The following is a 144,179-nucleotide window of genomic DNA, read 5'->3' as shown; positions in this document are numbered from 1 at the left end:
AAAACTAAAAGAATAAATAAATATTTTTTAAAAAAGAGTAAAAATAAATAAATAAATAAATAAATAAATAAAAAGATTGCTTTTGGTAATGGGGATCGAATCCAGGGTATAACTCTTTCAGTAGAAAACTGAGTGTTTTGCCTGGTGCATGGCACACACCTATAATCCCAGCAACTCAGGAGGCTGAGGGAAAAGGATCCCAAGTTTGAGGTCAGCCTGGGCAAGTAAGGAACACCATCAGCAACTCAGCAAGACACTCGAAAAATAAAAAGTCTGGTGATGTGGCTCAATGGTAAAGCACCTCTGGGTTCAATCCAAAGGAAGGAAGGAAAGAAAGAAGGAAGAGAAAAGATCAGAAAACCAAGTATTTTACCACAGTTTTTAAAAATAAAGAAATTAATGTTCTGTGTGGTTACATAACTAAAACACTGTTTTTGTTTTGTTTTGTTTGGTACAGGGATAGAACCCAGGGGTGCTTAACCATTGAGCCACATCCCCAGCTCTTTTTTATTCTTTATTTTGTGGCAAGGTTTTGGTAAGTTGCTGAGGGCCTCGCTAAGTTGTTGAGGCTGGCTTTGAACCTTCAATCCTCCTGCCTCAGGCATGCGCCACTACGGGCGCAAGTTCTTTTATCTCGAGTGGTAGAGATGTGATATAATTATAACTTTTATAGCACTTATATATATATATTAGCCATATACTAGGAATTCATTGCAGATAACCTGGTAACAAAATTTTTAAAAATTAATCAATATTCGCTGTTGGTGGTAAGTTATTGTCTTATTTATAAAAAAGACTAGCTACTATACCTTTGAATAAAGTTAAACTTGACCTGACATATAGATTGCTAAAATCTATGTCTTCTATTGGTTTGCTTGAATTAACACTCAATTCTTTGCCATTCATAAAGCCCTTCTGAATCATGAGTTCTAATTCTTGTATTCAATTGATTTTATGGAGAGTGTACAAATATAGCAAAGTAGTATTCTTTAACACTGTTCCTAGTCCTCAAACAAGCAAAAATTCTCAAGACTTTAAGACAGTGATTTTTTAAGAATTTTTTTATGCTCTTGCTTGTTATAACTGCATGGATAACTAGGCAGATAGGAAATTTTTTATAAGTCAATTTGTAAAATCAAGACAAATTGCATTAATTTAAAAACTTAGGAAGCCCAAGCTTGTGTACCAACTACCTGAATCTAAAGAAAACAAACACAACAAAATTCTTGGCAGTTAATTACAAGTTACATATGCTTTAGATTTAGTGTTTTGGATCTATTTGTATTTCAGAGTGTAGCAACACCATCCTTTTGGTTTAATTTATAATAAGTGCAGTAATTTCCATCTATAACAGCTATATATTACATATAAGGAAATACTTAAAAAGAGGTCTTGGTGCATGTACACAAAAGACAAGTCTAATCTGCTTTTCTTTCTTCTGAATTCACTGGGAAATGAACTAGAAAGTTCTACATCTCTAATTCCTGTGACGTGATATGTTAGCCTGGTCTTCCACCACATATAAATTTATAACAGAACACAGATTTTATGAGCTTGTGGCTTGACCAAATTTCCTTTTTTAAAATCGTGGACATTTGCAGATGAAAATAATTCCCGTTACTTTTTAAATTGCACTGTAGAAAAATAAAAATATAAACACTTTGAAGATTTCAGAACATTCTAAACCCCAGAACTCTTTAATGATACAAACCCACATGAATTCAACACTTTGGAGATTTAGTATAAATAGTCACCCCTTTGTAGTAGGTTTGTTAAAGATAAAGCAGTTCAGCACATGTTCCCACAAAGCATTTGGGAGTCTTAAGTTCGAGCTTCAGAATTCCTTCTGAAAAGGACAAAAGAGAGACTTCCTGTCATTTCCATTGGTTTCTGCATGTGGGACCAATATGGGCAATGCAAAGTTTAAACAGATGCAAATGGTGAGGGGAGGAGGCAGTGTCATGCCTTGTTTTACATATTTCTCCATATCCAGGCTGATTTTAAGTCACTCTCTGCAGAGCTTCCAGAGTAGACTTCCCACTGAAGTTACTGCATGCTTGAATGGTCTATTTCACCAATATTTGCTTATGGAAATAAAGGGGAGTGACTGAGGAGGGGGCAGGGAGGAGGAGATGAGTGGAGGAGGGGTTTGAGGCTGAGGGAGCCTCTGACCACAGCACAGCGCACCAGTAACCTTGTCTGATGTGATCATTAACCTTTCTGGAAAATGCAGCTGGCAGTCCTCTGAGGTTTGTCATTAGAATGTGAGGAGAGCCACACAGATATTGCACAGACTATTTACAGATTGTTTGGTTTACTTTAAGAGCTATTACTGCACTTGCCTGTGGCAGGAAAATGAGATTTCAACAATTTTTGTGTGTGTTTTTAATTTTTGTGATGAGTCTTCTCCTAATCAACGGACAGAGACCAGGTAGGACTTTCATACATTTGTATGGAGTAACTTGTTTTTATGCCTGTTTATGTCTCTGGTTCTGAGTACAACTGTGTTTATGTTGAGAGAGTTGCTTAGGCGTGTTTGCAATAATATTGGGGGTAAATGTGTATGATTTCTGAAGTAATGCGATCCTGCTGGTGACAGGATAGATCTGAATATATGAAAAAGCAATTGTATGTTAAAGTATTGCTAAATATTTTACCACTATTTTTCTAAATGCAAAGAAAATCTAAATCTAAGCTATTGTAGATGGGTTGTTCTTACAAATAGAAAGAAATGAAAATCTTAGTTTATTCATTAAGGAGTTTAATAAATCAACAACTTTTAATTAGAATGCAAAATTCAGAGCAGTTTCATCCAAAGAGCATGTAACTGGCAGAGGAGAGCAATGTTAACTGAGTGTACAACATGTAAAAATCATAGCATGGCAAAATGTAGATGAAATCATAAAATGAGTCAATAGTTGCAATTTCTAGTTATATAATAGGTAGATCACCTAAAACAAAGAAAGCACAGTTTGTAGTATTGTGTTTATAGAGCCCAAAATGTGCATGATCAAGACATATAATATTAAATTTACCTGACATATTTTTCAAGAATGTGTTATATTTAACCAACAGGAATTTAGTAGACAAAATTATTTGAATGTATTTTTACTTCAAAGCCAAATGACTTAGATTTTTGAGTAGGTAAAAAATTTAGAAAGTTAAAAGTTTTCTGACACACAAAAAAACTGCAAACCCAAGCTTTAATAGAAAGGTGATAATCCAAATGTTATATTTACTTGATAATGTACTTCTTCAGTAGAACAGAAATGGTACATAACTTGTTAAAAACTCAGACTTTTAGTTAATTAGAAGTTTGATTGGCATGAGGTTATTTCAAATGATGTCCCAGGCTGTCCTTTTACATAAGTAAGAAAAACAGTCCAAGTCAGCAACTCAGAAAGCAACAACTGCTATTCAAACCTTTTCTTCTTTTCCAAAATACCAAACACTGGGCAATGTTCTGTGATTAAGTTCTTATATAAAAGAATATTTAGGAAGAAACTACATGAAAGGAGGAGGATATTACTATTAAGATCTTGCTATTAACACTGTTAGGAATCTACTTTGTGTATATGCATCAGATTATTTATGCTACAATCATCTATGAACAAATGGCAAATAACCACAGAACAGTTTGACTGCAAATATAATTTTATATTCTCCAGATTATACAAATTGATTTTTTTAAAAAGGCTCTTAATCTTTCTTTTTCCTTCCTTTAGCTAATTTGGCCCTGAGAAGAAAACTGCACAGACATAACTGTCTTCAGAGGAGATGTATGCCTCTCCATTCCCGAGTCCCGTTCCCCTAAGGTATTTATGATAGAAAATTGTTTTACTGCATTTAGTTACCTATTCAAAAAATGCATTTTTGTATTTTGTAATATGTAATTATAGCTTATGATGACATAAAAGTTTCAGGAATGTGTACTAATGAATGAAAGAGGGAATTGATATGATGTTTGGGAATTACTTTTATAGTTAAAGAAGATAGACTAGAGTAAAAAAAAAAAAAATCCTGATATTGTTGAACCTAAGTGATAGTCAATACTCTTGTATGTGGTTGAAAATTTTCATAATTAAAAAATCAGACATCAGGAGAATTTAATTATAAACAGTATCTTTCAGGGTTTTTAAAAACATTGAAAAACACATTTTCCATTTAGACCTCTATGTACTTGAGAGCATATTTACGGAACACCACTATAACAATACCAACACTTCCAAATTTCCAGCCTCAACACTTCCAAATTTCACATATAAATCAACTTAATATTAATGGCATGGCAGCTTTCCAGCCTCACTAACAGTACTGGTCTTGATGACTGCATCTTTAAGAATAAATTCAGAATAGAACTTTGCTCCTCCTTTTTGTTTTATACTCACTAAAAAGCCAATGATTTTACCACCTCACTTCAGTAATACTACTGGCATCAGTCTTCAAACAGTGCCCAAGTTTAAGTCATTTCACACTAAAAACTAACTTGACATCCTATTGTAATTATTTTAAGCTCTTTTGTTCATTTAAAATATGTCTTCCTAAAGAAAATACATAGAAATATCCCACAGCTGGTTAACATACACAGGCATTTGCTAAATTAGCTTTTTCAACTGGTCTGTAAACTCTAGCTTTTATGGCTTTGCTCATTCAGTGCAAAGAATATGTGCTTTTCATACCCAGTGGAAGCCTTGTAGTAGGAAATTAAATGAAGTGATAAGCATTTATCAGAGGACTGAGACAAAAAGCCAAGATATCTATGCCTTATCTGCAACAAATTACTCTTTGCTATCAAAAAATGTAAAGAAGGTTGGGTGGAAGAATCCAGAAAGATACAGTGGGGGTTGCTGAGAAGAAGGCAATTCACAGTGACAGAAATATGCTTTAAAAGGATTACTATGTTAAAATATCCTTTGGTGTGCGTCAGTGTTCCAGCAGTGTTTCCACCTATGTAGGTGAGACTGAAAAGCTGGGCTTATAAGGAGTGAAGAACTTCCAGATTTTCCCAGCACTCCTCTGTAAATAACAAAGAGGAGAGGAGGCATTTCACAATTGCAAGAGAATTCCTGTATATACAAAGATGCCTTGCAAAATACAAATACAAGTCCTTAGTTAGCCATAGATAATTTTGTCTTTCACCTCACACAACCTACCATAAAAACTGAGCTCCAAGTAAACAAGATAAGAGTAGTGAAATTTGAAAACCTAAGGGAAATTTTGACTTGCAAACCAAAGGGGAATTTAAATACAAGCTATATAAACCTTTTAATAATAACAATCCTTCACAAAAGCTAGCTGATAGTTTTGTAGAACTGCTCAGGTTACACATCCATTTTTAGTGTTTAGGCTAGTCCTAGATCCAGCTACAGTTCTGTGAAGACTGTATGAAAGTCACCTGTTGGAATCTAGTGATTATTATTATTATTTTTTTTTTTAGAGAGAGTGAGAGAGGAGAGAGAGAGAGAGAGAGAATTTTTAATATTTATTTTTTTAGTTCTCGGCGGACACAACATCTTTGTTGGTATGTGGTGCTGAGGATCGAACCCGGGTCGCACGCATGCCAGGCGAGCGCGCTACCGCTTGAGCCACATCCCCAGCCCTCTAGTGATTATTATAATAGTCAGTGGAAGATAAACATTAAGGTAATTCCTCAATGTCTTAGTCAGAACTAAAAAGTACTGCCTTCAGATTTGACAACACACTTCTCACTGTCCTGAATACTGTCTCACTTTCCATGTCTTGAAAAAAAGCCACTCTGACAAGTAGGTAAAGACCCAAATAGGATCTAAGTAGTGGACTCTAAGGCAAAAACCACCCTTTCATTTCTCCCTTTTTCTACATTTTTTAGATAAAATCACACGTGGTTGATTCAGCTAGGGTTAAGTGAGACTGTAAAAAGACAGATAAACAATTGACTTTGGAAGTTCTCCAGATTAACCCATTAGAGTGATTTAGACCTTTAGCTCATTTGATCAAATGACTTATCTTTACTCTGTATATTGTCCCTTTTTTTTTTTTTCTTTTGTGGTGCTGGGGATTGACCCCAGGGCCATATGCACACAAGACTGAGCTACATCCCCAGTCCTGCTCTGCATATTATCTTTACCCTGTTCCTTTTGCAGGCTCCTGGAGTCCTTCTCAGTGATCCTCAGCATGATTTCCTACTTTATATAACTGAGTCAATTAAATAGAAGAACTATGCTGCTTACAGTGCATTTCCTTGATATTTGTTTTTCAAAGAAATGTTTTAACATTACCTTCAGCTCTAAGTGAGAAGAGCAATAGGAGAAGGGATGTCAGGAAACAGGAACTCACAGATTAATGAGGGAACTACAGAGTGGGAAATAAAATAGGGGCTTAAAATTCGAGTATCTTCCCTCTGCCAACTGTACTATCTCATTACATCAATGCCTTTATTTATAAATATGCACTCTAGATAACTACATACCTTATTAGTAATACTCTATTCAGTTCTTTTTTTTTTTTTTTTTTTTAGGTACCAGGGATTGAACCCAGGGACATTTTACCATTGAGCTATGTCCTCAGCTCTTTTTATTTTTAATTTTGAGGCAGTCTCATTAAGTTACTTAGGGCCTTGCTAAATTGCTGAGGCTGGCCTCAAACTTGTAATCCTCCTCCCTCAGCCTCCAGAGTCTCTGGGATTACAGGCATGCACCATAGTGCACAGCCTCTATTTTTTCTTAATATTTATTTTTTAGCTAGGATTATAGCTCAGTTGGTAGAGTGCTTGCCTTGCATGCACAGGGCCCTGGGTTCAATCCCCAGGACCATCAAAAAAAAAAAAAAAAAAAAAAGAAAGTTATTTTATCTATTTTTATGTGGTGCTGAGGATTGAACCCAGGGCTTCACATGTGCTAGGCGAGCGCTCCACTGATAAGCCACAACCCCAGCTCCTCTCAATTTGGCTTTTTAATAACAGTTGTAATGTTATGTTCATGTTAGAAAAGTTTATTTCTAACAGTATAAAAGAACATAAAGTCAGAAATAAAAGTTCCTTGCCCTCGCCTATCGTTCATTTTCACTTCCTAGGCGTAATGGCTTTGAAAATGTACATGGTAATACACCATTTTAAATTACTTTTTTTTCAGACTTGCTTTCCATTCAAAATGTTTCTAGTTCTCTATTTTGTTCTCACCTCCTTGATCAGACCTCTGCTCTGCCTCCCAGCTCCTTCTCCAGTCATCCTATTGTCCTGCCATTTCTCACCCCATTCTATCTGTGGGCCTTCCTGAAGCCCAGCTCTGCCTTCAGCACAGATTTCCACTTCAGTGAAACACTTCATCTCCAACATTAGCAGGACTCTTAGGAAGAACTCTTCTGCTCATTTTTTTAAAACCTATGATATTCAACCAGCTATATTTCAAACATTTGGTCACCTCTAGTTCCCTTTTTTGTTTTTGTTTGTTTTGAAAAGCTAGGGCTCAAACAATCCAGGGGCCCACGTGCTAGGTGAGCACTGTTATACACTGAGCTACACCCCCAGCTAGCTTCCTTATAGCACTTCTAACTTCCTCTTCCAACTCACAACAGGAAAAAAAAAAACTCCTTTTCGTGGAGAAAAGGAAGATTATGAAGCATCTGTGACCCCATAGTGCTCTCTAGTGACCAAAATTAAAAATAAAAAATCTTCTCACAGGCAAATTTCTTGAAATAGAGGCTGTTTTCTTTTCCTCGCATTTCACTCTGAGAAAATTCCTGTAGACTTCCTTCTGACTACAGTTCAGTTCTGATTTGTTACATCACTATAGATCAAATGGTGGAACAGATTTTCCTTGGCTTCCATGATACCATGCTTCCTTTTGTTTTTCCCTGGAATAAATGACTATTCTTTTTAGGACCCATACGGGTGGCCAAATGCCTCCTTGGAATCACCTTAGCTGCTCTATAGGCACCTCAGGCCCATGTCTACAGCATACGTGCAAATCTCTACTATGGCTTCTCTCAGACTTTTTCTTGCATCTGTTTCCTGTTCCATTATCATATTCAGGAAGACCTTCCCTGATAACTCTTCTTGTGAAATGACAATACCTTACCTCACTCAAGATACCCCATCCCCTGGTTTGCTTTCTCCATAACACCCATTGTCATCTGGCACATGTAATATATATTTACTTTGTTATTGGGTTTAGTATTTGCTTCTCTTCATTACAAGATAAGTTCTATGAGAACAGAGATTTCCCTCTGGTCCCAGCTGTGTGCCCACTGACTATAGTAAGCTTTCTAGAAATATCTGATGAATAGGGCTGGGGGTGTGGCTCAGTGGTAGAGCACCCCTAGTACCACAAAATAAATAAATAAAATAAACTGAAAATCCAATCATGTTACATCTTGATGAATATTGTTAACTTCCCCCACAACTTTCAGAACAAAGAGAACTGACATAATTTGGCAAACATCACTGATAAGGTATACCTCTCCAGTCTCATCTATCACTTCTTTCTTTTCCCCTCCTGTTTACCAAAGGGGACAAAAACTAAGACTGTTTACACCATCTGAATTCAAGCTCTGGCCACATAGCTAATTCTGGTGAACACTGGCAATTCACTGACCTTCTCCAACTCTCCTTCCCCTTCTACATCTGCAGAATGGAACTAGTTATGTACCTGTCTATCATAAGACTCTGTGGGCACATAATGAGTGCTAAATAAACAGTACCTAGAGTTCTTATTATTGTTACTTCAAAAACAATCCATTCTCCACCTCTTGCTGCTCTTCAAGCTACACTTCTGCCTATTCTTTACTATCACTCGTCCTACAGGATAACTCCCTTGATTTTGATACCCCACCAATTTTATTAAATGCTCATTTTTTGCTTTCAAAGCATTATTTGCATACTTTCTGTCATAGTGCTTGATCCGCTGCATGGTAATGTGTTAACTGACTGTAATCTACTCCTACTCCTCTACCCTGCCCTCTTTATACTGTGAATTCCCTGAAGGGTGGGTTTTATTTATTTTCATATCTGCAATCCAATAAAGTGCCTGGAACACAGTAGACATTCCATAAATGTCCCCAAAAGGAATAAAATAAGGCCAGGCACAATGGAGCCTACCTGTAGTGCCAGCTACTAGAGAGTCGGAAGTGGGAGGTCAGTTTGGGCAACATAGTGACCATGTCTTAAAAAAAAGAAAGAAAATGAAACTTTTTCTTATTGTGTTAGCATTTAAGACTCACTGTTATCATACCTGAACACAATTTTCAGTTTTAATTTCTAATATTACCTGCCAAGCCACACTGATTTCCTATCTCTATGCTGGAGACCTCTTGTTTTCGTTTTGTTTTGTTTTTCCAACATTTCACCACATGTATTTAGAGACCTTTTGACTTCTATGAATTCCTTCCCTTACTTTATCAAGTCCAGACTCTTCCCCTCCCCCATGTTCTCTTCAAATCCCATTTTCTTCATGGGGACTACCTGACATTAATTAAAATACTGTTCAGTGCCAGCAGGGTGGCACAGCCCTGTAATCTCAACTGTCAGGAGGCTGAGATAGGAGGATCCTGAGTTCAAAGCCAGCCTCAGCAAAAGCAAGGTGCTAAGCAACTCAGTGAGATCCTGTCTCTAAATACAAAATAGGGCTGGCGATATGGCTCAGGGGTTGAGTGCTCCTGAGTTCAATCCCCGGTACCCCCCCACACACACACACACAAAAAAACTTCATTCTCCCAATGATAAATTTATGAGATTTGTTGTTGTTCTGAGCCACATCCCTAGCCCTGTATATTTTCATTTTTGAGACTGGGTCTCTCTAAGTTGCCCAGGCTGGCCTCAAATTTGCCATCCTCCTGCCTCAGTCTTTTGAGTACTTGGAATTGCAGGCATGTGTCATCAACACCCAGCTCATTCCAAGCCTTGTTTTTTTTTTTTTCTTTTTATTGGCACATTATAATTATACATAACGGTGGGGGGATTTGTTATAATATATCCATACGTGTACACAATAAAACAGTATAATTTGATCAGTTTCAAACCCCAGTACCTCCCCTTTCCTTCCCCTCCCTCCCCCTGGTCCCCTTTTTCTATTCTACTGGTCTTCCTTCTATTTTTTTTTTTTTTTAATTTGTTCTAATTTGTTATACTTGACAGTAGGATGCCTTCTGACACACTGTACACAAATGGAGCACAACTTCTCCTTCCTCGGGCTGTATATGGTGCAGGATACACCAGTAGTGTAATCATACATGTATATGGGATAATAATGACTGTCTCATTCTACTGTCCTTCCCATCCCCACAGCCACACCCCTCCCCTCACTCCCCTCTGCATAATCCAAACTTCCTTTATTCTTCCCTACCTTTCCCAACTATGGATCAGCATCCGCTTATGAGAGAAAACATTTGCCAAGTCTTGTTTTTGGTTTTTGTTTTTGTTTTTTTGAGACTGGTAGCTTCTAGTTAAGTTGCTCAAACTGGCCTTAAACTTGCAATCCTCTTGACACCGCCTCCCAAGTCACTGGTATTATAGAGTATATCATCATACCTGGCAAAACACAGAATATTAACAGAAATTGTTCAGATTTCTAATGGAGACAACTGAGCAAATAAAGATTATTAGGTGAAAAATAATGTATTATACTAATTTCTTTAATATCTTAAATTCAGGCTTCTAAAGAAACAGGAGCTATATTTATACCAAAAGGTAAGGATATATAAAGGTGCTTCAAACACTGAAAAACACGTACTTTTAGAACTCTTTTGTCTATTAAAAAAAATTAGCAGCGGTAAGTTGGTTTACTGGATAATACATCTTATTATGATGTGTTTTCTCGTGTCTTTCAGATATAGAACTCTGCAGCTGATTTCATTAGGTGTACCAGAAGAAGAGTGAAGGAGAGATCTCAACCACCCAAAAGAACTTCACTGTGGCAATAGGGGGATTGGTTACACTTCATCAGACAAAAAGGAATTGTTTGAAAGTACCAGAATGGTATTTTAGTTCATAGGACTGCCTTCTTCCTGGTTATTCATTTGCCTGCATAACAAAAATCACTCATCTTTTTTCTGCAATTATTCTTACATTGATTAAAAAGAAAAACATCTTTTAATGTCTTAGAACACTCTATAGGTAAAAAGTGCAAGAATTTAAAATATTTTTTATATTCCTATAATCTCCAAAAGTGTGTTGTATATGTTTAATTCTTAAAATAAATGCTAAATTGGTGAAATGAGTTAGACATTATTACCCTAAGTACATGTATGAAGACACGAATGGTGTGAAAATACTTTGTGTACAATCAGTGACTTGAAAAATTGCGCTCTATATGTGTAATATGAAATAGATTGCATTCTGCCATCATGTATAACAAATTAGAACAAATAATTTAATAAAAAAAAGAAATGCTAAATCTAAAATCAAGTGCACTGATTGGCTTTGAAGAATATGAAGAAAATTCTTGATTAATTATTTATACTGAACGACTAAGAAAAAAACTATTTGTATTATATGATAAATTTTAGTGTTTATAAAAGTACGGTTTTTATTTTATGAATAATATTCACTAGAAGTCCAGAAGAAAGCATAAAATACTAACTGTAGTCCATGTTATTTTAAAAGGGAAATGTTTATTTCTCAAAATTTTTTTCCCATCATGTAATTTTAAGAAGCCACTGTTTATTTTCCTTGAATGTTTTGTTTTATGGCCTGGATCATTTTGTATAGATAGTTCCTTAACCAGCCTGGCTTAGTTAACATTAAAATAACAGTTATGCAAGCAGGCACAGTGGCACATGCCTATAATCCCAGCAGCTCACCAGGCTGAGGCAAGAGAATCATGAGTTCAAAGCCAGCCACAGCAACTTAACAAGGCCCTGTCTCAAAATAAAAAAGGGCTGGGAATGTGGCTCAGTGGTTAAGTGCCCCTGGGTTCAATCCCCTATAAAAAAAAAAAAAAATTAGTTATGCCAATGATGCCCTAACATGACAAAATCTGTATCTAATAGGTGACTGTTTATCATTCTGATAAGCTTTGTTTTGATGCTGTTCAACCTGTGATAGATATACAAATAAAAAAATCAGAAAAAAAAATTAGAAATATGATTACCCAAAAAGGAAAACTATTATCTAGATCTGAATAACTAGGTATTCCCAAGTGGTTAAATGTTATGTTTGTATTTATTGAAAGACTGTTAGCTTAGTGACACAAAGTTTAAGTTAATTCCAGATGATGAGTTTACAAAATCATACCTTGAAACTTGTAAACATTATAGAGTGAGAAAAGATATTAAATTAGTAACCTTTATTTGCTAAAAATAGCAGTTTGGCATTAATGTTAAAGAAAATGAAACAGAAAAATCTCAAAATATCATGCAGTTTGTCTTCCTGTCAAGGTTTATTTAAAAATGTCTTTTGGAATAAAAGGTACTTAAGGCACTGAAATTAAACTTCTATATAAAATTGTTTATCTCATTAAGTTAGATGTTATTGGGGAACTCCTAAATAATTTTCTGGATAAATTATAATTCCTGGGCTGGGGATGTGGCTCAAGCGGTAGCACGCTCGCCTTGCATGCGTGCGGCCCGGGTTCGATCCTCAGCACCACATACCAACAAAGATGTTGTGTCCGCCGAGAACTAAAAAATAAATATTAAAAAAAAAATTATAATTCCTTTCCACAAGTGCACCTTGAGTAGAAACATAAGCTACTGTCAATTATATTTATATTTAAAACAAACTCACTTGTATACTATACATATAAAACACTTTATACAATTCAAATACATCTCATTCAATAAAGCCTGTATTTTTCAAGTATGAATTCTCATATTCACAGAAGAACAGTTAAAAATCAGCCTTAATAATGTAATTAAGTGGCTATTGATTTCTTCTCCTAATAATTTAATAAAACACTTGGTGACTTGAGTGTCTGCTGTGTGTGTGTGTGTGCAATCATGACGCATGCAGGGTGTGGGTACTGGTGATCAAACCCAGAGGTATTCTATCACTGAGCTATATCCCCAACCACTTTAATTTAATTAATTAATTTACTTAGTTTTGGCTATGGAGATTAATTTAGGGGTGCTACATCCCAGGTCTTTTTATTTTTTATTTGAGATGGGGTCTGCTAAATTGCTGTGGCTGGTCTCAAACTTAAAATCCTTATGCCTCAGTCTCCTAAGACACTGGAATTGCAGGCATGTATCACCAGGCCCAGTCCTATTTATTTAGTTATGTATTTGGGTACTAGGGATCAAATCCAGAGAGGCTTTACCACTGAACTACTTCCCTAGCCCTTTTTATTTTCTGTTTTGAGATGGGATCTCACCAAGTTGCTTAAGGCCTAAATTGCATCCTCCTGCTTCAGCCTCCCAAGCCTCCTGGATTACAGACATGTACCACTGCATCCAGCTCCTTTTACTTTTTTTTTTTTTTTTTTTTTGAGGAGGAGGTACTGGAGATTTAACCCATTGGATACTTTCCCAACTCTTATTTTTTTCCCCCAACTCCTTATTTTGAGACAGGGTCTCACTAAGTTGCTGAGGCTGGCCACTGGTCTTGACTTGTGATTCTCCTGTCTCAGTCTCCCAAGCTGCTGGTATTACAGGCATGTGCCACCATACCAAGCTATTTTGTATTTTAAGACAAACTGCCAAAATTGGACTTGAATTTTTTATTCCACCTAGCTAGGATTATAGGTGTGTATCACCACACCTTGCTTTGTTATCTTTTCTCAGTATAAGAACTATTCAGTCTTATAGCTGGGCATGGTGGTATGTGCTTGTAATCTCAGTGGCTTGGGAGGCTGAGGCAGGAGGATCACAAGTCAAAGCCAGACTCAGCAATTTAGCAAGACTCTCTCTCTAAATAAAATATAAAAAAGAACTGGAGCAATCTCAAAAGACCAAAGGCCAAATGTTCTCACTAATATGCAGATGCTAACACTCAATAAAGAGTGGGGGACAGAAGAGAACAGAAGTTTACTGGATTAGACAAAGGGGAATGAAGGGAAGAGATGGGGAATGGGAACAGTAAAGATAGTAAGTAAAATGAATCAGACACGCCTGTAATCCCAGCAGCTCAGGAAGCTGAGGCTGAGATAGGAGGATAATGGGTTCAAAGCCAGCCTCAGCAACTTAGTGACACTCTGTCTCTAAATAAAATATAAAGCCAGGAGCAGTGGCACACACCTGTAATCCCAGTGACTCAAAGGCTGAGACAGGAGGATTGAAAGTTCAAAGCCAGGATCAGCAAAAGTGAGGCACTAAGCAACTCAATAAGACCCTGTCTCTAAATAAAAAACAAAATAGGGCTGGGGATGTGGCTCAGTGGTCGAGTACCCCTAAATTCAATCCTCAGTACCAAATAAATAAATTTTAAAAATTATAAAAAAGGGCTGAGGATGTGGCTTAGTGACTGAGTATCCTTGGGTTCATTCCCTGGTACCAAAAAAAAAAAAAAAACCAAACAGCCTTTCTCTTTTAAAAATTGCTTTCAAGTAACAAGAAAAACACAAATTTCAGAGTTTTTAAGTTTTACAAAGAATACAAAAGCAAAACACTTAAATTTTGCTCACTCTAAATTTTAGTTAATTATTTCCTAGTGCTAAAAGATCTAACCTGGGACCTCATACATCCTAAGCAAGTGTTCTACCACTAAGGTATACTCCCAGGCCTTGCTCTAAATTTAATTTCTGCCCTCAAACAAAGACATTTTTAGATGAATTTATAGATAATGTGTAATACATATGAACAAAACACTTTTTATATGTATAATATATATACATGTGCGTATATTTATATATCATTTATCATGTCTGACACTGTTCAAAATGCTTTAACTTATGAAAACTCATTCAATACTCAACAATTTCAAGAGATATGCTGTACTATTATTTTTTTAAGAGAGAGAATTTTTTAATATTTATTTTGTAGTTTTCAGCGGACACAACATCCTTCTTTGTATGTGGTGCTGAGGATCAAACCCAGGCCGCACACATGCCAGGCGACGGCGCTACCGCTTGAGCCACATCCCCAGCCCTGCTGTACTATTATTATTGCTCCACTCTTCATTTTATTTCTAGATAATAAAACAAGCACAAAAAGATAATGTGTAAAAGGTCCAACGAGGTAAAAGAGCCTAGATTTGAACTCCTGGAAGTCTGGTTCTAGATCCTAGTCTTATCCACCATTCCTTATCTTCACAGAATTGCAGACATTGAGAATGTGGACTCATATATATACAAATACATTTCACAACACAAATAATAAGTCTGTTGTGTGTCCTTGCTAAAAACCATATGGAAATTACCAGAGACAAAGATTACAAAGCATCTCAGGAGTAACAGGTATGAAACATATTCCTTGGCTGATAAACTAGTTTACACTCTAATAAACTGAGAACAGTTTCTGTGGAAGAGTAAGGATGAATGCCAGATTGCTTCTGAACTCCTCATGCCAATTCTAAAAACAACTGGTCCAGAAGAAGACTCAAGTCAATAATAATCAACTCTATAGGTTAATTAGCATCTATCAGCTACTCTGGCCCCACCCCGTATAATTACGAGGGACCCTACAAAGCATGGTCAGCCTTTCAAGATTCAGGGCCATACTGATGGGGTTCCTATGTTAAGTAAATTTTATGCCATTTACTGTGACAGGAACTTATTTTCCATATTATGATATTGAAGTTGAAACAATTCTCTCATCCCACAGAGAAAGAACAGAGATGAACTGCTACCACTAGTATTTCAAAAGGTCTAGCAACCAGGACTTAATCAATATCTTTTGACTTTCTAGTTCACACTTGTAACTGCTCATGCCCCGCTCCTTCTAGGATCTCTTAAAGGTAACAAAAAAACCGTTTCCTTTCAACTATAGCTAGTCATCCTTTCAAAGATGTGTGACATCATGTTTAAAATATTTCACTAAGCTGGGTGTAATGGCAGATGCTAGCGATTCCAGATACTCGAGGCTGAGGCGGGAAGGTCACAAGTTCAAAGCCAGCCTGGGCAACTCAGTCCAGAGACCTCATCTCAAAATAAAACATAATAAAAGATGCAGCTCAGTGATAAATGGCTCCAGGGTTCAATCTCCAGTACCGCCTCCCCCAACACACAAAAAAGAAATCCTCAACTTTGTCTCAAAGGCCTGGCACTGACTCTGGCCTACCTCACCCTCCACCCAAAGCCATTTTCTACGCCCTGCCCCTTGGCACTTCCTTTCCTTGAAGTTCAACAAGCTCCTCACCAGTTCTTCCTTCAGCCTTGAGGGCTATTACCCCTCCAATTCGCTTAAAAAACGTGACCTCCTTAGGAGAGACCAGAGTGAACTGGAATTGGTGGGACGGGGCTAATCCAGTAGTGAGGGGACAGACACACCCATTGAGATGCAAACTAATCAAAAAAGGGACTGGTTCCTCCAGGATTGTCTGGGTACACCCCGCATCCAGGTGACCTTGCTCCAGGCTACTGAAGCAGCTTCTCGGCTCAACTCCACTTCCTTACCCTCTGAGAGAAGTCTGAGAGAAGGGCGGGGGAAGCTTTCAAAACCAGCCTGCAGCCTTCCTTTGGGCCTCAGGTTACACACAGAGATATCATAGTACGAATCTGAAAAGAGTGTGCCAGGAATGAAACCGTCACTTGAGGGCAACCGGGAGATCCTCACTGAGCCACCCGGCTCTGCCCAGGAGCTCCTCACGCTCTCCCCGCCACAGAGGATCATTGAGCATGCGCAGGCTCATTCCCCGCCCACTTTGTAAGGAACAGCCAATCACCGCGCGGGTTTAACATTGAGCCCGGCTCTGGGGTCCTCGGGGTTCCCATCACACGCCCCTGCGCGCGGCCGGATTGCGACGGGTCTCTGCAGAGCTGCGGAGCCGCGGAGCCGTTCGCTCCAGGTAAATCGAGGGGTTGCCCGGAGGAAGCCAGGCAGTCCCTGAGGTGAAGCCTGTCTGAGCAGTGGCTTCGTGGGCCGCCACCACGAGCCAGTCCGCAGGGTCTTGTGGAAAATCAGCCCAGACAGACAGCCGGGTTCCAGATCAGTGGGCTAACAGCGAGGGTAGGGGGCCTTGGTAATTCAACTTTCAAGAAGACTTTTGAACTGAATGAGAATTAGTGAAGTGATCACCTTCAAAGAATTACTGTATGCATTTGGGGTTGGGGTCGTGGAGGTAAGGGAGTGGGGTGGTAGCCGCCGTTTGAGAACCCACCACCCTCCATCACCTGCACCTCTCTAGTCATCCTTCAGTCCTCGCAGGGGCCTTACGGGTAGGAATGACCTTTTCAGATTTATACCTGAGCAGGTTTAGGATCAGTTGTGGTTTAAACAGGACTGGGAATCCACCACAGATTTTGTTTATTTATCGAACACTTAAGCCAACAAGAACTTCACAGTCAAGTGGGGATTTGGACCCGCTAGATAATGAACAGATATGGTAGTGCACGCTGGTAATCTCTGCACCTCTGGAGGCTGAGGCAGGAGGATGGCAGATTTGAAGCCAACCTGGGCAATTTGGTGAGATCTGTCTCAAAATAAAAAGAAAAGAAGGATTTTGGACGTAGCAAAGATCAAGCTGTTGTGTGGTGACCAAGGCCTGGAATCGCAGCCACTCGGGGAGCCTGAAGCAGGAGTATGGAAACTTTGAGGCTGCCTGCAATTTAGTGAGACCTTGTCTCAAAATAAAAAGGATTGGGGATGTGGCACAGTGGTTCAATCACCAGTAGAGAAAGAAAAAATTGCTTCTGCTACATAGTTAGGAATTGATTGGAGGCACCGTTGTGTATCCAGGAATTAGAATGGTGATAGTGCCTACAGACCGCTTTCGTTTCTGTTCACTTCATGACATTATAAAGGAGGAAAGGCTGATTTGTGTGTGTGTTCTAGGAAAGGGTGACACAATAATCCTGGGAGTGAGTGTGTTTTATATCCTTTGCACTATGCCAGAGTTCCTTTTCTGTACATACTTTCTTTAAAGTATTGTATACGTTTTCCACGTGTTCCCTATGTGATGATGAGCAAGATTCTATTTTGGTAGTGGGGATTGAAACACGAAATGAAGATAATGAAATATGAAGGTTTCTGAATGATAGGCTAAGGGAAGGAAACTTTGTCCTGATTAGGGGAGTTATCAGCAGGAAAGATTTAATGGGTTTATTAGGGTGCTGAAGACTAAACTCGCCCTAAGGACTTGGCAAGAGCCTGTCTCAAAAAATAAAAAGCATTGGTGTTGTGGCTCGGTGGTTAAGTGGCCCTGGGATAAATCCCTGGTAATGAAAATAAAAATCACTCATGGAGAAAAAAAAAAAAGACTAAATTCAGGGATGCTTTAGATGCTTTACTACTAAGTTTTATTTGCCCCCTCCCCCCAGTCCCTTTTATTTTCAGATAAGATATTGCTAAATTATTGTGGCTGTCCTCAAATTTGCAGTCCTCTTCCCCTAGCCTCCAAATTGCTGGGCATTATGGGCATTTGCCACCCGCCTGGCAGATTTAATCAGTTTTACAAGTGAAGGCCTGAACCCAGCATGGTGGCTCACACCTGTGATCCTGAGGCAGAGGCAGGAGGATTGAAAGTTCAAAGCTGGCTTCAGCAATTTGGTGAAGTCCTAAGCAATTGAGACCCTGTCTCAAAACAAACATTAAAGCCAGGCATGGTGGCCCATGCCTCTAATAGCAGCTGAGGCAGGAGTATTTCAGGTTCAAGCCAGCCTCAGTAATTTAGTGAAGCTGTAAGCAACCTAGCGAGACCCTGTCTCAAAAAAAAAAAAAAGTAAAAAGGGCTGGGGATATGGTTCAGTGGTTAAGCATCCTTGGGTTCAATCCCTGATATCAAAACAAAAAAAAAAATTTTTTTTTTTAAGTTAAAAAGAGCTGGGGATGTGGCTCAGTGGTTATTTAAAAAATAAAGTGCAGGCTTGAGCCTGGAATATGACTAAGTGGCGGAGTGCTTTGTGGGAAGGGGGAGAAGCAATGGGCAAATCTAGAACTTGGGTGGACCTTAATTGGATCCAGATTGCATTATATGCCAAATGAAGGCTTCATTGGCCAAGAACGATGGTCATATATTAGCTACCATTTACATTATTTTTTTTTTTGAGAGAGAGAAAGAGAGAGAGAGAATTTTAATATTTATTTTTTAGTTATTGGCGGACACAACATCTTTGTATGTGGTGCTGAGAATCGAACCCGGGCCGCACGCATGCCAGGAGAGCGTGCTACCGCTTGAGCCACATCCCCAGCCCCATTTACATTATTTTTTAATGTTATAATTTCTATTTTACAGTTTATAATTATAAGTGTTATAATTTTTATTTTACAGTTTAAAGAAAGAAGATTCCAAAAAGATACATAGATTTTCCTGAAGATAGGTAAGTGAGCCAGGATTCAAACATGTCCTGTGGGTTTTTTTTGTGTTTGTTTTTGTTTGTTTTTTTCAGTACTAAGGATTGAACCCAGGGCCTTCAGCATGCTAGATAAGCACCCAGCCACATGCTTAGCCCTTAGTGTTCTCTTAATATTAGACCTTATATAGCCTTTTGCTATGATAGCTCTTGCTTGTGCAGATCTGAGACACTGAGTCAGACCATAAGTTTGGAAATAATTTGTAAATGGAAACTTTCTAGTCCTGTGGCATTTTTTTAAATTCTGCTGATATAAAGAGAAAGTGTGTATAATAAAAACAATTTACTTGAGAAGCAAAACAAAACCAACTTCACATGTCACAACCATGCCCATGTTATTACTCTTACTATAATAAGTTATAAGGAAGGGGTGAAGAATAGAAAAAGCTGAGAAAGTGTCTGGTAGTGTGTGCAGGAAGGGGAGACTGTTGTGTTGATGGTGAGGTAGCTTGTAAACTTGATGGAAGGTTTTTTTTTTTTTCTTCTAATTTATTTTTTTGTTGTTTTCTTAATCCTTTTGGAGGAATTTAATTTTTCTTAAATTTGGGTTTGGAGTTTGTTAGAAATAAGCCAGGGAATTTTCTGCCTTGGATTTTTATTTGAAAATGATATCTGAAAAATTCAAACCTATAGAAAAGTTGAAAGTATATGCAGTAAACCTCAGCATATTTTTGCTTGGATTCACCAATTGTTAACTTTTTTCCACATTTGTTCTCTCTCTTCCTTTCTCTGTTTATTTATTTGTGGTACTGGGAATTGAATCCAGGGGCACTCTGAGCTACATTCCCAGTTCTTTTTATTTTATTTTATTTATTTTGAGATAGGGTCTTACTAAGTTGTTGAAGCTGGTCTTGAACTGTGATCCTCCTGCCTCAGCCTCCCAAGATGCTGGAATGATAGGTAAGTGCCACTGCACTGGCCTCTTTTTGTTGTTGAACTTTATGAAAGGGAGTTGCAGCCATCTAGATGGTACCCACCCCACATGCTTTAGTACATGTGGGGACATGAACAAGACTTTTATATTTCTTGCCTATGATAATTGTATTATACCCAAATAACCATACAATGTTATATTTTATAGTCCATACTAAAATTCTCATGTTTGGCTTATTCCATGTGAATGTTTTAATGCATTGATGATTATAGAACAAATTTTTAATTTAAGCATCTTTTCTCACCCATAGGAAGGATTCCTCATTGTGAACCAAGGTTACTTCTTTTGAGCAAGAAAAGTCTTAAGCTTGACTTCAGATCATTGAGTGGGATGAGCAGCCACCCAGCTAATATGTGCTAATATGCAATAGGTTGTAGGCTCAGGAGCATAATTGGTAGTAGATTGGGGGGCGGGGGGTAAGTCACAGAAGGCTAAACAGGTTTTTAAAGGCTGCCATCAGCGAGCTGAGGCATTAGAACCAAAAGCTAGTCAGTTTTGAAGTTCTAAGGGAAGATTTCTACTGCTTACCAGGTCTTGAGCTCTATAGAGCCAGGCCCTCCTGAAGGAAATACTACTTTGTCCACCACCTTTGTTTATCCAAGGCTTATGGAGTTTACAACTGTCCTGGCAGACCTCCACATGGAGGCTAAGTGTCCCATCTGTCTGAAGCACTTGAAAAACCCAGTGACGATCCACTGTGGGCATAACTTCTGTCTGTCCTGCATCAGTCTGTCCTGGAAGGATCTAAAGAATAGTTTCCCCTGCCCTTTTTGCCACTTTCACTGTCCAGAAAGGAAGTTCAGGAACAATTACCAGCTGAGTAACTTGACTGAAATTGCTAAGCTACTCCCATTACGAAGAAGCAAGAGAAAAAGACAGGAAGGAAAGTTTATATGTGAGAAGCACAAACAAGCTCTGACTTTTTTCTGTCAGAAGGACCTAGAGGTTTTATGTCCGCAGTGTCGTTTCTCCATTGATCACCAGCATCACACTATTTGGCCTGTAAAGAAGGCTGCCCTCTATCACAGGAAAAAATTGGAGTGCTACATTGACCCATGGAAGGAGAAAGTGGGACACATTGAAAAAACGATTAGTATGCAAAGTAGAAAATCCCTGGAAGTGAAGAAAAAGGTAGAACGCAGGAGAGAAGAACTCAAATCTGAATTTGAACAAATTGCATTGTTTCTCCAAAATGAGCATGAGACTGCTCTTAGGCAACTACAAGATGAAGAGATGGATATTTCAGAGAAACTGCAGGAAAACTTGACACAACTTTCAGATCATGCCTCCTCATTAAAATATCTGTTGAAGGAGATAGAGAGCAAATATGTAAAATCAGAAGTGAAATTACTGGAAAATGTTAAGAGTATCTACCACAGATATGAATCCTCAAAATGCCCTGAAACTTTTTCATTCAAATTAAAAGATTATGTTTACCAGCTTCCTCCACAATATTCTGGCCTAAGTAGAATTATCAAGCAATTTCACGTAGATATAGTTCTAGATCCTGAAACAGCCCATCGGAACCTTATTATCTCTGAAGACAGAAAAAGTGTGCAATATGGAAGTATGAAAATAAGACCTGATCATTCCAGAAGATTTTATCTCTGCCCGGCTGTTCTAGGTTCTGAGGGATTTCATTCTGGCAGACAATACTGGCAGGTAGAAGTGAAAGACAAGCCTGAATGGATTGTGGGTGTCTGTAAACACACTCTTTATAGAAGAAGGAAGATTCAAAGACAAACAGTTGTAGTACAGGATGGATTATGGGGAATTGGGCATTGTAGTCAGACTAATTATGTTGCATTGGGTTCTGAGGAAATTAGTATTCTCCCAAAAGTTACACCTAGTAAGATTGGTGTTTTTTTAGACTCTGAAATGGGTGAGGTTTCCTTTTATAATATGGATGATAGAGCTCTTCTCTATACTTTTGATGATGATCTCACAGAAACGCTTTGGCCTTATTTCTGCACTGGAACTGACTCAAAACCTCTTAAAATCTGTACAGTAACGGATTCTGATTGGTGATGTATTCGAAGATTTCTTTTTCTTTCAGTTAGTGGATATAACTGAGCCAGTGAATCTTGTTGACAGTTGCTTTTTTAAAAAATGTTTTTACTATAAAAAAACAGTGACTATTATTTCATATAAAATTTTAAGGGCTGGGGATGTGGCTCAAGCGGTAGCGCGCTCGCCTAGCGTGCGTGCAGCCCAGGTTCGATCCTCAGCACCACATACAAACGAAGATGTTGTATCCGCCGAGAACTAAGAATAAATAAATAAACAAATATTAAAATTTTAAAAAAATTTTAAGCAAGTTCATAAAAATGTAGTTCCTGATTTATAGGCATATTATGGGGTCTAATTAGGAAATGCTTTATAAATTCTTAGATAAACTATTTGGGAAAAAATGTATTACTTTGGAAAGTATTACTTCAATGATTGTTAATAAAAGTGAATTAGATTTTTTTTCTGGTATTTGCCTACATATTTTCCCTATAAGAAAAATAAGGCCTTTATTAAATGCAAACATAACCATGCATGGACCATACCTGCTCTGTAAAGGTCACCATTTTCAACTTTTATCTGTTTACCCCTATATTTTTGAGTCATGTTTTCAGTCTTGTTAGCTTGCAGTGCTGGGGATGGAACCCAGGGGTCCTTCACATCTTTTTTTTTTTTTTTTTTTTTTTTTGAGGCCAGGTTTTACTACCTGTGTTGCTGAGGCTAACCTCCTGAGCTGCTGGGATCACAGGCTTTTTTTTTAGTCATACATGACAGCAGAATGTATTTTGACATAATACATACATCAATCATAATGTCTATTCTATTCTGTTGCCCTTCCTATCTCCCCTACTCCTCCCCTCCTCCCATCATTTCTCTATCCAATCTAATGTGACACACTTTTTTTTCTTCTTCTCATCACAACATCATATATGTATTCTGTATAACGATGAGGTTTTCCTTCCATCTTCCGTGCAACTCCCCTTCTCCCTCTTTTTCCCCTCCCACCTCTCTTCCCTATTTAGTGGTAGTCTTCTTCTCATGCTCTTCCTCCCTATCCTATTTTGAGTCACCCCCCTTATATCAGAGAAGACATTTGTTTTTCAGGGATTGGCTAACTTCACTTAGCATAATCTGCTCTAATGCCATCTATTTGCCTGCAGATGCCATGATCTTGTTATTTTTTAGTGCTGAGTAATATTCCATTGTGTATAAATGCCACATTTTTTTAATTCATTCATCTATTGAAGGGCATCTAGGTTGGTTCCACATTCTAGCTATTGTGAATTGTGCTGCTATAAACATTGATATGGCTGTGTCCCTGTAGTATGCTCTTTTTAGGTCTTTTGGGTATAGTCCGAGAAGGGGAATAGCTGGGTCAAATGATGGTTCCATTCCCAGCTTTCCAAGCAATCTCCATAACTGCTTTCCAAATTGGCTGCACCAATTTGCAGTCCCACCAGCAATATATGAGTGTACCTCCCCCCCCCATCCTGGCCAGCACTTATTGTTGTTTGACTTCATAATGACTGCCATTCTTATTGGAGTGAGGTGATATCTTAGAGTAGTTTTAATTTGCATTTCTCTGATTGCTAGAGATGGTGAGCATTTTTTCATGTACTTGTTGATTGATTGTATATCCTCTTCTGAGAAGTTTCTGTTCAAGTCCTTGGCCCATTTGTTGATTGGGTTATTTGCTTTTTTGTTGTTTAACTTTTTGAGTTGTTTGTATACTCTAGAGATTAGAGCTCTGCTCTATCGGATGTTTGAGGGTAAAAATTTGTTCCCAGGATGTAGGCTCCCTATTCACCTCGCATATTATTTCTCTTGCTGAGAAAAAACTTTTTAGTTTGAATTCATCCCATTTGTTGATTCTTGGTTTTAACTCTTGTGCTATAGGTGACTTATTAAGAAATTTGGGGCCTGCCCCCACGTGATGAAGATTTGGGCCAACTTTATCTTCTATTAGACGCAGAGTCTCTGGTCTGATTCCTAGCTCCTTGATCCATTTTGAGTTGACTTTTGTGCATGGTGAGAGATAGAGATTCAATTTCATTTTGTTGCATATGGATTTCCAGTTCTCCCAGCACCATTTGTTGAAGATGCTATCCTTTCTCCATTGCATGTTTTTAGCACCTTTGTCTAATATAAGGTAGTTGTGATTTTGTGGATTTGTCTCTGTGTCCTCTATTCTGTACCATTGGTCTACCAGCCTGTTTTGGTGCCAGGATCACAGGCTTTTTAAAAGTATTTTATTTAGAGACAGGGTCTTGCTAAGTTGCTGAGGCTGGCTTTGATCCTCTTACCTCAGCCTCCCAAGTCAATGGCGTTCGAAAGCACATCTTTTTGTCAGATTTATCCCTGAATATTCACTCTGCAGCCATACTAGGGATTGAACCTAGGTGCACTCAACTGCTGGGCTACATCCCAGCCCAATTTATCTTCAGACAAGAGCTCCCTAAATTGCCCAGGCTGGTCTCAAATTCCCAATCCTCAGCCTACCAGCTAGTTGGGATTACAGAGGTACACCACACTCCTGGCTTTTGGTTTTTGTTTCTGCAGTACTGGGGTTTGAATCCAGGGCCTCTCATATATTAGGCAAGTGCTCTACCACTGAGTTATATCCCTAACCCAAATTTATTTTGAGAAAGCTAAATTGCCCAGGCTGGCCTCCAATTTGAAATCCTCCTGTCTCAACTTCCTGTGTAGCTTGGATTACAGGCATGTACCACCATGTCTGATGTGCACCCATGTGTGGGACTGTGTATGTGTTACTGGGGATGGAACCCAGGGGGCACTCTACCCCTGAACTTCACACCTAGTCCTTTCTAATTTTGATATCGGATCTCACTAAATTGCCCAGGCTGGCCTCAAGCTTTGGATCCTCCTGCTTCAGCCTCCTAAGTCTGGAATCACAGGTGTGCTCCACCAAGAGCTAGGTCTGGGGTGTGCTTATAGGCCCAGCTGCTTATGAGGCTGAGGCAGGAGGATCACTTAAGCCCTAGAGTTAGAGGACAGCCTGAGCAATACAATGAGACTGTGTCTCAACAAAAAAAGTTTTATTTTTTGTTTTGTTGCAGTATTGGGTCAGGCCTGTGTTTTCTCTCCAGAATTTGGAAATTTCCAGAATTCTTTTTGTTACTAATTGCTCATTTCATCCCATTATGATGAAAGATTATCTCTTAACGGTATGTGGGGAGGATAACTGAACTGTCCCTCTCCTTTTTTTTTTTTTTTTTAGAGAGAGTGAGAGGAGAGAGAGAGAATTTTTAATATTTATTTTTTAGTTCTCGACGGACACAACATCTTTGTTGATATGTGGTGCTGAGGATCGAACCCGGGCCACACGCATGCCAGGAGAGCGCGCTATCGCTTGAGCCATATCCCCAGCTCGAAAGATTATCTCTTAAAATTTGCTAAAGTGGTGGCACATCACTACAACAAGGGAGGCTAGGCAGGAGGATCTCGAGTTCAAGATCAGCCCAGGCGACTTAATGAGACCCTGGTTCAAAAATAGGGGTTGGGAATGTAGCCAGTGGCTCAACCCATAGTACCACAAAAAGGAAAAAAAATAGGAATATTTGGGCTAAAGTATAGCTTAAGTGATAGAATGTTTGCTAGCCTGTGTGAGGCCCTGAGTTTGAGCCCCAGCACTACAAAAAGGAACAAATAGAAACATCTGGGACTGGGGTGTAGCTTGGTGGTAGAGTACCTGCCCAGGAGACTCTAGGTCTGATCCTTTCAGCACTGAAAGGAAAACAGTGAAGAACGGAAAATAATTGCTTGAGTCACCCGTGTCCCAATTCGAGACATTGCAGTGTGCAGAAAGACCCCTTTTGACTTGGAGAAGGGAGGGGCAATTAAACACAGGCCTTAGCTGGTAGGCACACCTATAATCCCAGTGGCTCAGGAAGCAGGCAGGAGGATCATGAGTTCAAAGCTAGCCCCAGCAATTTAGCTATCTCTAAATAAAATATAAAAAGGACTCTGGATGTGGCTCTCCTGGGTTCAATCCCACTATCCTCTACCTACCCCCGCCCCCCCCCCCAAAAAAAAAAAACCACCACAGGCCTTAGACTTAGAGCTCAGTATTAGGCCCCTCATAGTAAAGCCCAGTGATGGGCAGAGTGCCATGGCCCTTGGTCCAGTACCTATAGACAAAGCCTCTAGAGCCTCCCCAGAGCCAGGTAAAAATCTTGATTTCAGGGAGCCAGACTTGTATTTCAGACTGCAGCACTGCTGGCCACTGATGGACCTGTATGGTGTCCTCAGCATCAGCCTTGGTGATCAAGGAATGGCTTCCAATATCCACATCAGGCACAGCATGGAGAAAGACTTATCTACTGATAAGACGGATGTGAGTGGAGGACTTTCCTTGGTACTCAGTGCTGGGCCAGTGAAACTCAACACTGGGCAGAACTCATTGGTCCCTTCCCCAGGCTAGCACACAAATTTGGTCTCTGGATCAAGCGCAACACCTTGCAGGGACTGCAGCCCCAGTAAAATGTACTTATGTTCCAGCCTAACATCACCCCTCCCGGCTGCAGTGGTCTCAGGCCATAGGAGATGACAGTAGCAGGCAGGTCATAGCATCATGGGCCTTGGTCTCTGTAGCTTCAGGTTTCTGGGTATGATCTAGCATTGCAGTGGCTCTGGTGGCAAAGGGACTGCCCACCTCCTTTCTCCTCCCTCCTCCCACCCAATCAGCACAACACAGTGATTGTCCACATAGGGGAAGAACAAGAATGTGGACACAGATATGGCTGTGGGTCCCAATAGTATATGCCATTGAGGCCCAGTGCTGGTCAGAATTCCATAGTACCAGACTGTAGGCCAGTGACTGTAGACAAGGGTCTACATCAGGGTCCATCCTGCTCCAGGTGGAGACACATGGACCCAGTGGAGATGGACTACCCTCTCCAGACACTCCTCAAATGCATCCTGAATAATAACACTGCAGATTCAAGGCGAGTGTGTGTGTTGATGGGAATTGAACTCCTATACATGCAAGGCAAGCACTCTATCAACTGAGCTATTTCTCCAGCCCCAAGGTAAATTTTGACTTGGGGCTCCCTCTAACACTAAAATGGTTGCAATATACCAGTTGTAGTATCAGGGCAAATCTGGAAATTCTTTTTCTTTTTGGTACTGGGGATTGAACCCAGAGGTACTTTACCACTTAACTATATCCACGGCCCTTTTTAAATTTTTTGTTTTGAGACAAGTTCTCGCTGAACTGCTGAGGCTAGCCTGAAACTTGCAATCCTCCTGCTTCATCCTTTGGAATCCCTGGAATTATAGGCCCGCACCTGTGTGCCCTGCATAAACGTGGATTTAGAGCACCATCTAGTGCTCAACAGTAACAATGATTACGGGCTCAGAGAACATTAAACAGCTGGCTTAGATTTTATGGAAGGACAGATTGAAAGAAAGTCACGCTGAAGACTGGAATAAATACCTCGTTCTTCAAAGCCTGAATAACATTGTGTGCCAATAAAGGATCTAGCAATTTCTGTGATACATGAAAATTTAAGAGAGATCAGTAGAATTGAGGAAAGGAACCAGGGGTAGGGAGGAAAGAAGGGAAAGGGGAAATACTGGGGAATGATATTGGCCAAATTATATTGTTATATTGTGTGCATGTACAAATATGAAACAATAAATCCCACAATTACATGCATCTATAATACACCAATAAAATATGTGGAAAAAAGTTTTTTTAAAAAAATTCAATTCTGAGGAAAAAAAGTTTTGGGAACTGTTACCTCACTGAAGGGACAAAACACCAGAAAATGGTGGTGATGGCTATGTGTGATCTCTTTCACAGAAAATTCAGAATAGTCATTTTAAGGGGAAAAGCACAAGATTTCCTGAAATCAGTTTAATTAAGGTTTATATATTACCTTAATGACGCTTCACTCAAGATGTGGTGGCACACACCTGTAGTCCCAGCTACTCAGGAGGCTGAGGCAGAAAGATTACTTGAGCTCAGAAGTCTGGGGCGAACCTGAGCAACATAGCAAGATCTGACCTTAAAGAAAGAAAAAGATGGGGCTGGGGATGTGGCTCAAGCAGTAAAGCACTCACTTGGAATGTGCGGGGTGCTGGGTTCGATCAAGATGTGTCCACTGAAAACTGAAAAATAAATAGTAAAAAATTCTCTCTCAAAAAAGAAAAACAAGACAGTATATATTCCTGGTTCATAGTTCAAACCCTGCTAGCTCTTTGAACATGGCGTTGGCACACAGGTGGTAAACACTTTTCTTGTCACACCTTTCTCCAATGTCCTCATAACCCTTCACATTCAGTCTCCCAGAGTCCTAAAGCAAGCTGTGTGTCCTTGATATGGCCATAAATCTACCTCCTCAGTATTGAGATCTGTTTTTAAGTAGGGAATATTCCTTTTCATAGTGAGAATAAAGCAAACAAATGTCAACAACATGGTGTGTTAGCTTTTCATTGCTGTGACCAAAATGCTCCACAAGAACAATTAAGAGGAAGGAAATTTCCTTTTATCTCACTTTCAGAGGTTTAGTCCTTGGCGGGTTGACCCCATTGCTCTGGACTCAAGGTGAGGCAGAATATTCTGGCAAAAGGGTGTGGTCGAGGAGCACTGGATGCAGAAAGAGAGGGAATGGGACTTCAAGAAGGCACCCTTCCAGGGCATACCCCCCAGTGACCCACCTTCTCCAGCCATGTCCTGCCTGCCTAGTTACCACCCTGGTAGTCCACTCAAAGGAGAATGGACTGATTAGGTCCAGCTGTCACAATCCAATAAATTCACCTCCCAACATTCCTGAATTAACACAGATTTTGAAGGACAGCTCATAACCAAACTATAAGACACAGGTAGAATCTTCTACCATTCCCCTGTGTTATTTTGGAGAGCAATCAAATTACCTAGACACTCGGAAAATAAGCATAATCTTAGGGCAAGGAAGAATTCTGTGAAAGTTGTTTAGTGATTGAGTTCTCTGGATCCTCGTCTGAAGAAACTAAAAATGGGAAAAGAAGGAAAATATTAATTTGGTTTGCATGAGTGTCCCCCAAGGATTCTTTTTTTTTTTTTTTTTAAGAGAGAGTGAGAGAGGAGAGAGAGAGAGAGAGAATTTTTTTAATATTTATTTTTTAGTTCTTGGCGGACACAACATCTTTGTTGGTATGTGGTGCTGAGGATTGAACCCGGGCCGCACACACACCAGGCGAGCACGCTACCGCTTGAGCCACATCCCCAGCCCCCCCCCCACCAAGGATTCTATGAATATTTAAGAACATTTAAGCCCTACTGGAAGGTCCTTAGGATGTAGGAGGGGACATGCCCTTGGAAGGGAAAATGGAACCGCAGGCTCTTCCTCTGAGTCTTTTCTGCTTCCTAGCTCATCATGTGAGAAGTTTTCTCCAACACATGCTCCCCACCATTGTTATCTAGCACCTCTCCTGAGGCCCAAAATAACGATGCTACTCAATCTTGGAATGGAACTTGAAGAACCATATGCTAAATATGCTTACATTAATTGCCTCAGGTATTTTGTTATAATCATATGAAGCTGGTTAATACAATTAACCACCAAAGATCCCAAATAAAACAGCCAAAAGCCATGTGTATGTCTCCATCGAAGAATATGGAGTATTACAGAAGGTGCTTGTGTGTGGTGGGGGATGCAGGGCAGAAAAGGACTCCACCAAAGACCACAGGGTTTTCTTCACAAACCTAGAGGGTGTCTTCTCTTGAGGCTTTATTTGACATCTATCTTTTTTTTTTTTTTAAGAGAGAGTGAGAGAGAGATAATTGAGAAAGTGAGAATTTTTTAATATTTATTTTTTAGTTTTTGGCAGGCACAACAGCTTTGTATGTGGTGCTGAGAATCGAACCTGGGCCGCACGCATGCCACGAGAGCGCGCTACAGCTTAAGCCACATCCCCAGCCCTGACATCTATCCTAAGAGTGAGTTGGAGAAGGATGTTGGGAGGCCAGATGGGCGGCTGCTTCAGTAGTGCAGATGAGAAATTATGTGTACCTGATCTAAAATGATGCAAATGAAAAATAAAATGAAATAAATGATACAAATGTATCACACAGACTTGAAGATATAGGAGTTGATTATGAAGGGTGAAGGCATGGAGAGCGGCTGTGTGAACATGGTATGGACCTCGGGGTAGCTGGAGATACCTCTCCTGAGGTAGGAAACACTATAAAAGAGTAGGTGTGGGGAGAAAGCAAAGTCAAATATAGGCCATATTGGGATATTGGAGCCACTGCAGGGAAATCCAGCAGAAAAATTCAGCATAAAGTTGGAAATTCTGAAACTTAGGGGAGAGGATTCCTATAGAGGCAAAGGATAGGAATCTTTCACCAGGTGTAGTGATGCACACAGGTAATTCCAGCAACTCAGGAGGCTGAGCAGAAGGATTGTGTATATTCAGTGCCAAATGAGGTAGCTTAGTAAGACCCTGTCTCAAAATAAAAATAATTAAAAAAAAAAAAAAAGACTGGGGATATAGCTCAGTGGTAAAGTGCCCTTGGATTCAATCCCCAATACTGCCACCACGAACAAAAATAATAATTGAAGCTGAGCATGGTGACACATGCCTGTAATCTCAGCGGCTCAGGAGGCTGAGGCAGGAGTTTGCGAGTTCAAAGCCAACCTCAACAAAAGTGAGGTGCTAAGCAACTCAGTGAGACCCTTTCTCTAAATAAAATACAAAACAGGGGGCTGGGGATGTGGCTCAAGCGGTAGCGCGCTCGCCTGGCATGCGTGCGGCCCGGGTTCGATCCTCAGCACCACATACCAACAAAGATGTTGTGTCCGCCGAGAACTAAAAAATAAATATTAAAAATTCTCTCTCTCTCTCTCTCTCCCCTCTCTCTCTCTCTTTAAAAAATAAAAATAAAAAAAAAAATAAAATACAAAACAGGGCTGGGATATGGCTCAGTGGTCAAGTGCCCCTGAGTTCAATCTCTGGTACCCCAAAATAATAATAATTTAAGATCTTTAACTAGATCAACGGGTATAAATACTTAGAACTAGATTGAGTTCAGGCCTGGCTATAAGACCTGGGGTATTATGGGGAGCCAATCCAAAAAGCACTCTAAATTCAAATTTTAAATCAAAAGCAAGCTTTATTTACCTGGCCAGAGACTGTCACCCACCTATAGAGATTCAAGCTCTGTGGGAGGACAGCAGCTTCCTGGTACATCCAAGGAGAATATAAGCACAAAACCCACAACTCAGTGACTTGCTTATCGGCATGTAAACTAGCCAATCACAGAAATTAAAATATTAATAAGTGGGACCTGTGGGCTCTAGGCAGGACTGGAATTTTCCAGTCAGCAAGCAAGTGATAAACAGAAGCTAAAAAAGCATTAGCTTTATAGTTAAGTTGACCACAATCCCGGGTTCAAGCTGGTGCTAGAAAGTTGTATCCTGAATTTGGGTGGGGGTCGGCAGGTGAGAATCTACTTCAAAGTCAAGTAGACCCACAAGGGCATTCAAACCCAGGATGTAGCTTGCCACGACCACCCCTGTACCCTGAGTAGGGTAAAATTTGTGGGGTACAAAGTACAGGAAAAACAATTTTTATAAGAAAACAGCTTTCATTTCAGTTTCTTAGAAACCGCTCTTATAACAGTTTTTTTTTTTTAAAGAGAGAGTGATAGAGGAAGAGAGAGAGAGAGAATTTTTTTTTAATATTTATTTTTCAGTTATCGGCGGACACAACATCGTTGTTGGTATGTGGTGCTGAGGATCGAACCCGGGCCGCACGCATGCCAGACGAACGCGCCACCGCTTGAGCCACATCCCCAGCCCATTTATAACAGTTTTTTATAGAAGGCAGCAAAATGGGTCTTAGGCCTGCCTGACTATTCTTGCTTTATAATTGTCTTATCTCACTTATCAAAATCTTATATCTATAATCTAATTTTTTACTAATCTATACCCTATAACTTACACTCTTATTGATTGAATTTATCAGTTCACACCATAACAGGGGATGTGACTTAGTGGTGAGCACTTGCCTAGCATGTGCAAAATCCTGGGTTTAATCCCTAGCATCACCAAAAAAAAAGAGTTACAGTACTAATGCTCTGAAGATTAGTGAGTTAATAGACACCAATTATTTAAAATAGTGCCAGATAGTACTTCTTGGGGGCTGATCCTTTTCTTGATTTGTGATGTGGTGCAGAAACTATACGTAATCTCTCTAAAATGAAATTGAGAGCCACTTTGTTTCCCATGACCCTGCCTTCAAAACAAATGTTCCATGTTAAATACATCCTGTAGACTAAGAGACTTCAGGAAAGAGTGTCTCTTTCTCTACCTGTAATATGTAGTCAGTCATTTGACTCTACCACGGCTCTGAAACTCTTTTTAAATTTTAATCAGTGATCTGGTGTCCAAATACACTAGTATGAATTCTGTCAGAATTTCAGTTTTCTCAGATTTTTCAGGAACTTGCTGACTGGTATCGTACTACATCTTCTCAGTTTAGCAGATTACTTAACTCTCTCAGTCTTCTCTCTTTCCAGTTGACTCCTGGAATTTTAAATTTTTAATATATTTATTTATTTATTGGTACTAGGAATTTAACTCAAGGGGTTTCTACTACTAGGCTATATCCCCAACCCTTTTTGAGACAGGATCAAGATGTTGCCCAGGCTGGCCTTGAATTTGCAATCTTCCTGCTTAGGCTCCTGAGTTGCTAGAAACCAGATGTGCACCCAACACGAGAGAATTCTTTATTCCAAGTCTCCCAGGCAGAACAGGCTCTATCAGACAGTTGCATATTGCATGACACTGCAGGGATATTTTATTGGGGGAGGGGGTAGATCCAGGCTTCCCTACAGGCTTAATAGCAAAACCTTGGGCTTGGAATAGTCTGGGAATTCTGACATGTTACACCCATTGCTTACAGAAAACCCATTCATAGAGGAGCTGAACACTGTCAGATCTGCATTTCTAAGCCACGTCTCTTTGATCTCACACACCCCAGGTAGGCATCTATCTAATTTAACTCTTCATCCAGCTGACTTCGTGTGCTGTCACTAGACGTGAGGCATAAGGCACTGAAATTAGAAGTTTGTATTGTGAAGATCCCATCTATAGCTCCTGCCATGGGAGAAGTCCAAGGGCCAGAGAAGAGAGTATATGTGGTTGGAGGACTTCCTCCACGTGGATGGCTGTCCATTTAGAATATAAGAAAGGTTTTTATTTACAAGGAGAGAAATGAATTACAGTAGATGGGGTAGAGAGAGAAGTTGGGAGGGGAGGGGAGGGGGGATAGTAGGGGATAGGAAAGGTAGCAGAATACAACAATTACTAATAGGGCATTATGTAAAATTGTGGATGTGTAACCGACGTGATTCTGCAATCTGCATTTGGGGTAAAATTGGGGGTTCATAACCCACTTCAATCTAATGTATGAAATATGATATGTCAAGAGCTTTGTAATGTTGTGAACAACCAATAAAAAAAAAATTTAAAAAAAGAGCTCTGAGGAAAAAAAAAAAAAGAAAGGTTTTTATTTAAAGAACAGGAACAATAAAAGAGCTTAGAGCAACTCATGGTTCAGTTTCCATGAAGCATGAGAATAAGTTGCTGAAGCCTGTACAATAATGTCCCTAGAGGTGTAGATTAGAAAAATTATTAGATAATTTATTATCTAATATTATCTAATATTACTATTAATATCTAATATTATCGAGATGTGCACCCAACACCAGAGAATTCTTTATTCCAAGTCTCCCAGGCAGAACAGGTTCTATCAGACAATATTGCAATCCAGATTCTGGAAGATTCTAGAGCCTTGGGAGGCCAGACATTAAAAGTGGACTGATTTGTAAATAACAGCACAAATGGCCTTAAGCAAAAAAAAGACAACAAAAAAAAACCCCACACCTTTTGGGGTGTACTCAGGATTGAACCCAGGGCCTCACATGTATTAGCACTTTCCTACTGAGCTATATCAACAGCCCCTCAAACAAATTTTATATTGTCTCCAGAATCCAATAATGTCCAAAAGATGTTAAGCTCATCTTCACATTGGGATGTTGAGTCAAAGGTGTTTCTTGACAGTGTCAGGGATAGAGGTGCTTTTAATTTACTAATGTTCAGAAATTTAACCAAATAAAAGAGAAAAAAATTCCCCCTTCAGTACTGGAGATAGAACCCAGGGGTGTTTCACCCCTGAGCTACTTCCCCAGCCCTTTTTATTTATTATGAAACAAGATCTCACCAAGTTGCCTAGTCTGGCCTCAAACTTGCAATCCTCTTGCCTAACTTCAAATTGCTTGGATTACAGGTGAGAGAATCTTGTACCAAGTGTGAATCAATGACCCTTTGTATAAACTCCTTTATCAGCATACCTGTGTTTTAAATGTGTGTCTCCAATGAATCTTTTTTCTTTTTGTGGTACTAGGGATAGAACTCAGGAGTGATTCACCACTGAGCTACATCCCCAGATTTTTTTCTATTTTGAGACAGGGTCTTACTAAGTTGATGAGGGTCTTGCTAAGTTGCCAAGTCTGTCTTAAATTTACAATCCTCCAGCTTCAGCCTCCTGAGTCACCGGGATTATAGGGGTGCATCAGTGTGCCTGGCACGTAGAGCACTTGCTTAGCATGCGAGTCCTTGGGTTCAATGTCCAGCACCACAAAAATATATAAAAAAAAAGAAATAATTGAATAGTGATGGCTTTTCACATATTGACTATTCTTGCTTAACATAAGTGACTTCATAATGAGCCCACATATGAAACGGGGTATATTCTAACACCCAGGTGCTCTATAGAACAAGAGCCAGTGCCAATCAGTCACAGGTTAGATTCTTCCATTAGATTCTACATTAGTCACACTTAGGGAGGAATCTAGACACAGTTAGTTCAAGGCCAGACATAGATCTGAACTGATATAGGATCTAGAGACACATGATAGACCTGAATCCATACTCTTGCCCCCAAATGCCAAGAGTTATAGAAACTTCATAGATCAAAGCCGGGAGCTATGGTACATACCTATAATCTCAGCAATTTGGGAGTCTAAGGTAGGAGGATCGCAAGTTCAAGGCCAGCCTCAGCAACTTAGCAAGACCCTGACTCAAAATTTGAAAAAGTACTAGGGACGTTGCTCAGTGTCCCTGGGATCAATTTCCAGTGCCAAGGCCAGAGAGAATCTGTATATCTGTTAAATCTCTAACATCCTCTGCAGAACTCAACAAATGCAATACAAAGCAGCAGAGCTAAAGTGCACTCTTGTCAGACACTGGAGCCAGTTAGCAAGTTCAAGTCCAGTCTCAGCAACTTAGCAAGACCCTATCTCAAAAAATAAGAAGAGGGCTGGAGCTGGAGCTCAGTGGCAGAGCACTTGCCTAGCATGTGTGAGGCACTAGGTTCAATCCCCAGCACCATGAAAGGACAGATGATATCACACACAAAACATGACAAATTATTCCCAAAACGGTTATGGGGAGATTAAGGTGGAAAGAAAGAAAAGGAAGGAAGGGAGGGAGGGAGGGAGGGAAAGAAGACTCAATGGGGTTGTTATGGAGATGACAGCATGGGCTGGTGTGAAGGTTTAGACCTCCTACCTGTGCCCAAATAGGGAGCACCTAGACTTTGTTTTGCCCTGGTGCCTGGTGTGGAGCAGAAGGGAGGGTCCTGAAAGATTAACAGCCAGACAACAAAGTGGAATCAAAATCTTTATTACAAGTACCCTACAAGAGCATAAAATAAAATATAAACATAGGACATGGTCCTCCAGGCCAGTTCATAATTCCTGACAATAGTTAATTCCTCTCTGACAATAGTGATTGTAAGAGATTCTGAGGAACATTCAATAGAGAAAAAAGGCACAAGCGTTTCTCTAAAGTCTTTAGTCAAAGTACTCATACATGATCTGCTATTCAAATTATAAAATGAAACCTCTCCCAACTCATAATCCAGAAAAACTTCAACCCACCTGACTTGTTTGACTTGTGATACATCTGTGGACTGCACAATTTGCCAGAAACCATTGCTGGGACAAACTGAAGTCAAATCTTTTCCAGAGGAGGATTCACTATACACACCTAAGGACCATTCATTCACCTGTGCCTCTCACTTCTACTTGCCAAAAATATCTCCCACTTTCAAATCTCTCATGACTCCAGGCAGCTGCAAAGAAAGTAGATGGCTGGGGAGATAATCGTTTGAGTTCATCATTTCATATTTCAGATTAGGGTGGGAGGTTTGAGAACTTAAAGTCAAATTTACTTGAAATGTGCTGATCATTTTTTTCAGATCAAAACAACGTAGAGGGGAATCGTAACTCTGTCTTGAATTCATATGAAAAAATTGCTGGGGGTTTTATGTCGTTGTACCTGCTGTTAATGCTTCTAATACCTCCAAGTAAATCCAGGTCTGCTTGTATATATTTCTCTCTTACTTCATTTAATAGGCTTTCTAATGTGGCTACGTGGGCTAAAATTTGGCTTTTGTTTTCAACTAATTTTTCTTCGACAATCGTCTCTTCTATAATTAGCCTTAGCTGTGTTTTAATATGTTCCTTTCTATAGAAGTCTTTAAGTTCTTCAAATTCAGTGTGTAATTCCTTCTTCCAATTTCCCATCTCCCATCTCCCTTTAATGCATTTTGAAACTTGTAGTTCACACCCAATTTCAGCACCTTCAATTTGCTCCCTGGGGAGCTTAATGTGGTTTTTGAGCTTTGTCCTGAGAACGAGCTACAGCTTGATTAATGGGTATCAGGTTGTGATCCTGGTGGTTGGAGGAGACTCTGCACTGGGGACACAAGAACTCCAGGTCCTTCTCACAGAACAAGTCCAGAACCTCACTGTGCTTCTCACACAGGGGTCTCCTCTTAACTCTTGGGTCAGGCAGCTCCATGACAGTCTGAACTATGCTGCATAACTGGGTGTTTTTGTTGAGGTTCTTGGTACAGCAGTGATGGAAACAGGACAGGGGAAGATATCCTGTAGATCTTTGCAGTGCTGGGAGATGCAAGAGCGACAGAGGTTGTGCCCACATTCAAGAGTCACTGCATCTGTTAGATAACCCTGGCAGTTGGGGCAACTGGCTGCTATATGAAGCTCTTCCAAGGAAGGCTTTAAAGGCCATTGTGCATAAAGATGCCCGAGGTGACCCTTTCCAGTAGGTCTCCAGGAACTCTCAAGTGAGAAGCCAGCAACCCCTCAGCGTTCTCTCCTGAAGTCAGCCAGAGTCCCAAGAGACCATGGCCCTATGATATCCGACAGGTCAACTGACGAGGTTTCTTCAACATAAAGAGAAAAAAAAGTAAACAATCAAGCAATGAGTAGCATATATTTCAATCATAAACATATCTCCTTTTTTCCTAATTTAAATATGAATCTTTTAGTAGGTGCAGTGGTGAACACCCATAATCCCAGTGACTTGATAAACTGAGGCAAGGAGGATTACAAATTCAAGGCCAGATTTAGTAATTTAGCAAGGCCCTAAGCAAGACCCTGTCTCAAAATAAAAATAAAAAGGGATGGGGATGTGGCTCAGTGGTAAAGTGCCACTGGGTTCAATTCCCAGTACCAAAAGAAAAATGACACACCAGGAATAGTAGCATCCTCTTGTGCCAGGCTGTGAGGAGAATCACAAGTTAGAGGCCAGCCATGGCAACTCAAAGAGACCCTGTCTCAAATAGAATACTGGGGGTAGAGTTCCACAGTAGAGCACTTGACCAGCATACATGACTACTTGGGTTTAATCCCCAGTATTTAAAAGAAAAAAAAAGTGGCTCTATACTTTAAGACACTCATACTGCAGTATTTAAACATAAAATTGTATATAGTATAGAATTCCCTTCAAAAAATTAAGGGGTAGTCCAGCCACAGTAGCACATGCCTGTAGTAGTGACTTGGGAAGCTGAGGCAGAATTACAAATCTGAGGCCAGCTTCAGCAACTTAGCAAGACTCTGTCTCAAAATAAAAAATACAAAGGGCCAAGGTGTAGCTCAGTGGTAAATCCCCAGTACCAAAAATAATCAAAATATTTGAGTGGGTAGGGCTGGAGTATAACTCTGGAACAGCACATACAGAGTGGATCAGCCCTAGATGCAATCTTCAGCCCTTCCCCAGGGAAAAAAATTATGGATAAAAAGACTGGAAACAAAATTTTGTGGATACATATTGGACTAATAAACCAATTTTTCAAATTTTATATATATATATATATAATCATATATATTTAATATTTTATATATGTATATGTGTGTGTGTGTGTATATATATATATATATATATATATATACACACACACACACACACACACACATTTCTTTTTTTGTTTGTACCAGGTACTGACCTCAGGGATGTTTAAGTACTGAACCACATTTCCAGACCTTTTTATTCTGAGACAGGGTCTTGCTAAGTTGCTTAGGGCCTCAGGCTGGTTTTGAACTTTCTATCTTCCCCCATCGGCCTCCCACCATGCCCAGCTCTAATTCATATTCTTTAAAACTTTGTTAAAGGCTGATCATTATTGTCAACGTGGCTGCCTCCATTCCAGCCAGTTTAGCTCCTTTTGCTTTCCATCTCAAAGCTCCCAGCGACAGTGAATAATTATTATTATTATTATTATTATTATTATTATTATTATTATTATCCTCCTCATCCTTCTTCTTCCCTCCTCCTCCTCCTCACAGTAATCATAATTGGGCCACTTTTTCTTCTATCCCAACAGTGTCCCTGAACATCCCCAATCCCATATTTCCCAAATTAAAATTCCCCTAATTGCATTACATTTGTGGTAAAAATAATAATAATAATAATAAGGCTAGGCACTAAGGGTCTACCTGCTTATACCTTATATGGGTTTAATTCCAGTCCTGACCTCAGACTGTGACTTGGGGGCTGATTAACATCATCACCCATGCATTCAGGGACACAAGGAACAAGGATAACATCCCTCATTCTCCCTTTTAGTTTGGTGTGAACATAAACACCAATGGAGATAGACTTGAAATATTTCAATTTTGAACATGGGAATGTAGTATGGCACATAATTCAAGAATTTTTAAAAAATTGTATCCACTTGTCTTGTTTGACTTAATTTTAGATTTTCTGATAATTCTTAAACACTTTTCACAAAATTTGATTAAATTTAGATTATAAATTCAAGGCCAACCTAGGCAATTTAATGAGTGTATGTCTCAAAAAATAAAAAGAGCTGAGAATGTGACTCAGAGGCAGAGTGTCCTTGGGCTCAATTCCCAGTCTAGTTTTTAAAAGGGGCTGGAGCCAGGCATGGTGGCATATGCCTGTGATCCTAGAGACCTGGAGGGTGAAGCAGGTTTACAAATTCAAGGCCAGCCTTAACAACTCAGCAAGGCCCTAAGCAATTTAGCAACACCCTGTTCCAAAATAAAAAATAAGGGCTGGGGATTTGGTTCAATGGCAGAGTACTTACATGAGTCCCTGGATTTTATCCCTTACATCAAAAAACCCACAAAAGTTTATCATTAATAATTCAGGTAGGAGAAGAGGCCCCAAAGCTGAGCATGGTGGCACACACCTGTAATCCCAGAGATTCTCACTCCGAGTTCAATTCAGATACCAAAAAGAAAAAAAGAAAAGGAAGACCAAGGCTGGAGACGTAGCTCAGTGGTAGAGTATTTGCCTAGTATGTGTGAATCTCCAGCTCTGCAAGAATTGCAAGATAAAAGGGAACCACGGAGCGGCGCAGAGCGGGCCCGCGGCAGATGGCAGCACCATGTCACCGGGCAGCGGGGTGAAGAGCGAGTACATGAAGCACTACCGGGAGCCGCGCTGGGACGAGTACGCGCCGTGCTACCGCGAGCTGCAGCGCTACCGCCTCGGCCGCCGGCGGCTGGAGCAGGCGCACGTGCCCTGGCTCTGGGAGGCCTGGGGCCCGGACTGCGCCTCGGACGACTCGGCCTCGTCGTCGGCGTGGGGCCCCGAGGAGGCCTCGGAGGCCTCGGCGCGTGAGGAGCGGGGCGCGGAGGCCGGGGACGAGCAGGACGCGGCGCAGCCAGCACTGCCAGTGAAAGAAGTCGACGAAAAACCCGAACAACAAACCAGAGTGAAGGAGACGGACAGGTTACCCGCTGGTGTCAAAGCCCGACAGCCACCAAGTGCCTTATTTGCTAGAGGAAGTAGGAAAGCCGTCAGAAGCCCCCAAAGATCACCCACTAAAATAAAAGAAAACAAGCACCCCTTTGCCCTTTACGGCTGGGGAGAGAGAGAGACAGACACCGGAAGCCAGAAGACCCACAACATCTGTGCCTCTGCCTCGGTGCAGGAGATTCACGAGTCAGCGCTGCGGGCCAGGAGCAGGAGGCAGGAGGGGAAGACGAAGCTGGCTGCTCAGCGGCAGCGTGCGCACTCGGTGGAGGTGCAGAGGGGCAGGACAGCGAGGGCCCCCCCTGCAGAGAACCCCTGGGTGACGGAGTACATGCGCTGCTTCTCAGCAAGGGCCTAGAGCTCCCCAGGGGCCAGTCTGTCTGTGATCCGGATCTGGCCGAGAGACCTGGACCATGCAGGGCCTCTCGGAGAACAGCTAAAGGCTGTCCTGTCGTGAATCTCATCACCTACGTCAGCAGCAGGGCAGAAAGCTGAAGCCACAGACACTTGGTTACCTGTGAAGACAAGCCCCAGGCCCCTGGTATTCTTGTTAGAGTTGTGTCTGAGCATCTTAGCTTTGAGGTACTGACACCAGATGCCTTTAAACAACTATGAGGCTTCCGTCCCCCTCTACGTGGCACAGGTGGGATGTGTCACCCACCTTAGGGGCCTCCAACTCACACTTGTGAGGTCCCCGTCCTGCACGAAATTTGTGTTTACTGACACATGTGGTTTCCTTTGTGAGAGAGTATCCAGCAAGTATCACTCCCTGTGACCTCGGGCCCAGTTCTCCCCAGGATCTAGCGTCCATCTGTGGTGAAGCAGGGCTGTGATGGCTACTGCAGGTACAGAGGTGCTTGTGTTTCAGCGCACACCAATCTTCACACGGGTCGTGTGTTCAAGGATTGGGCTGGCGAGGCCTGGCTTCTCTGGATGATCTCCTGGGCGCTCCCTCAGCGGTTTAATAGCCACACACATTCCAGTAGACAAGGCCACTGTGTGTAGGTGGTTATGCAGTTGCTGTGAGCCAGTTCACCTCTCTTTAATGCTGTAGCATTTCTCTTCAGAACATATAAGATATAGCTGGCCACGGTTACAGGCTGTGGATTCTAGCCTCTTCTGCAGCAGCTGGCAGGACATGTAGAATTCGTGCCCTGGAATCACATGGAATGAACCGAGACACTCTCAGAGACACTGCCCACCTGCCTTCTCCACTCTTCCTTCTGCAGAACTTGGTCTTGGTGGTTTGTGGTGTTCCTGCTTCAGGTTGAACTGATTGTGTTTGGTTCCTGGCCAGCAGATCTTACCTACACCTTACAGGAGCTTGGGGGCCTGAGCGCATGCAGCTGTGTCTCAGCAGGGCTGATCCTTTTGTGCATTTGCCTCTAGGATGGAAAATGGTCTTCACACCGATTTCTCAGGTGCTGGGTGGGTCTCCCTGCTGACGAGGCCTGTCCAGGAAGGACGAGGGCAGGTGCTCTAGGGAACGAGCAGGTCCTGCAGCTTAGCCCCTGCGGGCGTGAGTGGAAAGTTGGTGTTGGACTTGAGGCTTGACATGCCTGGGTTTTCACTCGGGGTCTCTCAAGTCCGCTGGCACACAGACTGGTCTCACTCCACATAAATTCACCATCTTGTCACTGGGTCGAGCCGTGAAAGTGCCTCTTAGAGCCTCCCGAGTGCTGTGGTCCTGAGGTGAGTCCTGTATGGAGAGCATGCCTTGTCGTGGAGGCGTGTGCTTACCAAGAAGTTCTACATGGTGTCTGACACCCTGGCTATGAGTTCTAGTGAACTTTGATTTAACCAGTCACACATCTTCAAACGCTGTGGGAACCTGTGGGTCACAGAACCCTGGCATGGTGACAGTGTGGCTCAGGTGGTTTCACCCACTGGCTGAGCATCATGTTGCATCTGACTGTGTTGGAAAGTCTGCCGGGCATGGCACCTGGCACCCCACTCCTCCAGCCTGTCTGCCAGATGTCTAGGAAACACACTTGTCTGTGCGTTTTCCCCAACTCCAGGCCTGGAAGGCAGATAGGCAAGTCTCCCTTCTTTATAAGTGAAGATGGATGGACAAGGTAGTTAAGAGACTTCTCATGTGCATGAACAACCAGTGGCTGAGTGTGGTAGCTGTGGCCCCTCCTGTCTGAGCCCTCGATGATCGAGATCCTCCTCTTCCCTTTTCTCAAGGGCACAGTTACCTTTTGAGCCTATGAATTTTTAAAAACTGACAATGAGACATTCCTACTTTCTTCTTTTAATGGGAACTGATGTGGTGGTGATCATGTTCCTAATTCTTAGGACATGTTGCAAGACAGGGAGATAGTGTAAAGCTGCCTTCAGGTTGGAAAAGTAGAACTGATTGGACCCAGTGTTATTTAAATGCTACATAAAGTCTTTTTAAAATTTTGGCTTTAAGTTCTTATTAAAATAATTTGCCATAAAAAAGGGAACCACGTATATACTATACATAAAAGATTAGCATGTATGTAATCTTCAATAAAAATAATAAAAATCAGATACCAATATATAAAACCTAAACTGTAGAATTTGTGATTAAGAAAATGGGTTAAGAAAACTAAGAAGAAGCCTGTCAATGTCACATCCCTATAATCCCAGAGGCTCTGGAAGCTGAAATGGGGGGATCATGAGTTCAAAAGCCAGCCTCAGCAACTTAGTGAAGCCCCAAGCAACTTAGCAAGACCCTCTTTCAAAGTAAAAAAAATAAATGAATAAATAAAAAGGACTGGGAATAAGTGACTCAGTGTTTAAGGTTTAATCCCTGATATAAATAATAATAATAATAAATATAATAAAGGAAGAAGGTCTAGGGGCAAACTCGGTGATAGAGCACCAAAAGAATAAAGAGTACAGTTCTGGTGTGGGGCAATTGCTTGCTCAGAAGCAATGTGTGCTTTCCTATGTCACCTCCCATCGAGTCCATGGGACCAAGAAACATACAGAGATCTTGGGGCCCCTGTCCACAGTAACAAGTGGATTTTCCATCCACCTCCATTTATTACAACCTCCTCTGGACACACTCACACTGTCCATTGTGCCAGTCAGGTGTCTTTAAAATGAATCAAATCTCCACTTCTCAGAGCAGCCTCCCATGCCAACCCAATTAGGGCAATCACCCCATTTTTTTCCTTCATGGAGGGTGGTAAGGTATGTATATCAAAGGATTGCATACCTTCAGCCTAGACCTGCAAGATTTCCTCCCAGGTGTGGTCCCAGATCACTCAGCTGATGTCAACACTTTACTGGGGATCCTGGCACTGCCAAGCAGGGAGCTGGAACTATCTTTTGGGTTTTTTTTTTGTGTGTGTGGGTGGGGGGGAAGGGCTATCAGGGATTAAACTCAGGGGCACTTAACCACTGAGCCACATCCCCAGCCCTGTTTTGTATTTTATTTAGAGACAGGGTCTCACTGAGTTGCTAAGTACCTTGCCATTGCTGAGGCTGGCTTTGAATTCGTGATCCTCCTGCCTCAGCCTCCCAAGCTGCTGGGATTACAGGTGGGGGCCACGGCACCCTTGCTGGAGCTATCTTTTTATCCTCAAGGTATAAGGGCATTAGAGCAGGCACATCGGTACCCACAGCTACTCCTATCCTTGCAGATCAGCAGTGTCCTCCTTGGTTCAGGTCAGTCCACACAACACATCATAACCTTTCCTGTCACCTTGGTTTCCCAAACTGGCCCTTTTAGGATTTATAATACTATGGGATGTTTCCTTTCCTTTATCCCATTGGACACACTCCAGATGCAATCAGTATGGGGGAAATGTTAGTCTCCCACTGACATTTCCCACCTTCCTCTCTGATAGCATCTTTACACTAGAGGTAGGGTGAGGGTGAGAAGGGCCTCAGGAATGGGCCACTGAAGCTCTGACTCCCCACTGGCTAACTCTATTGAAACAGTTCTAATTTAATCAGTGATCTCATTTCTAGGTCCCTGGAGTGCTCCAAAAAGCCCTGATCTTTTTCTCTGGCAGGCAGATGCAGCATTTGCTGACTTAACTTGCCTGTTCCTTCTCAGAAACAGCAGGTTTAACTCTTTCTGCCCCTTAAAGGAAGTACTTCCACCTGGCATGGGGGTAAACCCCTGTAATCATGGCCACTCTGGGGCTGAAGCAGGAGGATTCCAAGTTCAAGCACAGAGCTCTGGGCAGTTCTCACCCTCCTTCACCTTCTCCAGCAGGCCCAGCTCCCTCTCCCCAAGTGCTTGAGTGCTTTGCATAAGCAGATCCCTCAGTTCTCTCCAGTGCTGTTGCCAGCTCTCAGCTCCTTTGTCACCTCCTCCTGATCCAGCCAGGAATCATCCTTTAACTCTCATTTCTACAAACATACACACACCTAGAGGTCCCCGTTCCTCCATAACCATGACCACCAGTCATGCGGGCCATGACTGTGTGTCCTCATTGCCCAGCCTAACCAGATGCAGATCTTAGCCAGGTTCCAGTGTCTCCCTTAAGCTCTGAGCATCTGTTAGTAGCCCTCTGAGTCGATTAAGGAAGTCCAAGATCTTACAGGGCCTGAGGACTAGGAATGTCAGGGCCCCCAGGGCTCTTATCCCCATTATCACAAACCTCCCTCACAACCACATGCTGGAGGGTCAGACCACAGTGGCTTCTCATCAGCACTCCGAGCATGGACAGACATGGATGAGTCCCTCTCCCCACCCTATATTTGGGGCAAGATAGGATCTGGTTATATCTACTTCAGCCATTTTATGTTTTCAGGCAATGCTCATTGAAGAGCAGGAAATCATAACAAACAGCATGTGTCTTATATAATTAATTTGGTGCTGGGAATCAAACCCTGGGCCTCAAGTATTCTAAGCACATGCTCTACTATGGACTTATACCCCCCCAATCCTACCTTTTTTCCCCTGTGGTACCGGGGATGAACCCAAGGATGCTCTCCCTTGAGTCACATAGCCCCACCCTTTTCATTTTTTATTTTGAGACAGGGCTGACTAAATTGCTGAGGTTAGCCTCAAACTCAATGCTCCTGCCTCAGCCTCCCAAGTCACAGGGATTACAGGCATGTGCCACCACATCCAGCTTCTAGCATGTTTCCAAATAACCCGTTTCCATGCATGGCTATAATCCCAGTACTCTGGAGGAGTCTGAGGCAGGAGGATGGCAAGTATGAGGTCAGTCTTGAAAACTTAGCAAAAAAGTTTCAAGAAAAAATAGGGAATATAAGTACTTTGTATTAGACAAAGGGGAATGAAGGAAGGTAGGGGAAATGGGGATAGGAAAGATAGTAGAATGCATCACATATTACTATACTACGTGCATATGATCATGCAACCAGTGTAATTCTACGTCATGTACAACCAGAAGAATGAAAAGTTATATTCCATATATGTATAATATGTCAAAATACATTCTACTATCATATATAACTAATAAGAACAAATAAAAATATATTTTAAAAAAATTTTTTTAAAGCACTGGAAATGTAGCTCAGTAGTAAAGTGTCCCTGGGTTCAATCCCCACTAAAAAAATAAAATAAAATAAAAACAAACTGGGAATAGTAGCGCATGCCTGTAATCCCAGCAGCTTGGGAGGCTGAGAGAGGAGGATCAAGAGTTCAAAGCCAGCCTTGGCAAATTAGCGAGGCATTAGGCAACTCAATGAGACCCTATTAATAAAACACAATAGGGCTGGGTATGTGGCTCGGTGGTTGAGTGCCCCCGAGTTCAATCCCTGGTACCAAAAATAAATAAAATAAAAACATGTCAGGTACAGTGGCCCATGCCTGTAAGCCCAGTGGCTCAGAAAGCTGAGGAAAAAGGATCATGATTTCTTTTTTTTTTTTTTTTTTTTTTTAAGAGAGAGAGAAAATTTTTTTAATATTTATTTTTTAGTTCTTGGCGGACACAACATCTTTGTTGGTATGTGGTGCTGAGGATTGAACCCCAGGCCGCACGCATGCCAGGCGAGAGCGCTACCGCTTGAGCCACATCCCCAGCCCAAGGATCATGATTTCAAAGGCAGCCTCAGTGATTTAAGAAGGCCCGAAGCAACTTAGCAAGATCCTGTCTAAATAAAATATAAAAAGGGATGAGGATGTTGCTCAGTGGTTAAGCTCTCTGGATTCAATCGCTGGTACCAAAAAGTTAAAAATAAATAGAAAACAAAATAACAGGACCCTGAGTTTGGACTCCCTTGCCAGTTTTTCCTGGCACAGGGGGCACTCAGTAGCCTCCAGGCCTTCCCACACCCCAGCCTCACACACCACAAGGACCCATCTCTCCACTTACCTCCAAAGGGCAGCTCTGGGAGGGTTTAGAAGCAGGTCTGCCAGACAGAAGCAGGGCTTGTCCCACACTGAGTCTTCAGTGGTAGGAGCTCGGCCTATATAGACCACTAGGAGAGTGGGTATTAGGTCTCCACCTGCTGAAGACTGGTGGCTCCTCCTTCCTCAGACTTGTCTCAATCTACCAAATTGCTGGGATTACACCAACAGCTGAGGAGAGTTCAGAGGCCCTGGTTGGGTGGGGAGGGAAACTCCTGTGATCCAATCAGGCTGGTGGGCCCACCACTGTGTTGATCTCTTTTACATCTTCCTAAATCTGCATTAGTCCTCTCAAAACACTCACATCCCAGCCCAATTTAGTGGTTCATACCTGTAATCCCAGCTACTTGTGAGACTGAGATAGGATAGCAGATCAGGGTAGCCTTGGCAATTTATTGAAATCGTGCCTCAAAATTGAGCCACATCCCCAGCCCCCCTCCACATCTTTTACTCTTTGAATTTTTCCCCCAGTACTAGGGCTTGAACGCACAGACTCCAATGTACTAGGCATGTAGCCTACCACTGACTAACACCCTTAGCTTTCCTACTATTACTTTTTTTTTTTTTTTTTTGCGGTACTTGGGACTAAACCCAGGAGTGCTATGCCACTGAGCCACATCCTCAGCCCTTTGTATTTTATTTTGAGACAGGATCTTGCTAAATTGCCCAGGCTAGCCTTAAACTTGCAATCCTTCTGCCTCAGTCTCCTGAGTAGCTGGGATTACACGCATTACTGCTATGTCCAGCTCAGTTTTTCTAAAAGGTACTCATTTTCTACACTGAGAGGGTCTGCAGAAATTAAACCATAAATGGAAAACAAATAATTTTAGGTAGCATGAAAATCAAGTTGTTTCTTGTCATTGAAACACAAATCTGAACACACACACACACACAAAGAGGCATTGCATATTGTTTTCAGAGATTACATCTAGCAAAAAAGAAAACACATCTAGCAACGTACACATTAAAATTTGCGTAATAGGGCTGGGGATATGGCTCAAGCGGTAGTGCGCTTGCCTGGCATGCATGCGGTTTGGGTTCGATCCTCAGCACCACATACAAACAAAGATGTTGTGTCCGCCGAAAACTAAAAAATAAATGTTAAATTCTTTCTCTCTCTCTCTCTCTCTCTCTCTCTCTCTCTTAAAAAAAAAATGCATAATGTTGCTAGGCATGGTGGGAAGATGCCTATAATCCCAGTGACTTGGGATGCTGAAACAGGAGAATGGCAAATTCAAGGGCAGCCTGGACAATAGTGAGACATTATCTCAAAACAAAATAAAATTAAAAGGGCTAAGAATGTAACTCAGCTGGGCGGGCGGTGGCACATGCCTGTAATCCCAGTGGCTCTGCAGACTGAGGCAGGAGGATCACAAGTTCAAAGCCAGTCTCAGCAAAGGTGAGGCTCTAAGCAATTCAGTGAGACCCTGTCTCTAAATAAAATATAAAATAGGATGTGGCTGGGATGTGGCTCAGAGGTTGAGTGACCCTGAGTTCAATTCCCAGCACCCCAATAATAACAATAATAAATAAATGGCATAATGCTAATTTCTAATATCCTATCTTCCCTAAGCAAACGTCTTTGAAGCAAGAATCAAGAATCATCGGCATTTTACTGTTGTTTTTGTTGTTGTTTTGGCACTGGGGTTTTAACCCAGAGGTGTTTTGCCATGGAGCTACACCACCCAGCCCTTTTTATTGTTTATTTTGAGATAGGATTTCACTAAGTGACTTAGGACCTCACTAAATTGCTGAGGATTGCCTCGGACTTGTCTCAGTCTACCAAATTGCTGGGATTACACACAAATACAATTGATTCAGCTGAATAGAATCTTCCCCATCTTAAAAAAAAAAAAAAAATTGAGATTAGTTTTACTGTGTGTGTGTGTGTGTGTGTGTGTGTGTGTGTGTTGCTGAGGATTGAGCCCAGGACCTCACACATGGTATAAGCAAATGTTCTACTACTGAGCCACATAACTCAATTTCATTTCTTCTTTAAAAATTTCTTCTGTTTGTCCCCCCCCCACACGCCACTTCTGGCACTGGGGATTGAACCCAATGTACTTTACCACTAAGACACATCCCCAATCCTTTTATTTTTTGAGACAGAGTCTCATTAAATTGCTGAGGCTGGCTCGGAACTCAGGCTCCCAAATTGCTGCCACTGTACCCATCCAAGATTTATTTTTGAAAGATTCCAATGCATGAGAATGCTGACCATGCAAGCATGCCTGGTAGACAAAATCAATCCATCCATCTTCATGAAGCAGAAGACAACCCTTCACATTTTTTTTTTTTGGTACCAAGGATTGAACCTAGGGGTGCTTAACCATTGAACCACATCCCTACCCAACCCTATTCCTCCCCTGCTCCCCACCTTTTTTTTGAGATAGGGTATCAATTGCCTAGGGCCTCACTAAATTGCTGAGGCTTGCCTCAAACTTGCAATCCTCCTACTTCAGGACCTCAGGGGTTAAAGGCCTTTGCCCATGCCTGGCTCAAACTCTTTACTCTTTTTCTTATCTCTCCCCTCGAACTAACTCCCAGGCTGAAGACGATGTGCTGTCATCCTTGTATTTCAGGCTGCTAATCAGTGTCGAGATAATGAGCACTCCAATTTGTTGAATATATAAATCATCTGTAGTGGTCCTGGTCTATGATCCTAGCTGCTCAGGAGGAATAGAAAGGATTCCAATTTACCCAGGGCAATTTAGAGGCATCCTGTCTCAAAAGTTTTTAAATACAAAGGGCTAGCTGAGCATGGTGGCACACACCTCTAATCTCAGCAACTCACAAGGCTGAGGCAGGAGGATCACCAGTTTGAGGTCAACCTCAGCAATTCAGTGAGACTCTGCCCTAAAAAAAAAAAAAAAAAAATACAAGTGCAGTGGTGTATGCCTGTTATCTCAGCAGCTCTGGAGGCTGAGGCAGGAGGATCACAAGTTCAAAGCCAGCCTCAGCAACTTAGTGAGGCCCTAAGCAATTGAAGGAGACCCTGTCTCTAAATAAAATCTTAAAAAGAGGGGGGGTTGGGGATGCAGCTCAATGTTTAAGTACCCCTGGATTCAATCCCCAGCACCAAAATGAAAACCAAAAAAAAAAAAAAAAAGGAAAAAGAAAAAGAAAAGAGCTGGGGATGTAGGTAAGTGATAGAGTCCCCTGGGCTCAAACTCCAGTACTGCAAAAAAAAAAAAAAAAGTAAATAAATCATAAAATGCAAATTTCACATACTATTTATTGAAAGTTCACTATAAAACAGAAGCACTTTACCATTGAACACTATCTCAGGACATTTTTCTTTTCTTTTCTTTTTTTTTTTTTTTTTTTTGGTACCAGGGATTGAACTCAGGGGTCCTTAACCACATAACCATATCCCCAGCCCATTTTTTATATTTTATTTTGACACCAGGGTCTTGCTAAATTGCTTAGGGCCTCACTAAATTGCTGAGGCTGGCTTTGAACTTGTTAGCCTCCCTCAGCCTTCCAAATGGCTGGAATTACAGTCGTGTGCCATTGCACCTGGCTAGGACATTTTATTTATTTCTTTTTTGGGTACTGGAAATTGAACTCAGGGGCACTCAACCACTGAGCCACATACCCAGTCCTATTTTGTATTTTATTTAGAGACACAGTCTCACTGAATTGCTAAGTGCCTTGCCATTGCTGAGGCTGGCTTTGAATTCATGATCCTCCTGTCTCAGCCTCCCAAACTGCTGGGATTACAGGCATGCACCACTGTGCCTGGTTCTTTTTTTTTTTTAATATTTATTTTTTAGTTGTTGATGGACCTTTTATTTATTTGTATGTGATGCTAAGAATCGAACCCAGTGCCTCACACATGCTAGGCAAGTGCTCTACCACTGAGCCACAACCCCAATCCTTATTTCTTATTTTGAGACAGGGTTTCACTAAGTTGCACAGACTGGTCTTCAATTTTCAATTCTCCTGCCTCAGCTTCCCAAATGGCTGGAACCACCTGCTGATACAACATTGTATTTGTGTATTTATTTATTTACACAGTGACACTGGGAATTGAACTCAAGAGTCCTTTACCTCTGAACAGTACCACCAACTCCCTCTGCCTTGCTCCCTGGCCCTTTTTCTTTCTTTCTTTTTTTTTTTTTTCAATACCTTTATTTCATTTTTATATGGTGCTAAGGATTGAACCCAGTGTCTCACACGTGCCAGGCCAGCGATCTACCAGTGAGCCATAGCCACACAAACCCCACTCAGTTGCTTAGCACATTGCTGTTGCTGAGGCTGGCTTTGAACTTGCAATCCTCAGGCCTCAGCCTCTCCAGCCACTAGGATTACAGGAGTGTGCCACTGCCCTGGCTCCATGTGGTTAATTGGTTTTTTTTTAAGTTTTTTTAAAAATATTTATTTTATTTTTTTTAAGTTTTCGGCGGACACAACATTTTTGTTTGTATGTGGTGCTAAGGATCGAACCCGGGCCACACGCATGCCAGGCGAGCGTGCTACCGCTTGAGCCACATCCCCAGGCCCCATGTGGTTAATTTTGTGTGGATGGCTCACATCATTCAGCTCTTACTTGTGACCCATCTTACAGATTCTGATACTTTAATGACATGTATATGAAAGTTTTTCACACTGAAAGTATACAATTATGGAAACATTTGATGAAAATAAAACTTTGTTAGCTTGACACTTTCCTGAAACAAAACCTAACAATCTTAACATTTGCTGTCATTAACCAGGTTCTATCAGAGGTGCTGGGGACCCATGTAGAGTGTACTTAACACACCACTTCAAGCTGATGAAGTGGTGGTTGTAGAGCTGTGGTTTTTACTCTATGGGAAATGTGTCAGGGCTTCTTTACACTGAGAGGTTTAGGGCTTAAACCAGTGTTAAGTCTGGTGCCAAACTATAGTGGAATTCAAATTCACATGATCTGGATTTAATTAACAAGTTAACTTACTAGAGTAATCCACTTTGCTCTATTGAATTGTCTTAAAATTTCCTGTTTTAAACAGCTACATTACTTGATTAAAACAATGTTATTTTTTTTAAAAAAAAATGCAACTTAGACTATATTTCAAAATAAAAATATAAAAGGGGCTGAGGATGTGACTCAGTGGTAAAGTATCCCTGGGTTCAATCCCCAGTACCAAAAAAAAAAAAAAAAAAAAAAGAGGAGTTTCAAAATATTCAATGGAAGCCAAAACCATCCCTTACTAGAGAATTTTAGTGCCGCAGGAGGAGGAGGTAGGAAGAGGAGACGGAAAGTTAAATCAGATCTGTATAAAATATGCAGAAATGGGTACTGTCCTCAGAATCTGTACAATGGGACAAAGAAATCTCCCTATTTATAAGCTTGAGTGGGTTCTGATGTTACCATATTGGTGAGCCAAGAAAGGAGACCTGGATTGAGGAAGACCCATCTCTACAATGTCAGGAGTTGTAACTCTTGACAAGTGGATATCGGGCACACATAGACTGATGGAGCAAAACCCATAACCCTGATTCCCTTTAATATGAACAGAATAACAAGACAAAACCAGTCTATGGTTTTAGCAGCGGGTATAGTGGTTATCTTTGGGGAAGAAAGTGGTGGTAATAATGATGACTGACCAGGAAGTAGTGACAGATGATCCTTTATATTCTGATCTGGTTGGTGGATACAAGAGTGTGTTCTGGGCTGGGGTTGTGGCTCACTGGTAGAGTGCTTGCCTAGCACATGCAAGGCACTGGGTTGGATATTGTGCCCATCTACAACTAAAAATATTTTTAAAAAAAAAACTGTTCTTTGTGATCATGAATCAAGCTATACAAAATGACTGGTTTGTGCTGGGCATGGTGGTTACCTCAGCAATTGGGAAGCTGAAGCAAAAGGATCACAATCTTGAAGCCAGCCTGGGCAACCTTGTGAGACCCCATCTAGAGATTAAAAAAAAAAGGGGGGGGGGTGCTGGGGATGTAGTTCAGTGGTAGAGAGTGCTTTGGCTCAATCCCCAGCACCAAACAAACAAAAAGTATCCATAGGTAAAATGGGTAGATTTGTATTTTCAAATAAGATTTTGGCAACTGTGATAAAGCCAACCCCACTTTTTTTGGGGGGTGGGGGTAGTACTGGGGATTGAACCCAAGGGCACTTAAGCACATCTCCAGCCCTTTTTATATTTTGAGACAGGGTCTTGCTGAGACTGGTTCTGAACTTGTGATCCTTCTGCCAGTCTTCAAGTTGCTGGGATTACAGCAGTGCACCGATACACCCAGTTTAAAGGCCTTTTTGTACCAGCTCCTGGAAACCCATGGTTAAAAAAGAACCAACTTTAGCTGAGCAAGGTGATGCAAGCCTTATAATACAGCTGCCTGGGAGGCTGAGGTAGGAGGATCACAAGGATTTTCCAGGTCAGCCAGGTCAAATTAGACTCTGTCAAAATTTAAAATGGGGTAGGAATGGTGGGGATGTAGCTCAGTGGTTCAATACAGGATGGGGTTGGGGTGCAAAATAAATGGTTTCAACATGTTACTCTGTGTTACTTCAACTTGTAGTAACATAAAATCGAACCCAGATTCCTGGTTATAGATTAGTTATATGATCATACATATGGCACATGGTAGGGCCTCACTAAGCTTCTGGTCTTGACGATCCTTCAGGCTAAGGAACCATGCCATGTGGTCACAAGTGTGGACATTGAAAGAAGATCTGGATTTGAGTCCTGGCTCTATCACTTTGTAGTATAACCATCCTGGACCTCAAATTGCTTTCACTATGAGAGGACAGAACAGATAGTATAGGATAGTTGAGGGAATAGAGCTAAAACCTACACTTAGAACACAGAAAGTGCTGTTTTCTATTATAAAATACAACCAAAGCAGTCAAACCAGTCAATGCTGAGATCTGAACAGTGTGGGCTATTATGAAGGTAGATTCTACAATTGACTTTACCTCTTACCAACCCTGGGCCTATATTAAGTGCCACACCCATGTGTACACAGCTGCAATTTGGCAGAGAAAGTGATGGGACATAGAATCTGAACTCAGTTTGCCTTACAGCTCACCATGTTTCCAATGGCAGGCTCTGTGGTCACCTTGGGGTTTATAAAAATACATATTCCCTCGGGCTGGGGATCTGGCTCAAGCAGTAACCCGCTCCCTGGCATGCGTGGGCACTGGGTTCGATCCTCAGTACCACATAAAAATAAAGATGTTGTGTCCACCGAAAACTGAAAAATAAATGTTAAAAAGTTCTCTCAAAAAAAAAAAAAATACATACATATTCCCTGACTTTGTCTATGGAGTCAGCATGGAAAGATGGTAGGAATCCAAAGTGGGTGTTTGCCTTTTTAAATAATTTTTTTCATGGAAGCCTTACATATATACAAAAATATGCGGAATCATTATTATACAGCTTGATATAAGAACAAAGCTCTGAAATCACCAATCACAAGTTCAGGGGCTGGGGATGTGGCTCAAGCGGTAGCACGCTCGCCTGGCATGCATGCGGCCCAGGTTCGATCCTCAGCACCACATACCAACAAAGATGTTGTGTCCGCAGAGAACTAAAAAATAAATATTAAAAATTCTCTCTCTTGGGGCTGGGGATGTGGCTCAAGCGGTAGCGCGCTCGCCTGGCATGTGTGCGGCCTGGGTTCGATCCTCAGCACCACATACAAAGAAAGATGTTGTGTCTGCTGAAAACTAAAAAATAAATATTAAAAAATTCTCATTCTCTCTGCTCTCTTAAAAAAAATAAATAAAAATTCTCTCTCTTTAGAAAAAAAAAGTGCTTCCTTTAAAAAAAAAAAAAAAAAAACAAGTTCAAAGCCAGCCACAACATCTTGGCAAGAACCTGTCCCCAAAAAAGTAAAAAGAGCTAGGGTTAAGCTCTCAGTGGTTAAGCACCCCTGGCTTCAATCCTCAGTATCCAAAACAAAACATTTTAAGCAAGAGTGATTTCTTTTTTTTTTTAATGAATGCAAAGAACAGAATGTGAGGGAGATGAGAGCAGCAATGAATGGACCAGTTAGATAAGGGAACAGTGGACCAGGTGAGAGATGCTGCTGCCCTGGTTTCAGAAGGTGAACATGAGACTGAACAAAAACAAAAAAAATCATTCTCTTTGACCCAGCATGAAGTACTAGTATTGGTGACACATTTGCAAGTCACCAAAAGGCAGCTGGACATGCTGACTTGCAGCTTGAGAAATCTTCATGACAGCTACATACTGAAAAATCTTATGGGGCTGGGGGTATAACTCAGCAGTAGAGTGATTTCTTAGCAAGCACAAAGCCCTGAGTTTGATCCCCAGCTCTGCTAGAAAGAAAAAAAGTTCTATTAAAAAGGTAGGAGGTGAGGGGCTGGGGCTCAGCAGTAGAAGGCTTGCCTAGCACGTGTTCAATCCTCAGCACCACAAATAAAAAATAAACAAATAAAATAAAGGTTAAAAAAAGTAGGAGATAGGCTAGGGATACAGTTCAATTGGTAGTGTTTACCTCACAAACACAAGGCCCTGGCTTCAATCCCCAGCACCAAACACAAAAAAAAAGGTAGGAGGTAAACATGACACTTAAATCAGGTCATACAACTTTAATGATGATTTGCTTAAAAAAAAAATGTACAAGCAATTTTAAAACAAAATATTTTATTGTACATGTTAATTCTCAAATATTTAAAATTAGAATTCAAGGAACTTGACAACTGCTATCCAGAACATCTATGAAATTGCATTACTATCTGTTTTTTATTTGCTGAAAATAAGGGAGGAAAAATCTATTCTGGTTTTCAGTTGTAAAGCCCATAAAGATTCTAGAAATGAGATTAAATTTACTGTTAGTCCTAAAAACTAAAAAGAATAATCTACCAGGTTCTTTATCTTTCATGATCCACTGGTAAGATTTTAAGAGGTTTAGAATCTGTTCCAACATAGAAATAAGGCCATATGGTTTTGATTTTGGTTAAAGAATCACTGAAACTATATAGGAGAGATCTATCATCCCCATTATAAAAGGAAACCTCACCCAATTCAAAATCCAAAAAAATGCCTATTTTACTGGGTTTTGGTACTGGCAAAAGCTGAGTTTTCTTGGGACCAAACACCACATAACCACTCTCAATATACCGTCCAATTGCCCAGAAGCCACTTAGGACTGATGGCAGATTCCTCCAGTTCCAAAGAAGATAGTCTTGACAGACACCTACTGTCCACTGAGGTTTGTTTCCCACATCAACCTCCCAGTAATGTCTACCAGAGTTAAACATCTTAGAACCCAGGACAGCAGGGCAGAGATAAAATCTCCTTGAGTTATAACAGTCAGTCTGTTTTGTTCTTCCGAACGTCACACTTTTTCTGTCCTCAGAGACAATAAGCTGGGGATATGCTGTGTTGGGGTCTAAACTCACATCTCTATGAAATTGCTTTATGATTCTCTTTAAGCCAGAATACTGTGGAAGAAGACTGAAGCCATAGTTGTTTAATCTGAGTGAGGAAAGTTCAGGGTGTTTTAGGTTTTGATACCTCTGGCGTATGCTCTTAACATCCTTTAGTAATGCCAGGTCTGACTGCACACACTTGCCCTTTATTTCCTTCATTAAGCGTTTTAATGTGGATATGTGATCTGAAAAAGTTACAAGGTTTTCATTAAGTTTTGATAAAATATCCAACTCTTCATCTTGTATCTGCTTAAGCAGAGCCTCTTGCTCATTCTGTAAACATAGTTTAATTTGCTCAAATTCAGTATTTATTTCTTCTCTCCTATATTCTACCTTCTTTTTCAGCTCAAGAAATTTCCTACCTTGCAGAATTAGCACTTTTTCAACTCGTTCCACATTATTCTTCAATGGCTGGATGCTAGATTCTAGAAAACGTCTTTGGAAGGTGGCAGCTTGCTTAATGGGACAAATGTAGTGTCTCTGATGTTCAGCAGAGAAACTGCACTGGGTACACAAAATCTGCAGATCCTTCACACAGAAAAGGGTCATAAATTGATTATGTTTCTCACAGATAGCATTTTCTTCTTGCCTCTTCCTCTTGCTCTTTCTGATCCGGAGTAGTTGAGCAATTTCAATAAAATTACAGAGCTGGGGGTTCCTCCTGAACTTCCTTTCTGGAAACCCAAATCGGCAGACAGGGCAGGGAAAGGCATCAGTTAGATCCTTCCAGGAATGATTGAGGCAGTCAAAACAGAAGTTATGCCCACAGCTAATGGTCACTGGGTCTTTCAAGTAATCCAGACAGATGGGACAACTGCACACCCTTTGGAGGTCTGCCAGGTTGGACACAAACTCCATTGAGCTGTGAGTAAAGTTGGTGCACAAGGTAATACTTCCTTGGGAAACCTGCCTCAGGTCTAAATGTGAAGTATGAAGTAGATAACCCTCCAAACCCACGCACACAGACCAGATGTAGATTTTACTGGCCTGGCATGTTGGTGGATGTCAAAAGTCTTATTTAGATCTCAGCACTTTAGCTCAGAGGATAAGAAGAATTCACAGCTTATCATGAGCCCATCTGCACTCAAGTTTAATGACTTTCTTCAAGAAAGCAGCCACAGACCTAATGGACCAATCATTCCTGTGGGTGAGAAAAAATATTTTTAATTTCAAAATGTCCTGGATTTGAAACCATGATACAATAGTTGATTGAGACAAGAATTATCAATAACTGTTACCTTTACAATGTAGAGATCGAAAGAATGCCACCATAACCAATGATGGGAAAAACTGATGACCTAAAATAAGAAAAACATTACCATCAATAAATAATAAAAAAATTACCTGTATCTAATCATAGGGAAACAATCACAAAAATCCAAATCACAGTGATTCAGTAAGACAATGATATTGGACTGCATAAGTGACAATGATGCCCAAAAAATGAGGCAGGGAGGAGCTGGGGATGTAGTTGAAAGGGAGACTGCCTGCATAGCATGTGCCAGGACCTAGGTTCCATACCCAATAAGGCAAAACAAACAAAAGCCAGGTGTGTTGGACTCCACCTATAATCCCAGCCACTTGACAGGCTGAGGCAACAGAATCCCAAATTTGAGGCCAGTCTAAGCAAGTCAGTGAGAGACTGTCTCAAAAAAAAATAAATAAATAAAGGTATGGGGAACACGGAGTTCAATCCTCAGTACCAAGAAAAAAGAAGAAAGGGCTAGTACAGCACTCATGACTTCAATCCCCAGTACTGAGAAGGAAAAAAAATTAGAAAGTATCAGATACTGGATATACTCATTATTTTTTCAGTACTGGAGATCAAACCCAGGGGCACTCTAACACAAGTTACATCCATAGCCCTTTTTATTTTGAGACAAGTTCTTTCTAAGTGGCTGAGGATCTCATTAAATAGCTAAGGCTGGCCTTGAACCTGTGATCCTCCTGCCTTAGGCTCCCAAGTAGCTGGAATTACAGGGCACCTGGGCAACTCAGTAATAAGACTCTGTCACAAAATAAAATGGTTCAGGGATGGGGTATAATAAGTTCAATCCCCAGTACAGAAAAAAAGAGGAAAGAAAATTCATCAGGCACTGTAGTCCTATATATAGTGATATCTGCTTGCCACATTAACCTTTACCATAATCCTTTCTTGCTAGAGTGCATCTATGATTAATTTGTATTAAATAAGCCAGGATCACTGCTATGGATGTGAACTCCTGTCCTGTAATCTTCCAATACCTGTCTTTTCCTCACATCACCTCACAGACCTTGTCTCCTCAGGGAAACTGTCTCCACTCTCCAATCTGACATTCTCCCACTTTCCTGCTTTCTTTCATTCTCCCTTCTCTCTACTTTCAATCATGGGACTCGAACATAATTCTGAAATTGTCTTGTACATGTATTTGATTCTCTTTTGGCCTTCACCAGTAAATTGAGATAGATTGGAAGTTTGTAGTGCACCTTACTCCTTGGGAAATAGCAGAAAATTACTTTTAAGAGAGAAAGCCAGATCCAGTGGCCCATGCCTGTAATCCCGGAGGCTGGGAAAGTTGAGACAGGATTTTGAGTTCAAAGCCAGCCTCAGCAATGGCAAGGCACTAAGCAACTCAGTGAGACTCTGCCTCTGAATTTATTGTTGTTCAATAAAATTTTGACAGTGTGGACAGTCACATCCATGTTTAACCTATGTTTCAGCAATCTAGCAAGATGTTGTCTCGACAAAAAAAAGGAGGAGGAACTAAGGTTGTAGCTCGTTTGTAGACTGCCCCTAGATTCAATTCCCAGTACCTACAAAAATTGATCAAAGAAGAGAATTTTAAAAACACCCTGTTAGAGCTGGGGCTGTGCACTTGCCTGCCTGTGAGGCACTGGGTTTGATTCTCAGCACCACATATAAATAAATAAAGGTCTATCAACAACTTAAAAAAACAAACAGCCAGGTGTGGTGGTGCACGCCTGTAATATCAGCAGTTAGGGAGGCTAAAGCAGGAGAGAGGGGGGAGGGGAAGGGGAGGGAAAGGGGGGGAGGGGAGGGGAGGGGGAGGGGAGGGGGAGGGGGAGGGGAGGGGGAGGGGGAGGGGAGGAGAGGGGGAGGGGAGGGGAGGGGGGAGGGGAGGGGGGAGGGGGAGGGGGAGGGGGGAGAGCTGGGGATGTAGCACCCTGGATTCAATTCCCAGGAAAAAACAAACAAACCAAGATATAGTGTACATCAAAATAAATCCTGGACACCAGAGGGGCATGGTGGTGCACGCCTGTAACTCAGCAGCTTGGAAGGCTGAGGCAGGAAGATCCCGAGGTCTGGGGATTTGGATCAGTGGTTAAGTGCCTCTGGGTTCAATCTCCAGCACAAAAAAACATGGACACCATTCTCATTTTCTGGCTCCCTATAACCACCAAACCACAGATCATGGTTTAAGATTCTACATTTGTTTTTTGTCAACCTTTAATTGAGAACACTATTGAGTGTGGCGGTTCATGGCCTGAATTCTTCCCTATTTCTGATTCTTGTAACTACACACCTTGGGCCAGTGGGAGCTCGGAGCTCATTAAACATTATGCTAATAAATTAAACCTGTTGTGAATGCCCTTGCTCCCAGGCTTCAACCTTTATTACTTTAGACGATACTTAACATAAATGACATAAACTTTCTCATCTGTAAAACTACTACTAACTTCCTACCTAGAAGACCCCTGAGCAGAGTCAAGGATCTGCTTAGGGTAGTGCTGGCACTGTAAGGTAACAGATCCTTCCCTAACACCTCAAATAATTCTTTGGCGATCACTCCCCAAATTGGTGTTCCTCCAAACCTCTCCCCCAGGCCCTGTTGGGGAACAAACCCAGGGCGTCGCACACAGAGGGCAAGCATTCTACCACTGAGCTTCACCTCCAGTCCTTCACCTGTTTTTTAAAGTTTTGCAACAGGTTCTCGCTAAACTCTCCAGGCTGGCCTCCAACTTTGTTCCTCCTGCCTCGGCCTCCAGGGCACCTGGGATTACAGGCGTGCGCCAGCTGGAATCCTGAATTCCCCAAAAGAGGATTCCACAGAACTAGAGGAGAAGCAGTAGGGAACAAGACGCGACCCCAAGGCTTAAGCAGTTTGTTAAGCTTCCCGCCAAGTTCTGGGGGCCTTCTTCCTACAGCTCCCCCCGTTTACCTGGAGCGAGTAGAACCGCGGATCCCAGCCGAAGGACCGCCGCCAACTCTGAACCCACCCAGAAAGGGACCAGAGCACCACCACCACCCCCCTCAGAAGTGCACTTCGTGCGCACAGTGATTGGCTTGTCCCTGGAAGTGGGCGGGCAAAGAACTCGCGCATGCCCAATGAGGCTAATTGGAGTGGAGCCTCCAATTGGAAGAGATCTTTAGGAGGTTTAGGCGTACCTCCTTCAGTGAGGAGGACCCGGTAGGTCTCAACTGAGCCTCTCAGTCCCGTTGGGCTGTAGTTCATTAATTGAGGCTGAGCTTAGAATCTTGAGGCCCTGGATTCAATCCCCAGCACCCCTCCACCCATCCCCCATGATATGGTCAACTTTTTCATTACTGTATTCTTCTTTTTGGGGGGAGTGAGTATCAGGAATTGAACTCACGACTGAGCCACATCCCCAGCACTGCTTTGTATTTTATTTAGAGCCAGGGTCTCACTAAGTAGCTTTAGTGCCTCACTGTTGCTGAGGCTGACTCTGAACTCGCAACCTCCTGCCTCAGCCTCCAGAACTGCTAGGATTACAGGCTTGTGCCACCGCCCCGGCTGGTGTTTTTATTTCTACAAGACCAGCTGGGGGGTCAAATTAAGACCAGGACTACTCGTAACAGGCTTGTTTGAAAAGCCTTATCTCTATAGAGCCATCTTCCCATATGGCTAGAAAGTTGGAGAGTTCTAGTCGCCGCTCCTTCGCTGGTCTGGGGTCACACGGTGGGGTAGATGAGGGAGTGATTGGTTTTGAAAAGCTAGAGGAACAATCAGCCCTTTTTTTTTAAAGAGAGAGATTTTCTTAATATTTATTTATTGACGGACACAACATCTTTGTTTGTATGTGGTGCTGAGGATCGAACCCGGGCTGCACGCATGCCAGGCGAGCGCGCTACCGCTTGAGCCACATCCCCAGCCCACAATCAGCTCTTTAAAATGCAAGAGGACGGATCATCATTTAGGTTGTGGGAACCAGGGACAAAGAATAAAATCTTCCAACCCATTGGTGCAGAAGATGCAGACAGCATAATGGATATCATAGCCAGAGGCTGAGTGGGTGGATCTGTAGTGTAGAATTAGGTGTCACCCTAGGAATTTAGGCTTCCCAAGGTCTCTCCGAAAGAAGTGACACTTAAGGTGGATTTTAGGGATCAAACTTGAGGACAAAATTTTCAAGGCTGCAGTATGAGAACTTGGGGAGTGCTGGGCACAGTGGTGCACTGTAATTCCAGAGGCTCTGGAGGCTCAGGCAGAAGGATTGCAATTTCAAAGCCTACCTCAGCAACTGAGTGAGACCTTGTTTTGAAATAGAAAATAAAAAAGGGCTGCAGATTTGGCACAGTGGTCAAGGGCTCCTGGGTTCAATTCCTGTTACCAAGAAAGAAAAAAAAAGAACTTGGTGGGGCGCGCGGTCTTCTTAATCCCCCCCCCCCCCCATACTAGGGATTGAGCACAGGAGAGCTTCACTGCTGAACACATCCCCAGCCCTTCTCGGATTTTTATTTTGAGACAGAGTCTGGCTAAATAGCCCAGGTCATCCACGAACTTGTGATCCTCTTGCCTCAGTCTCCTGAGTTGCTGGGAACTACAGATGCGTGCCACCACACTCAACTAGGAGTGTCTTAATTCTTATAAACTGGTACATGAGCCTGGAGCAGTGACTCACGCCTGTAATCCCAGTGGCTCAGGAGGCTGAAGCCAAGGTCCAGGCCAGCACCAGCAACTTAAAGAAAGGAAGGGAGGGGCTGGGGATGTGGCTCAAGCGGTAGCGCGCTTGCCTGGCATGCGTGCAGCCCGGGTCGATCCTCAGCACCACATACCAACAAAGATGTTGTGTCCGCCGATAACTAAAAAATAAATATTAAAAATTCTCTCTCTCTCTCTCTCTCTCTCTCTCTCTCTCTCTCTCTCTCTCTCTCTCTCTCTCCCCCCCCCTCCCTCCTCTCTCACTCTCTTAAAAGAAAAAAAAAGAAGGGAGGGAGGGAGGGAAGGAAGGAAAGGAAGAAAACAAAAGAGAGAGAGGAGGGGGTCTGGAGGTAAGAAGAATAGTAGAATGAACTGTGTACATATATGACTATACAACCTGTGTGATTCTACACCATGGACAACCAGAAGTGTGAGAAGTAATACTTCATATAAGTGTGATGATATGTCAAAATGCATTCTACAGTCATGTATAACTAATTAGAACGATTTTTTAAAGAGCATTAAAAAAGAATGAAAATTAAAACATGGAGAGGAATTTATGGATTAATGTAGAGTTAAGCTATATACTATAGACTTAGAATGTGGCTCAGTGGTAGAGCACTTGCTTAGCATGTGAGTGGTCCTGTGTTCAATCTCATATAACACACACACACACACACACACACATATTTTTAATTAAAAAAATTTTTAAAAAGGGCTGGGTATGTGGCTCCGTGGTAAAGTGTCTGGGGGTTCCATCCCAGTACCAAAAAGTAAAATATATGTACCAGCAAGCTGCTTTTCCATGTGGCTACCCCTAGCTTAGGTCAAGCCAAAGGCTCCAGCCTGTAACCCTCACTGGTTCTTATTAGCCTGTGGCCCCTCACCTAGATGCTCTGCTCCCAGTAGCAGCTTCATGATATCAGAGGAATAACTGGAGACTCTCAGTTCCTCTTTTCCCTGTAGGCAAAAAAACAAAACAAAATAACAACAAAAAGGGCTGGGGATGTGGCTCAAGCGGTAGCACGCTCGCCTGGCATGCGTGCGGCCCGGGTTCGATCCTCAGCACCACATACCAACAAAGATGTTGTGTCTGCCGAGAACTAAAAAATAAATATTAAAAATTCTCTCTCTCTCTCTCTCTCTCTCCCCCTCTATCACTCGCTCTTTTAAAAAAAAAATAATGTCTGTTTCATTCTACTATCTTTAAAAAAAAAAATAAATAACAACAAAAAACAACCTGGGTTCAAAGATAGAGACTCTTTGGTTTAAGTTAAGAAGGGACAGGCCAGACATGGTGGCAAATGCCTGTAATCCCAGCAGCTCAGGAGGCTGTGGCAGGAGGGTCTCTAGTTCAAGGCCAGCCTCAGCAAGGAGGCACTAAGCAACTCAGTGAGACCCTGTCTCTAAATAAAATACAAAACAGGACTGGGGATGTGGCTCAGTGGATAAGTGCCCTGGGTTCAATGCCCAGTACTGAAAAAGAAAGCAGTGATGTTGGATTTTTTACCCTTTTCTACTTGATTTTTTTTCTTTTTTATTCTAAGGATTGAACCCAGGGCACTTTATCATTGAGTTACATACATACCCCCACCCACCAGATCTTTTTAATTTTTAATTTTTTGGTACTAGGAATTGAACCCAAGGCCACTTATCCACTGAGCCATATCCCTAGTTCTTTTCAAAAAAATTTTAAGACAGGTTTCCCTAACTTTTTTAGGGTCTCCATAAGTTGCTGAGGCTGGCTTTCAACTTGCAATCCTCTTGCCTTAGCCTCCTGAACAGTTGAGATTACCAGCATGTGCCACTGCCCCTAGCCTCTTTTTTATTTTTTGGTACTAGGGATTGAACCCAGGGGTGCTTTACCACTAAGCCACATTCCCGGCCCTTTTTTATTCTTTGAGATGGGGTTTTCCTAGGTTGCTTAGAGCCTCGTTAAGTTGCTGAAGCTGCCTTCAAGCCTGTGGGCCTTCAGCCTTAGTCTCCTAAATTGCTGGGATTACAGGCATGTGTCCACCACGTCCAGCTGTACTTTAGTTTCTTAGTGTTGAGTATGATAAGAACCTTTCCCAGGTTCCTCGGATATGTTCTAGCCCAGAGACAAAGGATCTAATCCCCAGACTCCCACACTTGCAATTCTGTGGAGCCATGCATAGTTGACTAGGGGTGGAAACAAGAGACAGTGATTGTCTCATGTGGCATTAAGAAGCATCACCAGGGCTGGGGGTGTGGCTCAAGCGGTAACACACTTGCCTGGCATGCTTGAGGCGCTGGGTTCGATCCTCAGCACCACATACAAATAAAGATTTGTGTCCACCAAAAACTAAAAAATAAATAAATATTTTTAAAAAAGAAGCATCACCAGTAAAATGGTAATCTTTTTTAAATGAATGATATTTTCTCACCCTCAGGAACAGCCAAGCACTTTGTAGTCCTGTTATCTTACTGATCAGAAGAATTGTTAAGCTTGGATTCATATTGTCTGCTCTTAACAGCTAGTTCATGAATCAATCCTTGACCAGCTACAAGTGGCAGTGGAACTCCTGGCTCCCTGTCTTTTGTCACTGAGGCCAGTGGCCTCTTAGAACATCAAGACTACCCTTCAGTGACAAGGAGACCTTCAGAACAGGAAAGAGGGTGAGATTCAAGGGTGTATCTACTTCTCACTCTAGAGTACTCACCAAGCTACCTCCCAAGAAAGTCCACCTGAGTCCATACCATCAGTAACAGTATGCTGGTGCTGGCAGCAGCCCTTGCAGATCTCCGGGCAGAAGCCAAGTGCCCCATCTGCCTGGATGACCCGAAAGACCCAATCACCATCGAATGTGGACACAATTTCTGTCACTCCTGCATCCAGCATTACTGGGCAGATCTGCAAGACGGTTTCCCTTGTCCTATCTGTCATCATCATTGTGAGGAAGGGCACTGTAGGAGCAACACCCAGCTGGGAAGGATGATTGAAGTTGCCAAGCTCCTCCACCTCAATATGAGCAAGAAGAGGGAGGACGAGACAAGCTTATGGAGAAGCACAATGAGGCCATGACCCTTTTTGTGAGGAGGACTTGGAGCTGTTGTGCGCCCTGTGTGCTCAGCCCCCTGACCACCAGGACCACTACATGAGGCCCATCAAGGAGGCTGCCTCTCACCACAGAGAAACACTGAAAAGTTATATTGAACCCCTGAACAGGCAAGTGGTGGACATTGAAAAATTACTGATCATCTGGGACCAAAATCAATTAGAACTGAAAAAGAAGATGGAACACCAGAGACAGAAATTATCCTTTGAATCTAAGTATCTGAACCAATTTGTAGAACAGGAGCAACAAGCAGTTCTGCCAAGGTTAGACAAAGAAGAGAGGGATATTGAAAAGAAATTCAACGCAAACATGGAAGCATTTTCAGACCACATTTACAAGATGAAAGATCTAATGATGGAGGTGACAGAAAAGAGATGATGTCGGAAGTGAAATTGCTGACGGATATTAAGAGCATCTTCCACAGGTGCGAAAGCCTCAGATCCCCAGCTCTCTTGTCCTTGCAGTTAAGGAAAGAAGAATTCATTCTTCCTTTGCAGTTTTCAGCTCTCAAGAAAATAAGACAGAAGTTTAGAGAAGAGGTTACCCTGGATCCTGAAACATCACATCCTTATCTGCTTGTCTCTGAGGATAAAAAGCGTGTGACATTTGTGCAGAGAGAGGAACTTGTTCTTCTGAATCCAGGGAGATTCATGGCTTATCCGGTGGTTCTGGGTTCGAAGATTCTGGCCGACATTACTGGGAAGTCCAAGAGGATGACATGCCTGAATGGATTGTGGGGGTTTGTCAAGACTCCATTTCCTTGGGCTGGGGATGTGGCTCAAGCGGTAGTGCGCTCGCCTGGCATGCGTGCGGCCCGGGTTCGATCCTCAGCACCACATACCAACAAAGATGTTGTGTCCGCCGAGAACTAAAAAATAAAATATTAAAAAAATTCTCTCTCTCTCTCTCTCTTTAAAAAAAAAAAAAAAGATCTCTGAAACTATGAATCCTCAAATAAACTTTAAAAAAAAAAAAGACTCCATTTCCAGGAATGAGAAATGGTCACTGTCATGTCTGAGCAGATGCTGGACGATTCAGCTGTACAATGTCGTTTACGTGGCTCAGTGCACTGTCCCAGTCACTCTGTGGCTAATGGAAAAACCCAGATGGATTGGCATTTATCTGGACTATGAGTTCGGTGAGATTTCCTTTTACAATTTGAACAACAAGTCTCACATCTAATCTTTCAGAGATACATTTTCTGAAGCATTAAAGCCTTATTGCTGTATTGGTTATGATTCAAAACCTCTTACTATCTGTGAAGTATCAGATTTGGAAGGGTGAAGATGCAGCATTGCTTCATCTTTCTGCCATTTATGGAGAAATAGCAGTGAATCTAGCACCAATTTTGTTGTTGTTGTTTTTTTTAAGAGAGAGCGAGAGCGAGAGAGAGAGAGAGAGAGAGAGAGAGAAAGAAAGAATTTTAATATTTATTTTTTAGTTATTGGTAAACACAACATCTTTGTTTGTATGTGGTGCTGAGGATCGAACCCGGGCCGCACGCATGCTAGGCAAGCGCGCTACTGCTTGAGCCACATCCCCAGCCCGTTTTTTTTTATTTGAGGTGAGAGTCTCACTATGTTGCCCAGGCTGGTCTCCAACTCTCCCTGTGTCCTGCCTCAGCCTCCTGTGTAGCTGGGATTACAGTTGCACACCACCATGCCTGGTCAGCATCAATTATTATTATTTTTGTACTGGGGATTGAACCCAGGGGTTTTAAATAAACTGATGGCCTTAAGGGATCCTCCCACTTCAGCCTCCCAAGAGGTTGGGACTATGCCACAGTCGAACAACTTGTGTACATTGATACAGCAGGAGTGGAAGCCTTTTATTGTAGGACAGGAACGGTATTTATACATTCCACACAGCTTACCTAATTAACATAAACTAAATACATCAGTCAGCCAATAAGGAATCTCCACACTTAATGGCTCGCTGGCGTTACTTCACAAACCACTCCCTCTGGCATTTTGCCAGGCGCCATCCAGACTTGTTTACAGACTCTAACATTTCTCTGGCAAAATGCCAGGCGCCATCCTGACTTGTTTACAGACTCTAACAGGACTACTAAAAATTGGGCATGTGCTACCACACTCAGCATTTTTTTTTTTTAATTTTGCTTCAAAGGAACAGAGGTTGTGGGAATGGACAGATGTGGGAATGGCCTGGAAGTGTTTCTGGAATTTTAAGATGCGAGAATAAAAATTGTAATTTTGCAACTCAAGTAAATTTGGTATAGATGCATGTTTTTACACACCGATACATTTACATATTTCATCAGTTCCCTGGAAATTCCAGGTAACCGAGAAGACATCACTGTGGGAGACAATTCTCCTAGGGTCTCCTGTTCCTCATGTGTTAGGAGCAAGGCAACAATTGCTCCAGACCATTTTATTTATTTTATATTCTAACAATTTTTAAGCACCTATTTTTTTTTAATATTTATTTATTTTTTTTAGTTCTGGGCGGACACAACATCTTTGTCTGTATGTGGTGTTGAGGATCGAACCCGGGCAGCACGCACGCCAGGCGAGCGTGCTACCGCTTGAGCCACATCCCCAGCCAAGCACCTATTTTTTAAAATTTTCCCATTAGTTATACATGACAGCAGAATGCATTTCAACTCATTGTACACAAATGGAGCACAACTTTTTCTGTGGTTATACATGATGCAGAGTCACACATTGGTGCAGTCATACATGTACATAGGGTAATGAGGTCTCATTCCACCATCCTTCCCACCCCACACCCCCTCCCCTCCCCTCACTCCCCTCTGCCCAATCCAAAATTTCTCCATTCTTCCCCTGCACATGGATCAGCATCCACATATCAGAGAAAACATTTGGCCTTTGGTTTGGGGGGATTGGCTTATTTTCCAGACCATTTTAAAGGATAGAGATGTTACCACCATCCAGAACAAAGGTCAGGTTTGTTTCACAGAACAATAAAGGTTGGGCTGATAAGAGTTCTAGCATGCATGAGATCCTGGATTCCATCCTAAGCCACACACACACACAAATAAAACAGAATAATAAAGATGATGTCTCATTCCAATACAAGGTTCAGTCTATTAAGAATTTGAGTCAGGCACATGATGGCTCACACCTGTAATCCCAGTGACTTGGGAGGCTGAGGCTGGAAAAATCTCAAGGTTGAGGCTAGCCTCAGCAATTTACTAAGGCCCTGTCTCAATAAGGACTGGAGATGTAGCTGAGTGGTAAAGCACCCTTGGGTTCAGTTTCCAGTACTACAAAAATAAATGAAAATATAAAGGATTTTAGTTGCTATTTGTCAAGCAGGACATCCTAAATTACACTTTTAACATACATGGCAAATAATTGTGAAGGGACACAGCCCTCTGTATCCATGGGTTCTACATTCACACATTTAATCAACCCAGATAGAAAATATTCTTTTCAAAAGTTACATTGAAGTATATGTGTACTTTGTACTTAGCTCTACAATGGCTCCTGGCTGTACTAACACTATATTGGGAATCTGCAGCCTGGACAAAATAGTGAGATCCTCCCTGTCTCTTAAAAAAGACAAACAGCTGAGCACAGTGACATACGCCTGTAATACCAGCGGCTTGGGAGGCTGAGGCAGGAGGATCGTGAATTCAAAGCCAGCCTCGGCAACATTGAGGTGCTAAGCAACTCAGTGAGACCCTGTTTCTAAATACAAAATAGGGCTGAGGATATGGTTTAGGGGTTGAGTGCCCCTGAGTTTGAAAAACCAGCCTCTACCTCAGAGCAAAGCCTGTCCAAGAAAGGGACATGACCTTTGTCCTTGGAAAAACCCACAGAGCACTCCTAGGCACATTCCCACCCTGCTAAGTTGTTTATCTACAAATAACAGGAGAGATCTGCTGCCCCAGGTGTCCCTGATTCAGTCAGGCTAGGTGGGAATCCATAGCAGCCCCCTAGCAACCACCAATCAGTATGAGACAGGGAAATACCTGGGATGCCAGATGACCTCCCAGTAGTTTATGGTGGTTGATAACGTGTTGGGAAACCACGTAGTTCAGTACGTACACCCCTCTTGGCTTAAACCAATCAGTTCAAATGAATCCCCCTTTTGTTCTGACCAATCACCCCTACCCAACTTGTTCCCGCCAGTGAATGTGCTCATCATGTTTTAGAGTTGTTATTTGATTTTCCCGCGGTGTGTGATGATTTGCTAAGAGATGCTATGATGTATGTGGGGTCCCTGCCCTCTCCAAAGAAGGTATAAAACTGCTGCCAACCCTGGGCTCGGGGCCTCTCAGAGTCACCAGTTGCTGTGTGTGCGCGTGGAGGACCGAGCTAGCTCGCAATAAACACCTCTTTGCTGCTTACATCGATCTTGGGTCTCTGGTGGTCTTTGGGGGTCCCGAATTCGAGCATAACAAATTCAATCTCTGGTACCCCGCCCCCCCAAAAAAAGACAAACGGGTGTGGTGGTGCATGCTCATGATCCTAGTGGCTCAAGAGATTGAGGCAAGAGGATCTCAAATTCCAGGCCAGTCTCAGCAACTTGGTCAGACACTAAGCAACTTAGTGAAACTATTATGCTCGAATTCAAGCAGTTTTATACATTCTTTGGAGAGGGCAGGGACTTCACATACATCATAGCAAATCATCACACACCGCGGGAAAATCAAATAACAACTCTAAAACATGATTAGCACATTCACTGGCGGGAACAAGTTGGGTAGGGGTGATTGGTCAGAACAAAAGGGGTATTGGTTTGAACTGATTGGTTTGAGCCAAGAGGGTGTACGTACTGAACTACGTGGTTTCCCAACTTGTTATCAACCACCATAAACTACTGGGAGGTCATCTGGCATCCCAGGTATTTCCCTGTCTCATACTGATTGGTGGTTGCTAGGGGGCTGCTATGGATTCCCACCTAGCCTGACTGAATCAGGGACACCTGGGGCAGCAGATCTCTCCTGTTATTTGTAGATAAACAACTTAGCAGGGTGGGAATGTGCCTAGGAGTGCTCTGTGGGTTTTTCCAAGGACAAAGGTCATGTCCCTTTCTTGGACAGGCTTTGCTCTGAGGTAGAGGCTGGTTTTTCAAAACCATGTCCAAAACAAAAAGGATTGGGGATATAGCTCAGTGGTTGAATCCCCAGTATCAAAACAAACAAAAAACCCATAGGGTGCAGTGGTGCTTGCCTGTAATTCTAGTTTATAATCCCAGCTATGCAGAAGGCTGTACAGAAGGATGGCACATTCAATGACAGCCTGAGCAATGTCGTCTAGAATGCATCTCAGTGGTACAGCACCACTGGGTTCAGTTTCCAGCACTGAAAACAAAAACAAAGTTCTAATCAGATAAAAAGCCAGTAAAATGAAATGTTTAGTCTTATCATAATATAAAACGTGATTTTAATGAGCGAGATCGTCTTTGATTGCTTTGAGGTTTTCGACATTGTACAGTTTTAGAAAATGGGTTATATAGGAAAAATAGACCAGGTGCTTTGGACCTGCAGCTAATCCCAGGTACTCTGGAGGCTGAAGCAGGAGGATTGAAAGTTCAAGACTGCCTGAGCAATTTACATGCACCCTGTCTCAGAAAACAAATAATTAAAAGGACTGGGGACCGATTTCAGAGGTAGTACTTACATAGTGTGTGTGATACCCTCAATTCAATGCTCATTATTAGGGGGGGAAGAACAACCCCACAATGTTCAGGGCAATGTGAATAAATAGTATTTTTAGGGAAGAAAATCCTGTTTTATTTAAGTTGTTTATTTGTTTGAGTGCTATGGATTGTTGAACCCAAGGCTCCATGCATGCTAGGCAAGTGCTCCACCACAGAGTATATCCCCAGCCATATTGATTTGAATTTAAAAATAATTTTAATTAACTTTCAGTATGTCTTTATCTAGAAACTTAAGTACTAAATGTAATACCTAGAAAAAAATCTTATATTATTCTTTTTTAAAAAGTATATTTTTAGATTGTAGATGGACACAATAACTTTACTTTGTTTATTAAATTTTTTTATGTGGTGCTAGGGATCGAACCCAGTGCCTCACCTGTGCTAGGCAAGTGCTCTGTCACTGAACCACAACCCCAGCTCCCTACAATATTCTTTTTAATATACTGAGTGTAATATGGAATAAGGCACAGAAAAGCAGTCACAAACTGGAAAACCTAAATAAAATTTGTGTTTAATAGCACAGATAGTTGTGTGGTGGCACACAACTGTAAACCCAGCAGTTTGGGAGGCTGAGACAGGAAGATCACAAGTTCAGAGCCAGCCTCAGCAAAAGTAGAGGTGCTAAGCAAGTCAGTGAGACCCTGTCTCTAAATAAAATACAAACTAGGGTTGGGGATATGGCTCAGTGGTTAAGTACCCCTGAGTTCAATCGCCAGTTCAAAAAAAAATTACAATTAAATAAATAAAGGGAAAATGAAAGAATTGGGAAGAGGAATGAGCTGGAGCTTGGGCAGAGTCAGGGAAGTGAAAATTACACAAGTTTGGTCAATAAAAAAGAAATTAGAGGGGCTGGCGATGTGGCTCAAAAGCGGTAGCGCGCTCGCCTAGCGTGCGTGCGGCCCGGGTTCGATCCTCAGCACCACATACAAACGAAGATGTTGTGTCCGCCGAGAACTAAAAAAAAATAAATAAATGTTAAAATTCTCTCTCTGTCCCCCTCTCTCTCACTCTCTCTTAAAAAAAAAAAAAAAAGAAAAAGAAATTAGAGCCAGGTGCATTGGAGTAATAACATAATGCCAGTGACTTGAGAGACTGAGGCAGGAGGACTGCAAGTTTGAGGTTAGCCTCAGTAATTTGGCCAGGCCCTAAGTAACTTAATGTGACCCTGTCTCAAAATGAAAAATTTAGAAAGAGAAGTGGGTAGCAACCAAGCCATTGATGAGGGGGCATGCAAATTGTGCTTCACTTACAATGTATATCAGAGCATTTAATAAAATATAAGGCTGGTATTTATTTGAAGTTATACAGTGTGACTTTACATCTGTTGGAATAGAAAATAGATTCTGTTGAATATTATAGAGGCTGTACATGTTTTCTTTTGTGTTTGAATTCTTTACAGTTTTTTGGTTTGGTTTTATTTTGTTCCCACCCCACCTCCATATCCAGAATTGAACTTGGGCACTCAACCAGTGAGCCACATTCCCAGCCTTAATTTGTATTTTTTTAGAGATAGGGTCTCACTGAATTGCTTAGCACCTTGCTGTTGCTGAGGCTGGCTTTGAACTTCTGATTCTCCTGCCTCAGCCTCCAGAGCCACTAGGATTGCAGGCATGTGCCACTGCACTCTGCGAATTCTTTGTACTTTTTCACATTTAGTACAACAAAGTTGAAAGGGGGGGGGCGCTGTAGATATGGCTCAGTGTTTGAACACCCCTGGTTTAATCCCAGGTACCAAAAATACAAAAGAAAAGAAAGATATTAGATCAGCCATTTCTACTAGCTAGCAATTACAGAAGTTAGGATTCTCTCCTGCTACAGAGTCCTGATGATTACATTTCTTTCTTTTTTTTTTTATGATTACATTTCAAAAGAATGGCTTTCATGGTTTTGTAGCTGGTTGGTTGTTCTGCTGTACTGGGGATTGGAACCCAGGACCTCCTGCATGCTGGGCAAAAATTAGCACTATGCTGTATCCCCAGCCCTCTGTTTTTTTCTTTCTTTTAATTTTGAGACAGAGTCTCCCTAGATTGCCTAGATTAGCCATCAATTTGTCATCCTCCTGCCTCAGCTTTTGGAGTAGCTGGGATTAGAGGCATGCAGCACCATATGGGCCTGGCTTTCAGGTTCTTGAGAATGACACCTGTAGGTCGTAGTGTATGTCTACATAGTCATCCCTAGGTATCCAGGAATTGGTTTGGGGGATTGTGAACTTGTTCTAGGAACCCCTGAAGATACTGAAATGCATAATTGCGCATGTCCCTCATGAAGAATGAAGTGAACCAGCAAGGCACAGTGGCACCTATCCATAATCCCACAGATTGGGGAGGCTGAGGCAGGAGAGTCCCAAGTTTGATTGCACACTTGGCAATTTAGTGAGACAGTGTCTCAAAATAAGAAGGGTTACAATGGAGCTCACTGATAAAAGTGTTCCTGGGTTCAATCCCAGTACCAAAAAGAAGAAAAAAAAAAAAAAAAAAAAAGGCAGGCCAGACTTGATGATGCATGCCTGTAATCCCAGCAAGTAGGGAGACTGAAGAGGGAGGATCCCAAATTCAAGGCCAGTCTCAGCCATTTGGGGAGATCCTGTCTCAAATACAAATAAAAATAAATAAATAGGGGCTTTGGCTGGGGCTCAGGGGTAGCGCACTTAACTGGTCTGTGTGAGGCACTGGGTTTGGCTCTCAGCACCACATATAAATAAATAAATTAAATAAAGGTTTATCAACAATTAAAAAATATTTATAAATAAATAAAATGATGTAGTGAAAAAAATAATAAAATTGCATATAATCTATTTACATCCTTTGTGTACTTTAAATCTTATTATTATTATTATTATTACTGAAGATTGAACCCAGGGGTGCTTTACTACTGAGCTACAACCCTGTCCCAGTGAACAAGTGTTGGTGTTACTGCTGTTTACCAGTGACAAGTCCTTCCTTCCCCAAATGCTGAAGTATAGCACCAGAGAAGCAAGCGAGGCAAGTGGAGAGTGGAAAGTGGAAGCTTTATTAAAGGACAGCAGAAAAGACTTCCTCCAGGAGGAAGAAGGGGACCAGAAAGGCGGAGTCCCTGGAAGGGGGAGGTCTTCTTTTAGTCCTCCCACATTCCTGTGCTTGGTTTCCCTCTATCCTGCAGTGATAGAATGAAGGTGGGAAGCCAAAAAGTGGAAGACTGGTGGAATGCTGGGGCAGGGAGGTGTAATCTGGGCAGGAAGGGCCCTGGGTGGTTTGATTAGCACCTCTTTGTTTGCAGAGAGCTACTTCATTAACAGTTCTTCAGGATGGGTTCCAGGCCTTGGGGACATTAACATTTCAATTTCCCCAGGTGCTCTTCTAGTTTCCTTGATTGCATTCTCCATAATGGTCTCCATTTTCTTATCTTACTGGGTATTAGACCCCATTTACCTAACTACACTAGCTACCTATCTTTAAATCTGGCTTCATTTGTACATGTTTTATATTACAGATGAGAAAAACAAAATTCAAGGGGGCCACATGTAACTTGTCTAGGATACCCGAGTTAATAAATAGCAGAGCACAACTGAAATATTTAGAATCTGAAAAAAATTACTAGTGATGTCTGAGTGAGATATAGGTTTGAGAGTTGTTAGTGCATTGACAGTAGTGTATCTAGGGGAATATGTGCACTGTGAAAAAGACAACCAGAATATACCCTCTGCAGTTCTCTGATAACAGATGCTTACCATCTATCTCCACTTAGTTCTTCTTTTTCAGAAAGTATTAAAATTTATTAATTGGCTGGTGTGGTGGTGCATGCCTGTAATCCCAGTGATTCAGGAGGCTGAGGCAGGATGATTGCAGGTTCAAAGCCAACCTCAGCAACTTAGTGAAACTGTAAACAACCTAGCGAGATCCTGTCTCAAAAAATAAAAAGGGGGGCTGGGGTTGTGGCTTAATGACAGAGTGCTTGCCTGGCATGTGTGAAACACTGGGTTTGAGTCTCATCACTGCATATAAATAAATGAATAAAATAAATGTTCATCCACGTCTAAAAAATTTTAAAAAATATATAAATATATAAAAAATAAAACAAATATATAAATATATTTTTTTAGTTGTAGTTGGACACAATACCTTTATTTATTTATTTATTTTTATGTGGTGCTCAGGATCGAACCCAGGGCCTTACACATGCTAGGCGTGCCCTCTACCATTGAACCACAACCCCAGCCCCCTAAAAAAATATTTTAAAAATAAAATAAAAAGAGGCTGGGAATGTGGCTCAGCATAAAGCATCTCTGAGTTCAAGTCCTCATACCAAAAAAAAAAAAAGAGAGAGAGAGAGAGAGAGAAATTGCTTTGTGTGTCTGTGTGTGTGTGTGTGTGTATGTGTTTTGAGATGGCTGTGTAGGGTGGTCTCAAAGTTTTGTGCTCAAGCCTGGTGCTGAGGTGCAAGCCTGTAATCCCAGTGATTCTGGAGGCTGAGGCAAGAGGATCATGAGTTCAAATCCAGTCTCAGCAATTTTTTTTTTTTTAATTTTTGTAGTTGCAGATGGACAGAATGCCTTTGTTTATTTTTATATGGTGTTAAGGATTGAATCCAGTGCCTCACACATGCTAGGCAAATGCTCTGCCACTGAGATACAGCCTCAGCCCCCAGTCTCAGCAATTTAGCGAGGTCCAAAAGTAACTTGGTGAGACCTTGTCTCTAAATAATATAAAAAAAGGACTGAGGATGTGGTTCACTGGTTAAGCACTACTGGGTCCAAACCCTGGTAGCAAACAAAAACAAGACAAAAAATTGGTGTGTTCAATTGATCTTCATACCTCAGCCTCCAGAGTACCTGGGATTATAGGTGTGCACCACCATACCTGTATTTTTTGGTACTAGGGATTGAACCTAGGGGTGCTTTACCACTGAGCCACATTCCCAGCCCTTTTTATTTTAAAATTTGAGACTGGGTCTCCCTGAATTTTTTAGGATCTTGCTAAATTGATGAGGCTGGCCTAGAACTGACAAGTCTTCTGCTTTAGCCTCCTAGTCCCTGAGATAAAAGGGGTGTGCCACATTGCCCAGGCCCCCTAGCTGTTTATAGTTCATAGAAACAAAAACAATTTCGTCCTTTTTTTTGGGGGGGGGGGTTCCAGGAATTGAACCCAGGGGCATTCAACCACTGAGCCACATCCACAGTCCTTTTTTATATTTTATTTAGAGACAGGGTCTCACTGAGTTTGAAAAAACAGCCTCTATCTCAGAGCAAAGCCTGTCCAAGAAGGGTGCCTGACCTTTTTCCTTGGAAAGACCCACAGAGCACTCCTAGGCACATTCCCACCCTTCTAAGTGGTTTATCTACAAATAACAGGAGAGATCTGCTGCCCCAGGTGTCCCTGGCTCAGTCAGGCTAGGTGGAGATCCATAGCAACCCCCTAGCAGCCACCAATCAGCATGAGACAGGGAAATACCTGTTCCCGCCAGTGAATGTGCTAATCATGTTTTAGAGTTGTTATTTGATTTTCCCGCGGTGTGTGATGATTTGCTAAGAGATGCTATGATGTATGTGGGGTCCCTGCCTTCTCCAAAGAAGGTATAAAACTGCTGCAAACCCTGGGCTCGGGGCCTCTCAGCGTCACCAGTTGCTGTGTGTGAGTGGAGGACCGAGCTAGCTCGCAATAAACACCTCTTTGCTGCTTACATCGATCTTGGGTCTCTGGTGGTCTTTGGGGGTCCCGAATTCGAGCATAACAAGTTGATTTGGGTCTGGCTAAATTGCTGAGACTGATTTTGAACTCAGGAACCCTGAGTCACTGGGATTAAAGGTGTAAACCACCACACTGGGCTCACTTTCACTCTTAAGACTGGAAACCTCGCCCTGTTTTGCATTAAAACCCCCTAAGGGAAAAATTCCTGTAGTTCTGGTCTTTGATCTTTCTCTTTATCCACAGGGTGAGGGCTGAAACTAAAATATATTAGTTAATAGGTGGGAGGCTGCAAAATTGAGACAGAATTACCTATCCTCAGAGGTGCAAATTAACTACAAAAAAAAAAGAAAGAAAGAAAGAAATTATATTGGTTGGTGCATGGTGGGGCATGACTGTAATCCTTGTGACTCTGGAAGCTAAGGCTGGAGGATCAGGAGCTAAAAGCCAGTCTCAGTAATTTAGCCAGCCCTTTGGAATTTAGGGAGATCCTGTCTCAAAAAAAAAAAAAAAAAAAAAAAAGAGAAACCTTGGGATGTAAGTCTGTAGTAAAGCACTCCTGAGTTCAAAATCCAGGACCAAAAAGAAGCTATCACGGATCTTGGAGGTGTGGCTTGGTGGGAGAGCACTTATCTAGCATGTAAGACCTTGGTCTCTATTCTGAGTCCCCAGGGATTGAGGGAGGAAGAAAAAAAAAAAAGTAAATAACCACCAAATTTACCTTACTTGGTTATTAGCAGGAAGATCCCAAAACTCTTAGGTCAAGACTAAGTATACTTAGGCTGGGTGCTGGCAAGGCCCTGGAACGGATCCCTAATACTAAACCCCCCTTCAAAAAAAAGAGAAGGACATTTAAGTATTTGACAAGGGAAAACCTCCCCCAGCTTCTCTCCCCTGCCCCTCCCACTGCCTGGGTCTATCCTGGGTAGACTCCTCCCCGCAGCTCCTTGTGTATAAATGGGTGTTTCAGATCCGGTGGACAGCTTCTTACAGGACTGGGAAGCAATGCTTCTGGGCCTTCTACTCCAGGTAAGCAGTGAGCTGGGACAATATGGATGCTGGAGGCTGGAGCATAGTAAGAAAGACCCATGATCCCCTGCTCTGTGCCAGGAGGGAGACTCACCTCTCCAGGGAATCAACTGTATCAAGCTATTTATTTTTTGGTGCTGGGAACTGAATCCAGGCCCTCCTGCAGGGTAGGCCAGTGCTCTACCTCTGAGACACACGGCCAGACCTAGCCGGGGCTACTGAAAATACTGTGCCCTCTGTTAAGGTTCAAGTTACCTAGATAGATGCTTGCCACTGATAAGTTAACCCACGGACTACTCTGTTGGATGAAGACAGAAAAGGAGACGACTGATGTCTGTGTGAAAATACCCCCAGAGGTGCTGGTCTGAAGGCGTGTGGAATCCTCTTCCAGTATATGCCAGGGAAGGGGTGGTTTGCATTTAGAGGTAGGGGGATGGAGGGATTGGAACCATTCAGGACCCTGATACTGTTACGGATCTGGGGGCCTGTGGGTTGAGCCAGGGAAGCCACTGGAGCCATTGGGTGCCGATCCCTGTAAACTTCACCAGAAAGAATTCAAGGGACACAGCAGAAAGTAAGCAAAAGTTTAATAGGAGTGAAAGGAGAGAGTTCTGTACAGCACTGTGACTGCACGGAGAGGAGCGTGTGGTGCTCTCAGGGCTGGAGTCTTTAAGAAACTGAGTCCTTTGTAATTGCCTTGGTTTCCCCATCTCCTTTGTTGGTTTTTACCCTTTGGATAGCCCTCAGAAACTTCCTATGTGAAAGCCTGGATATTCTGTTTCCCAGGTGGTTGGGACATAGTGGCAAGAGATGATGTTGGCATTTATCTGAAAACCCCAGTGCCCCTTGACGGGTTATCATTAGTTGTAGCTGGGGGTCTTGATGTACCAGACCCTACTTTTCGGATACCTTCTTAAAGTCCTCAGGATTTTAAGTAATAATTCCCTCATGGGATTAAAGTTCTCTGTAGCTGAGGAAGGTCAAGCATTCCAGACCTCACTTCCCAAAGCGTACCAGTTTAGACACGCTTCCCCACAGTTTCAGTTTTATGGCCCCTAGATTCTTCTTGATGCACTCACCAGTTCATAACTATAACCTACCTCACAATAAACCTGGTGCTTAGACTCTTTTTAGGGTTTTTTTGTTTGGTTGGTTCCTAGGATTGAACCCAGGTGCGCTTAAAACCACTGAGCCACATCTCTACCCTTTTTTTTTTTTTTTTTTTGAGACAGGGCCTTGCTAAATTACTGAGTCTGGCTTTGAACTTGTGATCCTCCTACCTGGGCCTGTTGAACCCTTGGGATTACAGTCCCCTGCCACCACAACTGGCAAATTTAACTACATTTTACAAAGTGAACATGTCTGATACTGAGACTAGAAATTGGATTAGGAGCCAGACATGGCACATGTCTGTAATCCAAGCGACTGAGGCAGGATCACAAGGTCAAGGCCAGCCTCAGCAATTTAGGGAGACCCTAAGTAATTTAGGAAGACCCTGTCTCGAAATAAAAAAGGCTGAGAATGTGGCTCAATGGTTGAGTGCCTTGTTCTATCCCCAGAACCGCCCACCACCCCCCCCCCCCAAAAAAAAAAAAAAAAAGAAAGAAAAGAAAATTTAGATTCTGAGGCCCAGGGAAGTGTGAGATCTAAAGGAAGAGGAGGTAAGAGAGGAAACTGACAGGGCCTGCTGTATGCGGACTTCCTGGGGTCAGCAGGGACAAACGCAGTTTGCTCCGTTAAAGTTACTGTGTTTTGAGTAGGAAGTGCCCTTCTGGAGAAGTTAGATAATAGACAATCAGCCCTGCACTGTGGTGCATGGTTGTAATTCCAGCAGCTCAGGAGACTGAAGTGGGAGGATTGCAAGTTCAAGGCCAGCCTCAGCAACTTATCAAGGCCCTAAGCAATTTAGTGAGACCCTGTGTCAAAATAAAATGTAAAAAAGGCTAAGGATGTAGCCTAGTGGTAAAAGTGCTCCATACAAAAAAAAAAAAAAAAGAAAGAAAGAAGGTGGGGGGACCCTCAACCTATGTGCCACTTTTTTCTTTTATTCCTTGTACTGAGGATCAAACCCAGGACCAGAGACCAGCTAAGCAAGCACCCTGCCATGGAGCTACAACCCCAGCCCTGCCTGCCTTTTCCATACCACAGTGTACTGTGTGCATCTTTCTATATCAGTATGATTGTCACTATCTTTTCTTAAAATTTTGCTTGCTATTGTCTTGTATAGAATGTGTATTCTGTGAATAGAATGAAGTTTATTTAGCCAATGCTGACAAAATACCTTGTTTTTTTTTTTAATTGCACAATTTTTTTTCTTTATTTTTCTTAAACCAATGCCTGATACAAAGGCTGGCTGCTGAAGAATGGAAACCTGTTTCTTCTTCGTGCTTCAAACTAAGCATTGAATTTATCTGACAAGGCGAATAAGGTCTCTTTAATAATTAATGGTACACACATGAAAATCCTTTATGATGCATAAGTATTTTGTTACACAGGGTACAAAAATACTTTCACGTTGTGGTTGATTTTAAGGTTTGGAAAGAACAAGGAACAGTGGTGGGGACAGGGCGCCCTGTGGAGAGGTCAGCAAGATGGGCAGAGGAGGGGGCTTTCTTATAATTATTGGTCCATCTGAGAAGGAAGCAGAGGACCGATTGGACAAGACAAGGCAAATGTCCTGTGGTGGTTGCTGAGCCTGGAAGTGTGTGAGGTGCACGGGTCCTGGGGGGGGGGAGAAGTGGCCACAGGGCTCAGGCCTCTCTGAAGCCTGGTGGGTGTAGGGGCCTGGTGTGGAGAGAGGGACCAGGCACCATAAGCTGGGACCTGTTGCTATGGAGACTGTGAGAACAAACTGTAGACTCACATATACACAAGTGTCTTAATTCATGCCAGAAAACATGCAAAATTAAATGCCTCATTTTCCTGAGGGAGGGAGTTAAGAAGCATGCTGGAGTGGGAGGTCGGGTCAGGTCTTACTGGGTGTCCCAGCAAGAAGGCCCTCAAATCCTCCAGGGAGGCCTTAGAGAAGGGTTTGGGGTGGAACAAGCCTGAGGAAGAGGGAAAGGCACAGGAAGCAGTTCACTGAGTCAGGTTTAAGATTCAGCCTCCAGAGAAGCAGCAGGTCTGCGCAGGTTGCTCACAGGGAAGGGGAAGGTGCTGCCGGCCTGGGCCAGGATGTTTTTTTTTTGTTTGTTTGTTTTTTTTTTTGTAGTGGTGCTGGGGATTGAACCCATTGCCCTGTGCCCATGTGAGGCTTGCACTCTACCAACTGAGTCCTATCCCCAGCCCCTAGGCATTGCTTATGTTTCTTTTTGGTAATGGGAATTGAACTCAAGGGGTGATCTACCACTGAGCTACATTCTTTCTCATTTTTGAGACTCACTGAGTTCGTGAGGCTTGTCTCAAATTCGCAATTTTCCTTCCCTGGCCTTCAGAGTTGTTGGGATTACAGGAGTGTGCCATCTTGCCTAAAATACTGAAAATAAGTTTTCCCAGGATTTATTTGTATTTGTGCGTTTTTTTAAAAAATATTTGTTTATTTATTAGTTCTTGGAGGACACAACATCTTTGTTGATATGTGGTGCTGAGGATCGAACCCGGGCCACACGCATGCCAGGAGAGCACGCTACCACTTGAGCCACATCCCCAGCCCCTGTATTTGTGCGTTTTCTATTTATTTATTTATTGGTACTGGGGATTGAACTCAGGGGCACTCTACCACTGAGCCACATCCCCAGCCCTGTTTTGTATTCTATTCAGAGACAGGATCTCACTGAGTTACTTAGTGCCTTGATTTTGCAGAGGCTGGGTTTGAACTCTCATCCTCCTGCCTCAGCCTCTGGAACCTCTGGGATTTCAAGAATGCACCACTGTGCCTGGCAATTTGTATGTTTTGAATACTATCCGCCTTCTGGGTTACACTTCACTAGTAAATAAGTCTTCTGTTGAATACATTCAACTATAGAGAAGCAAAGATGAAAAACATAAACAAACTGTAGTATATGTGAATTTGGAGCCATCAGAAAAGCTTATTTTAAAATCCAAAATTGCCAGGTGGGATAGTGCATGCCTGTGATCCTAGCGGCTCGGAAGTCTGAGGCAGGAGGATCATGGGTTCAAAGCCAGCCTTAGCAATTTAGTGAAGCCATAAATAAGCAACTCAGTGAGACCCTGTCTATAAATAAAATATAAAAAAGGGCTGGGGATGTGACTTAGTGGTGAAGTGCCCCTCGGCTCAATCTCCAGTACAAAAAAAAAAAATCCCAAACTGATAAGGTCTTTCTATAAATTATTTATATAGATAGAGGGTTGAACTCAGGGCACTTTACCACCAAACTACATCCCCAGCTCTTAATATTTATTTTAATTAGTTACACATGACAGTACAATGACCTTGACATATCATAACATTTGAATCAGATGGGGTAAAATTTCTCATTTTTCTGAATGTACAGGTTGCAGAATCACATTGGTCATGCAGCCACATATATACACACAGTAGTAATAATGTCTGTTTCATTCTATCCTTCCTATCTCCCCAGCCCCTCCCCTCCCCTCCCATCACTTCTCTCTACCCAATCTAAGGTGACACAATTGATTTTTTTTTTCTCTCACATCATCATACATGTATTTTGTGTAATGATGAGGGTTCCCTTCCATCTTCCATGCAATTCCATTTCTCCCTCTCTTTCCCTCTCACCTCTCTTCCCTATCTAGAGGTTATCTTCTACTCCTGCTCTTCCTCCCTACCCCGTTCTGAGTCATCCCCCTTACTTACATTAGAGAAGACATTCAGCATTTGTTTTTTGGGGATTGGCCAACTTCACTTAGCATAATCTTCTCTAATGCCATCCATTTCCCTGCAAATGCCATGATCTTGTTATTTTTTAGTGCTGAGTAATATTCCATTGTGTATTAATGCCACATTATTTTTATCCATTCTTCATTGAAGGGCATCTAGGTTGGTTCCATAGTCTAGCTATTATGAATTGTGCTGCTATGAACATTGATGTGGTTGTGTCCCTCTAGTATACTGTTTTAAGGTCTTTTGGGTATATTCCCAAAAGAGGAATAGCTGAGTCAAATGGTGGTTCCATTCCCAGCTTTCCAAGCAATCTCCATACTGCTTTCCAAATTGGCTGCACCAATTTGCAGTCCCACCAGCAATATATGAGTGTATCTTTTCCCCCACATCATCCTCGCCAGCACTTGTTGTTTGACTTCATAATGGCCGCCGGAGTGAGATGGTATCTTAGAGTAGTTTTAATTTGCATTTCTCTGATTGCTAGAGATGATGAGCATTTTTTCATGTACTTGTTGATTGATTGTATATCTTCTTCTGAGAAGTGTCTGTTCAGGTCCTTGGCCCATTTGTTGATTGGGTTATTTGTTTTTTTGGTGTTTAACTTTTTGAGTTCTTGGAATACCCTAGAGATTAGAGCTCTATCTGTGTGAGGGGTAAAAATTTGTTCCCAGGATGTAGGCTCCCTATTCACCTCACATTATTTCTCTTGCTGAGAAAAAAACTTTTTAGTTTGAATCCGTCCCATTTGTTGATTCTTGGTTTTAATTCTTGTGCTATAGGTGTCTTTTTTTTTTTTTTTTTTTAAGAGTGAGAGGGAGAGAGGAGAGAGAGAGAATTTTAATATTTATTTATTTTTTATTTTATCAGCAGACACAACATCTTTGTTTGTATGTGGTGCTGAGGATCAAACCCGGGCCGCACGCACGCCAGGCGAGCGTGCTACCGCTTGAGCCACATCCCCAGCCCCTATAGGTGTCTTATTAAGGAACTTGGGGCCTAACCCCACGTGATGGAAATTAAGGCCAACTTTTTCTTCTATTAGGCGCAGAGTCTCTGGTTTGATTCCTAGATCCTTGATCCATTTTGAGTTAACTTTTGTTCATGGTGAGAGAAAGGGATTCAATTTCATTTTGTTTCATATGGATTTCCAGTTCTCCCAGCACCATTTGTTAAAGATGTTAACCTTTCTCCATTGCATGCTTTTAGCACCTTTGTCTAATATAAGGTAGTTGTAATTTTGTGGGTTGGTCCCTGTGTCCTCTACCATTGGTCTACCAGCCTGTTTTGGTGCCAGTACCATGCTGTTTTTTTTTTTTTTTTTTTTTTTTTTTTAAGAGAGTGAGAGAGGAGAGAGAGAGAGAGAGTTTTTAATATTAATTTCTTAGTTCTCGGCGGACACAACATCTTTGTATGTGGTGCTGAGGATCGAACCCGGGCCGCACGCATGCCAGACAAGCGCACTACCGCTTGAGCCACATTCCCAGCCCTACCATGCTGTTTTTGTTACTGTTGCTCTGTAGTATAGTTTAAGATCTGGTATAGTGATACCACCTGTTTCACTCTTCCTGCTTAGAATTGCTTTAGCTATTCTGGGTCTCTTATTTTTCCAGATGAATTTCATAATTGCTTTTTCTATTTCTGTGAGGAATGCCATTGATTTTGATTGGAATCACATTGAATCTGTAAAGTGCTTTTGGTAATCTAGCCATTATTTATTTATTTGTTTGTTTGTTTGTTTGTTTATTTATCTATTTTTTTTTTAGTTGAGACAGGGTCTTGCTAAGTTGTTGAGGGTCTCCCTGAATTGCTAAGGATGGCCTTGTATTTGTTTTCCTCCTCCCACAGCCTCCCAAGTAGCTGGGATTTCAGGCATGTACTACTATAGCCCTCTGTATTTTTGGAAAGCAAAAGTGAGATCCTTATTTACCTGATTTCCAGAGTGTGGGCTACTATGGGTATATAGTTCTTTTTGATAGAGTACCAGCTTACAAAGTGTGAAGCAAGAGGCCTTAGGTTCAATTCCCAGAACCCTTCTGCCTGCAAAAAAAAAACCCACAAGTTTGGGGTATAAAGTTCTCCAGGTTACAGAGTGAGGTACCCAAGCCTGCATTCTAGCTCAAGTGTGGTCCGTCTGGGGCCTGTGTCCTTTCCACAGCTCCAGCTGGGGTGACTGGTAGTACAGGTGCCACGGAGATTGGTGCCAAGTGGGCATAAAAATAGGAATGGAGATGAAGAACTAGGGATTTGTGAGGACCATCTGTGTTCTGCCAGAACATGGTAGTGGGTGAAACCACCCAAGGAAACAAGTTGCTATTGTTCTTTTTTGCTTAAGTGAAATTTCTTCTCCTGCACAGCAACTCTGAGCTGCCAAAGGCTGGAAGAGCGGCTGTGATTGGCTGCAGGCCGCTGGAAGAGACTTCCTGTTGCATCTGGAATTCAAGGGTCTGCTAGGACTTCAGGGGCTGTAAGAACCAGGGGGCTCAAGTGCGACCATCTGGCTGGAGTACACCCACAAAGCCAATCCTAAAGAAAGCCCACCTCAGTGCAGACTTTGAGCCAGTCCAATGGAGATGTCGGCAGCCCTCACGAGACTTCAGGAGGAGGTCAAGTGCCCCATCTGCCTGGATAACCTGAAAGACCCCATCACCATTGACTGTGGGCACAACTTCTGTCGCTCCTGCATCCAGCAGTCCCAGGCAGATCTGCAAGAGGGTTTCCGTTGTTCTGTCTGTCGCCATCAGTGTGATGAAGGGCACTATGAGATCAACACCCAGCTGGGAAGGATGATCGAAACTGCCAAGCTTCTCCAGCTCAGCAGGAGGAAGAGGAAGAGGCAGAGCAAGAAGAGCTTGTGTGAGAAACACCAAGAGGTCCTGAGCCTTTTTTGTGAGGAGGACCTGGAGCTGTTGTGTTCCCTCTGCGCTGGGCCCCCAGACCACCAGGGCCACTACCTGAGGCCCATCAAGGAGGCTGCCTCTTATCACAGGGGAATGCTTGAAAATTACATTGAGCCCCTGAAGAGGCAAGTGGCAGATGTTCAACAATTAATAAGCATTCAAGGCAGTAAATGCCTTGAGCTGAGAGAGCAGGTGGAACACCAGAAACAGAGATTATCCTTTGAATTGGAACAACTGAACCAATTTTTAGAGCAAGGAAAACAGGCAGCTCTAGCAAGGTTAGTTGAAGAAGAGAAGGACACTGAACAGAAACTCAGTGAAAACATCACAGCATTTTCAAACTACGCTTCCACACTCAAAGGTTTACTAAGCAGGGTCACAGAGCACAATGTGTTGTCTGAGGTGGAATTGCTGTCACAGATGAAGCACTTCTACCAGAAGTCTGACACTGAGGTCAGCCCACCAGTCTTTTCAATTCATTTAAGGAGGGAAGCTTACAATTTTCCTCCCCAGTATTCTGCTCTGCAGAAAATAATTAGAGAGTTCAAAACAGATATATTTCTAGACTCTGCAACAGCCCACCGTAACCTGATCATCTCTGGGGATAAAAAATGTGTCCGAAACACGAAGAGAAAACAAAACGTCCCTGATCTTCCATCTAGGTTTACAGTCAACCCGGTTGTCCTGGGTTTTCCAGCTTTCTATTCTGGGAGGTATTTCTGGGAGGTGGAAGTGGGAGATAGATCTGAGTGGGCTATTGGCGTCTGCAAAGCCTCTCTGTCCACCAAGGCCAGGCGACCATCAGTCCAGCAGGGATGCTGGAAGCTTCAACAACTGAATGATGGCTATGAAGCTCCAGGAGCTGTTCCAGACCCTCTGCTGTTAGAGGTGAGAGCCAGATGCCTTGGCATTTTCCTGGACTGTGAGCTGGGTGAGATCTCCTTCTACAATATGCCTGAGAAATCTCTCATCTGTACTTTCACAGACACTTTTACTGAACCTCTGCGTCCTTATTTCTTTATAGGACCTGGTTCAAAACCTCTCAGAATCTGTTAAGGGAAAAAAATTGTGAATGAAAAAGCCCCCTCAATAGGCTGAGCCATTTTAACAAAATTCTGGGGGGGGTTTTGTTTGGTGCTAGAGATTGAATTTTTTTTGTACCCTGTTGAAAATGTACACTTTTTTGCTTTTATGTATCAGTTAAATTTAATGTTAAGGAAAAGAAACCTCTAGTTCTTGCTGGTATGTAAGAAGGTTGTTGGTCATTATGTTGTAGTTTAGTACCAGGGATTGAGCCAGGGATGCTTAATCACTAAGCTATATAATTATATGTAATAGTAGAATTCATTGTGAACCGAAGGTGGAATGTTCTCTCTGATATGCAGATGCTGAATCACAGTGGGGTGGGAGAGGTTCACCTGTTTGGACAAGGGGGATTGGGGGGAAGTGAGGGGGGTTGGGAATGGGAAACACAGGAGAATGAATCAGACAACCCTTTCCTATGTTCATATATGAATAGGAACGGGGCCAGTGTAACTCCACATCATGTACAACCACAAAAATGGGAAGTTATACTCCATGTGTATAAAACGTTAAAATAAAATAAAGAGGAATTGTAACATTCATATGCATCCGTTCATTCATTCGTAACATAATTGGTCAACTTCATTCCTTGACACCCTTTTCCTTTCCACCTCCCTCCCCTGCTTCCTTTACTCCACTGGTCTCCCTTCTACTTTTTATGAGATCCCCAATCCCCTTCCCCATGATCCTTTACTTTGGAGTCAGGCTTATTTCACTTCCCATGATGCTCTCAAGTTCCACTGGCTCTTGAGGGCCTTGAGGGCTGCAGCTATTCTCTAGGTTCCCACAGCCCTGCCTGCCTGGTCCAGCCTCAGATCCTGCGGGTCTCCAGTCCCCTGGTAGTTCTTGGCTGTGTCAGCGGCCTTCTCACAGGATTTCCCCCTTTTCTTGTCTATGGCTGGGTCCTTTTGGGCGACCAGCAGGACACAGCAACAGGTGCTACTGATCTTAATCCTATGCTTTTTGCTGACCCAGATGACCCCTGGCTTCCTCTGCAGTCACTGTCCTCTTGTGTGCACTTCTTTCCTTCTTTACCAAATGATAAGAGTGTGGGGCATTTGGGGGGACTAAGTCTATTTTCATAACAGCTCATTTTTCTGCAAGGTCTGCATTTTTCTTCTTGGAAATCTTTCTTCATTCTTCATCTGTACTTCCCAACTCCTTTGTGACAAGATGCTAATGCAATTATGATTCCTTTTACAGACTGCCATTCCCAATAACGTGAAGCTAAAACTTTGGTTTTAGAGGTCTCAGTCCAGACATGGTCAGCTTCATTGCTCTGGTCTCAAGGTGAGGCAGAACATCACAGCAGAAGAGTGTGGGGAAGGAAAGCAGCTCAGACCATGGCCATAGGGAAGGAGAACTTTGGTTAAATTCTTTGGTGTGTGAAGGGGATTGAACCCAGGGATGCTTAACCACTGAGCCACATCCCCCCTTTTATATTTTATTTAGACAGGATCTCACTCAATTACTTAGTACCTCCCTAAGTTTCTGAGGCTGGCTTTGAACTCACTATCCTCCTGCCTCAGCCTCTTGAGCCTCTGGGATTACAGTTGTGTGGCACCAGGCCTGGCTGCTTCAGTTAATTCTTTAGAAATTTTCCAGATATATTGCCATCCATGCATATGATATTTATCTTGCACCTTCATTGATAAGTTGAATTGATAGGCACTTTAAGATAACAGTAAATAACAGTGATCATAAAAATTTGTCATCTCTTTTCTAGGAAAAGTATCATTTCTACCTTTTTTCAGTGCCGGGGATCAAACCGGGGGTCTAGTGCTTGCTACACAAGCACTATTCCGCACTATTCCCAGTTCAGTATTGTTTTGTGAGACAGGGTTTTTGCTAAATTGCTCCAGATGGGCTTGAATTTGTAATCTTCCTGCCTCAGCTTCTCAAGTAGCTGGAACAGGTATGTGCTACCACATCTGGCTTTATGTTACCTTTTTTTTTTTTTTTTTGTGGGGAAGGGGGATACTAGGAATTAAACTCAGGGACACTCTGAGGACACTGAGCCACATCCCCAGCCCTATTTTGTATTTTATTTAAAGACAGGGTCTCATCAAGTTGTTTAGTGCCCTGCTTTTGCTGAGGCTGGCTTTGAACTCAAATCCTAATGCCTAGGCTTCCTGAGAACCGCGTCCAGCCCTCTCTTGGTATTTTATTCATTTATTTTTGTGGTATTGGAAATTGAACACAGGGGTGCTCTACTCCTGAGCTACATCCCAGCAACACCTCCACCCCCACTTTTTTCTTCATTTTGAGATAGGATCTAGATAAGTTTTTCAGGCTGGCCTAAAAATTGGGACCCTGTTGCCTCACTCAGGCTTCCGAGGATGCTGGGATTACAGGCGGGCACCATTGTGCTGGCTATTTTGTGTCATAAATTTGCACTTCTAAAAATGACCTTAAAAGTGATCCCTCAATTTAGGACTTCATAAACAGAAAGTCCTAGGCTGGATTATTTTATAGATATGCTTTAAGTTTGTGTGAAAAGTCATTTTCTACCGTAAAACAAACAAAAAAACCCACTGAGGTTAGTAACATTAAGCAGATAATTGAGTACTTATTTTTTTTTTAAGAGAGAGTGAGAGAGGAGAGAGAGAGAGAGTTTTTAATATTTATTTATTTATTTATTTTTTAGTTTTTGGCGGACACAACATCTTTGTTGGTATGTGGTGCTGAGGATTGAACCCGGGCCGCTCGCATGCCAGGCGAGCACGCTACCGCTTGAGCCATATCCCCAGCCCTGAGTACTTATTTTGTGCCAGACACTGTTGTAGGTTTGAGGGAGACAGTCATGAGCCCCAAATGGAGCTTACCCTGTAGTCAGGGGACAAAGTACCTTACACAGTATGGTAGGTGGTAAGTAAATAGAAAACAGGCAAGGGAGAGGGAAGGGGTCCCTTGGACGTGGCGATCAGAGATGAGCTCCTTAACAAGGTGGTATCGGAACAAAGATTTGAAAGAGATAAAAGATACATGGCGGTTGGCCATTTCAGGTCCAGGCAACAAGTGCAAAAGTCCTGATTTGTGAATGTGCATGGCAATCCACAAAGTAACAAAAGCTGAGAAAGCAGAGGGTGAAGCAGAAAAGGGAGTGGGGGTATGAGGTAGAGCAGACTTCCCGGGGGGCCCTGTCACTGGGGCTTTGGTTTTTACTGAGAAAGACTCTTAGCATGACAATGTATGGTTAGAAGAATCTTGGGCTGGGTATGGTGGCACCTGCTTGTTATCCTAGCAACTTGGAAGGTTGAGGCAGGAGGCCATTTTAGTGAGGCTCTTAGAAATTTCATGAGACCCTGCCTCAAAGTAAAAAAAAACAAAAAACAGATGTAGCTCAGCAGTTACCCCCACACCAAAAGATTTGGCTGCTATGTTAAAACAAATATTTTTATGTTGGTGTTTGGCCGGGAAAGTGATTAGAATCAGATAAAAACATTAAAAAACTCAATCCAGCCAGGCATGGTGGTGCAAACCTACAATCTCAGCAATTGCAGAGGACTTGGCAGGAGGGTTAAAGATTTGAAGCCGGCCTCACCAACTTAGCAAGACCTTGTCTTGAAATAAAAAATAAAAAGGGATGTGGATGTATCCTCAATGGTAAAGTGCCCTTGGGTTCACTGAGGGGAAAAAAAATTCAATATCTGGAGCATAATGTGTAGCTCAATGGTACAGTGCTTAGTGCTGGCTGGGCAAGGACCTGGGTTTGATCCCCAGGATCACACATACTATTTCAAGAACTTACAAGATCAGAGTTTTGTCTTAATGATTTATAAAAGCATCTCTGACCAGACTGTGAGATCATGAAAATATCTCCACTAGATAGCCCTGTTAAAAGGATAGCCCTTTTGGGCTGGGGCTGAGCGATAGCATGCTTGCTTCGATTCTCAGCACCACATACAAATAAATAAAAATAAAGGTCCATCAACAAAAAAAAAAAAAAAAAAAAAAAAAAAAAAGACATTTCCTGTAACTCCTGGGGAAGGACAGGCAATTCATTTCCTTTGCCAGTTGATCTTCTGAATTACTCCAAGGCATAATTCTCAACATGAGTGCTCCAGGTAGTTTGAGCCTACCAAAACCAAAAGTTGGGTGTCTATTGTCTTCACTTCCATTCTTCCTCCATCATCCACTCTCCACCATCCTACACCAGTAAAGTGCAGATTCAAGACAGGAATGTTTTCTGTCTCAATGACCCTGGTTTTACCAGCACCTGGAACACTCAGCACTGTTGGCTTTCAGCTAAATGTTAACACTGAACATGGAACAGACATATTAAGTTACTAAGGGTTAATGGAGATATTTTCCAGGCTGAGACAACTAGGGGGATTTTACGGGAATCCTCATCACTAGGATGCTGTCAAACATTCTACAATGTACAGGACAGGTTCCCCAAAGAAAGATCCAACCCAAATGCCAGTAGATGCTACAGTTGAGACAGCTTGCCTTAGGGGAAACTGGGAGAAAAATCCAAAAGCATTGATTCAGACAAGACTTTTTATTTATTGGGGGAGGGTACAGGGGATTGAATTTAGGGATGCTTTACCACTATCCATCCCCAGTACTTGCCCCCCCCCCCCTTTAAAAAAAAAAGGTAGCTTATCTTACATAAAAGTACAAATCCTGGAGCTCTGCTCTAGGTAGGTTGGATCCCATCCAAGAAAGGTGTTTGGAACTATCTGTCCACTGGTCTGGATTTGGGTAACAGACTCTGTCAGGAGCCATGACTGGGTCAGAAGGTACCAAGAAGATCAATGCCAGCCACACCCCTCAGTCAAGGCATTCTGGGAAGAGAGACCTATCTGGGCTGGTGGGGTCATGTTTTCTAGGTGAGGTGTGAATTTCCACGAGTTGTTCTATGCCATAGGGAATGGGGGCCAAAGGAGGACCTGAATCCCCAAGATGTATCTGTTGTGAGGCTGAGGCTCCCTTCATAAATGCACCACGGGGCACCAGCCACAGGGGCATCAGAAGGCTGGTGCAGATCATGGTACTGGTCATCTGCATTTCCAGAACTTGGTGGACCAGCATTTGCAGCAGTTATGGGTAAGGGGATCTCCTCCTTCATGATCCAAGCCTCCTAAGTTCACCTCCCCAGGCTTTAAAAAAATATATATAAATATATATATAATAACATTATATTATTATATATAATAATAATATTACATATAATTATATATTATATAATTATTATATATAATTATATATATTATATATATATATATATATACACACACACACACACACACACACAGTTTTAAGACAGTCTCACCAAGCTGCAGATCGGCCTTGAGCTTGTAAACCCCCTGATTCAGCTTCCTCATTGATGGGATTATAGGTGAGTGCCCAGCTCAGTAAAGATTTTGGTTTAAGTGTTTGAAAGAAGAAAAAGAGTCTGTGGTGGCCCCCCACATGACATCACACCCGGTGTGGCTTTAGGAAGTCTTTTGTGTGAACTTTATCCCCAGTGCTGGGGGAAGAATAAATTAGGCTTCAGTATCTGAAGAGCAAAAAGCAACAGAATTCCAACAAATTAGAACACATCTTCAACAAACATATACCCACCTATAGTTCTAGCACTCAGAAGGCCGAGGCAGGAGGATCTCAAGTTCAAGGCCAGCCAGGGCAACTTAACAAGGGCCTGTCTCAGAACAAAATAAAGAAGGACTGGGGATGTACCTCAGTGGTTTTACAGTGCTTACCTAGCATGCATAAGGCCCAGAGTTCAATCTTTAGGGCTGCCAAAACAATAATTATAACATTATAATATATTATCACCCAGGATAATATGACAATAATTATTATACAATAATCATATATAATTATATATAAATAATGATTATATAATGATCATTATTCTGGGAGAATATTAAGCAGAAGACTTTAATACACATCATAGAAGATTTTATAAAAGGCCAAAGAATCTGGCAAAAATCATCAGTTTCATTAGTGTTTGAAGAAATGCAATTTGAAACAATATTCCATCCAATGGGCAGGGATTACAGAATGACAACAGCCACAATTTGATTAGGGTAGGAAAAAAACAGCAGTCCAAATAGGTATAAATACTTGGTAGAATTTTAAATCATTGCTTTTCTTTATATTTTTCAATGTCTCCATTAAAAAATAACAAGCTTTTAACTTTATAATATGTCATGATGCTACTGTCATTTGGATCACACATGTACATCTTTATATTTACATATACACATATATAATCACAATTAAATGTTCTTATACCTGCCCTTGTTCAGGGCTATATCTTTTTGCTACCATCTTTCCTCCATTTCAAACTACAATCAGATCCCCCTAAAAGTGACATCGTTTCCTTGATTGAAATCTTTCAGTGGATCCCATTATCAATATAATAAGTGCAAGCTCCTCAGCATATGGTCAAGGCCTCCAAGATCTGAAGACCCTCCGTTTCAAGTTCTATACAACGCATTCTACACAATGTGCTTGTGGTATTTTGTAGCTATCTGCTTTGCTTCTTTACTGATTAGTTTGCCAATAATTCCTAAAACCTACCACCCACCCAAGTGTATCCTCTGATTCAGTGTTCCTATAGTTATCTTTTCTTCTTTTTTTTTTAAAGAGAGAAGAGAATTTTTTTAATATTTATTTTTTAGTTCTCGGCGGACACAACATCTTTGTTGGTATATGGTGCTGAGGATTGAACCCGGGCCGCACGCATGCCAGGCGAGCATGCTACCACTTGAGCCACATCCCCAGCCCAGTTATCTTTTCTTCAGTACCAGACACTGAATTTAGGAGTGTTCTACCACTGAGCTTCATTCCCCAGCCTGTTTTGAGACAAGGTGTCAAGAAGTCGCTGAGACTGGCCTCCAACTTGTGATCCTCCTGCCTCAGCCTGCCCAGTAGCTGGGATTACAGGCCTGTGCCACTGTACCCAGCTGTGCACCTATATCCAGGACTTACTGCAATTATTGCATTTAGAAGAGCCTAGAAATCATTACCTTCTTTAGAATGTAAACTCCAGGCCAGGTTTTAATTTTTTATATCCACAATGCTAGCACAAAACTAGTCTGATGAATAGAATCCCTAACATTTATATTGTTTTGTCCATTTTCCCATTCTGCTATTACTGAGACTTACTTTCGTTTATTGTTTGAAATGTTCCTTACTGAGTTTAGAAAAGTGTTAGTGATTATACAGATATCATATCAGACCCGAGCATCCCAACTTTATCATACCTTTCCCTGTAAACTCATGTTCATCAAGTACATCTCAAACTGAATATATCCAAACTGCATTTTAAAATAAATATTATATCTTTAAAATTACTGATGGGAGCTAGGCATAGTGACATGCATCTGTAATCCCAGCAATTTAGGAGACCAAGATAGAAGGTAACAAGCTCGAGCCTCGCCTGGGTGACAATGAGACTCTGCCCCAAAATAAATAAAAAAGGCTGGGGATGTGTTCAGTGGGGTACACCATTGCCCCCCTCCCCCCATACTGAGGATGGAACCTGGGGTGCTTTACCACTGAGCTACATACCCAGTCCTTTTTATTTATTTTGAGAAAGGGTCTCACTAAGTTGTCTGGCCTTTAGCTTGTGATCCTCCTGCCTCAGGTGTCTGAATCTCTGGGATTATGGGTGTGTGTCACCAAGCCTGACTCAAAACCACTGGTGTTTTAAGGAAAACAACTGGATGCAAAGGTTATCGGCTCTTCCAAAATGTAGAAACAATTTTCCAGAGAAAGCAATAGCTTTGAGACATCTATTAAAAAGAAAAGAAAGGAAGAGGGAGGGAACTTAAAATTTAATTTTTTTTCTTTTTTTTTTAGTATTGGACCCAGGGGTGCTTAACCACTGAGCTACATCCCCCTTTTTACATTTTATTTAGAAACAGGGTCTCATTGAGTTGCTCAGGACTCTAAGTTGCTGAGGCTAGCTTTGAATTCACAATCCTTCTGCTTCAGAGTCCTGAGCTGCTAGGATTACAGGCGTGGGCCATCACACCCGGCTGGGAATTTAGAATCTAAATTTTAAAATACAATTTGGCTTCAGTTTGTGAATGTCACTATTTTGAGGATTCAACTGTATTTACCTGCAGGTGACACATAATCATACTTATCTTAGTAGAAAAATTTTAGATGCCCCAGCAATGGCTGTATCTAAAGGAAATAAGTATCTGCTTTCATATGTAACAGATCCAATGAACACATTCCTCGTATCTGGTCATCCAAAACATTCCTATAAAGCTATGGATAGCTGTCAAGTCACAAATATCTCCTCCCCCCATACTGAGCCTTCAACAACAACAAAAAAAATCGAAGGTAGCATGTAGAGGTACTGAGAGCAAATTGATAAATTAAAGGGGTGTGTTAGGAAGAATGGAGAAATAATTCCATTTACTCACAAAAATACTTTTTATATCAAGAACTAGGTATGTTTAGTATCTGTATAGAAACTGATATGACATTTTATTTCCATCACAATTTTTACATATAATCCAAGTCTAAATAAAGTGCTTTTTTTCTATTTATACAGATTTAAAATCATAGAAGGTTCCATTTCTATACTGAAATTAATGACCCAGGGGCTGGGGATGTGGCTCAAGCGGTAGCGCGCTCGCCTGGCATGCGTGCGGCCCGGGTTCGATCCTCAGCACCACATACCAACAAAGATGTTGTGTCCGCCGAGAACTAAAAAAATAAATATTAAAAAAATTCTCTCTCTCTCACTCTCTCTCCTCTCTCACTCTCTTTAAAAAAAAAAAGAAATGAATGACCCAATGAAAGGATAATTAGTACAGAAATACATGGCAACTTCTTGAAGAAGAGCAAAAATAAAGTGAAAGACATAAATCCTTAAAATTTTTCAGCTTTTGCCAATGGAAGGTACTACCAAGGTAACAGGTATTGCTGGTTGGGCTCACACTGGTCCAGGTAATTTTCCTATCTTGTTTCAGAAGAACAGAACAATGTAGAATTTGTATTGTTGATCACCCAGTGAGGCCTTGGTCCTACAGAGAAGAAATTCTCTACAAAAGCTGCCTGGGGGCTGGGGGTGCAGCTCAGTGGGAGAGAGCTTGCCTGGGGGGATGAAAAAAGAGGATGTGACGTCAGTTGTTATTCAATATCACATGAACATATAAAATACACAATAAGGGTGTGCAGAGAAAAAACATTAACCATAAGAAATAATGACTCCTTTCATCAGCTTAAGAGTTGGAAGAACTTGTGGGGTGTGGTTTTGCACACCTGTAATAGGAGGCTAAGGCAGGAGGATTACAAGTTTAAGGCCAGCCTCAGCAACTTCATAATACCCTGTCTCAAAATTTAAAATAAGACTGGGACATAGCCTATTGGTAAAGTACCCGAGTTTAATCCCCAGTACTTTCCCACTCCACAAAAGAAAGAACTTATTTAAAACCCCTGTTTAAAATAAATTATGTCAGTTTTACTTTACAAATAGCCATATTATCACAGGGCTTTTGGGGGCAGGGAGCAGTGAGGGTGTTGCTGTGGATTGAACCAGGGGCTTGTGCATGCTAAACACATGTCCTACTGCTGAGCTACATCCCCAGCTATTAGAGGGATCTAATATCACGTAGAAAAACTGTTGGCCATGGGATAATTGAACTGTACCCTTCGATCCTAGGAAAAACCAAGAAGTTCAATTATTTAAAAATGTGCAAAACAGACATTCTTCTCAAGTTAGCAAAGTACTTCTACAAAGTACCTTTCAAATGATCCATAAGCCCCATCTACTAAACAGCCACACAGGTGAGAACCAAGTTCAAGTTTCCAACACGCTACACAATGTTTTTCAGCAAGGCCTGTGGTTCCCTATGGCAGCAGGACAGGTAGTCCTTCAGTCTGAGGTTGCTCTGACTGAAGAGTTCAGAGCCTCTCATGTCCGACTTGGCTGAGAGGCTAGGTCTGAGCAAGTGAGTGCCAACAGCCGCTTACTCAACAGGGCATTGTGTCGCTTCAAGTACACTATTATGTCTCCTTGCTTTTCAACAATTTCTTCTAGGCTTGAAATAGTCCTGCAAAAAAAAAAAAAAAAAAAAAAAAAAAAAAAAAAAAAAAACAAGATATAAAGGAGTTACATGTATTTATCAACATCATCTGTTTATTGTAAATGAATCCTCACCTTGTAGTATTAGAGAAGTCTATCAAAAAACAGCCATAAAAATGTTTTTCAATTAAGGAAGGAGTAACCCACAGTATCAAAAGCTTTGAGTGGAAGTTGAGCATGATGGCACATGCCTATAATCCCAGTGGCTCCAGAGGCTGAGGCAAGAGGATCACAAAAGTTCAAAGCCAGCCTCAGTAACAGCGAGGCACTGAGCAACTCAGTGAGACCCCGTCTCTAAATAAAACAAAATAGGGTAGCCATGTGGTTCAGTGGTTGAGTGCCCCAGAGTTCAATCTCCAGTACCAAAAACAAAACAAAAAAACTGGGATGTACTCAATGGATAAGTACCCCTGGGTTACAAAAAACAAACTTCCAGTGGACCAGGCATGGTGTCACACACTTGTAATCCTAGCTATTCAGGAGGCTGAGCCAAGAGGGATCACAAGTTTGAGATCTGCCTAGATAATTCAGCCAAACCCTATCTCAAAAGAAAAAAATATTTTTTCAAATAAAAAATAATGGAAAAGAAAAGACCTCTGAGAGGTTGATACATGGTTAATCTCACTTTTACATCACACATATTTGGTAAATCTACATATGTTAATTTAGACTTGGTTTGACCACAACTGAAAACAAACTAAACATAATTAAAATGGTATAAATGCCTAATCAAGCCTCAAATGGTTTCTAGGGAAAGCAACTTTTAATTCTTTTAAGTTTTAATTTCTCACTTAAACCTTACCTTAATCCGGTTTCCGAGGTAATATTGCTGTGGTAAGCATAGATTTTTTCTTCTTCAAGTACATCAGGCTGTGGTTTGGCTCTATTAAATTTTCCAATTTTCACTAAAAGAATAAAGTCATTATTATTCAAAAGTTCCTATTTTCATTTATTCAAATTACATGAATTGGCTGTTTTTCAGCTGGTTTATTCATTAATGTTCTCAAACATTTCAAATTCTACCAATCTGATACTAAGCACTGGAGAGAGAAGATTATTACTGGCACTGATAATAACAACAGACGTTTACTGTGTACTCAATGCATGAGATACAGTTTAAGGACCTCATTTTGTTCAGATAATCACCTGGTGAAGTGGCTATTTCACTCCTATTCATACAAATGAGTAAAGTTCAGCCAGGCTACTAAACTGGGAGTCCTGATACAGTCTTTACACTACTTTATAGCATCAGGACTACTTTAGAAAAGAGTCTCTTCGAATGTCCTTCTCTGGGCATTTCACAGACACAGAATCACGTAATTAGGTAGTTTTAAAAATAATTGGTTTCTGGGCTGGGGATGTGGCTCCAGCGGTAGCGCGCTCGCCTGGCATGCGTGCGGCCCGGGTTCGATCCTCAGCACCACATACCAACAAAGATGTTGTGTCCGCCGAGAACTAAAAAATAATAAATATTAAATTCTCTCTCTCTCCCCTCTTTCACTCTCTCTCTCTCCTCTAAAAAAAAAAAAAAAAAAAAAAAAAAATTAATAATTGGTTTCTTTTACTGGGGAAGTTTTCAAGGTTTATCCACATTGCAGTGTACACATTCTGTTCAACTGTTCATCAGTTTACCCCCAAAACATTTCGGCTGTGTCCACTTTTTGGCCATTATGTATAAAGTTGCGTTGAACATTCACGTATGTGTGTTTGTGTGGACACACAATTCCAGTTCTTTTGGATATATACTTAGGAGTTAAGTGCTGAGCCACAGGGTAATCAATGTTTAATCCTTCCTTTGAGGAATTGCCAGACTCCACATCTGATCCTGAAGTACATTCTCAGCTGAGAACTAAGTTGAAGAAGTTCAAGTGAATTATTAACATGAGAAGATGAGATGTGCAGACAGTTTCCAGAAAGTACCAGTAAGTGAGCAGTACCTAGTCAAAGGTACAAAGTATGGAAATATATAGAAGCCCCTCAATTTTATTAAGTGGCCCAGGAAATCAGAAATGAAGAATGCTTTGACTTAAGTGGAACTGGGCACAGAACACGAAGTGCTGCACCTGCCAAGCTGGAGAAGACAGAGACGAGCCCTAAAGCCCCACCTATGACAGGTCTGGAGAACATTCAGCAAAGGAGAAAAGTACAGAAGGTGGTCAGAAAACCTCCGGGAAAGTGAAAGTCTCAGCAAATGAACACACTGCAAGGACGCGAGATCAACTGTCCAGGGTCCCCGGAAGATCCAACAGATGAGGGCTGCTGGTGTGTCTGACACCAGTTGTTTATATTCATGTCTCTCTAAAATGGTTTCTTCCATATAATTTCTAAATAAAGAAAGAAAACTGGAACATATTCACCTTTTAGACACAGAAGTTTCTTGAACTGGGGACCAGGGGATAACACTTACATAGTTTTAAAGGAGAAGTTTAGAATGGGAAATAAAGCCTGTACCCATAGTCTGATGGCATACAAATATTCATTTTGCTAAATGTGGTGGCCCACATCTATAATACCAGAGACTTGGGAAGCTGAGGCAGTTAAGATTACAAATTCGAGGGCTGGGGATGTGGCTCAAGCGGTAGCACGCTCGCCTGGCATGCGTGCGGCCCGGGTTCGATCCTCAGCACCACATACAAACAAAGATGTTGTGTCCACCGAAAACTAAAGAATAAATATTAAAATTCTCTCTCTCTCTCTCTCTCTCTCTCTCTCTCTCTCTCTCTCTTTAAAAAAAAAAAAAAAAAAAAAGATTACAAATTCGAGATCAGCCTCAGCAACTCAGTAAGACCTTGTCTCAAAATATATTGAAAGAAAAAGACTGGGGATGTAGCTCAGTGATAGAGCATTCCTGGGTTCGATCCCCAGTGCCTAAATAAGTAAATAAAATTAAAATGTCCATCTTTCAGAGTCACCTTGGCAGTTTGAAAAATAAAAATAAGTCAAACTGCCAAGCATGGTGGTGCACTCTGCAATCCCCAAGGGAGGAGGATTGCAAGTTCAAGCAATTTAGTGAGGCCTAAAGCAACTTAGTGAGACCATCTCAAAATAAAAAATGAAAAGGGCTGGTGATGTAGCTCATTGGTAGAACAATTGCTTAGCATGTGCAAGGCCCTGGGTTCAATTCCCAGTACCACCACCAAATAAATTTTTTAAATAATAAAAAAGAGGGCTGGGGATGTGGCTCAAGCGGTAGCGCGCTCGCCTGGCATGCCTGCGGCCCGGGTTCGATCCTCAGCACCACATACAAACAAAAATGTTGTGTCTGCTGAGAACTAAAAAAAATAAATATTAAAAAAAATAATAAAAAAAAAAAAGAAAAGCAATTGAATTGGATGCATTCAGGCATTTTCAGATCACAGGTTAGATAAAACACCAAGGCAAACCACATAGAATATGAATCTTCCAGTCATTTTTCCTGTCATGAGCCAGAGAAAGCATGTATATCGGAACATCAGAGTAAAAAGACAGGTGGGCTTGCACACCATTCACATGTTCCTTGATCCTGTACTGGAACTCTTACTTCAGGGCTGCTTGAAGGCTCAGAACTGTGGCTTGCATGGATTCTTCTTGCTTATGTTTAAAGGAACGGAGAGTTAATCTAATTTATTATTGCAAAAAATGCTTTAAACTGTATTTTCCTAGTTTTTCCCTACAGAGGCAGTAAGTCAAATTAATGCTCAATGAGAAGAGTCCCTTTTTAGTTTCTGGAGATTAACTACCTACAATACAAATAAATTAGTCAAGTTTAGGGCAGAATTAGTACCTTAATCAATCAATGTCCTAAAGGGCTTCTACCAAATATCACCACACCAGAGCTCTCTCTTAAAACCCTTTTAATATAAAGAAACAAGAAAGATGTCTTTATAAGAGAACCAACCTCAAATTTTCTGTGACATGCCACATACAGCAGCAAGTGTCTCTAGCAGCTACTCCCTAAATTCTCTCCTGTGAGAACCTATAGTGTGCCTTTAAATTCACTATAACATAAAAAGTAAGCCTGTGGGGCTGGGGGTATGGCTCGATGGTGAGCATTTGCCTACCTGGGTTCCATCCTCCACGCTATAAAAATAAACTCATTAAAATGCTCATGAACTCCTATGCTCAAACCTAACTCTCATTACAACACTGAAGAGACACGATATATCACAGAATGAAACTGATCTCAATCAAAAGGATAATTAAATGTTACTTATGACACATGCATCATTTTATTGATGTACTGAGCCACTAACAATGTTCTGAAAATGAAAGTCTCATTCTATTCTATAAAGTTAACTGGGTGGTATGCATGCTTTTTTTTCCCTCCCTTTCTTTGCAGTATTGGGGAACTGAACCCAGGGTACTCTACCTCTGAGCTACATACCTAGTTATCATCTCTCATCCCAATCCCCTTTCTTTTTTGAGACAGGGTCTTGCTAAATTGATGAGACTGGCCTCAAAACTTGTGATCCTCCTGCCTAAGCCTCCTGAATCACTGGGATTACAGGCATGCGCCACTATGCCCAGCCAATACACACCTTGTTTTAACAGTGAAGTGCAAGTATAATCCTATACTCAACCAGAATAACTGCTAACCACTAAATACATTTAAGGGCTGGGGATGTGGCTCATGCGGTAGCGCGCTTGCCTGGCACACGCGGCGCTGGGTTCGATCCTCAGCACCACATACAAATAAAAATGTTATGTCCGCCGAAAACTAAAAAAATAAATATTAAAAAATTCTCTCTCTCTCTTTAAAAAAAATGAAATGCAATTGGCTAGGAAAATTCTTGGGGAACTTTAAAATAAATAAATAAATAAATAAATAATAAATACATTTAAAATCAGTGTACAGTTTATCCGTAACATTTAACAAAGACAGACTCCTTGCTTTTGCCTGCAGACATATGATGGCTAAAGCAGGATTAGAAACATCGCATCTCTGCCTCCGTTCTGCGTCAGCCTCCTTTGCTTTGAGTCACGTCTGATTAATAAATATCTTTCTTTTTTCTTTTATTCTTTGGTACTGGGGATTGAATCCAGGGGTACTTTACCACTGAGCTATATCCCCAGTCCTTTTATTTTTTGAGACAGGGTCTCACTAAATTGCTAAAACTGGCCTCAAATTCCTAACTATCTTGTCTCAGCCTCCCCAGTCAATGGGATTACAGGTGTGTACATCCTGCTCCCTCAGCTCAATAAAGAGGCAATAGCAACTTCTTATACAAACAGGGCCTAGCCAGACCCATCCAGAGATAAAACTGGACAGACCACACCTGCCCAAGGTCACTTGCTTTAGAAGCCTCTAGCCATGCAAACCCACACCATAGGCTTCATTTCCCATTAGCTCAATGCCACCAAGTTAGCTGCACCTCAAAGTCATTGTCAATTCCTCGTCCGAGACAAGGCTAAGGATGCGGGTCCCGTTTTCTTCCTAGTGTAACTACATTGGGCGAGTGGAGGGACCCAATTTGCTGGATCCCCAGAGTCAAGTCTCTGGCCTTGGACCCTGCAGCAACTCACTCACATTTACAAACTAATCACTCTTGGTATTATAAACCTCCTCTGGTTGGCCTCAAGGACACACACACAAAATCAGTAAAATGAAACTTGAGAGAAGGCCCAGGTGACTGCTTGACAACCAGAGAAATGATTTCTTTCAAATGGATACATTCATAGTAACAAAACCACTATTAGCTCAATGCCAAGGTAGCTGCTATTATGGACAGACTGCACAGCCTTAAGCAGAACTGAAATCTAGATTTCTCCAGCCCTGAATTTGTTGTTAAAGTGTCCTTGTAGCCCAGTGCAATGGCACATGCTTGTTATCCTAAACCCAGTGATTTGGGAGATTGAGGCAGGGGGTGGTTGCAATTTAGAGGCCAGACTGGGCAATTTAGCAAGACCCTTTCTCAAACAAAAAAGGCTGGGAATGTAGCTCAGTGAGAGTGTGCTACTGGATTCAATCCCTAGTACTGCTAAATAAACGAAAAAATAAAATAAATAAAAAATAGTATATAAAAACATTTTAACATATCTAAAGTTTATTCAATTTTACCTCTGAGGGTTTTCAGAGAGCGAAAGACATTTTTAAACTCAGAAAATGGGTTCCTAAATGGCTTACCCCAAAACAAGTTAGAGGTAAATGCAATTTGCATCTATAATTTCCTCATATATTTAATTATCTTGTATTACTTTTATTTTATGTTTGGATACCAGGGACTGAACCCAGCACTTAACCACTGAGCCACATTCCTAGCCCTTTAATCCCTTCCCCCTCCCTAATCTCAGGGGAAAACAGGATTCTTTTCTTCCTCATTCTAGGCAGAGTTATCTGTCCTTGAGCACACACCCATCACAGGAATTAAGTAATTCAGACTTTGGGAATGGCAACAGAGAAATTATTTCTTTCAAATGGATACATTCATAGTAACAAAACCACCATTAGCTCAATGCCACCAAGTGGCATTGAAATGACTATCTTTCAAACAGACATGTGAATTACAAACTCAGAGAACATGTGATATGTAGCCTTTGACTGTTTCTTGCTCCTGCTGATGGGTAAAACCAGGCTCTGGAACAGGAGTCCCCTGTGTTTCTACTTTGCTAGCAAAGCAAGAAAACTTCTTTTTCCTTTTTCTCAAAACTGTGTCCTTGTTATTGGATTGGCATGGGGACAAGGACCGGGCTTTCAGTTAACGCTGCCTCAGCCTCGAGTCGCGACATTATAGGCACACACCATCACACCAGATGGTTGCTTTTATTTTTAAATATCAGAGTTATACTTTGGTTGACTTTAATAGAAGCAAAAAGTTTATCAGGCTTTTTTCTTGTTTTCAAATGAAAAGGCTTCACTTTAGTTGACAAAAACTTATTGAAGACACAAACTTGGAAAAGTGCCTCACTGGGGGCTGCAGGTGTACCTTTTCCCTATTGGTTTGAGAGGAGAGGAGCCTGGACGTGACCAGCAGTGGAAGATACAGATGCAAAAAGGTTCTCAGATACACAGGAAAACTTCCTTGTCACTAAAACAATGATCTATGCGTCAAACTAGGAGGAAAAAACAGTTAAGTAAAGGTCTTACAAAATGGAAAAATGGCAATTCTCACCTGCATAAATGAGCAGACAGGTCAGGGAGCAGAGCAGTTCCAGGGCCAGGACGGCTAGAATGAGGTCAAGGTACAACCTGCTGGGCTCAGGAAAAGAATGCTGCATGCACAGTATGAGGAGGAGCATCGCGTTTCCTGGGAAGGAGAAACACACAGAGCATGAACTGAGAAAGTGTAGTGGGCCTTCATCCTTGGCACAGAGCTCTGAAAACCCTTGTAGTTTCCTGAGTGACAAGAGAACACCTTTTGTTATAATTGGTTTTGTACAGTTCCTAAAAAGCCTTGTAATGTCCTCATCTAACTGTGGTCCACTTTATGCTTTGAATTTAGCCCTTGCTGCTCTGCCACAGCAACTTATTTTTTAAAATGGACATGTTTCTTTCTCTTCCTCTCTCCCTGTTCCTCCTTAATCTCAGGGGTGACAGGATTACCTCCCCCCTCCCTCCATTCTAGGCAGAGGTATCTGTCCTTGAGTGCACACCCACCACAGGAATGAAGTAATCCAGACTTTGGTGATGATACCAGAAGATCTCAGAAATGACTATCTCCCAAATGGACAAGTGAATTACAACTCCAACCGAGTACACACCTCTTTAAAAGCCCCCCCCCCTTCCTGCTGATGGGCAGATCACAGCTTTTGGGACAGCACCCTATGTTTTTCCTTTGCTAGCGAAGCAATAAACCTTTTTCCCAAAACCGTGCCCTTGTTATTGGATTGGTATTGAGGACAAGGACTGAGCTTTTAACAATAAATACTTCCTGCTTCGAAACTTATTTTTTAAAGTGACAATTTTTTAATTTCTAATTTGTTACATGATAGCAGAATACAAATCAATTCATATGACACAAACAGCACAATTTTTTTTTTAAAGAGCCCTTCACTCTTTTTTTTTAAGAGAGAGTGAGATAGGGGAGAGAGAGAGAGAGAGAGAGAGAGAGAGAGAGAATTTTTTTTTAATATTTATTTTCAGTTCTCGGTGGACACAACATCTTTGTTGGTATGTGGTGCTGAGGATCGAACCCGGGCCGCACGCATGCCAGGCGAGCGCGCTACCGCTTGAGCCACATCCCCAGCCCAACAGCACAATTTTTCATGTCTCTCGTTGTACGCAAAGTACAGTCACACCATTTGTGTCTTCATACATGTACTTGGGGCAATGGTGACTGTCTCATTCTACTGTCTATCTGTTATGCTCGGATTCGGGACCCCCAAAAGACCACCAGAGACCAAGATCGATGTAAGCAACAAAGAGGTGTTTATTGTGAGCTAGCTCGGTCCTCCACATGCACATAGCAACTGGTGACGCTGAGAGGCCCCGAGCCCAGGGTTTGCAGGGGTTTTATATACTCTTTGGGGAAGGTAGGGACTTCACATACATCATAGCATCTCTTAGCCAATTATTACACACCACGGGAAAATCATAAAACAACTCTAAAACATGGTTAGCACATTCACTGGTGGGAACAAGTTGGGGAGGGGTGACTGATCAGTACAAGAGGGGGATTCGTTTGAACTGATTGGTTTAAGCCATGAGGGGAGTACGTGCTGAACTTACTTCATGGTTTCCCAATAAGTTATCAACCACCATAAACTACTGGGAGGGTCATCTGGCATCCCAGGTATTTCCCTGTTCTCATGCTGATTGGTGGCTGCTAAGGGTTTGCTACGGGTCCCCACCTAACCTGAGTCTGGGACACTTGGCTCCACAGCAGATCTCTCCTGTTATTTGTAGATAAACAACTCAGCAGGGTGGGTATGGGCCTAGGAGTGCTCTGTGGGTCTTTCCAAGGACAAAGGTCACGCCCCCTTTCTTGGACAGGCTTTGCTCTGAGGTAGAGGCTGGCTTTTCATATCCTACCCCCAAGCCCCCTCCCTTCCCCACTGCAACAGACATGTTTCTTTCTCTTCATCTCTCCCTGCTCTTCCCTAATCTCAGGAGAAACAGGATTACCTTTCTTCCCCATCCTAGGCAGAGTTATCTGACCTTGAGTACATACCGATTGCAAGAACTAAGTAATTCAGATTTTGGGAATGGCACCAGAGAATCTCAGAAATGATTATCTCTCAAATTAACAAGTGAATTACAACAAGAGAATGTAGCCTTTAAATCATCTCTTTAAAAAAGCCCTGATCCCCCAGATGGACAGAATCACAACCTTTAGAACAGGAGTCCTCTGGGTTTGTTCTTTGCTAGCAAAGCAATAAAACTTCTTTTTCCTTTTCAAAACCATGTCCTCCTTATTGGATTGGCATCAGGAATAAGAATTAAATTTTTAGCAACAATATTACCTATTTCTACTAAACCACTCAGTCAGCTTATCTACTTTTTCTTTCTTCTTTTTTTTTTAATTCTAGCTGGGGATGGTGGCACATGCCTGTAATCCTAGCATTTTGAGAGGCTGAGGCAGGATGATCCCAAGTTTGAGGCCAGCCTCAGCAATTTAGCAAGGCCTTAAGCAATTTGGTGAGACTGTCTCAAAAAGCAAAAAGGGCTGGCCAGAGTTCCATACCCAGTACCTAAAACCAAAACAAAAATTCTTTTTTTGTGTGTACTGGGGTTAGGGCCACATCCCCAGCCCTACTTTGTATTTTATTTAGAGACAGGGTTTCACTGAGTTGCTTAGCACCTTGTTTTTGCTGAGGCTGGCTTCAAACTCACAATCTTCCTGTCTCAGCCTCTTGAGCCACTGGGATTACAGGCGCCAACAACTGTGCCTGGCTCAAAAATTCTATTTATTTTAAAAATATACTCCTTAACAAACAAACAAAAAACAAAAACAAAAACACCTTCACTTCATTTGTTTTATTTGTATGTGGTGCTGGGGACTGAACTCAGTGCCTCAAGCATGCTAGGCAAGCACTCTACCACTTAGCCACAAACCCAGCCCTCAAAAATTCTTTTTAATTAATTAAACAAGTATTGTGGTGCTGAGGATTGAACTTAAGGTGTCAAGCATTCTAGCAAGTGTTCTACCACTACATCCCCAGCCTTATTTATTTATTTTTTCTTTTGGTATCAAGGATTGAACCCAGGGGTGTTTATCCAATGAACCACATCCCCAGCCCTTTTTATTAAAGACGGCCTCACTAAATTGCTGAGGCTGGCTTGGAACTTGCAATCCTCCTGCCTCAACCTCCAGAGCTGCTGCAATTATAGGTGTGCACCACTGCTCCTGGCTTCTATTGTTTTATTTTTGAGGATCATTTTAACCTCATTTTGTAACAAGGGTTCACTTGATCCCTTGAAACAGATTTTTTTTTTCTTTTTCCCAATCTTCTTCCTGATCTCCTCCCTAATCTCTCCTACCTAATTTCATTTTCCCTGAAGCACAATAAAAAGGCCCCTGTTCCTGAGGATGGACAGTATCAGAGCCTTTGGGACAGGAGTCCTCTGTTTCTCCTTTGCTACCAAAGCAATAAACTTTCTTCTTCCTTTTTCTCAAAACTGGCAACAAATTTGCCCTTTTACTCTGAAGAATGTCAAAGAAAACTTTAGAGACAAAAGTGATTCTTAGAATTTCCTAAAAGTTATTTAGCATATTTATCTACATCTGATAAGGGAAAACAATGCTTATTTAATTTTCTCCCATTTGTACAAAAGGAATGACTCTGAACCAAAGATACCTCTTTTTTGGGGTGGTGGTGCTGGGGATTGAACCCAAGGCCTTATGCATGCTAGGCAAGCACTCTACCAACTGAGCTATATCCCCAGCCCCACAGAGACATTTTTAAAAGGACCTATCAAAACTAATTACACAGCCAGGCGTGATGGCACGCCTACAATCCCAGCAGCTGGGAAAACTGAGGTAGGAGGAACTCGAGTTTAAAGCCAGTCTCAGCAAAAGTGAGGTGCTGTCTCTAAATACAAAATAGGGCTGGGGATGTGGCTCAGTGGTCCAGTGCTCCTAAATTCAATCCCTGGTGCCCCCCAACTCTTTGTAACATAATTTTGTGACTTAAGATAAACAGACAACAGAGTACTAAAATAAACCCTCTGAACATAAATGAAACAGCATGCAAAGGATTTAAGGTACTGCAAAGGATTTAAGGTACTGAGCAACCCCACATGCAGCACCCTGGTGGGTCACAGGCTGTGACTGGGAGTTTATGGTGCATGAAATCTGCAGCCTGGAAGGAGAGGGGCATGCTGAAATAAAACATTCCCTGAAATGGTACGTGCTGTGGACAGCACACAAGACCTCTCAGTCAGGAAGTACTGCCCAGCATGATATCTTAGTTCAGACCTAGATCCTTGCCCTGGGATACTATAGCAGCCTCCTTCACTGCGCTCTCCAGCCATGGCCAGAATGATCTTTCCAACTCTCAAAACTCTCAAAGCCTTCCCTTCCAAGGCTGCCTCTCTCTAAACTTGTGGCAACCCTCATGATCTGGCCCTGGATGACTTCTTCAGGTCATTCTTCCCGGCTTAAACTCCTCTGAGTCCACTTTCTCAGAGCTCATTAGAAGCTGGGCAGTATACACACCTACAATCCTGGTGACTCAGGAGGCTGAGGTAGGAGGATTGCAAGTTCAAATCAGCCTCAGTAATTCAGTGAGGCTGTAAGCATCTTACTGAGACCCAAAATCAAAATAAAAAAATAAAAGAATGGTTGGGAATGTGGCTCAGTGGTAAAGCACTCCTGGGTTCAATCCCTGGTACCAGGAAAAGAGGAGGGGAGGAGGAGGAGGAGGAGGGGGAGGAGGAGGAGGAGGGGGAGGGGGAGGAGGAGGAGGAGGAGGGGGAGGAGGAGAAGGCTCATTAGTTCATCAGAAACTTTCTACATGACAGTATACAATATGCAACCAGTTTTCTTTGTAAGTGCTTTTATAACCACAGATATAGCCTGTGTGTTTCATTTCATTTGCCATTAAATAAATTAAAAAAGAAAAAACAACTATTAGAGCTGGTCCTGGTATTGCACACCTGTAAACACCGTCTCAGGAGGTTGAGACAGGAGGATCTCAAGTTCAAGTTCAGACTGGGTAACTTAGATCTTGTCTCAAGATAAAATAAAAAGGCCTAGGATGTTGCTCAGTGGCAGATGAGGTACCTAGGATGTGCAAGGCCCTGTTCAAATCCAAGAACAGCAAAAAATGAAATAAAAGTTCTTGGAAGAAATGAGCTCTTGTGGGCTGAGAGACAGCTCAGTGGTAGAGCATGTCCCTAATATGTGCAAGGCCCGAGTTCAATCCCTAACTGTCCACCTACTGAAAATAACAACAAGAAGAAATAAAATAAAATATCACAAAGCCCTGGACTCTTCCACTAAAAAACTAGAGAAATAATATTGAGCACCCAGGGTTTTTGAAGGAAGTGAACTGACAATGCCTAAATGTTCAGCAAGTGATAATTTTTCATTAGTATAACAATAATTCTGGGAGCTGAGGGTGTGGCTCAGTGGTAGAGGGCTTGCCTAGCAGGCATGAGGCCCCAAGTCTGATCCATAGCAATGCATGTAAATATATATCACAGACCCAGGCACATTCCATGAAGCCTCTCCTCCAAAGCAACTCTATACAGAAAATTTAGCCAGACAATGTTACAGTGAAAGACCTTGCCATCTGCCTCCCTGAACCCAAAGCATCAGGCCCAGTCCTCAGTGAGAACCTTGCCAGCAGGAATTTCTATGATAGCCTTGGGCCTCCTGAGGAATGTGAGGCCAGTGAGAGATAAGAGTGTATAGGACACAGTCACTGTGTCCTCAGGCATACCTTCCTTCTTTTTCCAAAACAATAAAAATAAAAAAAATTAAAGTAGTTTGGCACCTATAATTCTAGCTTCTAGAAAGGCTAAGGCAGGAGAATCTCAAGTTCAAGGATAATTCAAGTTAGTTCAAGGACCCCATCTCAAAATAAAATAAAAAGCATTTGGGATATAGTTCAATGGCAGAGCATTTCCTTGTTTGGGTAAGACCTTGGCTTCAATCCCCAGTACTGCCAAGAAAAAAAAAAGTCTAGTTGTTAAAAACAGATCATTATTAAGAGTCACATACCTAGTGTCACAAGAGGCTGAGGCAGGGGGATTACAGGTTTAAGGCCAGCTCAGCAACTTAGCGAGACCCTGTCTCAAATTAAAAAAAAGAAAAGAGTTCTTGTCCAGCATGCATGAGCCCCTGTGTTCAATCCCCAGCACCACACACACACACAAACACACACACACACTATTTCAAAGACCATCATTTGAGAAATAGTATATTTGGTGACAGACATGAGATCTGTCAGTCAAGATCCAGGTTTTTGCTTTTATCTTTATGTTATAGTGACATCTTCTGGCCAAAAAAGAGTGTTACACACCAACAGCTGAACGTGGAAACCAAGTTCATCTTCAAAAGATAGGAAGCAAAAAGAACCTCCCCCAGGAGCTTGGGTTGTGGGTCAGTGGTAGAGTGCTCACCTAGCACACGTGATGCACTGGGTTCAAACCTCAGCACCACATAAAACTTAAATAAAGGTATAAAAGTATGGCACCAAAACAGTCTGGTGGACCAATGGTACAGGACAGAGGACACAGAGACTAACCCACAAAACTACAACTACCTTATATTAGACAAAGGGGCTAAAAGCATGCACTGGAGAAAAGACAGCATCTTCCACAAACGGTGCTGGGAAAACTGGAAATCCATATGCAACAAAATGAATCTGAATCCCTTTCTCTCATCATGCACAAAAGTCAACTCAAAATGGATCAAGGATCTAGGAATTAAACCAGAGACTCTGTTTCTAATAGAAGAAAAACTAGGCCCTAATCTCCATCACGTGGGACTAGGTCCCAATTTTCTTAATAAGACACCCATAGCACAAGAATTAAAACCAAGAATCAACAAATGGGATGAATTCAAACTAAAAAGTTTTTTTCTCAGCAAAAGAAATAATATGTGAGGTGAATACGGAGCCTACATCCTGGAACAAATTTTTACCCCTCACACATTAGATAGAGCTCTAATCTCTAGGGTATGCAAAGAACTCAGAAAGCTAATTACCCCCCCCCCCCGCCCCCCAAATAATAATAACCCAATCAACAAATGGGCCAAGGATCTGAACAGACATTTCTCAGAAGAGGATATACAATCAATCAACAAATATGGGGGGGGGACCCCCCATCATCTCTAGCAATCAGAGAAATGCAAATTAAAACTACTCTAAGATACCATCTCACTTCAGTCAGAATGGCGGCCATGATGAAGACAAACAACAAGTGCTGGTGAGAATGTGAGGAAAAAGGCACACTCAGACACTGCTGGTGGGACTGCAAATTGGTGCAGCCAATTTGGAAAGCAGTAATGTCGAGATTCCTTGGAAAGCTGGGAATGGAACCACCATTTGATCCATTCCTCTTCTCAGACTATACTCAAAAGACCTTAAAAGAGCATACTACAGGGACACTGCCACATCAGTGTTTATAGCAGCACAATTCACAACAGTTGGAATGTGGAACCAACCTAGATGCCCTTCAATGGATGAATGGATAAAAAAAAAATGTGGCATTTATACACAATGGAATATTACTCAGCACTAAAAAAGATCATGGCATTTGTAGGGAAATGGATGGAATTAGAGCAGATTATGCTAAGTGAAGTTAGCCAATCCCCCCCACCAAAAAAAATGCCTAATGTCTTCTCTGATATAAAGGGGTGACTCAAAATAGGGAAGAGAGGAAGAGCATGGGAAGAAGATTACCTCTACATAGGGAAGAGGGGTGGGAGGGAAAGGGAATTGTATGCATGGTGGAAGGAGACCTTCATTGCTATACAAAATACATGTATGAAGATGTGAGGAAAAAAAAATAGAGTTACCTTTACCCTAGATTAGGTAGAGAGAAGTGATGGGAGGGGAGGGGAGGAGCTGGGGAGATAAGGATAGTAGAATGAAACAGACATTATTATTACTGTGTGTATATATGTGGCTGCATGACCAATGAGATTCTGCAACCTGTATATTCAGAAAAATGAGAAATTATATCCCATCTGATTCAAATGTATGTATGTCAAGGTCATTGTACTGTCATGTGTAACTAATTAAAACAAATAAAAAAAGATAAAAAATAAATATTGCATCATAGTTAAAAAAAAAAAAAAAGAAGCTCCCCCAGTGAAGATCAAACAAGATCACCATCTCCATAAATATTTCTTTCTCCTTGACAGTGTGGCACTTCGCTTCCACTGAGAACTTCACTGGGTAGATGAGCTTACAGCTTGCCCTTTAAATAGTGCACTCACGAACAGAGCAGGGAGGAAGAGCAGGAAGAAAAGATTAACATTAAACAGAGACATGAGATGGGAGGGAAAGAGAGAGAAAAGGGAAATTGCGTGGAAATGAAGGGAGACCCTCATTGCTATACAAAATTACATATAAGAGGTTGTGAGGGGAATGGGAAAATAAACAAGGAGAGAAATGAATTACAGTAGAGGGGGTAGAGAGAGAAGATGGGAGGGGAGGGGAGGGGGGATAGTAGAGGATAGGAAAGGTAGCAGAATACGACAGCCACTAATATGGCAGTATGTAAAAATGTGATGTGTAACCGATATGATTCTGCAATCTGCATTTGGGGTAAAAATGGGAGTTCATAACCCACTTGATTCTAATGTATGAAATATGATTTGTCAAGAGCTTTGTAATGTTGTGAACATCCAATAAAAAAAAAATAAATAGTGCACTCACAAAGCACAGAAGAAAAATAAAAGATTTGGTGAAGTTGTTTTTCTGGGGAAAAATGAAGTTCTTTTTTTCTTCTTTGTGATACTGGGGACTGAACTTGGGGCCTTGCACATGCTAGACAAGCATTCAGCTACATTCCAAATCCCTTTTTTTTTTTTTGGTACCAGGCAATTGAACTCAGGGGCCCTCGCCACTGAGCCACATCCCCTGCCCTCTTTTGTATTTTATTTAGAGACAGAGTCTCACTGAGTTGCTTAGCGCCTCACTTTTGCTGAGGCTGGCTTTCAACTCTCGATCCTTCCACTTCAGCCTCCTGAGCCATATAGGCGTGTACCAGCAAGCTAGGCTCCATTTGTTTTTTGTACTGGGGATTGAACCCACGGGGGCGCTTTGTCACTAAGTTTATCTACAGTCCTTTTTATTTTTTATAATGAGACCCTGTCTTAAATTGCCTACGCTAACCAGGAGTTTACAATCTTCCTGCTTCAGCTTCCCAAATCACTGGGATTACGGGCATGTGGCACTGCACCCAACCTATATTTTTATGTTTAGACAGAGTCTTGCTAAATTGCCCAGAGTGGCCTCGAATACAAGATCCTCCTGCCTCAGCCTCTCAGGTAGCTGGGTTTATAGGCTCAGCCACCAAGCCCTGCTAGAAAAATGAATTCCTAATCTGGATTCAGAATATTCAAACGTTTACTCTGGACTCCAAATGAGGTTCTCCTAAAAAGGTAAATCAAAAGTGCCTAAAGAAATTCAGTTTGGGGCTGGAGATGTGGCTCAAGTGGTAGCGCGCTCGCCTGGCATGTGTGCGGCCCGGGTTCGATCCTCAGCACCACATACAAACAAAGATGTTATGTCTGCCGAATACTAAAAAATAAATATTAAAAAACTTCTCTCTCTCTTTCTCTCTTAAAAAAAAAAAAATTCAGTTTACTTCCACAGCCTTTAAAATGTATGCAACAATAAAGAAAATCAAGCATTCATGTATTCCCAGTCCTAAATGAAGCTTCTGATCATACCTTCATAAATTAGGACCTGTGTGTTTTACAAGTCTTATTTTTGATACTAGATTTTTTTTTTTTTTTTTTTTTTTTTTTGGACCAGGGATTGAACCCTGGGGCACTTAACCACTGAGCCACATCCCCAGTCCTTTTTTATTTTTTGACAGGTGAGTTGCTGAGGCTGGCCTTTAATTTGTGATCCCCCTGCCTGAGCCTCCCAAATTGCTGGGATTACAGGTGTGCACACTGCACCTGGCTACTGAATACTGTATCTTCTTAAACTGAATAAACCTGCTGATACCAAAAAGGGGAGAAAATCTACATTGTACACAGGGACACACAGATGCCATGTCCACAACAAATGCAAATTTCAAGTGAAAACCAAGTGTATAAGAAAACCAGACAGTGGCCATGACACACAGCTCTCTTACAACACTGAGAGAATGCAGTGGGTCATACAATCCAACTTCACGTGTCCTTTCTGCTGTCATTTGGCTACTCAAGGCCCAGAGACGCCAAGAAAGCCGGGCTTACCGGTGGAGTGTGTCACCAGGGCGAGGCTCTTCAGATGCCTTGTGGCGCGGTAGATCTGGTTATAGCCTCGGTTTCTCGCTTTGCTGTGGTGATACTGAATGTAGCGTTCCAGAAGTAAGTGCAGAATCCACAAGATGACTTTTCCTAGGATCATGACTGTCTGGACTTTCAGTGGGTCGGTGTAGTTTCCAGGGCACGTGTCCTCGTTTGGGTCAGGGTAAGAACAAAGCACACCTGTCAAGAACGCTAAAATAACAAACACAACCTGGCGGACAGGAAAGCAGCTGATGAATACTCAATATATGGAATCAGGAAACAATGATTGCCACCCCAGGAAATACTCTGCGCCCATAATTCCTACTATCCTATTTTTATAAAAAAGTCTGAAAACTTTTTTTTTATCATTAAAAATCACCCCAAATCCCATCTAAAACAAATGCTAATGTAATGCTCAACAGTTTCTTGCTACCTCTTTTATTAAAAAGAGGTTAAGTGTTTTGAGCAACTAATAAAATTAAAAAAAAAAAGAGATTAAGGGGCTGAGGTTTTGGCTCAGCGGTAGAGCGCTCGATTCCCAAGGCCCTGGGTTTGATCCTCAGCACCACACAAAAATAAATAAATAAAATAAAAAGTTATAAAAAATTTTTTAACTAATAATAATCATGGTTTAAAAAAGTTTAGCTGAGTGTGGTGGTGCACACATGTAATCTCAGTGATTTGGGAGGCTGAGGCAGGAGTATTAAAAGCCACCCTCAGCAACTTAGTGAGACCCTATCTCAAAAAATAAAAAGGTCTGGGAATGTGGCTCAGTGGTAAAGTGCTTCTGGGTTCAATATCCAGTACTAAAAAAAATAAAATAAATAAAGCTTAACTGGTGCTAGAATATAGACACACAAGACTTACTTTTTTTTTTTTTTTTTTTTTTTAAAGAGAGAGTAGAGAGTAGAGAGAGAGAGAGAGAACTTTTTTTTAATATTTATTTTTCAGTTCTCGGCGGACACAACATCTTTGTTGGTATGTGGTGCTGAGGATCAAACCCGGGCCGCACGCATGCCAGGCGAACGCGCCACCACTTGAGCCACATCCCCAGCCCCACACAAGACTTACTTGAAAACTGCTAACTAGGGCTACGGTTGTGGCTCATTGGTAGAGCAATTGCCTAGCACATTGTAAGGCACTGGGTTCAATCCTAATCATCACATGAAAATAAACAAAACAAAGGTATTATATCCATGAAAAAAAAATTGCTAAATAAACTGCAAATTGCTTTCAGAGAATAATTTGGAAATGTCTTGACCCAGAAAACCTACTTTAAGGTCTCTATTGCTCCAAAGTTAAAGTACAAATACCCAGAATACTGGGATACAAATATTTATTATAGTACTTCCTATATTTGCAAAAACCTGAAATTGCCCATATATTTGTGCATCTACTACGAAATGCTTGAATAAATTAAGACATACTCACCCATGTTATAGAATATTATGCACCTGGAAAAGAATTAACTAAGCACTGGACACAGTGATGCATTTCACCAATCTCAAAGACTCAGGAGGTTGATGCAGGAGGATTGTAAATTTGAGGCCAGCCTCAGCAACTTAGTGAGGCACTAAGCAACTTAGATCCTGTCTCATAAATAAAAAAGACTGGGAATGGAACTCAGTGGTAAAGCACCCCTGAGTTCAATCCCCAGTACAATAAAACAAACACACAAAAACAACTCTGTGTATTGGTTTGCCTCTCTCTCTGATATGTTAAGATTAAGCAAGCTTGTTAGAAATGCACACACTGGAGCCTGCCCTAATCCTCTTTAAGCCAGAATCTCTGGGGATGCAACCCAGCAACCTGTCTTTTCACAAGCCTGTCAGCAGAGTCTGATGTGTGAATCTGAGAAACACTGTTAGAAACACACAGGGGCTGGGGATATAATTTTTTTTTTTTTTTTTTTTTTTTTAGAGAGAGAGAAGAGAGAGAGAGAATTTTTTTTTAATATTTATTATTTTTTAGTTCTCGGCGGACACAACATCCTTCTTTGTATGTGGTGCTGAGGATTGAACCCGGGCCACACGCATGCCAGGCGAGCGCGCTACCGCTTGAGCCACATCCCCAGCCCCTGGGATACAATTTTTTTGTTAGAACACTTGTCTAGCACACATGAGGCCCTAAAACTCAGGGGTACTCGACCACTGAATCACCTCCCCTGCCCTATTTTGTATTTTATTTAGAGACAGGGTATCACTGAGTTGTTTAGTGCCTCACTGTTGCTGAGGCTGGCTTTGAACTCTCGATCCTCCTATCTCAGCCTCCCGAGCTGCTAGGATTACAGGCGTGTGCCACTGCACCCGTTGATCCAATTTTTTAAAAGTGGGGTAAATCCCTTTGTATAGGTGCTAATATCTTTGTATATATTTGCATTGTATTTATTTATTTATTTACTTACTTATGTACTGGGGATTAAACCCAGGGGTACTTAACCACTGAGCTATATCCTCAGCATCCTCCCTCCTTTTTTTGTATTTTATTTAGAGAGAGGGACCTACTGAGTTGCTTAGGGCCTTGCTAAATTGCTGAGGCCGGCTTTGAACTCTCAATCCAACGGCCTCAGCCTCTGGAGCTGCTGGGATTAAAGTTGTGCACCACCACACCTGGCTATTTTCTTGATTTTTGTAGTACTGGGGAGTGAACTCAGAGGTACTCTACCACTGAGCTACACTCCCAAACCCTATTTTAAATTTTGAGACAGGGTCTAAGTTGCCAATGCTGTCCTAGAATCTGAAATCCTCCTGCCTCGGCCTCCAGAGTTCCTGAAATTACAGGTGTACCACTGCATCCATCAATATTTGCATGAATTTAACAAAAGGCAGTGAAGGATATCAAGAAACTGAACCCACATCAGGGAGAAGACTGACAAAAGAGAAAGGGAAGATCATGATTTTACTTTTATACTTATAAGCAATGCTTACTTGTTACACAAGGATATACGATTCTGTGATTTTTAAAAACATCAAATATAACAGTGGGCATAGTAGTGTATGCCTGTAAACCCAGAGAGCCTGAGGCAGGGGATCAAAAGTTTGAGGCCAGTTGGGCGTGTTGGCACACGCCTGTAATCTCAGGGGCTCGGGAGGCTCGAAAGTTCAAAGCCATTCTCAGCAATGACGACGCTCTAGGCAACTTGGTGAGATCCTGTCTCTAAATAAAGTACAAAATAGGGCTGGGGATGTGGCTTAGTGGTCGAGTGTCCCCGAGTTCAATCCCCAGTACTGATTAAAAAAAAGTTTGAGGCCAGCCTCAGCAATGAGGTCCTAAAGCAATGTATCGAGAACTTATCTCAAAAAATAAAAAGGGGTGGGAATGTAGGTCAGAAGTAAAAGCACCCCTAGGTTCAATCCCCAGGACTAAAACAAAACAAAAACAAACTTCAAAATATCATTAATTTGGATGCCATGGCAGTGGCACATACCTGTAATCCCCGCTACTTGGGTGGCTGATGCAGGAAGATCACACACTGAAGGCCAGCCTCTGCAACATAGCCAGAATCTGTCTCAAATGATCTGCCCCTCCCCACCCATCCTTTGATAATGGGGACTGAAACGAAGGGGTGCTTTACCACTGAGCTACATCCCCAGCCCTTTTTATTTTTTGTTTGAGACAGGATCTTGCTAAGTTGCCACACACCTGTAATCCCAGCAACTCAGGAGGCTAAGGAAGGAGGACTGAAAGTTTGAGGCCAGCCTCAGCAATTTAGTGAGGCCCTGAGCAACTTAAGGAGATCTTAAACTCAAAATAATGCCCATCTCCTGTCTCAAAAAATGATTGGGGATATAGCTCAGTAGTAGAGTGCCCCTAGGTTCAATCCCCAGTACTGTAAAGAGAAAAAAGAAGCTATCACTACCATTCACTGCTAAGCATCTAAAAGCTGGCAATATGAGCACAAAATAATTTTACTAAAATGCATAATACAGGGCTGGGGTTGCAGTCAGTGACAGAATGCTTGCCTACATGTGTGAGACACTGGGTTCGATTCTCAGCACCACATATAAATAAGTAACATAAAGATCCATTGACAACTAAAAAAGTATTTTAAAAAATGAATAATATAGACACATACCTGTAATCCTACCTACTTGGGAAGCTGAAGTAAGAGGATAGCAAAATGGAACCTAACCTGGACAACTCGATGAAAACCTGTCTTTAAAAAAAAAAAGTTCTGGGGATATTAAGTAGATCAGTGATCAGTGGTAGAGTACCCCCGCTTCAATCCCCAGTACCACAAAAAAGTTACAAAAACAAAAACAAAACAAAACAAAAAAACAAAGCACAATATTTGTCAAAGTGATTTGTCAAGAGTAATAATATCGAGAGTAAGTATTACAATTCAAGGTTCTTAACACCACAAATCAAAATGTTGAAAATATATCCCCTATAAAGTAATACAGTGTACACTGAATCCAAGAAACCATGAAAGACATTAATTTTTCTTTTTATTTCTTTCTTCTGTTTTGGTGGTACCAGAGACTGAAACCAGGGTCATACACATGCTGGGCGAGTACTCTGCCACTGAGATACATCCTAGCCCTTTTTATTATTACTTGTTCTTTTCCTTGCACTGCCTCCCTCCCTTTTTGGAGACAGTCTTGCTACACTGCCAGGCTGCTCTGGAACTCCTGGGCTCACGTAATTCTCTCACCTTAGCCTCCCAAGTAGCCAGAACTACATGCACAAGCCACTACACCTGGCAATTTTTTTTTAAAACACTTAAGATTTTCTTAATCCCAAAATTAAGGCAACCAATCCCACCATATCAAAGAAATGTAATTTAATTTGAAAAGGTCTTTAAAAAGTAATGTGTGGGTATATATTCTTTTTTTTAATATTTATTTTTTAGGTGTAGATGGACACAACACAATGTCTTTATTTTTATGTGGTGCTGAGGATCGAACCCGCCCCCCGCCCCCGCTAGGCGAGCGCTCTACCCCTGAGCCACAATCCCAGCCCCGGTATATGTTCTTTATGTAAATAAAGTGTGCTATCCAATAAGTGAAAGTTAAAAGAAAAAGAAGCCACCCCTGCGTGTGGCAGTATCAGGCAGGAGGCATCTCAGCTGAGATCTGGTGTTCAGGAAGTCATGGCAGAGTCACACCACAGCCAGAGAGCCCTGCAAGACAGACAGATGCTGCCCCTCTCAGGGGTTCAGTTCCAAGTACAAGTCTCTGCCCCTGTGCCTCACAGGAGGGGATTCCAGTTGCAGGGGAAACTTGCTAGGGCAGGCAGCTTCTGCAGACAGCTGGCACTTTGGATGGGGTCTGGAGCATCAGCTGGGCCTAGTCAATCCCCACTATTATCCTCAAAACCCAAAGAGCAGGGAAACTCGGCCTTTTTTTTTTTTTTTTTTTTTGACTGTTTACATTGCAGCAAATATCAACCCACAGTACTTCTTTTTTTTTTTTTTCTTTACTTGCAGGGGAATAGGTACTGGGGATAGAACCCAGGGGCACTTTACTCCCGAGTTACATTCCCTCTTTCTGGCTTAAAAAAAAAAGAATTTTTTTTTTGAGACAGGATCTCACTAAATTGTGAAGGCTGGCCCCAAACTTACTTGTGATCCTCCTCCCTCAGCCTCCCAAGTCACTGGGATTACAGGTGTATGCCACCATACTTGGCCAAGGAAATGGCTTTATGGACTAAGCAGAGCCATCACCAGCAAGGCCTACTTACACATTTGTAATTTTATCTTCATACAAACATGGAGCTGTTTTGTTCACAATATTTTGCTGTAACTTGATTTTTCTGCTTCAGATTATTTCCTAAGTGTAAGTAAACTGATAAATTCCTGTGTATACTTATTTGCATATATATTTTTTGTTTTGTAACTGAAAAAGTAATACATGTACATGGTAAAAAAAAAAAATCAAATAGTAATACAAAAAGTAAACAATAAAATATATTAGTGTAATTTCCACCAACGTCCTCATCTCCACTTCAGTGGCAACCTACATCAATAAGGTCTGTGACTACTCAAATATATTATGATATTTAGGAATATGTATACACACCAGCCCTCTCTTCTCCCTTTTAAAACTACTAACAGGAATATGAAAAATTGTGGTATACATGTGTATTAAGAATTGTAATGCAAAAAACAAAAAACCCACAAAGTACATGTATAAAGGCATTGAAAAAATACTATGTAGTGCACAATAAATATATTTACTCTTTTTCAATAAAAAAAAAGAAACTACTAACAGGAACATTCTATACAAAATGTTGAAAACCTGATTGTTTTTTAGTCAATAGTGTAATAATGAAGGTTATTCTATGTTAATATATGTACATTTCTTTTATAACAGTTGCATAATAGTCTACATTCATGGGACACATAAAATGTCCCCTGGATAGCAGATAGTTTGCAGTCTTTTTTTTTTTTTTTTTTTGGTAACAGGGATTGAGCCATATCCCCAGCCCTTTTTACTTCTTATTTTGAGACAGGGCCTCACTAAGTTGCTGAGGCTGACCTTGACCTTGTAATCTTTCTGCTCAGTTTCTTTCTTTCTTTCTTTCTTTTTTTTTTTTTTTTTTTTTTTTTGAGAGAGAGAGAGAGAGAGAGAGAGAGAGAGAGAGAGAGAGAGAGAATTTTAATATTAATTTTTTAGTTCTCGGCGGACACAACATCTTTGTTGGTATGTGGTGCTGAGGATCGAACCCGGGCTGCACGCATGCCAGGCGAGCGCGCTACCGCTTGAGCCACATCCCCAGCCCTCTGCTCAGTTTCTTGAGCCACTGGGATTACAGACATGTGCCACCACGCTGCATAGTTTGCAGTCTTAATGTGATAGTCAACATTGCTCCTAACAATATCCTTATGCTTATGCAAATGTATTTATTATACATTATCTCAAGTACAGGCATGATCAAGAAAGCAGGTAGATTCTAAATACTGACAAATTTAAGTCCAACTGCCCTCTAAAGAGCTTCAATATTTTTAAGGACATCACGACTGGAGAGATCCCCTCTGGCAACTTACATGGATAAACAGAAGAAGATTTGCTATGATGACTGTAGGAAGAGGGTGGAATCTGGGTCTAAAATGAGCTTGTAATGAGTGACGTGGGAGAAGCTGGGCATCCAGAAGTGGGTCCTCTTCAATACTCTGGATAATGTCCAAGGAACCCTGCAGTGCAAAAAAAAAAAAAAAAAAAAAAATCAAGTTATGGTCACTACTTTCTGGAGTATGTTTCCAAGACAAATCCACCCAACTATAACGCTTCTAAAACTATGATTCAAGTTAGATGCAAAAGCACATACCCTTCCTAGAGTCAATTAAAAAAATACTTCCTTCTAGATAAGTACTATAAACAAGAAGTATTAAAATGTGTAGGGGAAATTTAATTTTTTTTTTTTTAACAGTACTGGGGATTATACCCAGGGATGCTTTACCACTGAGCTACATTCCTGGCTGTTTTAGTGAGCTTTTTTGCTACTATGATCTAAAGAACCTGACCCAAACAACTGTAGAGGAGGAAAAGCTTATTTAGGGCTCACAGTTTCAGAGGTCTTAGTCCACAGATGGCCAGTTCCCTTCCTCCTGGCTCGAGGTGAGGCAGAACATCATGGCGGAAGGAAAAGTGTGGCAAAGGGAAGCAGCTCATTGGGCAATCAGGAAGCAGAGACTCTCCTCTCCAGATACAAAATACATACCCCATAGCCACGCCCCCAATGAACTACTTCTTACTGCCACACCCCACCTCCTCCAGTAACCACCCAGTTAATCCCACTAGGGATTAATTAACTGATTAGGTTAAGGCTATTACCCAATCATTTCTCCTCCAAATCTTGCAATGTCTCACATGGGGGACACCTTACATCCAAACCATAACACTAGCCCATTAATTTTTTTTTTTTTAATTTTGAGATGTGGTCTTTCTGAGTTGTTGAGGCTAGTCTCAAACTTGTAATCCTCCTGCCTCAGTTTCCCAAATATTGGGATGACAGGAGGGTGCCACACCTGGTGGGCACAGAAAGTCTTTTAGATTTTTTTTGTATTGGTGATTGAACCCAGGAGTGCTACCTCTGAACTTCATCACCAGCCCTTTTCATTTTAAGACACAGTTTTGCTAAATTGCTTAAGACCTCACTAAGTAGCTGAGGCTGGCCTTGAATTTGCAGTTCTTCTGCCTTAGCCTCCTAAGCAGCTGGAATTACAGGCATGCACCACCATGCCCAGCCAGAGAAAATCTTAACTCAGTTTTTTCTACAATTCACAAACAAGGTAATACATAATGAGATTTAAATAAACCACTTCTTCACACTCTCAAAACTGATTAACTTTATTTATTTATTTGGTAGTAGGTGGGGATTGAATCCAAGGAAGCTTTACCACTGAGCTACTTGCCCTGCCCTTTTTTACTTTTTATTTCAAGACAGGGCTTTGCTAAATTACCCAGGCTGGCCTTGAATTTGCAATCCTCCTGCCTTAGCATCTGGAGTGACTGGGATTACAGGTGTGCACCACAAGCCCCACTAGATAGCCTTTTGTTTTCTTGTGGCAAAAGCAGCTGAAATTTATTCATCTCAAATACAATTTTATTACCTGCAGTCTTCATGCTGTGCTTCACATTTCTAGACTTCTCATCCTATATATTTGCTACCTTCCTCCGACTTACATCTCCCCACTTTCAACCCCCCATGGTGGCTTTTTTTTTCTTTTTTGAGTACTGAAGATTGAACCGAGTCACTCTATCACTGAGCTACATCCCAAGCCCTTTTTATTTTGAGACAGGGTTTTGCTAAATTGCTGAGGCGACCTCAAACTTTCAATCCTCCTGCCTGAGTCTCCTGAGTCACTGGGATTATGAGCGTGTGCTACCACACCTGGCTATGATAGCAATTCTTTTAAAGCGTCTCTCTGGTATTCCATAAAACTTGAAAAGCTGATGGAGACTTATAAGAATGCTTAAAACAGGGCGGGGTGTAGCTTAGTGGTAGAGAGCTTTCTTAGTATGTGTGAGGCCCTGGGTCCCATCCTTAGCAACACACACGCCTAAAAAATAAACTTTCAGTCTTGTTAAGAATATTAACAAGTACCAATGGAGGCAGATCATCCTGATGGACCTTCAAGGAGTCTTCAGTTTGTAGAAACTATATTTTCAATAAAAACAACTGTTCTTTTTTTAAAAAATATATTTTTAGTTGTAGATGGACATAACTTTATTTTATTTCTTTATTTTTTATGTGATGCTGAGATTGAACCCAGTGCTAGGCAAGTAGTGAGCCACAACCCCAGCCCCAAAACAACTTTTTTTTTTCTTTTTTTGAGATGGGGTCTCTCTGTTTTGCCCAGGCTGTTCTTGAACTCCTAGATTCAAGGATGTTGTTGTCTGAGCCTGACAAACTCTGGCACTGAAGTAGCTGACAAAGATTGAGTTCCTGTGGGATGTAAAATTTTCAGTTAGTCATGTTTAAAGGTACTGTCTTGACAGGTACAGTACTTCCATGTCTCTCTTGCATACAAATGAGCCATAACCACCTCTCAAACTCAGGCCCTTACTGAAAATTGTAATTTATAGGTGCTGTGCCTGAGGTAAAAACATAGAAGATTACATTTTCACTGGGGTTTCGGATAAAGACATGATAAACTAGACAAGACAAGGACATGTAATGGAATATATTGCGTGGAACCTACAGGGAAGCAGTTAATAAACAGGCAAATGAAAAAAGAGATGTTGCAACAGGGTTAGATCAGGTAACTGCATTAGAATGAGATGGAAATGAATTTTAGTGGGCAAGAGAGGAGCCTGAAAACAGAATCCAGACACAGAATAAGGGACAAAGAGTGGAAGGGAGAGCTGTTGGGCATTAAGATGACAAAGATGAATAACCAATCTGAAGCACGACCCAGATCTGGGGTGGGCTCCCCAGTTTCCAGTCTCAGGCATCCAATGCTGCCCTGCAAATCTTCCTACTCTACGCCTACACAGCTTCCGCTTCAGTACAATTCTGATTATTTCTCTTCTCCTTGTGACCCTTCTGCTTGGAGTTTTCAAGTCGTCAATAATAGAGTCATAAAAGCTCTTAGCTAATGTCTGAGCATCCTTCCTTGACCTGATGGGGCAATTTCCACCAAGGAGCCTTCCTGAGTACCCCAAATCTGGATCACCCCAGCCCTCTATGTCTTCTAAAGCATTCTGTGCTTGCCTGTATCACACTATTCAATAACGATCTTTGTATTTATTTGTCTTCCTCATTAGGACCCATTAACTTCCCACCTCTAATTTGTCTTGCAGAATGCTAGCATCCAACAGTTATCTCATGGCCCCACTCTGCAAACATTTGACGGATGGATGAATGTCCCAAACCTTGTCTCCATCTCAGCTATGTGTATCACCAGACTTCTGTGCTCATCAGAAGAGATCTGGGACAGAGAATCAACTCTGACCCAAACTACTTTTCAGGATTTGCTTATTGCCATCTCTCCCTCCTGATGCTCACTACTGATTGTTCCCATCTCCCATGAAATATTTTCAATCTCTATACTGTCTCTACTTGTTCTTCCCCACCTGTCAAACACTTGTCACAGCAAATGCTGCCTTCTCTGTGACATTTACCCAGCTTCTTCATCTAACATTGCAGTTTTCACCTCTACAAGTTCAAACTGGGTCTACTTTATACCTTCTTTATTTCTGCATCAGCTTTTGAACATACAGAAAACAGTTACATGTTGTCTTTGCTATCTGTCTCTGTGTTGTTTCTGAATCAGTTTCAAATGACCCACTATAGGTCATATTTTCCTGTCTTAGGCAAGCCTTCTATTATTATTTATTGTTTCCACTCGTGTACTATCTCTTCCCTCCTCTTTTGTGACAGTGACTATTTCCTTTGTCAATCCACTGACATTTCTGCATTGTAGGGGTATCCTTCATACATTTCCTTTACTCTCCTCAGGCCTAAGGAGGATGGTTAGGCCAATCCACTCTGTGCACAGGAAAGGAAAGGCAGACCACAGCTGCGGTAGATTCATTCCAGAGTAGACCCAGAAAGGACTTCACTTAGTTCTTAGATCCTTTGAGCTGCTCTTATTTGAGTCCTTTCAGAGACCCTGGTGTTCATGCACTCTGTATCCTTTCAAATAAATCCTTGTCTTTGTAAATTAGACATTAGTTTACTGCAAACAATGAATCCTAACTAACACACAGTCTGACTCTTTAAGACATTCAAGTTTCTGGCCCATAATTTTTAGCTATTTTCAGAACACTAGAAATCACACATTAGATGTACCAAAAGCAGCAACTTACTCAGATCTACAGTAATCTAGCTATACACTGTTGGTGAAACATTGCTCTTCAATTGTCCAGTGAAAGTTTTCTATGATTGTACCTCTAAGACTTAAAGACACAGATCTAAGAACTGGTGGGGGGGGGGGCAGCTAAGCACCAACTAATAAAAACTGCATGTGCTTTTTTCTAAGTCTCATTTTCCTTTTAGATATTTTCCCATATATTGTCAACTCAAGAATGTCACCCTTAAAAATTCAGAAACAGGGCTGGGGATGTGGCTGAAGCAGTAATACGCTCGTCTGGCATGCGCGGGGGCGCTGGGTTCGATCCTCAGCACCACATAAAATAAAAATAAAGATGTTATGTCCACTGAAAACTGAAAAATAAATATTAACAAATTCTCTCTCTCTCTTAAAAAAAATCAGAAACAACGGATTTACTTTATATATGAGTGTCAAATATACTTCCAGGTGTTACAGTTAATTTTTCATTTTCTCAATTAAAAATTTCTAGCTTATGATTAGAATTGCTATTTATTTCATCAGAATTATTTAACTAATCACCAAGCTCTTATAGTGCAGGGACACTGCTTTTCCTGATGCACTCATTCAGGATTAAAATCACAGTAATATTGCTATTAGTTTATTAACAGCAACTTGGGAGTGTGTGCCAATTTCAGCAATTTAGCCAGGCCCTAATTTAGAGAGACCCTGTCCTCTCCCAAAAGAGGGGAAAGAAAAAAAAAGTGCCAATGGGCAACTAACTTAATTTTGGGCAATACAAGTTTCCTTTAAAATTGTACACTGTGCGGTGGGACACACCTGTAATTCCAAGGACTCAACAGGAGGATTGCAAATTCGAGGCTAACCTCAGCAAATTAGCGAGGGCCTAAGCAACTTAGTGAGACACTATCCCAAAATAAAAAATAAAAATAAAAAGGGGTGGGGAGAGAGCTTACAGGTAACGCTCCCCTGGCTGGGTTCAATCTCTAGTAAATAATAATAATAATAATAATAATAATAATAATAATAATAATAATAAATACAATTGTCTTAGTAAACTTAAAGATACAAGATTTTTGCAATAATGGTAACATTCTGTACCGTACACACTGTAAACTGGGGTACTGGATAATCTAGTTCGGATCTAAAATTTTAAAATCTTTCTATTTCTACAACGCCTAAATTCAAAACAGCACATGACACTGTTTTTCTCCAATGGGGGTTTCCGGGAGGTGATAGCGACAGGTCTGCCCGCGGGACGCTGGCGCCCAGCCGCAGCACTGCTGCTACTCCAGGGCCAGTGACCTCCGGAGCCCACCCTGGAGAGCCCACAGGAAGATTCGCCCCCTGTGCCCCTGGACGTTCAAGTCGAGCGCCGCGGGGCCATCTCCGGGAGGAAGGCTGTCAGGCCAGACGCGCATCACGTGAAGCTCCTAGTTCCGGGGCCAACGACTGGCGCCACATGTGGGCTGGCGTCGGCCTGGGACCCCCCACCCGCACGCCCATCCTGCAGGACCCCACCCCGACTGCTACGCGGGGAAAACAGGCCCGGGGCCGGCGTGTCGCGGACGCCACAGCGTACCCGCGCCTTCTCCCTTAACCCCGCGCCCCGGGCAGGCCGTGCGCAGGCGGCGCCCCCTCCGGCCGCGGTCGCGCTGAGGCTTCCCCAGCCCCGACAGTCTCCGCCCTGTGCACCCCAGCACAGGAAGAAGAGATTCCGGGGACAGTCGCCCAACACCTCCGTGCACTCACGTCTTCTATTCTCACCCCCGCCGCCATTTCCCGCCGCCGGAGGCCGAAGCCCCCTCCAGCCTGACCTCTCCACCTGCGCCAAGGCGCCACAGGCCCAGGAAAGTCGCCACCTTCTGGGACCTGCGGCCCCCGCCCCGGACACACCCACTCCGTGTTCGCCCCGCCCGCGCGGTCCCTGGCCCCGCCTCCTCACTGCCGATTGGCCGAGGCGGAGGGAGGGGCGTGCCGCGCCCTGGAGTCCGGGCCAGTGGGCCGCTGCTACCTGCGGGACCTGCCAGTTTCTAGGGATTCGAGCAATGGCCTCTCGATCCGCTGTTGGTCAGAGGCTTGGTCATTAAAGAATGTGTTTCTAGTCCAAAATTGAAGTATTCTAGGCCTCCACTTTCCTCTTTAAGACATTTTAAGACTTTTTCCTGTCTTGTGTAGTATTTGTTTGCAGGCACAGTTCTGTGCTTAGGTAGAACCAGCGGCAAAATCCTGCTCTACCAGTAGAGGGGACAGGAAAAAAAGAACCCAAAAAAAAAGGCTTTCAATTTCCATTATCAGATCTTTCCAATGAGAAAGGAAACAGGATGAGGGACGGGAGGCACTGGGGACTAAACCCAGAGGCACTCTACCTCTGAGCTATGTCCTCAACCTTTTTTAAAAGTCACTATTATTTTATTTATTTACTTATTTATTTATTAGCTTTGTACAGTGGCAGTATCGTAGCCAATGAGGTTTATTTTATTTATTTTTATTTTTGAGACAGGGTCTCTAAATTGCCATGAGCTTGAGATCCTCCAGCCTCAGACTTCTGCGTAGCCGGGATTACAGGTGTGTTCTACCGCAGCTGCCGGCACAATATGGAATTTTTAGCACTTTTTAAATGGAACTTTAGAAACTTTAATGAAATTTTCTGAAAATACATAATTGCAAAAATAGGTGAGATTTTATGGTAATACCAGCTCACAGAGAAAAACTTGATCCCAGAGCATGTACATCTTTATACTTTTAAATATTTATTTGTACACTAGTATATTATGATCTTTGCTAATGGTGTTGGTGAAACACTCAAGTGTCAGCAAAGAGAAAGATTGTGTAAGACTATGTGATGTAAAAATCTCATAATCCTGAGAGTCTATGAATTATTTCTCAAGCGCCCTTTCTAGACATACATTCCCCCTCAACATTCCATTTTGAAATTGTCATGCCTACAGAAATGTTGAAAGACTTTACAACAAAATCTGTGTATCTCATGTTGATTCATTAGTTGTCAATTTTATGCCACAATTGATCTGTGAGTGTGTGCTTATACAATTTTTTTTCCCCCCAGACTTGTGGTCTCCCTATGTTGCTCAGGCTGGTCTTGAGCTCCTGGACTCAAGGAATCCTTCTGCCTCAGTCTCCTGAGTAATTGGGACTACAGATGTGTGACTACAGGCATGGGACACCCCTTGGGCCTTGCCACCTTTTGTTTATTTTTCACCAATCACGGTCTAATCAAGGTTCACACGTGGCATTTAGTTGTTATGTCATGACATGCATTTTAATAGATACAGTACAGAGATTAACAATATCCTAAAATTAGTCATGAAAGTTTGAATTCTGTATCTTACTAAACATGTGATATTAGGCACTTTATTTACATTCTCTCAGACTCAGTTTCCTCATCTGTAAAAATGGAAATCTCCCATTTCAGAGAGATGTGTGTGTGTGTGTGTGTGTGTGTGCGCGCGCGCGTGCGTTTTACAAAGGGTTGAACCCAGGGGCATTTAACCACTGAACAACATCTCCAGCCCTTTTTTATATTTTATTTAGAGGCAGGGTCTCACTAAGTTGCTAAATTACTGAGATTGGCTTTGAATTTGCAATCCTCCTGCCTCAGCCTCCTGAGCCACTGGGATTACAGGTATCCACCACTGTACCCAGCCAGAGAGATTTTTGATTAAAGAATATACTGCATGTAATGTTCTTCATTCATAGTCATTGTTTTAATAATATAATCAATCATATATTATTCAAATAGCTCAGTGAATTGTTTTGGAGGTAGACATTTTTCAAAATAAAGAAAGTTTGGCTGGGCGCAGATGTAATCCTAGGAGAGGCAGGAGAATCTCAAGTTCTAAGCTAGCCTGGGCAATTTAGCAAGACCGTGTCTCAAAAACATTTTTTAAAAAGAGCTGGGAGGGGGTTGTAGCTCAGAGGTAGAGTGCCCCTGAGTTTAATGTCTAGTACCATAAAAATAAATAAAGTTTGGGGGCAGGGAAAGATAATGGTCTATTTGGTAAATTAAAGGGCGTGCTTACACTTTTGAATAGGAATAACCTGTGATTACCCAGTATAAATCAGAAGGGACAGTGGATTTTGAAAATAGAATCCTGAAGTTTGCAATATTTTATGATGGGGAGTTGGTGGGGAGGAGTGAGGTGGTCTTCAGCAGGAAACTTGGACCTCCAAGAAAGAGGATGAGTGGGAGAAAAGGATGCTGTCTGGAAATCAAGGGTGCTCCTATAAAACGGAGAGGGGGAACATGATCCATCTTATCATTTGTTTGGGACTGCCATGAAAGAATAAGTGGTATAAAAAAAGAATAGGTGCAATTCCATATTTATTATGTCAAGGTCAAAAGTTAGAAGGGAAACAATGTTACTAAAAGTCATTGGGACTCATTCTCAGGGAATACAAGCAAAAGCAACAGGTTAGGGGCTGTAGATGTAGCTCCCTGATAAAGCTTGTGCTTAAGCATTAAACAAACAAACACAAACACCACAACAGGTCATGGGCAAACACCCCTTCCCAAATGTATGGCACTTCAGGCACAGGTGGTATATATAGGGAATTAAGATTTAGCCATCAACAGGTAATGTCATTACTAAAATCTCAGCCATATAATGCTTTAGTGATTGTTAAAACAATTTATTTTCTTATTTAATCAGTGGTGCTAGAGATCAAACCCAGGCCCTTGCACATGCTAAGCGCAAATTCTACCACTAAGGTATCTTTCCAGCTCTGTTAAAGCAATTTGTTTATTCATTTATTTGTTAAAGCAATTTAAATAAGCATATCCCTGTAAGGAAATTATATTTATCAAAGTGTCAGTTACTTCATTTTTGCACGACTGAAGATCTTTTGGTGAAGATTCTTGCATTTGTTTATGAGGAGCAAAAAGAGAACTAGAGAACCTGTTTTGCAATCAAACGGTTCAGGATTAAATGTTTTGAATGTGAAATCCTGTCTATTCTTCAAGTGCTGTTACTATCAGTACTGTTCAAGGCACAGTGATTGGGCCTGATTATAAATATTAAAATATTAAAAAATAGCTCATTAACTTTTTCCCCCAAGTGCTGGGAATTGAACCCAGCGCCTTGTACACTCTGGGCAAGCACTCTACAAATGAGTTAGATCTTCAGCTCAGGTCACTGGTTTTTTTCCAACATCAAAATAAAATGTATCCTTAATTCAATGCAACTTCTGTTATTTAGCCTACTATACCTACTATCAAATATCATATTAATATAGGTGCTTAACTGATATTTATTATTAATTTTAAAGTAGAATCTGTTTAGCTCCAGATATTGATGTTAACAGGCCTTTAAAATTTATTTTCTTTTTCTTTCTATTTTTCTTTGTGTGTGTGTGTGTGTGTGTGTGTGTGTGTGTTGTGCGTGTGTGTGGTACTAGGGATTTAACCTAGGGGTGCTCTACCTTTAAGCTACATCCCCAGCCCTGTTTTTTTGTTGTTGGTTTTTAAATTTTGAAAGAAGGTCTTGCTAAATTGCTGAGGCTAGACTCAAACTTGCGCTCCTCCTAACTCAGACTCCTAACTAATTGAGGTTACAGGCATGAGCCATTGCATCCCATTTGTGTGCATACTTATTTCTTGGTTTAACTTGCCTTTTAAGTCAAATTTTAGATTGCAGTGGGTAGAAGATGTGCTTAGCATGCACAAGACGCTCAGTTTGATTCCCAGCATAAAAATGAATGAATGAATGAATGAATAGATAAACAAATTAATAAATAAAAATTTAGAGTGAATAGGCCCTAGGTAGATTTTCCTACAGTTCTCCAAGCTTCCCTTTACCCCCTTCAGTAACAAATACATTCTGGCTCAGGATAATGCTTTGTGGCTAAGTCTCAGAACACGCAGAGACTCCCCCCACCCCCACCCTTGAAAATAGTTTTTCTATATAGAAACTTAATGATATTGAGAACAATTGGAAATAGTCCACAGTTTCCATTTATTTATTCTATAAAGGTTTGTGCCTTTCATAGCACTGTGTACTGTAAATAGAATTGAGTTGTAACCAAATATTTCAAGTTTGTGTGACAAAGGACTCTTGTTAATGATTCTTGGGACCTAAAATTTCAGGCTTTATCCAGTCCTTCCTCCCTCATTAGTGACTTGTTTTCTCCTAAAGTTCATGTGATCTCAAATCCTGACATTTACAAATGCATTTGTTTTCGAAGGCAATTTTTATTTTTGCTTCACTAATTTGGGAGTGAAAGTACAAATTTGCTAAAAATTTTTAAAATAATTTATCTTCAGAGAAGTATCAAATATGTGAAGTATCAGGCCCAAACAATAATGTTCTTTAAAAATTTCAGGAAAAAAACAGAAACTCAGGATGAAAATCAAAGTTGTGACCTTCATGAAAATCAAACCTATTGTTTAGTAATTACAGGAGCTGTGTTGTTCGGTTCTCCATCACTGTGTCAAAACACCTAAGAAAATCAATGTAAAAGTTTATTTTGGTTCACCTTTTCAGAGGTTTCAGTCTATGGTCACTTGGGTTTTGTTGTTTCTGGGCCTATGGTAAGGCAGAGCATCATGGCATGATGAAGAAAAGCCACTCTTTCATGGCAGCCAGGAAGGGGCAGGGAGAGGAGTCGGGGGTCCCCAGTGCATATATTCAGTGACCCAGGCCCTGCCTCCTAAAGTCTCTCCCACTCCCAGTAGTGCCACCAGCTAGAAACCAAGTCTTTAACACATGAGAATTAGACAAAAGTCTGACCTTATTTAATCTCTGCTCACTCCTGATTCTACTTGAATGCTAAACACCAGGCTTTAACATTTTCATGGGAGGATTTCCCTATATCAGAAATAATCAGAAGATAGGCTTAAACTTTTTGTAGTGACATATCCTTTGTGTTCTAGATGTGGAACATAATTTTATTTTTGTCTCACTGACTAATTTAGGAGTGAAAAAAAACCAAATTTGCTAAGATTTCCAAAGATAATTTATTTTCAGATAGATGCCAAATATGTGAAGTATCAGGCCTCAAAATGTCTTTAAAAGCTTTAAGAAAAACACAGAAACTTAGGATTGAATCTAGGAGGTGTGCTTCAGTAGGAAACTTGGACCTCTAGGAAAGAAGCTGAGTGAGAGAAAGAATGTTCTCTGGGAATCAAGAGTGGTCCTTTAAAAGGAAGAGAGGGAACATGATCCATCTTATCATTTGTTTGGGACTGCCATGAAAGAATAAGTGGTATAAAAAGAATAGGTGCAGTTTCATGTTTACTATGTCAAGGTCAAAAATGTTAGAAGGGAAACAATGTTACTAAAAGTCACTGGGACTAATTCTCAGGGAATACAAGCAGAAGCAACAGGTTAGGGGCTGTAGATGTAGCTCCCTGATAAAGCTTGTGCTTAAGCATTAAACAAACAAACACAAACACCACAACAGGTTATGGGCAAACACCCCTTCCCAAATGTATGGCACTTCAGGCACAGGTGGTATATATAGGGAATTAAGATTTAGCCATCAACAGGTAATGTCATTACTAAAATCTCAGCCACATAATGCTTTAGTGATTGTTAAAGCAATTTATTTCCTTATTCAATTAGTGGTGCTAGAGATCAAACCCAGGACCTTGCACATGCTAAGCACACTTTCTACACTAAGCTACATTTCCAACTCTGTTAAAGCAATTTATTTATTTATTTATATTTGGTAAAGCAATTTAAATAAGTGTAGCCCTGTAAGGAAATTATATTTACCAAAGTGTCAGTCACTTCATTTTTTTCATGATTGAAAATGCATATGCCCTAATCTGTATGTTACTGCAGGAAGATATAGCTTAAAAAATTAGTTTTCAATATTGTGTGTGTAGGGTAAAAACTATTCAGATATATGCTTTTGAATATTTGTGCAAATTTCTTGTAAGACTATACAAAAACCATTAATAGTTACTTCTACTCTATAGGTCTGGAAATGAAGAATGTTTTCCTTTCAGTTTAACTTTTTGTGTATTCTATTTTTTTTAAACCACATGTGGGTTTTTCAAACTTACCTAAAAAAAGTTTTTTTGTTTGTTTGTTTTTTTCAACTGGGGATTGAACCCAGGACACCCTATCACAAGATACATTTTCAGCCCTTTTTAATTTTTACTTATTACACTTAGTATGTATATATGTATGTATGTATTGGCACTAGGGATTGAACCCAGGAGTGCTTAACCACTGAACCAAATTCCCAGCCCTTTTTATATTTTATTTTGAGAGAAGTTCTCACTGAGTCTTGTAGGGCTTCACTAAGTTGCTGAGGCTGGCTGACCTTGAACTTGCAATCTTCCTACCTCAGGGGCTGGGGATGTGGCTCAAGTGGTAGCATGCTCGCCTGGCATGCGTGCGGCCCGGGTTCAATCCTCAGCACCACATACCAACAAAGATGTTGTGTCCGCCGAGAACTAAAAAATAAATATTAAAAATTCTCTCTCTCTCCTCTCTCACTCTCTCTTCAAAAAAAAAAAAAAAAATCTTCCTACCTCAGCTTCCCAAGTTGCTGGGATCACAGGATTACCACCATGCCTAGCTTTAATTTTAAATTATGCAAATGGGTGGATGCAATGGTGCATGCCTTTAATTCCAGCAACTTGGGATGCTGAGGTAGAAAAAATCTGAGGCCACCCCTAAACAACTCAGTGAGACTCTGTCTCAAAATAAAAAATAAAAAAAGGTGGGGATGTAGCTCAGAGACAAAATGCCCCTGGGTTCAACCCCCAGTACCAAAAAAAAAAAAAAAAAAAATCCTATAAATCTCATGACTATACATTAAGCAGTTTGTTGTGTCTCTCCAGATTTTCTTTGTATATTATAATATATATAGTTACATGTTAAAATATTTTGTTTCTACAATTCATATAAAATTATATCATAACTATTTTGCTGTATTATGGAGCTGGAGCTATTTCCTTTTCATTTTTTTCTTTTTTTTGCGCACACACACACACACACACACACACACTCCTCACAGGTTTACCTCATTTTTAAAAATTGCCGTTTTTCCCCCCCTTTCCTTTTTCTTCTCTATTTTGGTCCTGGGGGTCAAATCCAAGTCCTCACACATGCTAAGCAAGCGAATTACCACTGATCTATATCCCCAGCCTAGTGTTCTTAATACGAGTATAGTTTAACCAGTCCACAGATATTGGATATTTAGGTTGCTTTCAGTTACTTGATTTTGTTTGTTTGTTTTGTTTTGTTTTGATACCAGAGATTGAACTCAGGGGCACTCAACCACTGAGCCACATCCCCAGCCTTATTTTGTATTTTATTTAGAGACAGGGTCTCACTTAGTTGCTTAGTGCCTCATTTTTGCTGAGGCTGGCTTTGAACTTTTGGTCCTCCTGTCTCAGACAGCCTTCCAAGGCTCTGGGATTATAGGCGTGCGCCACTGCTCCCGGTGTTACTTGATATTTCTATCAGTGCTATAAACAAACATTTTTTTTTTTTACTTTCTTATTCATGCACACTTTATGCCTCTTGGAAAATATGTGGAGTGTTGTTCTAGAACAGGTACATCATTTTAAAATTAAAAATCATTTGAAAGAAATTGTGCTTTGGAAAGTTTGTGGGAAAATTTCTTTGAAACATAAATATCCAACAACAAAAAGAGAAGATATATTTAAAAGAGTAAGTTGTCTTTCTTTAAGCAGTTGGAAAGGAGCCAAAACAAACAAAAAGGGGAAAAAATGACTTAAATACCTGCATACATTTTTTTCATTTGTTCTAATCAGTTATACATGACAGCAGAATGCTCTTCAATTCATTGTATGTAAATAGAGCACTATTTTTCACTTCTCTAGTTGAAGTAGGGTCACACCATTTGTGCAATCATACACATACCTTGGGTAAGGACGTCCATCTCATCCCACCATCTTCTGAATACCTCTTAGTCCACTTGGCTGACACATGGTTGATGCTTGAATTACAAATGTTAAATAAAATTTTGAGAACTCTAACAGAAAAAATAGATAGGAATATGGCGAGGAATCCTTAGGGACTCTGGACAAAAACGAATTGGTGAGGAAAGATTTCCTCAGCGCTGGGCAGGCTGTGACTTGAGAATCACCCAACCTGTCCATCAGAAAAAATGCCTGTCACGTGTTCCCAGCAGCTAGTTGCAACATGCCACCTCCCTCTTCTTTCCTAATAGCAGCCTGTCTGCAGGCATTCGAAAGCAACAACCAAGAAAAAATTTAAAGTGTTTTCCCCCCCTCATATTTTATACATTTTAACTGACCTTTATCGTTTAACGAGTGAGAAATTAGCAAAGTTAAATTCAGAGATTTCAAGTTTAGAAGGGCAAAAAGAAAATAAAAGCCTTTCTCATTGCTTTAGATCCAAGTTCACAACATGCTTCTGTCAGAAACTCCCCAATAATAATTATTTCCTAATCATTAAGAGTTTCGTGGTTAGGGGCTGGGGATGTGGCTCAAGCCATAGCGCGCTCGCCTGGCATGCGTGCGGCCCGGGTTCGATCCTCAGCACCACATACCAACAAAGATGTTGTGTCCACCGAAAACTAAAAAATAAATGTTAAAATTCTCTCTCTCTCTCTCTTTAAAAAAAAAAAAAGAGTTTCGTGGTTGGGGCTGGGGATATAGTTTAGTTGGCAAAGTGCTTACCTTGCATCACAAGGCCCTGGGTTCAATGCCCAGCACCCCCCCCCCCCCACACACACACAAAAAAAAAAAAAAAAAAAAGAAAGAAAGAAAAAGAAAAAGAAATCTCAGGGTTATGTCTTATTCTCTCAACTAAACGTTAGGCCCTGTACAGTGTATCCATCACAGCAATGCACACACAACCAACAGCAGTTGAACTAGACTGGAAGAGAAATGAAGGCAAAGGTATACAAATAAAATATTGAGGGAAGGTAAGGAATGGGATAAATGAGTCAGATGAATAGATTAGAAAGAGAGAGAGAGGGAGGAGGAAGAGAGATGAAAGAAATGGTAGAAGAACGGAAAAGGGCCCTTGTAAAAGATGAGCACAGTGTGGAACAGTGTGGAAAGGTTCAGGAGGCTTTGAACACAGTGGTCTCCGTCCTTCATCAATTACATCACACTGCCAATCCTAAGAGCCACGTGAAAGGCACTGGTAAGGGACACAGGACAATAAATACTCTAGTGTGCCCAAGGCCAGGCAGGACAGGTGCCAAACACAAACTCAGACACAACATTCTGACAGTGAGTGTTACATTGAGGCCAGGCAGAGTGACAGTGTCCTCTTGGGACCTTACCAGGCCCCCAACAACAGCAAAGGTGTAGTTTGTGCAGGGTTACTGTGATTTTTGCCTTAGTTTTACTGCCTTACTTCTCTTATCCCACCACCGGATTTACTACTGGAAACTTCAATGGCAACCTTAGGGCAGAAGGGACAACTGCTTCTCAGGCCACCAGTTTACGTTCACCTCAAACCTGTTATGTCTTGAGCAAAACAAATTCAGCTGCAATTTTAGGGATGAAGTAAAAAAGTTCTTTTCAAAATGTCCACAGGGCCTACTTTTCTTTGATCTCAAATTATATGATATACATATCTCTGCCTTCCATCTCTCAATACTTAGAAATTGTCTTATTGTTTTAAGATTTTTTTTTTTTTTTATACCAGGGATTGAACCTAGGACTTGGGTAAGGACGTCCATCTCATCCCACCATCTTCTGAATACCTCTTAGTCCACTTGGCTGACACATGGTTGATGTTTGAATTACAAATGTTAAATAAAATTTTGGGAATTTATGTGCTTAACCCCTGAGCCACATACCCAGCCTTTTTTATTTTTTGTTTTGAGATAGGGTCTCACTTAGTCACTTGGAGCCTTGTTAAGTTGCTGAAGCTGGCCTTGAACTTGAGATCCTCCTGCCTCAGCCTCCTGAGCCACTGGGATTATAGGAGTATGCCATCATGCACGGTTTAAGAGTCCTTTTATGCTGAGCTCATCTCACTATGTCAGCCTGTCCTCCTTTCCAAGACAATGTGGTGTTGAGGGAAGAGCTTTGGAGTCGTGAAACTCAACTTGAACTCCAATTCTATAATTCTCCATGAGCCTCACTTTCCTTATCCGCAAAGTGGACAAAGTGATACTTACAAGGGGACAGCAAGGATTGAATCTTTTACTCTAAGCGAGATTGGCACACCCTACGGAACTAATGAAATTCTGGCTTCCTTCCTGTCTCCCCCCTCCCGCCCCACAGGCCTCCCACTTCTCTCTATTGTAAACTGCTAGAGAGGAGGGACCTGGTGCACACAGTTCTCTCTGTGGGCATCTAGCACTGCACTGCATGTAATTAAGTATTTAATAAATGCTTTTTGATTAAGTTCGGCATCATCATAGCAGGAGAGAAGCACTCTGCTCAATCACTGTGATTAGATGTTTTTCTCTGGCAGAAGTTCAGATGGCACCAATGCTAAATTCAGAGCGTTGTTTTGGCACATCACATAATGATGCTTCAATTCATTTCTCCCTGAGATGGGATGATAATTCTCACACCTGTCTCACAACTTTGTTGTTATGCTTTTGGATAGTTAGATATGTAGAAGTGAAGGACTGCTCTTTGGTTAATAATATAGTGATGGAACTTGATGGCGAAGAGGTTGAGAGGTCAGACAAATTGATGAAGTGTTTGTGCCTCCTTACCATCACCCATCACTTCACAGGTTGGAAAGAGGGCGGGTGGGCCAGGTATGATGGCACACACCTGTAATCCCAGCAATTCAGGAGGCTGAGGAAGGAGGATTGCAAGTTCAAGGACAGCCTGGGCAACTTATCAAGACCCTGTCGCTCAGTAATAGAGCATCCCTGGATTCAAACACACACACACACACACACACACACACACACACACACACATACTCTCTCTCATAGGAAGACAGTGAAGCTGGGGAGATGAAACTTCCAAAAGGAACCCACATGTTAGATGGGTCCCCTGCTGTTCTCCTTTTACTCTTTCTGCAAGAAACCAATTTACACCAGGTGTCTCTGGATGCCATAGACTTTTCTGAGGACCTGGGGAAGAGCTGGGAAAGAGAGTAGAACCTTCTCTGATCCTATAGGCCTAACCTTTTTCCTCTCCTCCACATTTCCCTCCTTCTCAAAAGCAAAAGTGCCTTCCTTACTTCTTGCAAAACCATTTAGCTCATATATTTAGATGTTTGAGCAGGCCCTTGAGGCCCTACCTTCTCCCCAAGCAACTTAGCAAAATATTTCTTGCCTCAAAATTCAGAACTCTCCCTAAGAGAGATTATTCTGTGGTGTGACAGTTTTTTAACCTCACTACTCCCTTCCTCCTCTTCTTCGGCTTTGTACCATGTCCCCAAACCACTCTAGTGGCTGCTCCCTGGAAGCACTAAAGGAGGTTAGGGCAGCGCGCAACCCTTGTTCCAATGCTTTAGGGGACTGCAAGCTATTAGAGCTTTAAGGAACTGATTTGCCTCCTGCCATCTAAACCAATTGTAAGTTTGACAGCAGCACCACCTGCATCTAGAGGTGCAGTTCTCATGTGTCCCACCAGGTGGCGCTGGTCCTCCGTTAATAAGATGGAGAATGCACTCAGAAGCGTCCTCTTTTTCTCATCAAATAGAACAAATAGAACAAATGTTTAGTGATGTGTTTGAAAAGGCTGTTTAGTGAATAATAAGGAAGTGAAGTGAGTATTATTCGAACAGTACTCAGTATGTGTCAGGCATTGTGTGGGAGGTTGACAAACCTAAATACCCAAAGACAGAATTTAAAAATGTAAAACTTGGTTCGCACATGGTGGTGGACACCTGTGGTCCCAGCTGAGGCAGATGGACCACTTGAGTCCAGGGGTTGAAGGTCAGCCTTGGCAACATAGTGAGAACTTGTCTCAAAAAAAGAAAGACCAGCCCGGCATGGTGGTACCAGGACTTGGGAGCTTGAGGTAAGAGGATCACAAGTTCAAAGCCAACCCAGCAAATTAGCAAAGCCCTAAGCAATTTAGCAAGATCCTGTCTCAAAAAATAAAAAGGGCTGGGGATATAGCTCAGTGGTTAAGAGCTTCTGGGTTCCATTCATGGTTAAAAAAAAAAAAAAGTGAAACTTCAGCCATTGTGCCCAAGTCACCATCATCATCATCATCATCACTGGGGCTGGACTTTGAAGTACTGGGTAAGCTGTTGCTGTATCTCAGGAGATTTTCCTCAAGTTACAGAGGATGGAAGCATGAAGCCAGACAGAATGACCGAAATTCCTTAATGAGTTTAAGAGACATTCTATTTTCTGTTTATTAAGAAAAGCAGGGAAAGAAGATTAGTATTCATTAACTATCCATTATACATCAGGTCTTATGGTGCTGCTTTATGAATCTTATCTTATTAAGTCTCCCCTGACATCCCAGTATAAGAATGAATCCCCTGGGGGTGCTCTGCCCCTGAGCTATACCATCAGCCCTTTTAAATTTTATTTTGAGACAGAGTCTGGCTAAGTTACCAAGGCTCACCTTGAATTTGTAATCCTCCTACCCCAGCTTCCTGGTTTGACAATCTATGTGCCACCACACCCAGCATTTTATTAAACCCCTTAATCTTATGAGTTAAGTAATATTGCACTCATTTTACAGAAGAGGAAATCAAGGCTCAGAGAGATGATCTGATCAAAGCCACACAACTACACCATGGGGTAAACTCAAGTATATAAAATACCAAAATCCATGGTTTTTCACCCCCTCCCACAAATACCCCCACCATCACACAACCAACAATGCTTCTGATAGAAGAAAATATTTTCAGTTTTTCGAAACTATTATAACATTCCAAGATTGGGAAACTAAGTTTTCAATGTTGTCTAGAAATTGATTTTACACATTCACTCTTTTTTTTTAAACCATTTTCTTCAATATTGCCTTCACAGAAATCTTAGATGATTGAGAATTTTAAACTGAATGAGAAGCAATATAAAACTGTTTCATTGAAGATTTTGAGTTTCAACTCATTCTAATTTTCAGCAGATATTTCATTCAAATGAATGTGCACATTTTAGGAAGTTTCGTTTTTTTCTCTAGAGAGAGTAAATGAGTTTTACATGTGAACATGCCAGCATAATAAAAATAGAGGAATAATTTTATGTAGTTTTCTGCTTCAGGTTGTCTTCAGTCTAACAGGAGAAGGTTAAAGAGAATGAAAGTTGTTTCCTCAAGAAAGTTTGATGAGGCTAGAAGGGGTGGCACAAGCTTGGAATCCCAGCCACCTAGGGGGCTGAGGCAAGAGGATCACAAATTCAAGCCCAGCCTCAGTGATTTAGTGAGAACTTGTCTCAAAATAAAAAATAAAAAGGACTGGGGATGTAGCTCAGTGGTTGAATGTCCCAAGTACTTGCTCCTTTTAACAAAATAAAATAAAAATAGTGAAGTCAATCAGGAGCAAATTTGTTCTGTATAGGTATTATAAATGTTCCCTTTTGTTGGGGTCAGTGGCACATGCCTGAAATCCCAGGGGCTTGGGAGGCTGAGGCAGGAAGGCCACCAGTTCAAAGCTAGCCTTAGCAACTTAGGGGAGGCCCTAAGTAACTCAGTGAAACCTTTTGTCTAAATAAAATACAAAAGAGGGCTGGCGATGTGGCTTAGCGGTTAAGTACCCCTCAATTCAATCCCTGGTACTAAAGGAGGAAAAAAAAAGTTCCCTTTTGCTCTATTTTACGAAACAACTTTTAAGATTCTTTTTAAGATTTCCTGCCATCTGTTTCTAAAAGAAGGAAAGGGAAATGATTTGCAAGTATTGGAAACATGCTATTTCTATTTAGAATTTGGTTGAATCACATTTCTGCAGTATCTTTGGTCTGAGAAAGATGGCTTGGCTAGTTACTATTGCTTCAATTGATTGGAACATTTCCTTGTAGGGTCGGAGTAACATAGGATGATTCATTTTCAGGAAACAAATATTTTTAAGCTCCTCTTGTTTGCAGGGTATCATGCAACCTCCCCATCACCACCACCAGTACTGGGTATTGAACCCAGAAATGCTCTACCACTGAGCTGTACCTTCAGCCCTTTTTTATTTTTAATTTTGAGATAGGATCTCACTAAGTTTCCCAGGCTGGCCTTGAACTTGTGGCCAACAAGATCAGGTGATGGCTGGGTTGATTTCTTCTCCATACCTTGTACATGGTCATCTTCTTCTCCTGTCTTTCTTCTGTGTCCAAATTTTCTCTTCTTATAACGACACCAATTCCATTGAGCCCACCCTAAAGACCTAATTTAAATTTAAACAAGACCTTGTCACCAAGTATAGTTATATCCTGTTAGGAGTTCAGCAGAGGAATTTTAAAGATACTTGATTTTGCCTATAGTATGGAAAGAATGAGCCAGAAAGATCTGACCCATATTCTCACAGACCTTCTAATCTAGTGGAGGTGCAAATAAATAAACAGGAAATGATGATTTATTTTTATTTTTTTTTAAAGAGAGAGAGAATTTTTTAACATTTATTTTTCAGTTTTCGGCGGACACACATCTTTATTTTTTATTTTTATGTGGTGCTGAGGATCGAACCCAGTGCCCCGTGCATGTCAGGCGGGCGTGTTACCACTTGAGCCACATCCCCAGCCCAGGAAATGATGATTTAGAGTGATAATACCATAACAGAAGGAATATGGAGGTACAGAAGGGAGTCTCCCAGGAGGAAGTAGGCCTGAAGTATGAGCAGAGGCTTGCTGGGTAAAGGGCAGAGGTTGGCATGGGACAGGATTGGGAGGAGAAAAATGTTGTAGGCTATGGAAACAACCTTACGAAAGGCTCAGAAAGAAGGGAAAGAACACACTTTAGAACTAGAAATAGTAACGTGACTGGAGAGTGATAATAAAAGCACACAAATGTAATGGGTGCAGCGCATACACCTGTAATCCCAGCAACTCGGGAGGCTGAGGCAGGAGGATGGCAAGTTCCAGGCCAGCCTGAACAACTCAGTGAGACCTCGTCTCAAAACTAAAAAAATAAAAAGGAATGAAGATGTAGCTCAGTGGTAGGGGGCCCCTGGGTTTCCTTCTCAGTAAAAAAACAAACAAACAAAAAAGTGTAACAATAAATCCTCATTGAGGCTTTATTGTGTGCTAGGCACGATGTGTATGTTCTCCCAGCTTATTTGCACAATATAATTTTATGTGGTCAATACTATTATTATTCTAATTTTACAGTTAAGAAAACTGAAGCACACAGAGGTTATATAAATTGTTCAAGGTCACACATTTGAGTGGCAGAACAGCTGGGCAGTTTAACTTCAAAGATAACATGTTCAATTTCCATGTCAGGGTGAATGAGATTGTGCATAATTGAGAAGGCAGAAGCGAGAAAAGGAGTGAAGGGTTAGGCCAGGAGCAGGGTTGAGGAGAGCAGGAAAGGAGGTTTGATAAGTAGGTTCCGGATCAGTAAGGTCCTTTTCGCCCAAGTTAAGAGCTGAGATTTTATCCTACAGGTGATGGGGGTACTCATTGGAAGTGAATACACTCAATATAGAAAGGTCATTCTGGATTTACTGTGATGAATAGATTTTGTATGTATGTGCATAGGGGAGTGGACCATGGATTGGGTACGGCAGGAAAAGCAATGTATTCAGGGAAATCCGATAGGAGTGGATGGCAATGGGGGATGGAAGATATTGGTCAGATGGGGATGGAAGTGGATAAAAGGAAGGCAAAAGTACACTCAGGTGTCTGAGTGTGAAGATCATGGAAAGAGTAGTTTTGAGGAGGGTGAAAATGATTTCGATTTTGGACCTGTTGGATTGAGTACTCCTGTGAGATGATCAAGAGACCTGGAGTATGCCATGGAATGTTTGTATGTTCCTGGAGCTAAGGAAGTGCTATCTAGGCTAGAAATTTAGGTTTGAGAAGCATCAGACTATAGATGGCAACTAGAGCATTGGAAAGGTTGACACAACAAGAGAGGATATTTAAAGCAAAAATTGAAGAGGGCTCATGATAAAACCTCAGGAATGACAACCCTTTTTAAAATTAACGTGGAATAAAAAAAGAGTGGCAGGTAATTGTGCTCTCCATGAAAAAAGTAAATTGAGTCCAGATAACAGAAAATTGTTCTCTATTGTTCAATGATGCTAAATTTTAATTAGAAGTGTGGAGTCATACATGTTTTATTTTGTGATAAAAAATATGAACGCCTTTGACAAGAGCAATCCTGTGTAGCAGTGTGAATGAAAGCCATAGCACTGATGGAGTCAAATAATCATAGAATGGAGAACTGGGAGAGTTGAGTGGCAGAACCAGTGTAAGAAGTTGGTTGGGAGCAGGGTGCAGTGGTGCATGCCAGTGATCCCAGCAACTCAGGAAGCTGAGGCAGGATGATCGAGAATTCCAGGCTAGCCTGGACAACTTAGTGAGACCCTGTCTCAAAATAAAAAATGAGGTACAGAATAGAGGACACAGAGACTAACCCACGAAACTACAATTATCTTATATTAGACAAAGTTGCCAAGAACATGCATTGGAAAAAAGATAACCTCTTTAACAAATGGTGCTGGGAAAACTGGAAATCCACATGCAACAAAATGAAATTGAACCTCTATCTCTCACCATGCACAAAACTCAACTCAAAATGGATCAAGGACCTAGTAATATAACCAGAGACCCTGCGTCTAATAGAAGAAAAAGTAGGCCCTAATCTCTTTTTTTGTTTTGTTTTTTTTTTAAAGAGAGAGAAGAGAGACAGAATTTTTTAATATTTATTTTTTAGTTTTCGGCGGACACAACATCTTTGTTTGTATGTGGTGCTGAGGATCGAACCCGGGCTGCACGCATGCCAGGTGAGTGCGCTACCGCTTGAGCCACATCCCCAGCCCCCCTAATCTCTATCATGTGGGATTAGGCCCCAGCTTTCTTAACAAGACTCCTGTGGTGCAAGAATTAAAATCAAGAAGCAATAAATGGGATGGACTCAAACTAAAAAGTTTCTTCTCAGCAAAAGAAACAATCTGTGAGGTGAATAGAGAGCCTACATCTTGGGAGCAAATCTTTACCCCTCACACACATCAGATAGAGCACTAATCTCTAGGGTATATAAAGAACTCAAAAAGCTAAACACCAGAAAAACAAATAACCCCATCAATAAATGGGCCAAGGACCTGAACAGACACTTATCAGAAGAGGATGTACAATCAATCAACAAATATATGAAATAATGTTCAACATCTCTAGCAATTAGAGAAATGCAAATTAAAATCATTGTAAGATTTCATTTCACTCCAGTCAGAATGGCAGCTGTTATGCACACAAACAACAATAAGTGTTGTGGGGAAAAGGTACACTCATACACTGCTGGTGGGACTGCAAATTGGTGAAACCAATATGGAAAGCAGTACGGAGATTCCTTGGAAATTGGGAATGGAACCACCATTTGAC

The 144,179-nt window shown here is 41.5% G+C and overlaps 6 protein-coding genes, 1 long non-coding RNA gene and 1 pseudogene across 8 annotated transcripts; 5 read left to right on the top strand and 3 right to left on the bottom strand.

The window, feature by feature from the left end:
- Positions 1-2,355: 2,355 nt before the first annotated feature.
- On the top strand, positions 2,356-3,814 carry APELA (apelin receptor early endogenous ligand; the record flags this gene model as incomplete). The annotated part of the gene is made up of 2 exons (XM_081269419.1): positions 2,356-2,431; positions 3,726-3,814. 2 exons carry the CDS (start codon positions 2,356-2,358, stop codon positions 3,812-3,814), a joined length of 165 nt encoding a protein of 54 aa, XP_081125545.1.
- Positions 3,815-20,721: 16,907 nt separating this feature from the next.
- TRIM61 (tripartite motif containing 61) lies at positions 20,722-22,381 on the top strand. The gene has a single exon (XM_081268943.1). The coding sequence runs from the start codon at positions 20,896-20,898 to the stop codon at positions 22,315-22,317; it is 1,422 nt and encodes a 473-aa protein (XP_081125069.1). The 5' UTR covers positions 20,722-20,895; the 3' UTR covers positions 22,318-22,381.
- A 17,645-nt stretch (positions 22,382-40,026) lies between these two features.
- On the top strand, positions 40,027-42,751 carry LOC308635021 (centriole, cilia and spindle-associated protein-like; the record flags this gene model as incomplete). Its single annotated transcript, XM_081269299.1, has 1 exon — positions 40,027-42,751. The coding sequence occupies one exon, from the start codon at positions 40,027-40,029 to the stop codon at positions 40,753-40,755; it is 729 nt and encodes a 242-aa protein (XP_081125425.1). The 3' UTR covers positions 40,756-42,751.
- Positions 42,752-55,540: 12,789 nt separating this feature from the next.
- Positions 55,541-56,959, bottom strand: TRIM60 (tripartite motif containing 60; the record flags this gene model as incomplete). Its single annotated transcript, XM_081269298.1, has 1 exon — positions 55,541-56,959. One exon carries the CDS (start codon positions 56,957-56,959, stop codon positions 55,541-55,543), a length of 1,419 nt encoding a protein of 472 aa, XP_081125424.1.
- A 7,755-nt stretch (positions 56,960-64,714) lies between these two features.
- Positions 64,715-76,623, top strand: LOC308635325 (tripartite motif-containing protein 75-like; annotated as a pseudogene). Its single transcript has 3 exons — positions 64,715-65,420; positions 65,525-65,845; positions 76,619-76,623. The product of its transcript is annotated as a tripartite motif-containing protein 75-like (transcript).
- A 749-nt stretch (positions 76,624-77,372) lies between these two features.
- LOC308635374 (tripartite motif-containing protein 75-like) lies at positions 77,373-86,158 on the top strand (the record flags this gene model as incomplete). Its single annotated transcript, XM_081269728.1, has 2 exons — positions 77,373-77,401; positions 84,560-86,158. The coding sequence occupies exon 2, from the start codon at positions 84,770-84,772 to the stop codon at positions 86,156-86,158; it is 1,389 nt and encodes a 462-aa protein (XP_081125854.1). The 5' UTR covers positions 77,373-77,401; positions 84,560-84,769.
- Positions 86,159-93,977: 7,819 nt separating this feature from the next.
- On the bottom strand, positions 93,978-133,230 carry LOC308634812. Its single transcript, XR_014019090.1, has 2 exons — positions 133,171-133,230; positions 93,978-94,794 (listed from the first exon to the last, which is right to left on the bottom strand). It is a non-coding gene; the product is annotated as an uncharacterized lncRNA (long non-coding RNA).
- TMEM192 (transmembrane protein 192) lies at positions 95,529-126,702 on the bottom strand. The gene is made up of 6 exons (XM_081268921.1): positions 126,555-126,702; positions 120,552-120,698; positions 113,528-113,792; positions 103,334-103,468; positions 97,048-97,150; positions 95,529-96,213 (listed from the first exon to the last, which is right to left on the bottom strand). Exons 1-6 carry the CDS (start codon positions 126,579-126,581, stop codon positions 96,075-96,077), a joined length of 816 nt encoding a protein of 271 aa, XP_081125047.1. The 5' UTR covers positions 126,582-126,702; the 3' UTR covers positions 95,529-96,074.
- Positions 133,231-144,179: the final 10,949 nt, after the last annotated feature.

Source organism: Spermophilus citellus (genome assembly GCF_964194105.1).
Source record: "Spermophilus citellus genome assembly, chromosome: 16".
NCBI classification, from domain to species: domain Eukaryota; kingdom Metazoa; phylum Chordata; class Mammalia; order Rodentia; family Sciuridae; genus Spermophilus; species Spermophilus citellus.
Note: the sequence above shows the minus strand (reverse complement) of the source record. Positions and strands in the feature narration are given on the sequence as shown.

What these genes read in the sequence shown, in the direction of transcription:
- TRIM61 (XM_081268943.1), top strand. Translation starts at nt 20,896, where the DNA reads ATGGAGTTTACAACTGTCCTGGCAGACCTCCACATGGAGGCTAAGTGT.
- TMEM192 (XM_081268921.1), bottom strand. Translation starts at nt 126,581, where the DNA reads ATGGCGGCGGGGGTGAGAATAGAAGAC. An exon ending in CGGGGGTGAGAATAGAAGAC is followed by an intron (nt 120,699 to 126,554) that starts GTGAGTGCACGG and finishes TTTGCACTGCAG; the next exon opens with GGTTCCTTGGACATTATCCA. An exon ending in ACCTCGGAAACCGGATTAAG is followed by an intron (nt 96,214 to 97,047) that starts GTAAGGTTTAAG and finishes TTTTTTTTGCAG; the next exon opens with GACTATTTCAAGCCTAGAAG.